This window comes from Podarcis tiliguerta (assembly GCF_965153285.1).
Source record: "Podarcis tiliguerta genome assembly, chromosome: 14".
NCBI lineage: Eukaryota > Metazoa > Chordata > Lepidosauria > Squamata > Lacertidae > Podarcis > Podarcis tiliguerta.
In genome coordinates, this window is record NC_139547.1 from 27385421 (window position 1) to 27528091 (window position 142671).

Genomic DNA, 142671 nt, shown 5'->3' on the forward strand with positions numbered 1-142671 from the left:
AGAAGGTCTGCATGGAAAATTGAAGGGAATTTAAATATGTTGTCTTGGTGATGAATCTGAATGTTTGCTGCTCAATTTGTGGTGAAAGGAGATACATTTGCCATCTGCTGGGAATGATTGATGGCTTCCATGACTAGCTTTGGTGCTGTCAGCATGTTAAGCAGCTTGCCTGTTTAATGAATTGCTGCCCCAACTGGAAAAATGGGAGGACTTCTTTAACAGAGAGAGAGAGAAGAAGAAGAAAAAAATAGTCCTCATTCTTAGGATTTGGGCACCGCTAGTTTTATGCACACGTTTTTAACACATCTGTCCAAGCTTTTCCATATCTCATTCAGATGTACCCTAAAAATGTAGTAACCACCCAGGTTCCCCACTAGGGTGGGAAATTTGCAATGTAGAGTGAAGTGCTGACGAATCATAGAGTCAGAATTATAGAGCTGGAAGGGACCCTGAGGATCGTCTGATCTAACCCCCTGCAATGCAAGAATATGCAGCTGTCCCATAGGAGGTTCGAAACCGCTACCTTGGTTTTAATCCGCACCATGCTATAACCAACTGAGCTATCCAGATGATGGATTTAAAGTGGTTTAATGAAGGGACGTGGGTGGCGCTGTGGGTTAAACCACAGAGCCTAGGGCTTGCCAATCAGAAGGTCGGTGGTTCAAATCCCCGTGATGGGGTGAGCTCCCATTGCTCGGTCCCTGCTCCTGGCAACCTAGCAGTTTGAAAGCACATCAAAGTGCAAGTAGATAAATAGGTACCGCTCCGGCAGGAAGGTAAACGGCATCTTCGTGCGCTGCTCTGATTTGCCAGAAGCGGCTTAGTCATGCTGTACGCTGGCTCCCTTGGCCAGTAAAGCGAGATGAGTGCCGCAACCCCAGAGTCGTCTGTGACTGGACCTAATGGTCGGGGGTCCCTTTACCTTTTAATGATCTCCCTTCCCAGAGATCTGGAGATTTTCTGTGAGGTTGATAGGAGGGGGATCACCTAACAGCTCAGCCTGGAGATCATGAGACACTTAATTTCAGACTCATGGGTTCGAGCCCCACGTTGGGCAAAAAGATTCATGCATCGTGGGGCGTTGGACTAGATGACCCTGAAGGTCCCTTCCAACTCTGCCATTCTAGGAATTCCCATCACTCTTGAGAAACTACAGGAGGGTTGGGATACATGAGCCTTAGGGTGTCTTCCAACTCAACAATTCTATGATTCTATAGTTCCCAGGGATTTTTTTTTGGGGGGGGGGGGGTTAGACCTGAGCGTTAAATCACCCTTCACTTTTGCACACCTGGCTTGCAATGTTGGTGGCAGAGGCCAGCAAAAGGAATACAGTGGTACCTCAGGTTAAGTACTTAATTCGTTCCGGAGGTCTGTTCTTAACCTGAAACTGTCCTTAACCTGAAGCACCACTTTAGCTAATGGGGCCTCCTGCTGCTGTTCTCTCTCTTTTTTTAAAATAATATTTATTAAAGGTTTTACAGTTACAAAAAAGGAAAACGACAGTAAAAAAAGAAGAAGAAAAAATTAGGAAACAATACATGAAAAATAAAAGGGGAAAAAACAATACATCAACACAAGAAAAAACAAAAACATTTAAAAACACATCCATTTTCCATGTCTTATCTTTCATTAACTTATTTCCTCGACCTCCTCCCACCTCCATTTTTGTATTCCAGTTAATAATTAGATCAGCAAATCCTCCTGCTGCTGTTCTCATTCTGAAGCAAAGTTCTTAACCCGAGGTAATATTTCTGGGTTAGCAGAGTCTGTAACCTGCAGCGTATGTAACCCAAGGTACCACTGTATTGGAAGGTTCCCTTATACTGAATCAGAAATTCATTCCATATAGTTCAGTAGTTTCTACACAGGCTGGCAGCAGCTCTCCAAGGATTTGCACAGGAGCCTCTCCCAGCCATACCTGGAGATGGGGGTTCAACCTGGGCCTTCTGCATTCAAGGCAGAGAGCTGTGGCCCTTCCCCAATGGCTCTACCTTGATGTCACTGTCGGAGGCAGTATGCTTTGGAATGCAAACCGCTGGGAACCGCAAGAGGGGAGAGATGTTGCACTGTGGGCATCTGCTTGGCCACTGTGGGGAAAGGAGGGTGGGCTAGATGCGCCCCTTTGGAACTGATCCCGCAGCCAGGCTCTCCAGTTTTACCAGGGAGGACAGCAAGCCCCTCCCAGGAACAGCCGGATGATGCACGTTGCTTGCTTCTGGTCAGGTCATCTTGGCCAGTCTTCCCCCAAACTGGTGTCTTCCAGGTCTTGTTGGACTACAGCTCCCATCAGCTCTGCATGGTGCCATGGCTGGTGGGAGCATGGCATGGCCTACTGGAGTCTGCCACACTGGCTACCCTTGCAATGCATTGCCCTTTTTCTTTTTCCCAGCATAACATTATGCTGCCCTCGGTGGCAGGACCAGGGGCTGCAAGCGTTTAGCATCCTTGCCAAGCTTTCTTCACCTTTGATGCTGCCTGCTTTGGTCTCCTCTCCCTGGCAGAGTTGTGCTGGTGATATGCCAGCATAGAGTCGTTCTCCACCCCACCCCCTCAAAAATGGCACCTCTTCAAGACTCGTTGGCACCAGACACGACTTTGCCAGCTGGGATCCTGCAGCTCCCCAGCTGGGTGAAATGCAGCACAGGGTTTTTTCCTTTATTGGTTGCTCAAAATTTATATCCCGCCTGGACCGTGAATAGGATTAAAGATCCACCAGTGTTCAGTTTGCTTCCAGCTCAGAGAGCTGAGCTGGTTTATTTGTTTATCTAGCATATTTTAGGTTTGCCACATCTTGAACGCAGGACATCAGTGGGTTTCTTTTTTTGGGGGGGGGGGGGGAGAAGGGATTGACATAACACGCAGCTTTCCAGGCCGTTTGAAGTTTACAAAACCAGTTTGGGAAGCGACTCCTTCTCTCCCCTCACTCACCCCAAGTCTCTCATCTGCCTTGGATTAAAACAGCTGCGCAGGGTATTGTATTAAATGCATCTTTCAATAATGTTTTTAATACGTTACTATCAATGTGTGCAAGCAAAAGAGATGGGTTTGGGTTGCATTTATGGAATTAAAGAGTTGGAAGGGACCGCAATGGCCATCTATTCCAACCCCCCATCATACAGGAATCGCAACGAAACAATCCCTGACAGATGGCCTGTTGAAATTTGGATCCAAAATTGGTCGTGTTTAGCAACTTCAGTGGGTCTGTTTTGAATAGGACTGGCATTGAATAAGCACTCTTTATTGTTGTTTAGTCGTTTAGTCGTGTCCGACTCTTCGTGACCCCATGGACTCCTGTCTTCCACTGCCACCCGCAGTTTGGTCAGACTCATGTTTGTTGCTTCGAGAACACTGTCCAACCTTCTTGTCCTTTGTCGTCCCCTTCTCCTTGTTCCCTCAATCTTTCCCAACATCAGGGTCTTTTCCAGGGAGTCTTCTCTTCTCATGAGGTGGCCAAAGTATTGGAGCCTCAGCTTCAGGATCTGTCCTTCCAGTGAGCACTCAGGGCTGATTTCCTTAAGAATGGGTAGGTTTGATCTTCTTGCAGTCCATGGGACTTAGGAGCTTGAAATCTAAAGCTTGACAGCAAAGAGAAGCCAAGCCATCGCAGCCGCCTGTGGGAGGGAGTTCCACAGTTTAACTATGTGAAGAAAGACTTTATTTTCTCTGTCCCGAATCTTCCAAGTGTTCAGCTTCCATTGGCTGTCCACAACTTCTAGGAGAGAGGGAGAAAAACCTTTCACTTTCTCCATGCCACGTATAGTTTTACTCTCGTGTCGCCTCTCACTCGCCTTTGCTCTAAACTAAAAAGTCTTGAATGCTGCAACTTTCTGCCTTTGAGGACCGGGGGACACTGTGCACACAGATCGTTGTTCTAAGTTAAGCACCTGTCTTCAAAACAGAAGTGATGCACTTTCAGCTTATGCTTGGGGGCCCAACAGAGGCAAACTGCCCAAACAGACAGTCTGGCCCTAAATGTCGGGAGCCGGTCGCATTCTATGCCCTTTCCCTGCAGATGCCACAGGGCAGAACTCTCTGAGCTAGCAGACCTGGAAGCCACCCAAGGAAAACTGGAGCACGGGGATATCATTGCTGTTCAAATCTTCAAGTCAGGAATGGGTGTGGTCAGCACACTTTAAAAAAAAAAAGTTGTGGTTATTGAGTTTTCAAAAAACAACATGCAAACAAGACAAACAGTAACAAGACAACTTAGCTGGGATTCCTTCATTGCCGGGGGTTGGACTGGATGAGCCTTTGGGTCCCATTCCAATGATGTTATGACCAGATTCAGCATATTACTGCAGTTGGGATAAAACAAGCAGAAGCTGCAGCACACTCTGGCAGGCATCATAATAGAATAGATTCAGGGCAGGGGCATCGCTAAGGTTGCCTCGCCATGCAGAGACGTGTTTCAGGGGCCATGCAGCACCCAAGTTATATACAGTGGTACCTCAGGTTACAGACACTTCAGGTTACACACTCCGCTAACCCGGAAATAATACCTCGGGTTAAGAACTTTACCTCAGGATGAGAACAGAAATCGTGCCGCGGCAGCGGGAGGCCCCATTCGCTAAAGTGGTACCTCAGGTTAAGAACAGTTTAAGGTTAAGAACGGACCTCCAGAACGAATTAAGTTCTTAACCAAAGGTACCACTGTATATATAATTCATGTAAATGGAGGCCATACAACACCAAAATGGTCTCATTTGGTAACCCCTCTTAGAACCCTGGGAGAAATGTTCAGACAAGGCAATGTCCCAAATTGTGGTCAGCACATCTTGAACTAGCCCATGCCAGAGCCTCCAGCCAATCTGGGTACGCAGTCAGCAGCAAAAATGGCCCCCGCAGGCCAGCCAACTTTGGCAAAACCACGAGGGAGAGTTATTCTCAACCCCTTGGCCCTGATGTAGAAACCAGCTGCTGTTTCAGTATTTGAGGCAAAGGAAAGGATCTGTTTTTAAAAGGCCCCTGATTTTTGTGTGTGTGTGGGGGGGGGTGAGCCTCAGAGGTTTTTGACTCCTATACTTGGCATGCCCAGTCTTTTTGGCTCAGTGCTTCCTGCCTCTGGCCCCCACAAACCCCAGCCAAAAAATAAAATCCAAGCTCCTGACTGGGTGGGGGCACAGTGCATTTGACAAATCTCCACCCTCCCATAGTTCTGTCCTCCATCTTTGACACCTCCTCTCCCACCAAACCTGTCCTCAGCTTTCTATCTCTGGCAAACTCTGAGCGTGACAAAGAGTTTGTTGGCAAAGGGCAATTGGGGGTATTTATAGGCCCTTGTTGGTTGCTTGTCTCACTTTTTTTAAAAAAAGGAATGTTAAGAGCCAAACCAATCTGGGGGCTTCACTGCCCACAAGGAGGAGGATTCATGCAACACGTTGGCGATTAATATACACAGAACAATAATTATACATACTTTATCAACCTTCTGAGAAAAATAGAAAACATTAAACAAAGCCACAAAGTCTTGCGAACCAGACATTATGAGTTTATTTTAGGCTGGGTAGTTCGCAAGTCTTTGTGGCTTTGTTTAATGTTTTGCCTTTTTCTCGGAAAGTATGTATAATTATTGTTCTGTGTATATTAATCGCCAACGTGTTGCATGAGTCACACTGCTTCTCTCAGCAGCACAGGTTGCATTTTTCCAGCACAAGGAGGAAGATGGCTGTCTCATTTTCACCAAATTCAGGGGAACCTTCTTGCTGGAAGATTCCAGATGCAGAGAAAGGAAATTGCTTCTTTTACACAGCAGATAGTTGAACTGTGGAACTCCCTCCCACAGAAGGCAGGGATGACCACCAACCTGGGTGGCTTTAGAAGAGAAGCTGACAAATTCCTGGAGGAGAAGGCTAGCCCATGACGGCTGCGCTCGGCCTCCACAGTCGCAGATGACTCTGGGATTGCGGCACTCATCTCGCTTTATTGGCCGAGGGAGCTGGCGTACAGCTTCCGGGTCATGTGGCCAGCATGACTAAGCCTCTTCTGGCGAACCAGAGCAGTGCACGGAAATGCCGTTTGCCTTCCCGCCGGAGTGGTACCTATTTATCTACTTGCACTTTGAGGTGCTTTCGAACTAGGTTGGCAGGAGCAGGGACCGACCAACGGGAGCTCACCCATCACGGGGATTCGAACCGCTGACCTTTTGATCGGCAAGTCCTAGGCTCTGTGGTTTAACCTACAGCGTCACCCATGTCCCTTGTGACCTCCACAGCAGGAGGGGAGAGGGCTCTTGTGCTTGAATCCTGCTTGCGAGCTTCCCATGGGGGCATCTGGTTAGCCACTGTGAGAACAGGATGCTGGGCTCAATGGGCCACTGGCCTGATCCAGCAGCGGGGCTCTTCTTCTTTTTTAATAATAATATTTTATTCTTTTTTTCCGTATAGGAAGTTACATTTGCTACTCAACAATTATATTCCAATTCAACAAAACTAGCGGCTTCCCGACGTCAATGTTTATAACTCAGATCACATACAATTGCTTTTTAAGGTTCCATCTTATCTAATTTCACCCTCTCTAGCGTGCCTCTTAATACATTCTGCTATTTTCTTATACTTCAAACCCCTCTGCGATCTTCGCATAAGGGAAATAACTTTCTTTCACAGCCCAGAAAGGGTTTCCAGTCTTCTTTAAAATATTCGGAGTTTGTGTCTTTAATCAGTGCCGTCAAATTTTGCCATCGCTGCATATTCCAAGATCCTCCTTGCCGGGGATACTAGACAGCGAAATCCCAAAGGAAGCTTCAACAGTATTTATGTAGGGGACTACAGCGGCCAGGATTCTCTGTGCACAAAAATGGAAGGAAGAATGGTTGATGAAAATCTAGGAATATGCAGCAGGAGTCGTCTTATGTTGTCCTAAGGATGCAGGAGATTTTTTAAAAAAGGTGAAATGTTTCTGCTTTTTCAAGAGGTGAGCTGGCCTGGACCTGCATAACCCTCCAGCTGTGGTTGGGATCGGTTTGTCGCTCTTCCTGGGTGACTGGCTTGCTGTTGGTGAGCAAAGGCCACCTTTGGGCTGCCTGTTTGTGTCTATCCCAATCAAAGCGCCAGGCAGGCGTGCTAATCCTCTGCCTTTGCCTCTGCACCGCTGTTGCTGAGGGACCTTCTGCATCGCCTGCCGGGCGCTTAAGCAAGAGATGAGCTGCTTAGAGCAAATTAAACATTAATGCTGTGTCTCTGACTCCCTTGTGCACCAAACCCCATTGATGTCGCGCAAAGTGCCAAGCAGATGCGTTCCGCCCCCCTCCTGGGGAATGCTCTGCATCAGCCACGGAGGGTTGGGAAGGTGGCTTTTCCAGGAGACAAAGGGGATCGTGGTCAAAGTTGAGCACAGCCCAAAGGGTCTGGGGAGGGAAGATCTGCCAAGAAGTTCTTCCCCACAAGCTCCAAGGACACTAAGAGATCCTGTTGCTCTAGAGGGGAAGGAGAAAGTTCATTCATTTCACATTTTAATGCAAGTCTACCTCATTTGCACATCCAGGAAAACAGGCACGGCAAGCCAAAAACGCAGGTATCCTTTGAAATTCATACTTCTCTGAATCTTGCAACGTGGCTCTCCAAGCAAAAAAGTGTTCACCAACTGCATATATTAGGGGGCAATGTGCATAAATGCAAATGTGTATTATAATAGGGGGAAATGCTTGTGGGGAAAAAATATATATCAAAAGCACCAGCTAAAATGTTGGGGTGTTTTCATGAGTGTGGGTCTGAAACAGATGCAAAAACATGGCAAGCAGAAGATTAGAAAAATGAGGAAACGAGAGAAACTGAGACAGAGGTGACATGATAGAAGTGAATGAAATTATTAAACGGTACGGAGAAAATAGACAGTGGAAAGCTTTTCTTTCTTTCTTTCTTTCTCATAGCGCTAGAACTTGAGGATGTTGAATGAAGCTGAACGTTGAAGACTAAAGCAAGGACTACTACTCACAGCACAGTTAAACCGTGGAACTCATTCCCACCGGACGTCCACCAACTTGGCTTTCTTTCTTTTTTTAATAAAAGTTTTTATTAGCAATTTCAACATAACAAAGTATCAAAACTTATCATATTCCTTATTCCCCCCTTTTCCCCACCCCCCATCAAACCGTCCCTCCCTCCCCAGAGACCTCCCTCAGCTCCTCTCTCTGATTTCTCAGCACATATTACTCTCTGCATGTTATAAAATTATACATATCCTTACATTATCTATCTTCCATGTTATCAAGCAACAAATTTGTGTATGTTTATTCAAAACCTGCCAAGGAGTTCAGTTCATTCTGTTGTCTTTTTAGATAATTTGTAAAAAAAACTCCCATTCTTCCTTAAAGTCACAGTTGCCCTTGTCCCACAGTTTGTATGTCAATTTAGCCAACTCTGCATAGCTCATCAATTTTTCTTGCCACTGTTCTTTCGCTGGGATTTCATCGTTCTTCCATCCTTGTGCTATCAAGACTCTTGCCATTGTCGTAGCATACCACCAACTTGGCATTCAAAGAGGATTAGACAAGTTCATGGAGGATCACGTTATGAATGGCTACTAGCCACAACGGCTATGTTCTACAGTACTTCCACTGCGGGACATAGTATGCATTGAAAACACCACTTAATGGGATTTCTGAGTGGGGAATGTCTTTTTCAAACTGCGCCTATGCTTGAGTCCTGCTTGCGGGCTTCTTCCCTTTGGGGCATGTGGTTGGTCCCTGTGAGAACAGAATGAATGGGCCACTGGCCTGATCCAGCAGCCTCTTCTCTATGTCCATAGGCTTCATGTTCCATTTTGTTCACTAGAATGTTTCTGCTTTTACTCATGGACACGAATTCAAAGTGGTTTGCAGTTCGCACTACAGAGGAGCAGGGCCTTGCAGAGCCAGGCAGATGCCTGGGCCAGGTAGATAATGTGGCCCCCCCTTATAAGTTTTATAAATAAGTAAGTATATAAATAATTTTCACAAAAGTTATGCTGACAAATAATTTTATTCCAAAGCTTGAACCGTATCTGCATATAAAGACAAAATGGAAAATATAGATATACGATTGTGAATATGCTGACCGAGGCCCCCTTTGAAATCGGAGGCGCTGGCCAAGTGGCCCATATGCCCCCCCCCCCCCAATCTGGGCCTGCAGAGGAGAAGCCCTCCCAACAAGCAAAATCAGTTCTGTACTTTAACCACCTACAAAGGAAAGCAAATTGAGCGTAAAAACAGGGGAATCTGAAGCCCCACAATAAAGAGCTTTTGTTGGGTGGAAAGGGTCTCAGCAGCTGCCCTGAGGGGCTTCAAGGTTCCTTGCTTTGGTGGTGGTCCATGGGCTGGCAAAGGGCCATAGCTCAGTGGCAGAGCATCTGCCTTGCAAGCAGAAGGTTGCAGGTTCAATCCCAACGGCGTCTCCAACAGAGACAGATTTAGGGCATCTCTACTGGTTCCCCTGCACAGAATACAGAAGCCAAGGAGGAATGCCTTCCTACTTATTCCCAAACAAAGCCTAGATAGTGCTTGCCCAGCTTTGGAAAGGAAGAGGGGGAACTCTAGGACCTTTCCAGAGGTTTTGGCATTAAGGGGCTTGGGTTGGGGGCAGCATCTGATTTTGGACTTGCACAGAGCGCCCTATTGCCATGGTCCTCTGCTGTCTCCAGGTCGGGTTGGGAAAGATTCCCTGAATTTAAAACCCTGGAGAGCTGTTGCCAGTCAGTATGGAGAATACTGAGATAGCTGGACCGACGGTCTGGCTCTGTATAAAGCAGCTTCCTAGGTTCCTAATCACCAGGACTAGAATCTTAACTTTATTTTGGGAGGAAGGGCATGGCTCAGTAACAGGGCCTTGCAAGCGGAAGGCAACAGGTTCAATTCCTCGGCAGCATCTCCAGGTAGGGTTGGGAGAAGCTCCTGCCTGGAATCCTGGAGAGCTGCTGCTTCCGGCCCGTGTAGACAATACTGGGCTAGATGGACCAACAGTTTGACTTGGTATAAGGCAGCTTTCTCTGGTCCTAGGAAGGAGATTCCCCTCCAGCGAGCGACTCGGGTGCCTGCTGAATATCAGGCCAGGACAAAACAAAACGCCTCTGCCGATCCCCCCACCCATGGTGGAATGACAAGAGGGAGAAGTGGGGAGGGGGAGAGGCTATTTCAGGGTCGCTCTGCATCCAAACTGCTGGCCTGTGCCTTTTTTGGAAGCTGAATCAAACTGCTGACTGGGCAGGAGCCGGCAGCCCTCGCCTCAGCAACCGGGCAGCCATGCAGCAGCAGCTCTCAGAGAGGAGAAAGAGGGCCAGCAGGCCGGTCTGCAAAGCATCTGGGACACGACAGGAAGGGGCTGCTCCGGAGGATGGGAGGTAAGGGGGCACAGGGGGCCTGGGGGTTGAAGCACTACCACAGGCATCTCCCAGGACTCAGATGGAGGGATGGGGGAACCCCAGCCAGAGCCGGTGTCACCAGTGCATGAGAGACAGTGTGGTGCAGTGGTTAGAGTGTCGGGCTAGAACCTGGGAGAGACCAAGGCTTGAATCCCCTCAGGCATGAAGCCTGAGTGATCTTGGGCAGGCCGGCCATGGCCTCGCTCAGCCTAAGCTACCGGGCAGGGCTGTTGTTGTGGGGATTAAATAATGAGGGAGAGAGAACCATGTACATCCCCTTGAGCTCCTTGGAGAATAAGGGGGGATATAAATGCAAGGAAAAAACAAATAACTAGCTGTCCAGGGCAGCTGTTTATCAGCTCCATCTGGTATGCAGGCTGAGACCCTACCTGTCCGCGGACTGTCTCGCCAGAGTGGTGCATGCTCTGGTTATCTCTCGCTTGGACTACTGCAATGCGCTCTATGTGGGGCTACCTTTGAAGGTGACCCAGAAACTACAACTAATCCAGAATGCGGCAGTTAGACTAGTGACTGGGAGCAGCCGCCGAGACCATATAACACCAGTCTTGAAAGACCTACACTGGCTTCCAGTACATTTCCGAGCACAATTCAAAGTGTTGGTGCTGACCTTTAAAGCCCTAAACGGCCTCAGTCCAGTATATCTGAAGGAGCGTCTCTACCTCCATCGTTCTGCCTGGGCACTGAGGTCCAGCGCTGAGGGCCTTCTGGCAGTTCCCTCATTGCGAGAAGCCAAGTTACAGGGAACCAGGCAGAGGGCCTTCTCGGTAGTGGCGCCCTCCCACCAGATGTCAAAAAGGAAAAATAACTACCAGACTTTTAGAAGACATCTAAAGGCAGCCCTGTTTAGGGAAGCTTTTAATGTTTAATAGGTTATTGTATTTTAGTGTTTTGTTGGAAGCCGCCCAGAGTGGCTGGGGAAACCCAGCCAGATGGGCGGGGTATAAATAATAAATCATTATTATGATATTATTATAACTAGGAAAAAGCCTCCCCACTCCTCCTGCAAAGAGAGCTGAGACCCTCCCACAGCATGATATTTCCCTGCTTCCTTGAGGTTTCCCTCTGCGTAAGCAGCAAAGCTCCTTAGAGTTATTTATTAAATTTATATGTGACCCGTCATCAAGAGGCCACAGGAAGAAGGCAGAAATTCTGGAAGGGAGGTGTGCAAAAAGGTTCACCCTACCCTCACATATCTGGGGGGGTGAGATATGGATCTTCAACCTGCCAGATGGTTTGAAACCAGGGCCTTGCGCTGTCATTTAGGGCTGTTGCTAGGGATTTGCAAGACTCAGGCCTGGCGGGGGGCACATTCCCACCAGGCCTATTTACATAACATATGCCTATGCTGATTTCTATGTACAGATGCAAATTTCAGCCAACTTCCAGAAGAGGTGGGGAGACCCCAAACTGTGCCTCTTAGTGCTAGGGATTGTTCAGAGAAGCATATTTTTGAGCTATGAGGTGTCAGCCAGGTTCTCTGGGGCCAACACCTTGTATGCGGATTGGACAGCCACAAATTAAGATGTGGGGTGGGTCGCTGGGGGTCTTACCAGCCCTGCACTTTATAGCATCTACAGCTTCCTTGACAGCATTTTCTCTCTCAAAAAAAGATGATTTAAAAGTAGGGGAGAAAGGAGCAAGTGATGGGGGGGCAGAGACATCTGCTGGGGGTGCTTGGGCCTGCTGAACCCCTCCCCAGCCATGCACCCCTGTTGGCACAATGACACAAACGGGAGAGTGGACAGGGGCGCAAATGGAGCTTGCCACCAGCTCAGAACTGCTGTACACAACACCTGAGTTGTGCAGGTGGTTGCTTTAGAACCACAGAATCGTTGAGTTGCAAGGGTCAACTGGTCCACCCCTGCACCCACCCAACCACAAAAGTGGTTGCACCACCGGGGGGGGGGGAGGGGGATGAAACAATAGGCAGCTGCACCGCCTGCTTGAAAGAGCCAGACGAGCGTTGGAAGTTAATGCAGTCCTGCAAAGCCCCCAAAACTCCACTCTCTTGAGAGCCAGTGTGGTGTAGTGGTTAAGAGCGGTAGTCTTGTAATCTGGGGAACCGGGTTCGCGTCTCCGCTCCTCCACATGCAGCTGCTGGGTGACCTTGGGCCAGTCACACTTCTTTGAAGTCTCTCAGCCCCACTCACCTCACATAGTGTTTGTTGTGGGGGAGGAAGGGAAAGGAGAATGTTAGCCGCTTTGAGACTCCTTAAAGGGAGTGAAAGGGGGGGTAACAAATCCAAACTCCTCTTCTTCTTCTTCACTCTTTTTGGGGTTGGAACGGAATGTGCTGCGCAACGGTGCCACCTGGAGGGCGCCTGGGTGGTGACACGGTCCCGGAGCTAGGATTGCAAACTGGGAAAGAGCTGGAGTCTGTGGCAATGTGTGGTGGGTGGGCAGATGATGCGGGTGTCCCGTGAGCAGATCGCCCTCCCTTGGCAGGGCATTTTTAACAGAAAGGTGGCATAATAATTTAAGAAAGAATAACGAATGGCAAGGGCACATGGGAGATTTGTTAGGCTTTGAAGCGGGCACCCCCTTGCCATTACTGCCCGTGGGTCAGACCCAGGCTCTCTCTCTCCATCACCTCGAGGACCAAACTAAGAACACAGGAAGCCGCCTTATTCCTGTTGGTCTACCTACTTGTCCTTGCCAACTTTGTTTGTTATTTATTACATTCAGGGCCGGCCCACCCATGAGGCAAGGTGCCTCAGGCAGCAGGATTCACCAGGGTAGCAGATTCTGATGTCAATCGTTCTTCCCTCCTTGTTCCACATGCAGATCTTCCCGCACCCCTTCTTCCCTGCCAGGGAGGGGTGTGTGTGCCATTTTGGGATCCGCCTCAGGTGTCAAAATGTCTTGGGCTGGCCCTGATTACATTTATATTCCACCTGTTCTTCCAAGGAGCTCAAGGTAGTTCATATGTTTCTCCAGCTCCCCATTTTATCCCCATAACAACCCTGTGAGGTAGGTTAGGCTGAGTGTGAGTGACCGGCCCAAGGGTCACCCAGGGAGCTTCCTGGCCAAGTGCGCATTCAAATCCTGGTTGCCCAGGTTCTAGTTCAACACTCTAACCATTACACTACACTGGTGGAATGCTGGTGGTGCACATTTTACAACAAGAAAAAACCGAGGCCTTCAATGTCATCGGCCTGGCCCTGTGGAACTCTCTGCCACTAGAGATTCAGCCGGTGCACTTTCTGCTTCTACTTTTAGGCACCTGCTGAAATGTTTTCTATTCCATCAGGCTTAGGCAAGCAGGCAATGGAGAATACATCTCTCCATAAGTGTTAGCCAGTTTCTGATTTAAACTTTGTTATATCTAAATTGAAAATCCTGCACGGATCTCCTTGGGAAACCAGTTTCAAGCAGCTTCAGAGAGGCCCCCCATGGCTGTTGTGGAGCAGGATCAGTCCAGGCCAGCCTGGTCTGGCACAGCCGAGTCTAGCTGACGTGCAATGAACTCAGCTGGTGACTGTGATGCTTTGCCTCAGGGTAAATGATTGATCTGGCCTCCTGCTTATGACTTTTCTCCCAGGCACAGGACGGGTAGAGGCTGTTTCTGGGTGCACTTGGAGGGGGTCACTCTAGGGACAGACACACAAAAAAACCGCAAGATCACTGAATATGGATTAGAAGCTCCTCAGGCCCTTACCCTGGACACATACAGAGTAGGGGCTTCAGTACCTTGCAGAATTCCTTATTCTTCCCCACAGAGGAGAAGGTTGTGTGCAAAAGCCTGTTTGCTAGCCTATATTTCTTATTCGGATTGCAGAATTTGAATTTTTACTGACATAATCTTGGTATGTAATGTAATGGAGACCACAAGCTGCCAATTGGCAGTGATGGTGTCCCGCCCAAGAGTGAAGTTGAGTCCTGTAGGGTGACCTCAAATTCTCAGCAGCAGAGATTGAACCTGCAAAGGTGTCAAGTGATTAATCCCTCCTAAAAAGATAGAATTTTTTTTTATTTTTTGGCTATGAGAAAACCAACTCACAACAGAACTGGGTGCTGGAGTTACAGTCTCACATTTGCAAAAGCATATTGTTTATTGATTTCAAAACATTTGCTTATCATGGGATTGTAATAAAACCTCTAAGCGCTTTACAAAACAAAATACACCCCAAACATTAAAAGTGTCAAGGAAAGACAGTTCAAAACAAGCATTTATAAAGTTGCAAAAAATAATTAAAATCAACGGCAAACAGAAAGATCGAAATGCATGCCTGCATTCTCCATGCATGGACAGGGTTTGCTAAATGAAAATGCTTTTAGCAGGCACTGAAAAGAGTACAGTAAAAGCACCTACCTGGTGTCAAGAGGCAGGGAGTTCCAAAGTCTAGGTGCTGCTACACTAAAAGAACAATTCCTTGCAGGTGTGCTATAGGCCTGAAAGCATCTCCCTCTTGAAGAGTGAGCATACTCAGCATGCTGGCTGATGGGTGGTGCGGCTGGCAGATATAACAGCAGCAGCCTACCCTGCAATGTTTTCATTTCCCATCATGACTAGTTGCACAAAGCAGTCCAGAACCAAGGTTCAAATAATCCTGAGCAATGTCACCATCAATGCAGGGGTCCATTGCTCTGATTGTTGCAGGGCATGTGGGGAGGGAGAAGTGGCCCCCACCTGAGCTGGGCCTAATAAGACACAACAACCACCACCATCACCACCCGGCTTTGTTTCGTGACGTATGATGCCACCGCTGTCGCTGCCTCTAATTGCTTCCTGTGGATTTGCCTTGAGTCCTGCTGATCCAAACAGCCTCAGGTGTTTTGCTTTAATTGAACCATCCTGAAATCCTGCACAGGTTGCAGAAGTCTTCGAGCCACCCTTTGCACCCCACATGGGCTTAGACGAACAAAGTGGCTGGCTTGCCAGGAGACGAGACCAGGAAGACGGCCTGTAATTGGCAGCACCTGATCTCTTGTTTTGGCGCTTTGGCGGAGGAGGAGGGATCTGAAGGGAGATGCAGAGGGGAGAGAAATATCTACCCCTGGATTTCTCCAAAGTAGATGGCTGGGATCTCAAATGGACAGAGACTTCCACCCACCCACCACAGCTGATGCCTCCCTAGCCATGCTTCCACAGAAGCAATTACCACTCTCAAGTGCATTCCCTAATAGAATCATGGAATTGTAGAGTTGGAAGGGACATCAAGGGTCATCTAGCACAACCCCCTTGGCAAAGTAGGAATCTCAGCTCAAGAATCCCTGACAGATGGCCATCCAACATCTGCTTAAAAAGTGCTGCACCAACAAGCACAAAAACAACCCCTCTGCCGCGCCACAAATCCAGCTTAACAGTGTATCATTGGAAAACATTGATCACTTCTATCTGGGCAGCTATCTTTCCACAAGGGCCGACGTTGATGCTGAAATCCACTGGTTGCGCTCCCCTAATTCTGCCTCTGGTGAGGCAGGGAGAGGGGGGGGGGTCTGTCCACATTCTCTTTTCTACACCACTCTTTGGGGTGCAGCAACAGTAGCAGCAACAGCAAAGGACTCCCTTTGCAGCTGGATACTGTTGTGAAGTGAGCAGTGATTTCTGGCATCATATGGGGGGAGATATTTTCCAGCCCAAGCAGCCTACTGAGAGCCACACTCCAATGATGTCTGGAGCCAGAAGCAAGAGGTGAAACTCAGAACTTTGTTTAGCTAAAAAGTCAGAGGTTTCCAGTGCATACACAACTCTCCATCTTCCTTTTTATTGTAATTAATAAATATTTATTAATTTTATTAAATAATACAAGAATGTCAAAAAAAGAAATAAAATACAAATTTCAAACATATGCATATGAACATAATTATTTACATATTGCAAAACAATGTTTAGAAAAAAAGAAAAGAGAAGAAAAAAAGAAAGTTAGAAAACAGAAAAATATTTACCAGAAACAATAATTTCAAATTTGTACTTACACACAAGTATGTACTACCATGTTGCAAAATACAAAACTTGATTAAAATATTTTAAAAGACTTCCACTGCCTACACCACACGTCTTTTATACCTAGTTCGCCTTAACCTCTGTTCTTCATATCCTTCCTATAAGTTTTCCCCTAATCTAATACTTTATATTCTTCACAAAGTTAGTCTAAACACAACCAAATTTTTGTGGTTGAGCCCTGGTTATGCAAATATTCATTTAAACATTCCCTCCATCTTCAGTTCAGACAGGGCAGAGGCATGAGTGTAAAAAGGGTGTGCCCTGGGAAGAGCCCCGGGGGCCAGGCAGAGAGGTTTGGAGGGCCACAGTCAGCTCCCATTCCTGAGCTTTCCCACCTCAGATGTAAAGGGTTCTGCTGCTATCCTCAGCCCGCTTATTTGGGAGTAAAGCCTCATTCAGTTCAATTGGACTTGCTTCTGAGAAGACATGGTTGGATTAATGCCCCCGGTTTCTGTTTGTGGCGAGTGAGGTGAGAGGATCCTTGAAATACTTTTAGGTAGCTCTGACTTTTTTAAAAAAGCAACCATAACCAGGAGCAAACCCTCTGCTTTTGCAGCTTAGCATGAGACATGCCATCTTCCCACTTCTTGTGAGGCCAAACCAGCGGGTTTTCAGCTCTGAACTGGAAAGACTTGCTTTTGCTTGTTTACGCCCTGAATGCAAGTCCTACCGCTGCAAGCTTTGGCTAATTTTCTGGCCCGGGGAATCTTTAACTGAAGGAGCCTTTGGGGTGGGGAAACCCCAGCACGCTTAAAAAACAACAACCAACCAACCAACCAACCCAAAAGGCTGTGTCTTTCCTTTAATTGCAAATACAACCAGAAGAAAGGAGTGGCTTCTGGAAAGAGCTGGTCACATTCTTCAACCTGTGGAGATGGCCTAGCCGCTGTCAAGCCTCCCTCCTCTGTCTAGGCTAAGAGGTGGGGGCTGACTTTCCTTTCCATCCCACGAGAGCATCCTTCTGAAGCTGGAAGTCAGAGAAGGAGCAGCAGTAGCAGCAGCAACAGAAGCAGCATTGCCTCTCTCTCTCCATGCCTTTGACAGAGCTTGGCTGGCAGAGGTAAGTACTGGACGCTTAAATTTCTAAACTGGGATTATGACCTCCCAATCTCGTTCCTCCTAACCCTAGATTTGTGGGGGTTCAGTAGGGGTCTACTTAGGGTCACCAGATGCAGGGGTGAGAAGAAAGGGGTAGTCTGCAGTTGCCTCCCCCCCTCCATTTGCTTCCGGCAGATACTACACTGGAAGCATTGCACAGGAGCCAGCTCCTAGGGTTTGAGGTTCCTTCACACACCCCAATAAAATATTTGAGGGGGGCAGCCTCCTCCAAAATTGATGGGCATTGCCATTCAAATGGTGTGCATACACTGTGTCTTGTGATCATTTATGCAGGGCTGCCCCCCATCCCACAATATTTTATTGGCACCCCTGAGACAGTGCTTAAAGAACTCAGAGCACAGATTTAGGAATGTGAATCTATATGTACAGTGGTACCTTGGGTTACAGACGCTTCAGGTTACAGACTCCACTAACCCCGAAATAGTACCTCGGGTTAAGAACTTTGCTTCAGGATGAGAACAGAAATCATGCAGCAGCGGCGTGGAGACAGCGGGAGGCCCCATTAGCTAAAGTGGTGCTTCAGATCAAGAACAGTTTCAGGTTAAGAACAGACCTCCAGAACGAATTAAGTTCTTAACCCGAGGTACCACTGTATAGATGCTTCTGGGAAAATGATGGTGAGTCAGTGGCTGGGGTCACCGATGTTGTGCAGTCTGCCCAGTTTACAAAAAGGGGTAGGAGACATGGAGCCCAGGGTGTTAGACCCGGGTCTTGCCCCTGCTGTGCTGCTCTCTAACAACACCCATATATACCACACCTGCTGAAGTTCCTGCTTCAGTCTACACACATGTCGAAGGCACCTGTTCCCCTCTTCTGCTATACTGACGATGTGCCTGGAGCCTTCATTATATTGTTACCAAAGTTGGGTGCCTGCCCCTCTCACTGCCAAGCGGTGGCAAGAGCCCATGGGGTCCCAGGCACACGCACAGGGTCCGTGTCCCTTTGGAGACTGTTGTGCTTTAAGAAATAGGGTTTGTTCACCTTCTTACAACTTCAGTCTGCATGGAGGAAGTCCAGAGGCAGCAGCGCAAGCAACCTTCAGGCTGCGCCTCTCCAAGATAGATCTCTCCCTCTCCTTCCTCCTTCCTCCTCTCAGAAAACCCCTGCTCAAAACACACACCCTTAAATGTGTGTACCTAAAAGGTAAAGGGACCCCTGACTGTTAGGTCCAGTCGTGGCCGACTCTGGGGTTGTGGCGCTCATCTCACTTTACTGGCCGAGGGAGCTGGCGTACAGCTTCCGGGTCATGTGGCCAGCATGACTAAGCCACTTCTGGCAAACCAGAGCAGCGCACGGAAACGCCGTTTACCTTCCCACCAGAGTGGTACCTATTTATCTACTTGCACTTTGGGGTGTGCTTTCGAACTGCTAGGTTGGCAGGAGCAGGGTCCGAGCAACAGGAGCTCACCCCATTGCGGGGATTCGAACCGCCGACCTTCCGATCGGCAAGTCCTAGGCTCTGTGGTTTAACCCGCAGCGCCACCAGCGTCCCTCCAATCACCTTGGCAACCCTTTAAACCCCTGTCTCTCTTCACACCTCAGGGCATGGGGGAAGTTCTCTTGCATTGCCTCAGTGGGGCCTCTGCCATTCCTTTAAGGGCCCTAGCTTGGCCCGGCTGGTTTGCATAAGCCAGCCCAGGAATCCCCTGTCCGGCACAGCTTTGCAGTCTGTGTTTTAATCCGTATCCCATTTAATTTATTCATTCCTAGGGTTTAGGGGGACCCTCCCTCCCCCCAATCTATAACACCATACTTTAGGTGCCAGGCAAAAATGTTCCTCTTCAACCAGGCCTTTGGCCGATTAATATTCTACAGCCTTTTGAATGTGTCTGTGGGAAGGGGGGAGTTATAGTTTTGCTGTTTTGTTTTAATTATTTACTAGTTTCATCCTGTATTTTATTCCGTGAACCACCCTGAGATCTTACGATGGAGGGTGGTATAATAATAATAATAATAATAATAATAATAATAATAATAATAATATTACAGGAAGAACCCTTCTGTAAACTGGGGCTAGCCCGTTTCATACTGCAGTTATACAAATCTATGGCACAACCACAATTGGCATACCAGTCGCCTCAGCTGAAAAAGGATATTGCAGAGTTGGGAAAGGTTCAGAAGGGCAACCAAAATGATTTGAGGGGAGGGAGCGACTCCCCAATGAAGAAAGGTTGCAGCGTTTGGGGTTTTTTAATTTAGAGAAAAGGCAAGTAAGAGGCGACATGATAGAAGTTTTTAACATAATGCATGGTACAGTATTGAGAAAGTGGAGGCAGAAAAGTTTCCCTCCCTCTCCCCTAACACTAGGACTCACAATAAAAAAATTCCTTCCAGTAGCACCTTAGAGACCAACTAAGTTTGTTATTGGTATGAGCTTTTGTGTGCATGCACACTTCTTCAGATACCTGAATGCATGCACACGAAAGCTCATACCAATAACAAACTTAGTTGGTCTCTAAGGTGCTACTGGAAGGAATTTTTTTATTTTGTTTCGACTATGGCAGACCAACATGGCTACCTACCTGTAACTAGAACTAGGACTCACAGACATCTCAGGAAGCTGAGTGTTGGAAGATTCAGGGCAGATAAAAGGAAGGACTTCTTCACGCAGCGGATAGTTGAACTATGGAACTCTCTCCCACTGGAGGCAGTGATGGCTACCAGCCTAGACGGCTTTACAAGAGGACTGGACAAATACATAGAGCCAAAGGGCTATTGATGGCTTCTAGCCATGATGGCTGTGCTCTGCGTTCACCACCAAGCCAGATTTGAGATTGTAAGCTCCTTGGGAGCAGAGACCTGTGCTCCGGTATCGTTTAAAGTGGCAGGCATGTTGTTGGTTCTCTATAAACAATCAAGGGTAAGGGAGGCGAAACAGGAAAGAGCTTGTGACAGACTGTTTGGGGGGAGAGAAGAAAGAGGCTCAGCAACAGCAGACAAGAAAAAGAGACAGAGGAGAATGAAAAGGAGAAAGAGCCTCAGCATCAGTACCGCTGTCCCTCACCTGGTGCCCTGTTTTTTGGGGGGCTGATGGGAATTGTAGTCCTAAACACCCACAGGGTACCAGGTTGTTGAAGGCAGCTCCAGAGTCTCTCAAAACCCTGCTGCGACTCACCTTAGAATCATCGAATTGTGGAGGTGGAAGGGCCCAAGGGTCATCTAGTCCAACCCCCTACAGTGGTGATAAGGGCAGGTTCAGACATGCAGGCCGCCGTTTGATGATGGCTCGACCCTAAGTATGTGAACTGACTCCACTGAATGGCTCTATTGAGCCTGAGAATGTTCTTGGTGGTGGTGGATTCTTAAATAACGTAAGTCGCCCTAAGCCAGGGGTCTGCAACCTTTAAGACAAAAAGAGCCACTTGGACCCGTTTCCGAAGGGGGAAAAAACTGGGAGCCACAAAACCATTGCTATATTTAAAACAAATATATCTCCGGAGCCACGATCTGACAGCGGGTGGGAAGGTGGCGTCGGGACGGTGCGTGACTAACGCATGCACCGCCCCCATGCGACGTCACAGCCAGTACAGCGCCCGCCACAGTGGGGAGTGTTGGGGCGCACAATGCGCCTCCTCACCTCGCTAGTATCCACCCCGGAGCTGTGGCAAAGGTGTAAAAGAGCCACATGCGGCTCCGGAGCCGCAGGTTGCTGACCCCTGCCCTAAGTGGACAGTCCTCAGGGGACAAGCGTGAAGGTGTGAACCAGCCCTGAGTCCCTTGGGTGTCCAGAACAGAGGCTGAGGGTCCAGCCTGAGGCTCGCTTTCTCTGGCTAGTGGAAATACAGTTCCTCATTCCTTTGGCATGCTAATCATTGGTGTTGCCTGGGCAAAGAGGACAGGAACAAGAGTAACTTTTCATTTTATTTTTGGAAAAAGTTTCAGTCTGCTGTGCTTCAATTGGGCTGTCCGTCTTGTTTTCACTGCATGTTAATTTCGTGCTGTTCTTGTTTTGCAACTTGCGGAATGGTTAAAAAATAAATATTGAGCTGCCTTTTTGCAGCATCTGTAAATTTCCACTGGCTTAGACTAGCCTGGCCAGTTGCTGCAGTATCTGAGGGCTGGTCAGGGAGTTCTGTTCTGTGGAGCCATGCCCCTTCCCCCCAAATCATGTAAAAGGGGTCAGGGTCAAAGCCATCCTTCTGCCACAATACATAGGCATTTGCTCTTAGGTTCCAGTTGGAAGACTAGGGTAAAATAGCTCCCTCTCCAAAGAGGGCTGCTGGTGGTGTAGTGGTTAGAGCACCAGACTAGGACCTGGGAGACTCAGGTTCAAATCCCCACCCGGCCATGATTCTCACTAGGTGATCTTGGGGCAGTCACCTACTTTCAGGCAAACCTACCTCAGAGGGTTGTTGTGGGGATTAAACGGAGACTAGGAGCTTGGAGACCTGGGTTCAAATCCCCCACTTGGCCATGAGGTTCCCTGGGTGACCTTTGCAGCTGGCCACTACATCTCAGCCTCGCCTACCTCACAGGGCTGTTGTGAGGATTAAATGGGGAGGAAGAGACCTATGTATATCACCTTGGAGGTAAGATGCAATACAGTGGTACCTCATGTTAAGTACTTAATTCGTTCTGGAGGTCCATACTTAACCTGAAACTGTTCTTAACCTGAAGCACCACTTTAGCTAATGGGGCCTCCTGCTGCCACCACGCTGCTGGAGCACAATTTCTGTTCTCATCCTGAAGCAAAGTTCTTAACCTGAAGCACTATTTCTGCGTTAGCGGAGGCTGTAACGTGAAGCGTATGTAACCTGAGGTACCACTGTATACAAAAAGTACATTCCTTTTTCCCAAGAAGAGATACCCATGTTTTTACTACATGTTTTTAGGATGCCATTCTTGATAGAACTGATCTGTTGTTCTGTAATCCTTGCAATTCCTGGGGGTCTGGATGATGACCCTTTGGGTCCCTCTCAGCTCTACACTTCTATGATACTATGATTGACAGTTTCTTGGGGAAATCACTTAAGGTCAAACCTAGGCAAGGACCTTTTTAAAGGTTTTGCAAATTCTTGCAGTTGACTGGCAGGAAGTTCTGATGCAACCAGAATCCTCTGAGTCTACTAAGACTTGGTTAATCCAGGAAGGAACAAACTGTTTATGGGGCAGCCGAGAGCAACTCATCTCTGGCCTGTTGTTTTCCTGGCTCCTTCTGCCTGTTGAATAATATCCCCGAGAGAGAGGATGTTGCTAAATAACCTGCATTATGAAAATGGGGTTTGACTGTGTAACTTGGCAGAAGAGACAGCAGTTTCGAGCAACGCAAGCTGGCTAGGAAAGTATGTCTCCATGAAGCGGCCTTCCCCAAACAGGTGCCCTCCAGATGTTTTGGATTTGCAACGCCATCGGTCCCAGTCAGCTGATGGAGCCAGTGGCGTAGTGTGGGTTGTCAGCACCCGGGGCAAGGCAAGTAATTTGCGCCCCCCGCTGCACTGTCCCTCCCCCAGATAGTCCCTCGCTCTCTCTCCGCACTGCACCGCATGCCTGGCACCCCCCCCCCCTCCACAGTGGGCGGCGACCCGGCGGCTCGGATCGGATTTGCACAGCCAGCACTGCAGTGAGAGAGAGTGAGCCAGGTAGGGGCAGAGAGCTGCGAGTGCGAGCGCGCCCCCCCCAGATGTTGCGCCTGGTGCGGCCGACCCCCCTGCACCCCCCACGCTACGCCACTGGATGGAGCTGCGGTTCAAAACATCTAGAAGGCACCAGGTTGGTTTGTTGCGTCCAAGCATGGATGGAGGGAGAAATTCACAGCAGTTTTCCTTGTACAGCAAGCCTTTCTGAAACAATGCATGGACCAAAACACAGCCATCCTTGTAAAGTCACACTTCTCCGAATTTTGCAATGCGGTTTTCCAGCCAAGCCATGTGAGCAGAAGAGTGCATCTTCAAGGATAATGTGTGCATAAAAATGCATGTATTCTACGTGGGCAGCATCATTGGGAAATGGTGATAGGCCTCCAAGAACACATGGCAGATTATGGGATGATATCTTCGTACAAAAACCGAAATAGCATAAAAGTGAAATGCCATTAAACAGACATTTGGTGCTTCCGCTGGGGGGCGGGCAGGATTGTTGAATATTGATCTTTGTTTCTTGTATAAATAAGTGAAAACAATAAAATATTTGAGGGGGGGGAAATGCATATATATCATAAAGATAGCATACCTGAATGCAATATATGTAGGGAAATTGCTTTGCCAAAATGTGGAGATTAGGAGACAGTCATAGGGAAATTCTGGTGGATTTACAAGAGGGCTTAAGAAAAATTCACAGCTTGAGAACTCAGCTTGAGATTGCAAAAACTGAGAAACTGGAGTGGACAGCTTTACCTGGAGGGGCTTAACCCTAGCAGCGCCAGCGGCAAGCCGCGAGGTATACATAGTTCTGTCCTTGAACCACCTCGAAGCAGCCGCACCCTGGGAAGTTGCCCCAGAGCTCTTCCTGGTTTCTTTCTTTCCTCCCTGCCCTTCCTCTCTCCTGCCACTCAAGTGAGGCATTTGCAATCATCAATGTTTAAACTCCTTAACCAGACTCTCTGCAAACTGCTGCTGGAGGGGACCATCTCAGGGAGTCTTGCCAGGAGCGACTCAGATTGCCTAGGAGTACAGTGTTTTCAGTGGCGTTTGGGAGCCCATCTGGTGGCTTGCAGCATAACTCAAGAGAAGATCCAAGGGGCTGCTTGATTTGCAGAGCTGGATTTGCACAACGGTGCACAGCATCGTCAAGTAAGACATTAACCTGGTGGATTTGGGGAGGTGCCTGGCAGTGGCCGCGATCGGCTGCTCCTTGCTACCTTTCAGGCAGGCCTTGGAAACATTCTTGTTTCCGATTGTGTTTAATTGAGGGGGGTAGAGTAAGGCTGTGTACGCGTTGCCAGCTTAAAATGCCACGAGGTTGTTCTTTTTCCTCATAAAATTGTGGAACTGGAAGGGACTCAAAGGTGCATCTAGTCCAACCCCACCCCTGTGGGGCTGGTAAGGATGTTACCTATCTTTGTCAGCCCGTAAATATTGTATATCCCGTAAAATCACAGACTGTAGAAATGTAGAGTTGGAATAATAATGATAACAATAATTTATTATTTATACCCCACCCATCTGGCTGGGTTTCCCCAGCCTCTCTGGGTGGCTCCCAGCAGAATAGTATTAATAATAAGAAGAAAGTGATAAAACAACAAACATTAAAAACTGCCTTCGTGTGTCTTCTAAAAGTCAGACAGTTGTTTATTTCCTTGACATCTGATGGGAGGGTGCTCCACAGGGCAGGTGCCACTACTGAGAAGACCCTCTGCTTCGATCCCTGCAATCTCACTTCTCACAGTGAGGGAACCACCAAAAGGCCCTTGGATCTGGACCTCAGTGTCCATACTGAATGATGAGGGTGAAGACACTTCTTCCGGTATACTGGGACCCTGAGGGTCATTAAGTCCAAACCCCCTTTGCATTTTTGCAAATAAATTCTTCCTCAATATAATGCATTCCTCTGCCCCCCCCCCATTAGATGCATCTTTATGCATGCTTTACCCAAGCAAGTATATGGTTGCATATATAGGGAGAACTGTACTACAAAATTTGGAGAACTGTGAATTTTGAAGGAGTGCGGGGTTTCTATTCTGATATCATTTTGCAAATCGGGGAACTTTGCCTTTAAATGCAAACTGAATCAAATCCCTACCAGCAGTCAACCTAGATGATGTTCTTCTGCACCAGCCTCTTTGGAATCACAGGGAGTTGTGTGAGATTGCGACTGTTTTTTTCCTGCTTTGCAAACCATTTTGAGCAGCCTTCCCCACCTTGACACAGCTGTTTGGTGTTGTTTGGTGTTGGTGGGAGTGCAGCTGTCCTTGCTGGAGCTGATGGGAGTCCAGAACATCTAGAAGGGCACCAGGTTGGGGAAGCCTGCCTTTGAGGGTGTGCACAGCAGGGTTTGGTCCGAGGCTGGTTCTCCGCTTGAACAATCTCATCTTTGGTGCCACATGGGGGAAGTCGTAAAAAGTTACTCATTAACATCTCCATTATTTACCCAGAATGTTGAACCTCCTTGCAGGTGCATAACATTCTCCTTTGGGTGGGTGGGTGGGGATGGATGCCTGAACCCTTGCTTTATCCTTGCGGGGAAGGCAGGCAGGCAGGCGGGCAAGCGATCCTGTGTCCTGAACGACCTGGCGGAAATATTTAGCATCCAGAAAGGGTGGGGAAGGTGGTGTGCTTCAGCAGTCGGGTGGGGCTTTGTGTCGCTGTGTGTTTTGCAAGATTCACACACTCTCTTGGATACAGGGCGTACGCTGGCATGTTGAGATAAGCCGGGAGGGGGGACCTGCACGGTCACCAAGCCAAACATGAACACAGTGGCCTGCAGGGATGTCTCTTGCCAGACGCAGCAGGGAAGGTATGTAGCTGTGCCAGACAGCAGTTCCTGCAATTTAGCAGGGAAGGGGACAGGAGCCCATCGCAAAGAGCCAGACTTTTGCCAGAGTTGGGGTGGGGCAGTAAATTTAACGAGCGGTGGTGGCTTTGATCCAGACCTCGGTTGCCTGGGCAGGAAAGGAGTTAAGCCAGGAAAGGAGTCGATTTATTTCATGAAATTTATACATCGCTGGATTGTAAAAAAAAAAAAAAAGCAAACTAAAAGAGAGAGAGAAAGATAAAGCAAGACAGTATCCACAAGAAAAATTAACATTAAGGGTTTAAAACCTTCAGAAAGTTAAAATAACAATAGGCTGAAAACGTTGTATGAGCTAAACAAGAACATTTTTAGCAGGTATTGAAGAGAGGACAGTGAAGGCAACTACCTGATATCAATAGGCAGGGAGTTCCGAAGTCTAGGTGCCGCCACATTTCAGTTGCAGTCTCCTGTTGGTGTGATAGGGGTGTTATCTCACTCCTTATATGGCGCCCCACCCCCTTACGTGCGATCAATTCATGTGTGATCGTGTATATGCAGGGTGCCGGGAAATAGATAGATAATTTAATTCAAACCTGGGAATGGCAGGAGAGAGCTGGAGAGTCCTCATGGCTTGCAAGGAGACCCTTCCCAGAGCCTGAAGAGGACATCAGTGAGGGCGGAGGAAGCCCTGAAGAGACCTGAGGTGCAGCGGAGCTTTGTTTAGGCTGCTCAGCCTCCCCGCCGAATAGCTGCTTTCACATGCATCCTCCAGCCTCCTGCTGGCACCAGAGCTCTAATTCTAGTTATGGATATTTTTGGATACAGTATTTTTGGTTACGGATTGGAGAGAGAGCGGCAGAGAGGACGCTCTCCATACACGATTTCCGCTTATGTGTGTGGGGGTCCAGAACGCAATCACCACATAAGTGGGGGGATGCTTGTATATCCATCTGATCGCTCTGCGGAAGAAAGTCTCTTAACAGGGACTATCTCACCGGGAAACCGTGTCTGTGGTGGCTCCTCACAGAACTCTAGCCCAATGGTTGCCATTAATTTGATTTGAACTGATTTTATAATAAACTGATTTTAGAATGCTGTATTATTTTACTGTTGTTAGCCGCTCTGAGCCCGACTTTGGCTGGAGAGGGTGGGATATAAATAAAATATTATTAGTATTATTATTATTTTGGGGCTCCCTCCTGGTGTATATCCAACAGGCTCCATTTTTAATGTCCTTTTTGCACCTGGTAAAGATGTTCCCCTTTCAATGAACCATTTAAGTGGATTTTTTAAATAAAGAAAACCCTCTCTCTGTATCTGTATTGGTCTTAAAATTGTTATATATAAAATCATTTCAACATTCCAAGTTCACGGTGTTGCTATTGGTATATCAGCCCTGAGCAACTTTGGACCAGTTTACCTATGAAATCACCTTACACCCACTTGACCACTAGTGGAACTAGCTCTGTTACACGTGCTATATAGTACCTGTTCCGCATTTGTAAGAACTTAGTATTTGCTGCAGCACCTCCCTGCCTGTTGATATCAGGTTAGTCATCACTGTCCTGCTAAAAACAAGCCGCACCAGATGCTTAGAAAGTTGATGTGAGTTTTAATCTGTTTTTAGTCTAACCTTTTGAAACTCTTCAGTTTCTTAGAGATAATTTTATTGTGTCTTTTTCACAAACCGCTTTTAGGATTTATTTCTCTTTTCTTTATTTTACAATCAAGCGGTGTATAACTCGTACCTTGGAAGTCGAATGGAATCTGTTCCAGAAGTCCGTTCGACTTCCAAAATGTTCGGAAGCCGAAGCACGGCTTCTGATTGGCTGCAGGAAGCTCCTGCAGCCAATCGGTAGCTGACAAAGCTTCCGGCGGATGTTCGGCTTTCAAAAATAGTTCGCAAACCGGAACAGACACTTCCGGGTTTACGGCATTTGGGAACCAAAACGTTCAAGAACTAAGCTGTTTGAAATCCAAGGTACGACTGTAATAAAATGAAGAGAACATGTTCTTATCATGCAATTGCTTTGAGGTGGGTGTTTTCTTAAGGAAGCAATTGTTAAATGAAATAAATATTAATGCTGACCTGCTTTCCTGGATTGAGATGCACCTTGAACTTGGCTGCCAAAATACTGGCATCTGCTTAGGCTCAGGCTATTCAGGAAATTCTTGACTGGCCACACTTACAAGAAGAGAGGTGGGGTAAATGGGTGCAGGTCGCCATGATAGAAAATGGGGGCGGGAGGAAGTGGGTTAAAAGAAATAAAAGAGGTGAAGGATAATAGCAGGCTGAGAAAAGGTGTGGCCAAGTTATGCATTTTGTGCATTCTTCCTGCAGTGAATCAACACCTCCCTTTTTAAACAGTCCGCTTCTGCAAGGAATTTCTCATTGCCTAGGGAGAGTTCAATGCAGACTTCAAGGGCTCATCCTGGCTGCGTTTTGGTCACTGCATGTGAGAGAGAAGAGAGACTCGTATGGCCTCTTAGCATCCTGGGGTAGTAGCTTGCCAGGCAGTGAGCTAGAACCAGAGGAATCAATTTCTACAGCAAATCGCAGCTCATGTGCTACAGAAATTCAGGGTAGGTAAGAAGGTTGAGCTAGGTTTCCACTTATGGAAATTTTGGGCAGGCAAGAAGAGGAGACGGGGGGTGGGTGGGTATTTTCCACATGCTTTTTACAGCTAGTTCTTGGGAGTCACCATCCAGCCCTCAAGATACAGCTTTGAGGTCATTTTCTTCTTTAAAAATGGGCTTCCTCTTGAGTTGATCCCAGCCAATCAGGAATCCTGTTGGGAATGGAATGCCACAAAGCTAGCACAGAGCAAGGGCAGTTTTTCCTGCCCTTATTCTGAGCAGCCTTTTTTACCCAGTTTTTCTGGCTCTTCTCTAAAAATCAGTCTAAGGAGAGGTGGGTGGGAAACACATTTTGCACCGGCTGTTTTGATTTGATTGTTTCTGCATCTTGTGCACCCGGCGCTGCTTCCATTCCGCTGCAGTTCATCTTCTACCAAAAAGACTACATTAGTCTGTCTGCTGCGGCAAAATTATGTAATTTCAGCTCCCTTTTCTATTTTTGTCGGAATTCTCCGACATCTGCGCTGTGACTGAGGGCACGTATTTGAATCTCTAAAGAGGCCTGGCTCAGTAATGTCAGGATATATAGCCCCATCTGAATGCCTCCCACAACATAGGCGAGTGGTGAGAAGTGGAAAAAAATTGCTTTGAGAAAGGGTGTTTTATTGTTTTCCTTTGTAAATAAGGACTCAGGATTCTCAGGCTCTCACAATCCCAAACGCCTCATTTTGGAGGGGCTATATAGTGAAGGCCTCACATCAATAGGCAGGGAGTTCCAACGAGTAGGTGACACCACACTATAAGTTTAAGTTCTTTCAGCTGTGGAAATGGGTATTAGGTGGCACCCATAAAAGTGCCAGTACCGCAGATTGAATTGGCAGCCAGTGCAGTTCTCTAAGAACCACACAGAACTGGCAATGACTCTTCTGAGGAGATAATATAAAAATTTGCTGCGATATGACCTGGCTCTGCACTTGGTACGCTAAAGCCTGTGTCTGTAACTGAATTCTGTTACGTAGGTTGACTTGAAGTTCATAAAAAATTATTGTACAGTGGCACCTCGGGTTACATACGCTTCAGGTTACATACGCTTCAGGTTACAAACTCCGCTAACCAAGAAATAGTGCTTCAGGTTAAGAACTTTGCTTCAGGATGAGAACAGAAATTGTGCTCTGGCGGCGCGGCGGCAGCAGGAGGCCCCATTAGCTAGAGTGGTGCTTCAGGTTAAGAACAGTTTCAGGTTAAGTACGAACCTCCAGAACGAATTAAGTATTTAACCCGAGGTACCACTGTATATACAAACGGAATTCTGTGACATGAGAGCATGTGCTTGTATCTTTCCTTCTGTGTAAAGCCATGCCTTCGGGCTGTGAGTGTTCATGGAGCTCCACTCCCTGAATCGAAGCCTGAGGAGAAGTTGCCATGTTTGCAGAGGGTCAAAATACGGAGTCCAGAAATTCTCTGGGAGCCTCTGGGGCTGCATGCAGATCGTGTTTGGTACACATTGCAATGTGCTGGTTGGGGAGAGCTACCCAGTAGCTTGAACCCCCTCCTTAAGTAGTGGGGCTGCTGCCACTTGCGTTTTCTGCCTGGGGCAATGACTTTTTGGGGGGCACCAATCCTAACCTCGTGGGTTCCTGTACACTTGCTGAGGCCCATCTCTCGATCATTTTCATTCCTATATCAACCCTTGTGCGCTGTCTCTTTCCTTAAAAACGCCCCCAGGTATCCGTGGCAAGTCTGAACGGAGGCGCCGATGAAGACTTAATCCAACCTGCCTGTCTCTCAGGCGGGAAAGTTCTTCCCAGAGGAAAACTCTCCGCCCAGATCAGCTCGTGACCATGAACACCATCCTGAGTTTGAAGCTTCCCCGGCTGCTCCACACTGACCAGGTTCCCAAGGTGAGTAAAGGGGGCCTTTGCAACATGGGTCTCGCGTGCAAGGTGAATGCCACCCTGGGTAAGGCAGTGTGGCATAATAGTGTGACTAAGGAACGCAGGTGGCACTGTGGGTTAAACCACAGAGCCTAGGACTTGCCGATCAGAAGGTTGGTGGTTCGAATCCCCGCGACGGGGTGAGCTCCCATTGCTCAGTCCCTGCTCCTGCCAATCTACGAGTTTGAAAGCACGTCATAGTGCAAGTAGATAAATAGGTACCATTCCGGCGGGAAGGTAAACGGCGTTTCCGTGCGCTGCTCTGGATCACCAGAAGCGGCTTAGTCATGCTGACCCAGAAGCTGTACGCCGACTCCCTCGGCCAATAAAGCGAGATGAGCGCCGTAACCCTAGATTCGGCCACGACTGGACCTAATGGTCAGGGGTCCCTTTACCTTTACCTTTAGGATCTGGAAGACCAGGGTTCGAAACCCCTCGCTCGGCCCTGAGGTTTGCTGGGTGTGACCTCAGGCCAATCACTGCCAGTCTAATTATTATTATGATAGTTTTTTATTAGCATTGACTGTGGTAAGTAATAATTATAATGTTATTATTTGTACACTGCCCATCTGACCGTGTTGCCCAAGCCGCCTACATCACAGGGTTGTTGTGGAGATTAAATGATGAGGGGAAGAACGATGTGTGCCGCTTCAAGCTGCTTGGAGGAAAGGCAGGATGCAAATGAAACAACAACAACAACAATTTTATTTATATGCCATCCATCTGACTGGGTTGCCCCAGCCACTCTGGGTGGCTTCCAGCAAACTATAAAACTACAGTAAAACCTCAAACATTGAAAACTTTCCTATAGAGGGCTGCCTTCAGATGTCTTCTAAAAGTCTATTTTATTGGTTTTAGTTAGAGCATATTCTTCCCACCCTTCCAGGAATTCTGGGAACTGTAGTTTGCTAGAAGTGCTGGGGATTGCAGCTTTGTGAGGGGTGAACTACAGTTCCCAGGATTCTTGGGGGTGTGGATGGGCTCTAAATGTAGAGGGGGTGTGCAGCTTTAATTTCCATCTTGACTGGCAACATGGTATGAAACCAGGATGGTCTCAATTCTCTTCCCTGCTGCATCATCTTCTTTAAAGAGGGCAAAGCTCCAAAGTGGGGCTTGGAGGAAGCAACCAGCACAGCACTAGCAGAGGCAGAGGTGCCCCAACCATGGGGCAAAGTAAGGCAACTGCTACAGGTGCTGGAGAGGAGTGGTGGCAGGCCCCATCCCCAGACTGTCCTTTCTAAGCCCCCTGGCCACCCCCCTCTGAAATATACTTGGAGTAGAGAGTGGATTTCATGCTCTTTATTCAGCTCATAGTGGTGAGGAGGAATGGAAGTTCCCCCAGAATGTCTGCTTTATATACATTATTTACACAATGGCCCCCATGTGATTGGCTAATTCTGGGATTCACCTGTAGGCCAATCAGGTTGCGGATTCACTTCCACCTGGAGCTGGATTGGGTGGCTCCTGTGGACCAATCAGACTGCTGCATTCTGGACCCTATTGTTCTAGGACCAATCAGACTGCTGCATTCTGGACCCTATTCTTCTAGGACCAATCAGACTGCTGCATTCTGAATCCTATTCTTCTAGGACCAATCAGACTGCTGCATTCTGAATCCTATTCTTCTAGGACCAATCAGACTGCTGCCTATTGGATCCTATTCAACTCAGTACATAACTGAGGGCAGGTGTATGTTTGCTTCCTGCCTCCCTCCACCTTCGCAACCGGTCCTGCTGCCCCCAGATGTGCTGGAGGATGCACTTAGCATCTCTAGTATTTGAGTGAGCTTCATCTGACAGTCTGCTCGGCTTCTGTCTGAGGAAAGGCTGGGGGGGGGGTGTCATGCCATTTTGTCCTTCAAACCAGGCTGCAAAATATTTATCCATTTATTTCATCAAATTTATACACTGCTTGATTCTTAACAAAACAACAACTAACAACCTCAAAGCAGTTTACAAAAAAGAAAAAAAAAAGAAAAAGAAAAAGCCATACAATTGTCACTAAGAAGAATTAACGACAAGAATTTAAAACTTTCAAACAGTTAAAATAACAATACGCTAAAAACAGATTTTAAAAGTGCATCAACTTTCTTAAAACCCGGACAGACATGTCTAAACAATAATGTTTTTAGCAGGTGGTGAAAAGAATACAATGGTGTATTCAAGGGAGTTTCAAAGTGTGGGTGCTGCCTCACGGAAATAACTCGTTCTTCAAATGTGGAACGGGTATGACGTAGCACCTGTGAAATGCCAGTTCTGCCAACCGAAGCGGCTGTGTGGGCAAGGCGACCTCAACAGTCTTGGCCAGTCGTGAGAGGAAGGGCACCTTCTGACCATGTTTGAACACATGCGGTGCCCAATGAGGTCACAGCCCTCACTTGAAGGAAGGTGGACAGCAGGAAGACTGGGCTGGACCTCTGCCCAAAAATCTGCCCCAAATACTGCCAGAGCAGACCCTCCAAGTGTCCCTTTTTCCAGGGGCAGCCGCAAATTTACAGAAGCCGTCCCGGTTCCTGATTTGATCCAGGAATGTCCTGCTTTTTCCTTGGGCTGCCCCTATTTTCATCGGAAAAACATTGGAGGGTATGGAGTTATGTGACCCTCGAGCCAAGGAGATAAGTAACTATACAGTGGTAACTTGGTTCTCAAACTCAATCCGTTCCATGAATCTGTTCGACTCCTGAAACTGTTCAAAAACCAAGGTGCGGCTTCCGATTGGCTGCAGGTGCTTCCTGTGCTCAAGCGGAAGCTGAGGAAGCCCCGTCGGACGTTCAGCTTCCTAAAAGCGTTTGCAAACCGGAACACTTACTTCTGGGTTTGCAGTGTTCAGGAGCCGATTTGTTCAACAACTAAGCCGTTCGGCAACCAAGGTACCACTGTACAACCTTTAGAAGACATCTGAAGGCAGCCCTATATAGGGAAGATTTTTTAAAATGTTTAATGTTTTATTGTGTTTTTATATATGTTGGAAGTCACCCAGAGTGGCTGGGGCAACCCAGTCAGATGGGTAGGGTATAAATAATAGAATAATTATATGTATTTAGGATGTCCCTTGTTTCATCAGAGAAATGTTGGCACATATGCCAGAGCAGACTGTTCCAGGCCAGAAGGAAACCCTGGTTTGGACATAGGAAGCTGCCTTACATGGAATCAGACCATTGGGTCTATTTGGCTCCACATTGTCTGCACTGACTGGCAGCAGCTCTCCAGTGTTCCAGGCAGGAGTCTCCCCCAGCCCTACCTGGAGCTGCTGAGGATTGGGGCCCTTCTGCACGTGAGGCAGATGCTCCATGACTGAGATACAGCTCTTCCCGTGACTCTGCGTGAACATTAAGTTCCATGAGCCGGTAACTCTTAGAAGAATTTCAACCTCCCGGGACATTTGAAGGCAAACATGAAAGTCACCGCAGTCTACCCAAGCAAGTTTCAGCATGAAGCGAAGTTGGCACTGTGGGCCTTAGGGCCCAGCTAATCCCGGGAGCGGCTTGCTTGTGACAGAAAAGACCTCTTGAGGTGTTGGTCTAGCTACCCTATTGAACTTGCTTTGCTTATTCATCGGTGGCTGCTAGGCAGGAGACGGTCACACCCATACAGACTGAATTCAGTATTCTCCATTTCTGTTCTGCGGAGTACTAGCTGCCACTTAGATTTGCATTTGGCGTGGCTTTCTGAACAACGCCTTTCTTTTTCTGAGGGTCTCATGAGGGCACATCGCATGCCTACAGACCTGGGGGGGGGGGCTCCTTCGTAACTGAAAGTAGGGTCTGGAGAAGAATGGACAGATCTGTCCTTTTCAATTTTAAGTTGATATTATCCCATTTTTGAATGATGATGATGATGATGATACAGTGGTACCTCGCAAGACGAATGCCTCGCAAGATGAAAAACTCGCAAGACGACAGAGTTTTTTGTTTTTTGAGTTGCTTCGCAAGACGAATTTCCCTATGGGCTTGCTTCGCAAGACGAGAACGTCTTGCGTCTTTTTCTTAAAACCGTCAATGCATTCCTATGGGAAACCGTGCTTCGCAAGACGAAAAAATTCACAAGACGAAAAAACTCGCAGAATGAATTAATTTCGTCTTGCAAGGCACCACTGTACTATAATTCATTTATACCCCGCCCATCTGGGTGCGTTGCCCAAGCCACTCTGGGTGGCTTCCAAAACATAAAAACATAATGAAACATCAAACATTACTAGTAACAATCTGATCCAACATAAAAGTCACTATAGCTTTAAAATAAACAACTTATATCAAACAAAGCAACAATCCATCCAATAGTAAACAGTAAAATTAAACATCAGCAAATAATAATTAAACAGTTCAACCACAGTAAAGAATTACCAGTCTATAATCAATAAAAGTAACAGCAAATCACAATGCATAAAATACCACAAAACATACAAAACCATGTAAAAGGATCAAACTGAGAAACAAAAGGGCACAACTTATAAAACTAATTTTTTAAAATATCCCTGAACTCTCTTCCCAGCTGCTGCTGCTGCTGCTGCTCTTAAAGTCATAGCCTGGGAAAGACTGGGTGGGGAAAGGTAGGGGGGACGCCATTGCCTGATGAGGAACAGAAAGTCTCTCTCCCCCCCAAGTTGGCAAACCTTTCTTTTTAAAGCCCATGTAGAAAATGGTGCAGATTTTTGCATGTATTTCCCCTGATCCAATGCATTTTTTTCAAAGTCATTTTCATTAACGTACACATTTTTTGTAAGCGCTTTTCCTCTAATACTTGCTGTTTAAAATATTTTAATGGCTTGTGGACTGCATTGCCGCATTTGGATAGCTTGAGACTTTGGAGGAAAGCTATATTTTGGTTTAGGAAGTACAGATGAGAAGATTGCTATTAAAAATGTGAGCCCAGTAAATGCCACCCAACTGCATGTGGCCCACAAAATTTTATGCTGCGAACAACGTGCCAGCCTTTTCATGTGCCAGGAGACGCTTTGCTGTGTTTTCTTCAACAGAACTAAATGAATCCCTCTCAGAGATTAAGCCCCCCCCCCCCCGCCGAAATCTACAACACTTACCTGTGAATACAACTACAGTGGTACCTTGGGTTACATACGCTTCGGGTTACATACTCTTCAGGTTACAGACTCCACTAACCCAGAAATAGTACCTCAGGTTAAGAACTTTGCTTCGGGATGAGAACAGAAATTGTGCTTCAGCGGCGCGGCGGCAGCAGGAGGCCCCATTAGCTAGAGTGGTGCTTCAGGTTAAGAACAGTTTCAGGTTAAGAACGGACCTCCGGAATGAATTAAGTACTTAACCCGAGGTACCACTGTACAGTCTTAATGAGCGATCACGGAGTCCAGCAAACAGAAAGAACTTTTATTACAAGTTTTGTTCATAATTGTGGTGGTGGAGACATCTGGTGGACATTTCCGAAGCAAAAACACAGCAGCCAGCTTGAAACACCTGACCTGCATTTTCTAGGCTCTGTACATCAGTGGTTCCCAAAGAGGGTTGCACCGCCCCCTAGCAGATGCTGGGGTTCCCCTGGGGGTGTGTGCGCGTTGTGCTAAGAGGCAAGGGGGCGACAGGAGGGCACTGGAGGTGTAAATGACAATCAGATTTCAAAAAGCTGGTATGACTGGATCAAGTTTATTTTGTTGAAATTAAACTAGTTTTTTAAAAAATGTGCAATGAATTGTTACTGTTTTGACTTTTATTGTGTTCTTATCTTCCTTGAAGGGTTATGCAAACCACTATTCTGAAGAGTGGTTTTTGTGGAGAAGGGTAGGAGTACAGTTTATGGAACCAGGGGTGGGGTGGGTGGCCCTCAAAAAGTTTGGGAACCACAGATCTACACTGCCTGTTCACTCTGCATCCAGGGCGCTGGTTACACAATGTAAGCAGCAATCTGGATCTATTCTGTTCTTACGAAATGCTGCATTATCATGTGTTTCTACCCAAACCAACTGTGATCCAAATTGAGACAAAGGATGCCCTGGCTGCAACTTAAGTTGGGAATGGGTGCACAGTCCTAGTTTATGTTCTTTGAAAGCTTTTAATCAGCCTTCAAGAACCCACGAAAGTTTCAAAATTAATCTCCAGAGGTCCTGTTTGCAAAGCAGGCATCACCGTGCCTTTGTCGTCATTGCTGGAGCTCCCTAGCCCCCTTCTCCCGCTTAGGACTATCGAGGTTGGCTGTGAACTATGCAAGTTGTAGCAAATTTGGCTCATCTCCAGTTTGTTGGCTGTCCTCCTGCAGGTTTTCCGAGAGAAGGGCATTCTTTTTGGGTACCGTCACCCAAGAAGTTCCGCAACAGATTGCATTGTCAGCCTTTTCCAAATGACAAATGAAACTGTGAATATCTGGACGCATTTTCTGCCTGCCTGGTATGTGATGATCTGTCTGTGCACTTGAAATATATAAAAGAAGGAGCTGTGTTCCTTGACAATGGCCTCAAAGGAGCTGTGGGCTTTTGATTTAAGGGGTGGGACGCGGGTGGCGCTGTGGTCTAAACCACAGAGTCTAGGGCTTGCCGATCAGAAGGTCGGCGGTTTGAATTCCTGCGACGGGGTGAGCTCCCGTTGTTCGGTCCCTGCTCCTGCCAACCTAGCAGTTCAAAAGCACGTCAAAGTGCAAGTAGATAAATAGGTACCAGCCTGACAGGAAGGTAAACGGCGTTTCTGTGCACTGCTCTGGTTTGCCAGAAGCAGCTTAGTCATGCTGGCCACATGACCCAGAAGCTGTCTGTGGACAAACGCCGGCTCCCTCAGCCTATATAGAGCGAGATGAGTGCACAACCCCAGAGTTGTCCACAACTGGACGTAATGGTCAGGGGTACCTTTACCTTACCATTTCATAGACTCATAGAATCATAGGATTGTAGAGTTGGAAGGGACCCTGAGCTTCATCTAGTCCAGGGGCCGGCAAACTTTTTCAGCAGGGGGCCGGTCCACTGCCCCTCAGACCTTGTGGGGGGCCGGACTATATTTTGAAAAATAATATGAACGAATTCCTATGCCCCACAAATAACCCAGAGATGCATTTGAAATAAAAGCACACATTCTACTCATGTAAAAACATGCTGATTCCTGGACCGTTCGCGGGCCGGATTGAGAAGGCAATTGGGCCGGATCCAGCCCCCGGGTCTTACTTTGCCTCCCCATGATCTAGTCCAATCCCCTGCAGTGCGGGAATCACAGCTTAAAGAATCCCTGACAGACGGGCCTCTAACCTTTGTTTAAAAACAAACCACCACCTTCCAAGGGGCTCTGTTCCACTGTCAAAAAGCTCTTACCGTTCAGAAGGTTCTTAATGTATAGTTGGATTCTCTTGTAATTTTAATCCATCACTTTGGGTCCTGCCCTCTGGAGTAGCAGAAAACAAGCTTGCTCCATCTTCCATGGAACAGCCCTGCAGATATTTGGAGATAGCTATCATTTCTCAGGGTTCATCCACACTTCCTTTTGTGCCGTGCTAGGCACAGGTCTGGGATTTCCAGGTCAGTCTCTGAGCGGGGTCCCCCCCCCTTTCCCCCAGAGATCCCATGTTTTACTGCTGAATCGGAGACCCCATGAACTTTGCTCCATTCAGTGGTAAAACATGGGTTTTCCTGGGGAAGGCAGCGGAAGGAAAAAACCTGCTTGGACACAGATTTGGAAATCCTGGACCTATGTCTAGAAACGCAGGACAGAATGCAGCAGCCCCCCCCATCAAGTAAATCAATACAAGTAATTAACTAACTGAAGTTCCGCCCCCCACAACATGAAACCTGCCCCCCACAACATACGCCCATGTGGATGAGCTCTTAGAAAGGTACCTGCAGTGGCATCTCTCTGGGCCAGTCTGGATGACAAAACCTCCTAATTATGGATAAAGTGCATAGAGAAAAGTTGCTTTCTCTCTTTCATAGCACTGGAACTTGTGAAGCTGAAAGTAGGAAGATTCAGGCAGAGGGAAAAAAAGAAAGGTTGTCCCCACGCAGCACAGAATTAAACTATGGAACTCTCTCCCACTGGAGGCGATGATGGCCACAAACCTAGATGCCTTTAAAAGAGGATTGGACAAAGTCACAGAGGAGAGGGCTTATTGAAGCTGCTAGCCATGATGGCTATGCTTTGCTGCCACAGTTGTTGGCAGCGATGCTTCTGAATGCCAGTTGCTGGAAACCAAAAGGAGGGGAGAGGGCTCTTGTGCTTGAATCCTGCTTGTGGGCTTCCCATTGGGGCATCTGGTTGGCCAGTATGATGCTGGACTAGATGGGCTACTGGCCTGACCCAGCAGGGCTCTTCTTACATTCTGGTTAAGTTCACCCCATGCTCTAAACACCTCCGTGCAGATTTAGTCACTTGCAAACAATAAGGCCACCAAGTTCTCTCTGCAGCAGCTGCCAAAGCACCAAGAATTACTCAAGGAGCAACAGCCAGCCACTGGAGGAGGGGGGGGGGATTAGCATCGTGGCCTCGGGTAACCTCAACGAATGGGCTTGCTTGGGATGGGCACACGCACCCTGCAATGACAGCTGTCACTTAAACAGAAAGGAAGGGGAATGAATACATTACCAGAGATTCCAGCCTGCCTCCAGGAATATTACAGGTGGCATTTATCGAATGTGTGGGAGTTACTTAGCAGCTCAATATCTTAACCTTGAAGTTGCTTGGGAAGCAAGATCCTGCTTGCTGGTTTCCCACGGGCATCTGGGTGACCATTGGGAGAACAGAATGCTGGACTAGATGGGCCCTTGGCCTGACCCAGCAGACTCTTCTTATCTTCTTAAGGTAAGCTACAAGACTATTGCTGCTAGCTGATTGGCTTTTCTGCTTTCTAGGTACTTCCTATGGAAGCTTTTGGCCTTAGTCTACGCCTTGGATGTCTGGAGGGACTCATACACCTGGCCTTTTCTGGCTTACATGGTCACCTGTTGCATCTACCCGCTGACGTCCAGCATCGCTCACACGTTCAGCACCATGTCCAGCAGGGCCAGGCATATCTGCTACTTCTTTGATTATGGTGCCCTCGCCCTGTACAGCTTAGGTGAGGGTGCGATCCAATGTATCGGAACCTTGACTTGAGGTGTGTTCCTTTTGCAGCAGGAAGATTATTGCATTACTTCAGCATTTTGCCTCCAAGAAAATGTGCCGTTCCCCGCAGAGGGCACCGCAGCTGTGGCTCCGAGTGCTGCAGGGAATGTGGTTGCCTGTGCATCATAGGAACAGAGGAAGCGACCTTGTAAGGAAGCAAAGCAATTTGGGCTTGTCCACACTTAGAAAGCGTGGGGCCGAGTGGTTTCCTTTTTGCCCCGTTCCTTCCCCAGGGAAAAGCCATTCTTTGGTGCTAAATCAGAGCAAACATCAATCTGGACAAAACCCAAATTGCTGTTTGCTTCAATTGAGCTCTAAAGAGTGGTTTTTCCTGGAGGAAAGCAGCAGGACAAGAGGAAGTGAGGGCAAGCCCTTAGTCCATCTAGCTCGGGACTGTCTACACTGACTGGCAGCAGCTCTCTAAGGTTTCAGGCTGGAGTCTCTCCTAGAAATGCTGCCAGGAATTGAACCTGGGACTTTTTAGTTTGTGAGTGGTCCCATTTTGGTTAGAAAATGATTGCCATGCGCCACACAAGTTTAGCACCGGGGGGGGGGGAGTAGTGAGGTGTCCGTGGAAACGCAGGTTGTCTGATAGAGTTGTGGGGTCTGCTTTATCCCTTTAGGCTCCGCCATTGCTTATTCTGCCTACGTTTTCCCCGAAGAATGGATTGGCAGCACATTCCACCATTACTACGTCTCCACTGCTGTGCTCAACACAGTCGTGGGCACAAGCCTCTCCTGCTATTCCAGGTATTGACAGCTTCCTCTCTGCAATGGGAATGCAACTCAGAGTGTGCCATCCTGGGTTGGGGAGAATAATATTTATTCTGGAACTGAGTCAGTTACAGTGGTCTGAAAACATATACAGTGCTACCTCGGGTTAAGTACTTAATTCGTTCTGGAGGTCCGTTCTTAACCTGAAACTGTTCTTAACCTGAAGCACCACTTTAGCTAATGGGGCTGCCCGCTGCTGCCGTGCCACCGGATCACAATTTCTGTTCTCATCCTGAAGCAAAGTTCTTAACCCGAGGTACTATTTCTGGGTTAGCGGAGTCTGGAACCTGAAGAGCATGTAACGTGAAGCGTATGTAACTCGAGGTACCACTGTACACTAGAAAGCAGTCCCCCCCCGAAATATATATTCATTTTCTATTTCAATAGCACTATAAATATCAGATCACAATTCCAATCAGCCCTAGCCAGCAACCTTTGCCAACCTAGTGCCTTCCAGAGGGCATTGGCCTCCCATCATCTCTGACAGGCTGGAACTGAAGGGAGTTTGAGACCAACAACATCTGGAGGTGTCATGTTTGCTAACCCTTATGTAGATGGTGATTTCCTGAGTAACACAAGGAAAGAAATATAGCCCCCCCCCAAGGGATTTTATGATATGCGAGTAGTGAGGGAGGATGGTACCTGAATAAATTCAACACTCTGAGCTGGACTTGGTGCTGCCTCTCCCTGTCCACCTCAGGGGAATGACAATAAGCCCCTCCCCACATCGTCTAGTGTACCCACCATATCTCTGATGTGCCGGGTTGAAGGGGGTGATGAGGTAGCATTCAAACGCAGGGAGGGAGGGAGATCTTGGCCTGTCAGAGGTGCTGAGCATACTGATTCGGGTGATGCTTTGTTAAGATTGGATCAGGGAGGAACACTGATATATACTCATTTTCAAAGTGATGAGGCTGATTTGCAGGTGGTTGGAATAGATCAGACTTTCTCAACCTTGGGTCCCCAGATGTTTTTGGCCTACAACTCCCATCATCCCTGACCACTGGTCCTGTGAGCTAGGGATCATGGGAGTTGTAGGCCAAAAACATCTGGGGACCCAAGGTTGAGAACCACTGGAATAGATGGTGCTTTGGGTCCCTTGCAACTCTCCAGTTCTATTATTTTAATTAGGGGGAATGTACCTTTTTTAAAAAGAAAAAAGTCAATACTTGTGGACATTGTCTGCGTAATCAGAACATTAAAGCCAACTAAAGTAAAGGTAAAGGGACCCCTGACCATTAGGTCCAGTCATGGCCAACTCTGGGAAAGGGGATTTGACCCATTTATGCATGGGGTGCCAACTTGGATAAAATATGGGGGTGAGGTAAGCCCCACCCTGCATAATTGATCACATGACATGGTCACACACCCTATTTGAATGGCAATGTTAATCAACTTTTTGAGGGCCTGGTCCTCTCACATATTTTAGGGGGGGGCACGTGAAGGGACCTGAGCCTATAGAAGTTGGCTCCTATGTTCATGGAGGAGAAAGCTGTTGATGGCTATTAGCTGCAATAACTATGCCTCCACAGTTGGAGGCAGCAATGCTTCAGAATACCAGTTGCTGGAAACCGCAGGAGGGGAGGGAGGGCTCTTGTGCTTAGATCCTGCCTCTGGGCTTCCCACTGGAGCATCTGGTTGGCCACTGTGAGGACAGGATGCTGGACAAGGTGGTTCATTGGCCGGATCCGGCAGACTCTCCTTATGTTCTTATTCAAAGCACTGAGTTAGGCTAGACTGGCAATAAGGTACATGCCATTTATACAAGCATGTCCAAGTATTTATTTCTGCATCCAAGCATTTTTCTCATGCGAACTTACTGTGTGTAACCAACAGGCTCGGCCTTCCCTATTTCCATTATAACAGTGGCGGCATAGAAAGGTAACATGGGCCCCTCTCAATTGAGGTGTAGATTGGAAAGCAGGCAGGAGACACTAACAACCAAAACAGTGATTCCACCTAATTGACGACACTTGGTGGCTAATAGTCAATATGTCACCCATGTCAATATGGACTCTGAATTGGGAACAAATCAATCTTCTTCCAATACTAACCCAGGTGCCTAATCAGTGATCACAGTGGTGGTGGTGATAGCTAATATCAGCAGCTGGTTAAAGGTGCAAAGGGAAAACAAGACATTGATAATGATACATTTCTGAAGGCTTCCTTTTAGTCCAAGGGTCAGCTGGCTTTGCTACGTCCTCTTGGCATGTACTTTTCATTTCAATTTTCACTTTCTTTGCCCGCATCCTGCTGGTGACGCTCTGCCCCGTGTTTTCCATGCATTCTGCCAAACAGATGACCTAAATCAGGATGAAGAGGCCTTGGATTGATGGTTCAAAATTCAGGCTTCATAAAGCAAGTTCCAAGCTTCCATTATAGAGAACAGTGAAGTGAGGATTTTTTCTTAGGCTACATGACTTTTGGCCCACCCTCAGTGCAGGGTGGTTTGGATACATCCTGTAATGTAACATGTTTGGGCAATTCATCAGTTGGGAAACTGCTCACAGGTTCCGTGATATGTCAAAATTGTACAACTGAAGTGGATGTAGGGTTCTTGCACAATAAACCCACTTTTCTTTTTTTAAAAAACAACCATAATTTTTTTGGCTAAGAAAAGTGACAGGAGACCACACTAGAAAGTGTGGTATAACGGCAACATCATATAACTTCCGTGCAATCAGATCAGAATTAATGTTAGATTAACAGTGTTGTTGTATAACCTCCACACAAATTTTATAGAAAAGAAATCTGGGCGACGGCTCAACAAATGGGTCATCTGTAAGAGCTCAGTGTAAAATGAAAACAACCAACCGCGCCCACCAATAATTAAAATTATTTATTTGAGTTCCAAGTATTTTCTTTGGCCTCTTGTGCTTTGATTCTTCCCTTCTTTATAAGCTTGAATCAGCTGAGTTGAACTAAGGTTTCCTAACCACCTGAGCGGAAAAAGTCATTGGGGCTGTGCACAGTATGGACTGGTCTGTGCCTAGGCAATACGGGCATAGCTTTAGCATTTTGGTGCCAAGGCAATGCCATTCTGGCCCCAAAGCATGCAGGTCTTGATGGGATACACATCTAAATATAAGTAAATTGCAGAAATTCCCTCTGTGTCATGTGAGGATGTAGAAAGCTTTGATAAGAATGGGAGACAAAGCCAAGACCCATGCCTTATACACTCTGTGTTCTGCAAACCAGACCTATGCACTGTGCTCGTTCATATATATGTTTTCAAAATTTATTCAGGTTCAATGAAATGGAGCGGCCAAAGTTCAGCAAAACAATTCGCACATTCGCCTTTGCTCATCCTTACGTGTTCGACAGCATCCCTCTCTTCTACAGGGTATGTATGGCTTTAAGAATAGTTTCCCTCAGTCTGCTGCGTTTTTATACATAACATAATGCATGGTTGCTGAAGGGTGGTTCTAGGCTGCCACCCTTTCCTGCGAATAAAGGGGCTTCCTCATTATTTCCCATTTAATCTGAATTTGTCCTTTCCATGGAGAATCTGATCAGAAAACGAGTTAAGAAGCACACATACAGAAACAGTAAATCCAGATTAAAAGAATAAAAATATGGGGTGACCTTTCAGAGAGAACGATATTATGTGGGTGCTGAGAACGACTTCCATGCATGAACAGTCAGCACTAAATCCACAATAGGCTGCTGTGACCCAATCCCTATTAAATTCAGTGGGGTTTACATTGTGAGTAGACAAATATAGATTTGTGATTATGCTGGAACTTCTAGACTTTCCTAGTGTCTGGAGGGAGGGTACCATGCTGGCCAAACATAACTGGGCTAAACAAGGAGCTTATATTGGCCTTCTACAACTTGGCGTTCTCCAGATGTTTTGGACTACAATTCCCATCAGCCCCTGCACCTTATGGCTGTAATGGCAGGGACTGAAGACAGCTGTAGTCCAAAGAGCCTGGAGGAAACCAGGTTGAGGAAGATTATCTTATGCTTTCCTTTCTATGCCACAGCTGTACTTATGTGCTGCAAGAAGTTGCACCGAGAGCGTAATTCCAATCCACCTCAAGCACACTGCCTTTGCCTGCCTCACCTGTTTCCTTTTTGCGACACACCTGCCGGAGCGGCTGGCCCCTGGAGTCTTTGACTACATAGGTGAGAACAAGAAGGGGCTGCTCTCCCCCTTGCAGGCCCCGCTGAAATGAACGGGGTGGGTGGATTCCAGCAGATATTGGCAACTGATAACATAAAGGTGGCTGTTTTAATCAGCTCTTGTGGCCACACCTGAGAAAGGGAATAACAGCTGCAAGGAATTGAGAGTAGCCCTGTTGGAGGGAGCAACTTGTTCTGGATTCAGAGAAACAGAGGAACCACTTCAGAGTCATTAGGATGCTTGGCTTATATCTCCCATCCACGGGCAAGTGCAAAACCCCAGAGTTGGGCAGCAAGACACTTTGTATAATAATCCTAATTATTACAGAACAACCACCACCAGCAGCACAATGCATTGTTAAATCTATTACCTGCCCTTCGGCAGTAGGGCATGTTGCAACAATTTAAAATTCAGTAATAACAACTGTTAAAACAAATTGCAGTCACAGGAATGAGTCATACCCTCCAACATTTCTCTGATGAAAACAGGGACGTCACATTCCATAATGATAATTTTACCATTTATACTCCACACATCTTTTTGGGTTGCCCCAGCCACTCTGGGTGGCTTCCAACATATATAACAACATAATAAAACATTAAACATGTAAACAACTCCCCTATACAAGGCTGCCTTCAGATGGTTTGGGGATTGGACAACTCCATACCCTCCAACATTTCTCCACTAAAAATAGGGACATCCTAAGGAAAAGTGGGACATTACGGGATCAAATCAGAAACCAGGACGACGTCTGTAAATTGGGGATATCCCTGGAAATAAGGGATACTTGGAGGATCTGCTGCAATTCACAATAACACTGTATGCATCTGATGAAGTAGCCTGTAGTAGCCCAAAAAAGCTTATTCCGTAGTAAACTTTGGGGGACCATAAGACTCGTTGTTGATTTTACTGCAAGGGAGGGATTGTGGCCCCACTATGGAAATACTGAGTGTTGTATTCTTTTGATCTCTCACAGGGCACAGTCACCAGCTCTTCCACATCTGTGGGATCATTGGGACCCACTTCCAAATGGAAGCCCTTCTGGCTGACATGGCCAGCCGCCGTGAGTGGCTGCTGGCTCCATCCTTCTCTCAAACCTTTGGGTCCCTTGCAGCTGCCATCATTGTCAATCTTATCATCATTGCTGCTTTCTCAACGACGCTCTATTCCATGCCAAAATTCTGCAGGAAAGGAAGCAAGCACAAGGACTAACGCATGTTGAAATCAAAATGAAATGAAATGAAATGATGTTGCAGTTAAAAGTAGAAGTACAACACAAATTAGAAACTACTTCAAATGAGGCTTGGTGAATATTATTTGAGAAGTGACTTAAATGATTCTTTTTTATTATGAATATGATTTTGTATTGCGGTTTTTCTACAACTTGAGCTGGAAGACTTAACCAATTTGGGACGTAGCTTTTCATTTGTTGATTCTGATTGACCATTTAGAATACCAAGCTGCAATTCTGAGGACTCTGGGAGAACTCTAAATAACTTCAGCCACTTAAGTTTGTGTCAGATTATTATTTTTAAAATAGTGATTGCAATTTAACTTGATGTGCCAGTTTGCACTGATAACATAGAAATGTTGGCCACCTTTCATGCCAAAGCAGCCACAGTGGCCTTTTAACATAATTCCATGCGTTTTTATGCTTTATTTGAAATGACAAGCACATGTAACATTTCTATCACAAAATACTAATGTACATATCTTTCTAATTCAGAAACTTGCAATGAAATAATATGAGGTTTCTTTGAAATTATATATATTAAGAAGTTTATATTTTTGTAAATAGCCTCTGCTGGGGTATCACAAAAGCACTTTTTGGTAACAGTAAATGAAGCTATTGTGGAATAAATGCCCTTTTGAAAGGTACATTCAACTTGCACCCAAAGATTTTGCTCTTTATTTCAAAGCATCCTTTACCAAGCTAGTAAAGACGAAACATTTAGAGGGTTCCAGATCAGCAAAGTTGAGAGCTCACTTTAAGCTCCCGATTGTCCCTGTGCAACTGTTTCTGTACCTGTGTCACATCTGATGTTACATATGATGTCAGGTATGAGACTGGTGGATTTGTGGCAATGACCTCACAGGCAGAATTGGGACTCATGCCAGGCCTAATTAGGCAGTGGGCCAGAGGTTCCCCACACTTGCTGATCCTTCAGCCTCTGAGGTATTTGGAACAGAGTCCTCTAACCCATTTATTCATGATTTGCCACTTGCTCTTCACCTTGACAGTTTGTGTGGGTTGATTGACCAAGGAGTAGAGAGGAAAACACTGCCCAAACCAATCTTCTCCCAAACCACAGTCACATCTTGCTTGGTTCAGACCTCAACCATGGTTTAGTGCTCAACAGTGGTTTAGCATTGACTTACCCATTGTGGTGCCCTCCAGCTTCCATCATCTCTGACCATTGGCCTCCAGCTCCTATTATCCCTGACCATTGGCTAAGGCTGATGGGAGTTGCGATCCAACAGCATTTGGCAGGCATGATGTTGGCTACTCCTGATTTTAGCATTATGAGAACAAACCACTGCAAGTATCAGGCTCGTGCTCTTTTTCCTCTCTTGTTCATGTGCAGGGAAAGCTCGAAAGCTGCTGTTTCCAGTTTCTAATAAACTGCAGTTTCCCATTCCTTCCAAATATAGGAAACTCTGGGGAAGCCCAGTCAGATGGGCAGGGTATAAATTCTTCTCCTCCTCCTCCTCCTCCTCCAGGGACATCCCTGATTGACAGCTGTCCCGGTTTTTGATTTGATCCTGGAATGTCCCGCTTTTCCTTAGGATGCCCCTATTTTCATTGGAGAAATGTTGGAGGGCATGGCCTTATCTGACCTCCAAGCCGTCTGAAGGCAATCCTGTATAGGGAAGTTTTTTATGTTTTTATATATACTGGAAGCTGCCCAGAGTGACTGAGACAACCTAGTAGGAATGTGTGGGTTTTTAAAAGTAAAATTATCATTATGAAATGGGACGTCCCCATTCTCTTCGGGAGAAATGTTGTGTATATGAGAGGGAGGGAGTTCACTTTTTTATCGTCGCAGCAGTCTTTTTTACGTTCATAACCAGATTTGTACACCTGGGGCCTAGCTCGCTTCGTTAAGGCCTGAGCTCCCTTGGCTTTCCCGTTTCCATGGAGACGGGGAGGTTGGTCTCCTTCCCTTCCCGCGCGCTGCTTTGTGAGGTAAAAAACTCGCGCCACGACGCCACACAAAGAAACAAGGGCCAATAAGCAAGGAGGCGGTGACAGCAGAGAAGGAGTGAAGGCTGAAAGCGGCGAAGGGCCGCTGTCCTGTCCCCGCCCCTTCCCTCCCTAGCTCCATCCTGATTGGTTGGATTTGAATAACAGCGGGCCACGCAATGGATGCTGGGAAGCGGGAGGGAACGTTCAAACCGAACCTTCGCCAAGAGGGCTGCGATAGGGAGAAAAAGAAGGACGAGCGGGGCGGCCGAGGCGAGATGAAGGCGGCCGCGTGAGTGACCCGGGGCGGGGAGGAGTGGCGCCTAGTTAGAGGCCCCCCAGCCCTCCCTTTAAAGTTCTCCCTCCCTTCCTCTTTCCCTTACTATTTTCCTCGAACAAAAGCGCCCTTCTATCGTGCAGATTCATGTCCGAGATTCTGTACCTATCTGCATTTATTATCTCTCTCTCTCTGTATCTATATGTCATAAAATGTGTATGCCGCTTGATTGCAAACTTTGTTAAACGATCTGCAAAAAGTATAAAACAAAAAAATGGGTATAAACAGTTAAACAACTATTAAAAACGTTGGAAAAAATAAAAAGCAGCGACAAACAGATTAAAATACCACTGTTTTATTTATCTGGATAGACTTGTCTAAAGATGTTTTAAAATATACACACATATGTTTATATAGATAGTTGCCGATTATTATTGTACAGTAATTAATTAATTGCCTTCTAAAGCACTGTCTCAGTGAGATTTACAGATATGGCTTCAGCAATTTGAAACACAAAATAATAAACACATTTAAAAGATTAGAAAATACTTGTGTGTATATTAAATCGTGTGTGTGTGTGTGTGTGTGTGGTAGAGAGAGGGATACCCAGTTGGTATCTGTTTTAGATTTGAATTGATTTATATGTGCAATGGTTTTAGCGCTATTACCTATGTAACTGTTCTGCTTAAGTAATTATATTGAAAATTGCTTTGGGATGCCTTGTGAGAAGTGATTCATAAATGAAATAAGATTGAAAAAATTCTCAGATGCGTATGCATATAATCTCTCTCACTTGCTTTATAACCTGTATATCAATTTATATAAATAGCATAGATTATATATGAGAGATTCTCTCTCTTGTATTTGTATTGCTTGGTAGCAGGCTGTCTTAACAGGAGAGATTGGAAGCTGGGCTGTATCTGGCCCTGAACTGTTTCTGTTCTAGCTAGCCATAGTAAGAGCTGCTAATAGACTTATAAGAATTGGTGCCTGAGTTTGTTTTATTTCCTCTCCTGTCTTTGTTCCTCAATTCCTTTTGTGACATGTATTTAATACTGTAAGCTTGTAGGCAGAGACTGTGTTCTTAGTAAGCTGCTGTAGGAGCCTTTTTGGCTGAAGAGCAGGGTACAAATGCTCTTGAGAGCCAGTGTGGTGTAGTGGTTGAGAGCAGTAGTCTTGTAATCTGGGGAACCGGGTTCGTGTCTCCGCTCCTCCACATGCAGTTGCTGGGTGACCTTGGGCCAGTCACACTTCCTTGAAGTCTCTCAGCCCCACTCACCTCACAGAGTGTTTGATGTGGGGGAGGAAGGGAAAGGAGAATGTTAGCCGCTTTGAGACTCCTTAAAGGGAGTGAAAGGCGGGATATCAAATCCAAACTCTTCTTCTTCTTCTAAACAAGCAACTACATAATTATGCACGCTACTTAACTAAATCAGGGACATATCTCTAAACTGTGTTACAAAAAAGTGTTACTAGCTTTTTCCAGAGTGACAAATGGCAAAGGAAAAAAGGTTAGATTCTAATACAGTAATGACCTTCAACTTTATGCACTTCTATCATTTATAAGCACTGTGATACTACAATCATACAATAGTTAAAAGCAACAGGTTCCTGCCATGAAATGCTAGTTTAAAACAAATGATCCTCCTCTCCAGGCATCACCTGTGTCATATGAAGGCAGAAACATTCCAGAGTCTGATTTCTTTCCTCTGTGCAACAAAACTGGGAGCTGGGGAGGAACAAAGCAGTTATGTTTGTGAAGCCATCCTTTACACAGGTTAATGTTACCTTGTGAACCAGCTCACTAATTTTTAAGAGCATAGGAGATGATGCTGGCAGAGGCCAGAACGGATGAATGTGTCTGATAGCCAGCCACCTTGACTATCTTTTCTTTTAACAGAGTGGAGGGGTATAAACAAAAGAAATATGTGTGCTCTGCTGTTCCTCCTGTCTCTAGTCTCCTCTGTGTTTGAGATTCTTTTTTTACATGGACTTCAACTCTAGCAGAGCATTTAAGACTGGCCTGGAGTCCATTCTAGATTGCCTTTAGCTGAAAGCCACAATATTGGAGAAGGAGGGGTGTGTGGGATTGCATATCTTCTAAACTAAAATGCTCTGCATGCGATATTTTGTTTAAGTAGCATTAGTAGTGCAGTGCCTTTCTGCCTTAGCTGTTCTTATGAATGAAAACTATTTCACATGGCTTGTGGTTGACAAGGTGACTTGAAGCACGCTCCTGCATTGTTGTCACACTGATCCCAGAGCAGTCAGGTTATTTGTCTCCTGTGTGCCTTGGTTCTTGATTGACTTGCCTGATGATTTTTCTTTCTTTTGTTTCCAGGAAAACCAAAACTCCAAGGAAGCCTGGGCAGAAAAATGGATCTAGCAACAATTTGAAGGACCCTGTTGGGGTAAGTGGCTGATACAGGGGATGGGCATGGGATGTAAATGCAAACCTCATGTGATGTGTGTTTTTCTAGATGAATAGGTGAGATGCTCTGACCAGATCAACATCGGCAGAGTCTGTAAGCAAATAAGGGCATAACTTCATGTTTCCCATGAATATTCTCTCTTCCACCCATTATCTGCTATGACAATTAATTGGGGTCTCAGTCAGAGACCCCTTCACAGCTTTGCTACTTTTATTTACTTTTATTTCTATCCCACATTTTCTTTAAGATACTCAAGGTGGCATTCATGGCTCTCTCACTCTCCATATTGCCCACACGTCTACCATATGGGGTAGGGTAGGCTGAGAGGCAGTGGCTGGCCTAAGGTCACCCATTGCATTTCCCGATCAGGTGGGAATTTGAACTTTGTTCTCCTAGGTCAGAGAGAGCCCCCTTGGATCCTTTCACATAAATACATCAATGGTTAGACTGGTTTAGGTATACTGTATAAACATGTGCTAAAAGAATAATGGCCTGTGATGACAGCTGATCTTTAATTTGGCTGATCTTTCTGATGCTACAAGATGCTCGTTAGTTTTGTCACACAGTCCTTTGTGAGAGCAATAAGTGGAAATATGTTTTAGGTTTTTTGTCTGTGGTAGACACTGATTCCCAGCTACATTAAAATTTTCTGTCTCTGTGGGAGGTCCTCACTTCCAGTCCTGAGGACAAATTTCTTGGTTCACAGAAAGAAATTATTTTAATGAAAGATCCAAGGAAATCAATTTTGCTGTTGCCTCTTCTCTTTCCAGCATTTTCTTATTTCTTGTATTTGGTGTCAGTCAACATTACACGCCATTCAAGCTGTTGGAAGCTATTTTTGTGTGGTCCTCTTTAGGGTTCTTTCAGAAACACCTTTTATATTTCTGCAGACCTTGGGTCGTCCCCCCCCCCCCAGCCTGCTGATACCTTCAGCCTTCTGTGTTGGTGCATTTGTTTTGGCTACCTAGTGGTGGGCTCTCTTCATCCTAAAATGGGGGCTAGTGGTGGAAGTTTCATTTATCTCACCTGCTAGGCTTATTAAGACTTGGAATCTGCAAGCTGTGACATTTGTAAGCACTTTTTCCTCAGGTGTACTGCCGGCTGCGCCCACTCAGTGTGCCAGACCAAGAATGCTGCGTCAAAGTGATCAATACCACAACAGTCCAGGTTCACCCACCAGATGGATACCGAATTTTCCGCAATGGGGAGTATAAGGAGGTAAAGCCTGCTGGAAAGTGGCCAGCAACCAAAAGCTGAAAACTGAGGTTCTGTTGAGTTTAGGTTTGGATCTGCTTTATCCTTTAACGTTTGCAGGGAACTTTCTTCCCTGGAGGACAAATTAAAGCTTTGTAAAAGGCAAAACTTGTAATGAGAGGACAAGTGCCCCTCTCATGGGACATAACAAAAAGCTCCTCTGGATCAGACCAAAGGATAGCCTAGTCCAGTGTACAACCATATGCCCCTGGGAAGCCCGCAAGCCATGCATGAGAACAATAGTAGTCTACCGCTTCTCCCCAGCAGCTGGTAGCCAGAAGCTTGCTGCTTCCCTTGACTACTGCTTGAGATGGGGAACTAATAGGATCTTGGGGGAAATTAGAGTAAAATGTGTTTATTAGGAATTAATATGCTGCAGCAATGCTAGACATCCTCTATCAGCCATTAGGCAGGAGCCTCAGTATCTATTTTTAGATGTCTATTGAAAACCTTTTTTTAGTTCAGCAAGCCTATCTAGATATAAATTATGTGTATTTATTTTTAAACATTTTACTGCTTTTATCTCTGTTATTGATGGTTATTTTAGATTTGCTTGTTTTACAAAGAGTTTTGCTGATTTTATCTGCATTTTAGCGATATTTTTATTACATACTGTGCTTAAAGTTTTCTGAGTAAGCAATCAATATTTTTTTTCTAACAGAAGCAAGACATAATTTGAGGTCTAGAAACAGCAGCAAAGTGCTTGCTTGTTCCTTCATAACGGCTTGTTGTCTTTCTCTTCAGGTTCAATATTCATTCAAAGAGGTTTTTAATGTCGGTGGGACTCAGAAACATGTGTTTGACGTTGTTGCCAAACCTCTAGTAGATGATCTGATTCATGGGAAAAATGGTACGAGAGGATAGAACATTTCATGCTCTAGCTGATATCTAACCACTGATCTTTCTTTTTCTAAACTTGTTTCATTTCCTCCTGCACATTCTGCTATAACTGCCCAAATATTGATTAGGACCTACTTTATTTTGTACTGATTAAAAGCATATATGGTTTGGAGTATCTTCAGCCCAAATACACCTATAATAGATCATCCAATCTTAATTGAATAAAATACTTCATTTTGTGGAGGTTGGTGAAGTTTAAAACGCTTTCTTCATAGCTTCACCTAGACTGAGGAAATCTTTATTTGAAACTGACATCTGTTTTGACCCTGCTGGGCAGAGAAAGCTTTTTAAAGTTTGTGTTTCTCTGTTCTGCCTGCCTCTGTTGCATTGTTTGGATAGTATGCACTTATGGTACAGTTTGATTCGTTGTAAGCCAAAGTGGTTTTTGTGAAATAGAAGGTAGACATTTTCCTATAAAATATGTTACATTTTCCTATAAAATATGTTCTCTTTGACTCCCAGGCCTCCTTTTTACATACGGTGTCACTGGGAGTGGGAAAACTTACACCATGACTGGTTCTCCTGGTGACGGTGGCCTGCTTCCTCGCTGCTTAGACATGATCTTCAACAGCATAGGATCTCTGCAGGCCAAACGATACGTAAGTCTTTTTCCACCAAGTCTTGGTGTGTAAACAGTTTTGTTGCCATTGCCAAATGCTTAACTTATAAATCATTGAATGAACAGGTTGGGATGCATTGCATTTAAAGACACACAATGTAGGTAGAGAAGAAGTCCTGAAAGGCAGGGTAGCCCCCTGCAAACCACTTGGGTGGAGTTCAAAGGGTCTCTTTTGCACTTACTGCTTACTCTGTAGCTAAAAGAGTTTGTGCTTCTTTTTGTAAAAGGCAAACTGAGATGAAGGGGAAACAATCAACATTAAAAGTTCAATCAGTAGATCTCAACATATTTTCTGATGAGTTCTGAATCAGTGCTCCCCATCATGCATGTTAGAAACTTTCGTTGTTGGTTGAGAGGCTTGATTATTAAATTTCTGTCCTGCCCTTCATCATAAATGTGAAGATGAGAGCCAGCACAGTGTAAGCCAGGCTTCAAATCCCTCAGCTACTTGAAGCTCACAGGGAAACCCTGGGCAGTTGCTATCTCTCAGCCTAACCTTCCTCACAAGGTTTTTGTGAGGGTAACATAGGATAGGGAGGAGTCAATGTATGCTGCCTTGAGCTCTTTGAAGGAAAAATGGGACCTAAATGTAACAGATAAACATCAAATCAATGAGCTTGGGGTTTGTAACAACAATTTAAATAAAATACAGTGAGATCAACTCTTCCCACTTTTAATTAAAATAAAAACTACCAATATCTCACATACCTGTGTCTGTGCAGACCCAACAGAAGGACAAAGTATGGCAGAAGAGGGAGGTGTTCCTAAGGTGTGGGACAGGGCTATCACTAAGAAGGCCCTGTGGTGGGTCATAGCCCCCTGGCTTCCTTCAAAGACTGAATCAGCATTGCCCCTCCCCACCCCAGCTGATCTTAAGGTCCAGGCACGTAAATTTTGAAGGATGTGAGTCTGAGTAGACATCTTCAGCTGGTGTTGGCTGTCCTTCCTGCTTCTCAGGTCGAGAAGGTCTGGTCTGAAATAGCAGAGACCACTGGCCAATAGCTTAATTGTGACACTATTAGTAAAATAAAATTGCTACTTTCCTCTTGGAAAGACTTACCTTATTTCTGAAAACCTTTTACCTCAGGTGTTCAAGCTGGATGAGAAGAATGGGGTTGAGGTGCAGTGTGATGTTGATGCTTTACTTGAACGTCAGAAACGAGAAGCTTTTCAGACTCCGAAAACTCCATCTAGCAAGTAAGTAGCAATGGGAGGCTGGGAAACCCTCATCCCATCAGGGACTGCCATAGATCCGTTGTTGAATATATCAAAAATTCAACTTGCTGTGCTATTTTTTATTTTAAAAGCAGGCGGCAAATTGACCCTGAAATAGCTGATATGATCAATGTCCAAAACAACTGCAAAGCGGAAGAAGTTGATGAAGACAATGTTTACAGTGTGTTTGTCTCCTACATTGAGATCTATAACAACTACATCTATGACCTTTTGGAGGAAGGCCCCTTTGACCCCATCAAACCAAAGTGAGTAAACTTCCTTCAGCCTGGCTCTCTAAATCTGACAGCTAACCAGATTATAGCTACATGGAATGTAAGTGACAGAATTGTGGTCTGGTGTTTCAGATTCCAAAAAGTAAAGTTGGAAATAGATTCCAGATCTGGTGGTTTATGCCTTGGGGAACAAATGGATTGTGTCTGTTTCCAGGACATTGGGCTGAGGTGGTATTGAGGAAGCAGTGTCATGCTTACAGATGCATTGCAGAAGTCAGCTTTGGTACCAAGATGGGTCAGACCTAGCCTTTGCGTAGGCACTATTCTCTTTGTCAATGTTTCTGTGACATCTTTGGTTCAGGGTTATGCAGAAGCATCACTGAGCACACTCCTTTTTTTCTGAGGCTGGCTCAGTGTTTGCTGGCTGCCCCAAAACAGACTTTTAGGAATGTTCCAAAAACATACAAATTCTGCCACAACTTCACCTAAAAGTCACAGGCATACATTCCAAAAGCAGAAAATGTCTTGGGGAAATGCTCTGAAAAGGGTTGTGTAGTGGGAGAAAGGCGGTCTGGGCCTGTAACACTTGTAATTTCTTTGCTAGGTGGAGCAGCTGCGGCACTCCCGTGCGAAGTGCTGACTTTATGTATGTGCACAGGTTATATTTTCCTCTTGTTAATGTGCAGCTGGCTGCTTTGCACCGTACTTAGTGAAACTGGTGTGATGTCTCCCATTGGCTTTTCTTCCCTGCAGCTTGTTGTTGATAGCTGACATGTACCTGAGCGTTTCCCTCCCTATATGAAGTCTGAATGGCTTGACCTTCCCTCTCTTTCCCTTCTTGCCTGAATAAGCTAACCCTGCATGGCAGCTTGTGCTGTAGCTGACCTTGGCGTGGTTAGTTTTTGACTTCCCCTTGCTAGCAATAAGTATTTTTGTGCTGGCCGACTCTCATTGACACCCTCACTCTTACAGACTTCCCCAATCCAAAATTCTCCGCGAGGATCAGAATCACAACATGTATGTTGCAGGATGCACGGAGGTGGAAGTCAAATCCACAGAGGAAGCTTTTGAAGTCTTCTGGAGAGGTAGGAAACTCCCTGGACTCCTCCAAAGTGTTGCACTTGTGGCAGAAGACTGCCACAGAGCAAAACATCTGCTACAAGAGCTTCCTGTTCTTGTCTGTTTGAGCCCTGATAGGATAGAGGGTTCATAATGTCCAGTTCTTTGTCTTCTGATAGCAGCCAGGCAGGTGCCTATAGGGAGCCCAAGCAGCAGGGCACAAATGCAACAGGACAAGCCCCACCCTGAAAATCAGTTGCTGAGGGTGGGGGACAATACCCGTCCTTGTGAAAGCACAGTTGGCATAACTAATTGCCATTGATTGCATTATCCCATGAATTTGTCTCACACCTTTTAAAAACCACTTGAGCTAATTGCCCTGTTTTGTGTTCATGCATATTCCATAAGTCACACATTGTGTCTAGCACTTCCTTTTTTCTGTTCTGTATTGACTGCCATTGAAATTCATTGATTAACCCCAACTTCCAGATACAGGAGAGGGAGAAAATTGTTTCTGTGTCATTTGCAACTTGATAAACCCCCCACATCATCCTTAAGCTGTCACTCACACAAACAAAACATCCCTCCCCAAATATATTGACTTTTTCTCCTGGGGAAAAAGGGCACTCCAAGCTTTGTCCCCTTTGGCTTCCTTTTCCTGTACGTTTTTCTAGCTTGGACCACCTTCAGCTATGGCTCCTAGAACTGTGCACACCATGATGCACCAACACCTGGAATGCTATTGATTGCTATGTATTCAGCCTCTGCTAGATTAAAGGACTTTTTCCTGCTTTCTATCAAACAGGCCAAAAGAAGAGGCGCATTGCACACACTCAGCTCAATCGTGAATCCAGCCGTTCCCATAGTGTGTTCCTGATCAAACTGGCCCAGGCGCCACTTGATGCCAGTGGGGATAATGTTCTACAGGTAAAATCAAGAGGGGCTAAGGAGAGCACAGCTTCTCTTTTCTCTCCCCCAACCCATTCCCAAAAGGTAGATCCATTAAATGACTCCCATCTGATAGCCAAGGTACGGGATGTGGAGCTGTTTACAGGTTTCCCAACCAAGGCCTTGAAAGAGCTACTGCTCTTTCCCAACTTGTGGAGGAAGATTCTTTTCTCTCATTGTGGTTGTTTCTTTATTAAAACTATGACTCCTTCCCTTCTCTTGCAGGACAGAGAGCTGATAACCTTCAGCCAGTTATCTTTGGTTGACTTAGCAGGGAGTGAGAGAACAAACAGAACCAAAGCAGAAGGGAACAGACTACGGGAAGCAGGTAGGGGTTGTGACTTCCTTGTCCAAGCTTTGCCACCCTTTTCGGGCATGAAAACGAAATCTAGCTCCATTCATGAAAGCTTTCCATTGAAGCCTGGTGGGAAACTGTATTCTCTGATAGAGCAAGGAGGGCATTTCAGTTCCTTTGGGGTTGCCCCCCATCAGGAGTAGGCGGGGCTAACTTGGCCCAGACTGTGCCCTGCCTTGTGACTACAAAGGAGGGTCTCTGTTCCCCCCACCTTTTCTTTCTAGATCCCCTCCCTTAGCAGGGACTTGGGTCCTTTTCACAATCAGAGGGTGAGGATTGTTTCCCACCCTCTAGCTTATCAAGAAGAGAAACAGCAACCTCTGCTGCAATGGATTTAAGCCATGAGCACTGCCAGCCTGTCTCTAGTGCCGGTGGGCTGGCTCTCTTCAGATGACCCAAGCAACAACTAGAGTGCAGCTTGTGTGTGTCAACCCCACTGACAGTGCTTCTAAATCCCCAATAAATGTCCTCCTTACTCTGCCAGAGAAAACAGGCTTTTCTTACTGTGCTTAGGAGAGTGAGCAGAGCATTTGACTCACCCTGCTAACCTCTGATTCTGCTTTGTCCTCTTGGATGATTGGCAGGTGGCAATGATGGGCAGGTTAAGGCCATCAGGGACGTTTTTCCTTATGCCTTTCTTAAATGGAGTTTAACCAGAATAATGGCTTGTCACAATAGCAGCCTGTGATAGATTTTCTGTCTTGGAGAAGGAGCTGATAAAAGGTTTTCCAGTGAACTTGAGATCCCCCAGCCTCCGAGGGGAAACCCTTGGACAATAACCATGGGCTGAAATAAATGAAACTGGGCTTTGATATATTGGCTGATTAATGCTGTCCAAAAGGTTCTCTTCTGAGTTTCAGGAAGAGGAAGCTGACAGTTCAATCCCCTGGACTGGATGTATTTAAGAAGACAGTGTGGGCTGGTTGAGGGCAGACTGAGATTGTGGGGCAGTGCCACATTTGCCCAAACTGGCTAGCCTCCACTACAGTCCAGTCTGAGAGGGACTCCTGGGGGGCAAAATACCTAGAAAGTGCCCTTTACTCTCCCGAGAGCAGGAAATTTACAGTACGAAAATGTCCCTGTTTTTTCAAATCATGTCTTGTGACCATGGCATGGTTTGGGGTGAATAATGGGCTACACCTTTCCCTCTCCTCTCCAGGTAATATTAACCAGTCCCTAATGACGCTGAGGACCTGTATTGAAGCCCTGCGGGAGAACCAAACTTATGGGACCAACAAGGTGTGTGGTTGCTCCCCATTTCTGTGGGTCTCCCTCTCCCGTGGCTGTCTTTCTACCTGATAAAGTTTTTCTTCTTTAGAACGTAAGGACTTTTTTCTTCTTTAGATGGTCCCTTACCGAGACTCTAAACTAACACATCTCTTCAAGAACTACTTTGATGGAGAAGGCAAAGTGCGCATGATAGTCTGTGTGAACCCAAAGGCTGAAGACTACGATGAGAGTTTGGTAATCTAAATCTTCTTTGAGCCTCCTTGCTCTCATCTTGCTGAAACTGGGATGGAGGGAAGGGCTACCTTTATTTATAAGAACTTTACACCTGAGGAGGCTGATGGACCCAAACAATGAAGCACAAACCTGCTCTGTAGTGGAACTACCTTTTAGAGCAAAATTAGCTTGTGCTGCGTGTTATAGGGTGGGTGGGAGAGAAAATAATGTGAAATCCTTAGATCTTGCATACGCAAATCTGTTGGTGTGTAATTAGGCTTGACTAATGTCTCCATTTCCTGTTTAATTGTGTTGTAAAGTACCAGATCCTGCATACTCCCATATATCATTATTTTGTAGCAAGTCCTGCGATTTGCAGAGCTCACCCAAGAAGTAGAGGTTGCGAGGCCTGCTGAGAAGCCAGTCTGCGGCTTGATCCCTGGTCGACGGTTTAAGAACCAGGCCTTTCGGGAGGAGCTCTCACGGCAGCTGGAAATCCGAGGTGGACCGATTGATGGAGGTAAATCACAAGAGGCTACTTAGAGTGCCCAAAGCGGCACTTATCAAGCAACCAGCAACATAGACCTCTCATTCTAGCTTATTCACCTGTCTTAATCCTTCCTGCTTTGTACACACATACACAGAACTGCCTGAACATGGTGTTCTGGACCTGTGTTCTCGTGTTCAATGTTAGCTGGGTAAGAGCAGCAGGAGGTGTGTTGGAAGGAAAAGGGTTAAACCACCACCCTTTTCTCCCCCTCCTCTGTTGCAGAGCCAGTCCCGTCTCACAGGAGGCATCAGGGTATTTTTGCATTTCAGCCACTGTATAATATGAGATTTGGCCCAGAATGTACGTACGTGTGTGTGTGTGTGTGTGTGTATTAACCCTTACGGTCTTTTTTGTGGTTATCTTGATAAAGGTGCATTTGAATTAACAGAGTGCCCTGTTCTAGCAACCCTCCATGCACATGGGATCCAGGCTCTGTACAGAGCATCCTGGCAGCTATTCCTCCTGTTGGGAGCTTGCCAGAGCCCTGGCCAAGACATGTTCTTGAAACAGCTGCTTCATTGTCTCTTGCAGATCGGGAGCGGTCTATCACAGAGGTGCTGCTGCAGAATTTCCCCCCAATGTCTTCCTGCGAGCTTCTGGACATCCATGATGACCAGACCCTTCCTCGACTGATCGAAGTGCTTGAGAAACGACATCGCATCCGGCAGATGCTGTCGGAAGAGTTCACCAAAAATGGTGAGCTGTATGACTCTCCTGGCCAAAAGTAGTTATGCAGGCAGCTTGGGCTGCTTCTGCCTTGGAGTTAACTGACCTGGTGCCCTCCTGTGTCCACTTCTTATCCTCCCTGGCTGCTGGCTGGGGTTGAAGGGAGTTGGAGTCCAATAATAGCTGGGGGGCACCACGCCTCAGCTATTCCATTTTTTAAAAAATTCATCTTACGAACACAAGAAAGGGCCTGCTGGATCAGGCCAATTGCTCACCAAGAGAAACACACAGGAAGATCTGGACCCAACAGCACTCTCCCCTTCTCTGGTTTCCAACAACTAGTATTCAGAAGCATTGCTGCCTCCAACTGTGGTGACAGAGCATAGCCACCATGGCTTATTCCCATTCATAGCCTCCTCCATGAATTTGTCTAATCTTTTAAAGTCATATAGGTTGGTGGCCATTACTGCCTCCTGTCTGAGTGAGTTCCGTGGCTTAACTGCGTTGAAACACTTTATTTTATCTTTCCTGAATCATCCAACACTCAGCATCACTGGATATCTAGGCATTGCTTATACAGTTGTACCTTGGTTCTTGAATTTAATCAGTTCTGGGAGTCCATTCGACTCCCAAAACAGTTCGAAAACCAAGGTGTGGCTTCCTGCAGCCAATTGGAAGCCGTATTGGACGTTTGGGTTCTAAAAAAAAGTTCGCAAACATTCACTTCCAGGTTTGCGACATTCAGGAACCAATTTGTTTGACTACTAAGACATTTGACTACCAAGGTATGACTGTAGTTTTAATGCATCAGATTCTAAGCAGGAATGCCTTATTTTCTGATCAGAAGATGCAACTGGTAGTATCTACCACGTGAAGCACTTTGATATTTTCTTCTCCTCTGGTTTCTGTCACATGAGGGTTTCCACATAATTCCCATTTTACAGATGTGCTTCCACATCCTTGGAGAGATTCCTTCATTGTATTAGCATGCCGCTTTTCCGCAAAGAAATCATTCTCAAAGCAGTTTACAACAAAGAAAACAGGAGGGCATTTTGAAGCAAACACTGCATTTCATAATAACATGGCAAAATACAACAATGGCATATATAATATACAGTATATATATATAAATGTAAGAAGATTATATAAACAACATCCATCCTCTAAGGGCAAAAATGGTAAGGGAGCCTTATGCTTTTACTCTGGTCTTAGAAACACACCTCCCATGACGTTGCTCCCATGGGATGACCCAGGCTTCCCTGGCGAGTTGGCCTAATCCAGTCAGTAACGCAGATTGCTTTTTCTTTTGTTGCAGTGCATTCTGTCAAAGGGATGCTTCAGGAGCTTGACTCCAGTATCGTCTCCAAGGAGAACTATGCACAAGTTAAAATGGCCGAGAGAGACAAATTTATAGCAGCCCAGAAAACTGAGATCGAACGCCTAGAAAAGAAAGCAAAAACTCTGGAATACAAGGTTTGGGTTCTGTGCCTTTATGTTCTTTAAGCATGTGGCCTATTTCGCATAAGTCTAGGAGTGCAGCATCTCAGGCCAAGGGGCCAAATGCAGCCCTCTAGCAATCTCCATCTGGCCCCTAGGATGCTACCCAGGACACACCCCTGTTAACTCTGCTCCTTGAGGGTGTTTGCCTGGCTGGAATGTGTCCTTAAAACTTGAGAATGCCATGTGTTGTGTGCATGGAGAGAGAGCTCTCTGGTTTTGTATGGCTGGAGTGTGGCCTGTGCATAAGAGTCTCTATGGTTCTGCCCACCACTGACTGCTGCCCTACTGCCCACAGGATGGAGTGCAAAAGGATCCCTGTTCTCCTCTCCCCACCCCAGTGCAAGTGGAACTCTTGTAACTTGCTGAGCACTGTGCTAACCTAAAATTTGCAAGTATGATAGCTTTTTTGACTTGCTGCCCGGCGGCAATCATTTTTGAGGCTGTCGTCTTGAAACAGGGGTGTCCTCTTAGCACCTGCCTGACAGCTGCAAATTATGCATGTTTTGACATTCATTTGCAGTGAAGGTTCTTTCTTTGCCCCAAAACCTCCCCTCTATTTTGGATGTAAGGGTGGGTGTGGATATGGAAGCATGGGGGTGTGAAAATGAAGTTTTCGGAACAGAAAGTGGACTTTGTCTTACCAGATCGAGATCTTGGAGAAAACGACAACAATTTACGAAGAGGAGAAGCGCAACTTGCAGCAGGAGCTGGAAAGCAAGAGCCAGAAGCTGCAGAGACAAGTTTCTGACAAGCGCCGCCTTGAAGCACGGTTGCAAGGCATGGTGACGGAGACAACAATGAAGTGGGAGAAGGAATGCGTAAGTGTTGTGTGTGCCCGCACACTGGGGTAAATACTGCTTGGAGGCAAGCTGCTTGAGGCACAATCCGAATGCTTCCAGGCAGAAGTTCCTAGGACGCTTCATATTGAGTCAGACCATCAGTTCATCTAAATAAGTACTGACTGCCAGCAGCTCTCCAGGGTTTCAGTCTTTCCTAGCCCTATCTGGACATGCCAGGGGTGGAAGCCATGACCTTTTGTATGCAAGGCAGATGCTATGCTACCCCCTGCTCCCTGTCGTTTTACCATGAGACAGTGCTGGAGATCATTTGAGCCATTCCCTGCTACTCATGCAGTTGTATGAGAGCTGGCAGGAAAGGGTTAATGCAGTCCTCCTAGTTCTCTGCTCTGCCTCCTATGCAGAAGGAATTGAGCTGTTGGACTCCTGGCTAATTTGGGAAGCCCCTGCTGATCTATGTGGTCCTCTGCTTATTTGTGTGCATGAGATATATTGATTTTTGTTCCTGGTTTTTGTGTTTGTGTGTTTTCCCCCTCAAGCCTGACCAGGAGAAAGGTACTTCTTTGGGTGCCCATGACATGTTGAGGACTTTTGTTCGTTCATTCTCTTCCTCCCTACCATGGCTGCAAAGGCATCCTTGGGTGCCTGTACCATGCCCAGCAGCCCACAGTCTCTTCTCTACTGGGACAATATGAAAGGAATAAGAGGAAGTCTGCATGTCTGTATGCCCCAAAAGCTTTGATGACTTAAACTCTCTGGTCCAGGCAAAAGGAGGTCCTATCTACCCCCACCAAGGGCCCCATCTGTGTGATTGTGGTGTCCACCCCACAGGAAAGACAGTCTTTGTGCTGCTGCTCAATACTTGCAAGGCTCTGGGGGGGGGGGGTAACATGTCCTCTTCCACGGGCCCATAGCATCTTCTGTTCCTGTGGTCCTGTCCGGAGCCCTTCCTAGCACCATTTGGCTCTCTCTCTCTCGTAGGAGCGGCGGGTGGCAGCCAAGCAGCTGGAGATGCAGAACAAGCTCTGGGTGAAAGATGAAAAACTGAAGCAGCTGAAAGCCATCGTCACGGAACCCAAGGGCAGCAAACCGGAGCGGCCTTCTCGGGAGAAGGATCGGGAGAAGCCCCTGCAGAGGTCCCTGTCGCCTCCCCCAGTCCCTGTAAGTTGTCTAAGAGACACTTAAAGTGTGTTTGTTTGTGCGTCGGGCAGAAGCATCAGCCTGGGTGGCTTTCTCGGGCTAGGGGATTTTGTATTCCAGTAAGGGAATTTGGCTGCTAGTGCGCCGAGTCCCTGCCTCTGTTCCCTGCTTTTGTTCTTTCCCCCAAACCCTCTGTAAATCTGCTTAATCCAGACTGGTAGATCTGGGGGCCACGGTGGGTGTCTGCCTGTGCTGGAATCTGGGGGCTGACTGACTCTCTCTTCCCTCTCCTTGTTTGCTAACTGCACCTCTCTTCAGTTTTCTAGTCCCTGTGTCACTCAGCTCCCTAACACCACCAACTTGCCTGCCGCAAGCCAGCCACAGCTGCACAGGCGTTCTAACTCCTGCAGCAGCATTTCGGTGGCCTCCTGCATCTCGGAATGGGAGCAGAGGACGCCTACTCAGAGCAGCAAGCACCCCGGCGGTGGTGGCAGTGGCGTGCCCAAAGGCAGGAGTAGACCTCAGGAGCTCCAGCAAGCTAGGCACTGTGCCATGTCAGACAGAAGGCGAGGCATGTGCTGGACCGGCGCCCTCGAAGTCCCCAGCGCTAGAGAGGCTCTAGAGGTAGAAGAGGACCAGTGCTGCAGGGTTAGTGCTGCTCCTCCTAGCTGGGGCTTGACGCTGGGGTGAGCCTGGCATAGTGGCTCAAGGGTTGCCTTTCCCCATCCCCCGAAAGCCATGGAGAGCGCACCAAAAGCAAAATTGTGAGAATACAATATATAAGAATTAAAAGAAACAGTAAAAATAAAAATTTAAAAATCAACATGCATAGTTAATTTGCTATCTCCCACCTTCAGCTGCACCACAGGCAACTGTGGACCACCTGAATTAAGCTCGCAGACCAGTTTGGGACTTAATTTTGGAGCCCAAACAAAACCTTTCTAGGAGATGGATTCTAGCCAGACTCTGCTTGTCCCATGGCTGTAAGCTTTCCTGCATCTGGGGCTGGGTAGCTACTTTTAATTGACTCTCCATTTTAAAGATCTGAAATATGTTGTATGCTAGACTTCTCAACATGTAAAACCTGCATCTTTCTTGCTTTAAATTGCTACGAGGTAGCTTTCCACATAGTTGAAATCTCTTTCAGTTGGGATTGTTTAAAGCACACACTTAGATCTGTTGCCAGCCAGTCCCAATCACATGTCAGCTTGCTTAAACGTCTTCAAATAGTCAGATCAGCCTGTCGATGCAAATCAGCTGTAAATCAGAAAACTTATACTGTACTTGCCTCCAATCAAGAGTTCTTGATTTTCTTTCTCTGCGTCAATCAAGGGCAATCAAAACTTTGGAAAGTGCACCTGACAGGCTGCAGTGGTGTTTGTGTCACTCTGTGTGAATCTGCACTGTCTTTCCCATTAGCCGTGCTGATGAGAGTTGTAGTTCAGAAGGATAGGGGGCACCAGGTTGGGAAAGGTTCTTCTAGAGCCCTGGGGTGCTGTGTGGACCAGTATAACTAACAGGCCAGTTCCATGGAATGGGACAATGGTCACTGTGGGCAACAAGGCTGCTACAATGCATTGTTGTAGGCTAAGCATAGGTGACCATGGAGGCAAAGTTCATGGGCTGTAGCTGATGCTACTTCAACTCAGAGTAGGCCCATTGGCATTAATGAGCTTCAGTGAATCATGCCCAATAACTTTAATGAGTCTACTCTGAGTAGGACAAGCATTGGATACACCCCCATGAAATCTTATTACTTAGGTTTTCCGGGGTGTGAGGAATGTGGGGTTGCCCCATGGTTGAGCCACTTGCCCCCATCAGTCCTGACCATTGTTTATGTAGGTTGGAGTTGATGGGACTTGTAGTCCAACAATGTGGAATGCCAGAGGTCCCCCACCCCTTGCCTTCCCCTCTGCCCTACATCAAGGGCTTCATGAGAAAGGAATTATAAGTGCATGGAGCTGACCAGGCTATTTGTCCCTCTAGCCCGGAATGTGCTCTGGTATGAGAGGGGCCTTTCCTGTCGCTTCTAGTTTGGCCCACCCAACAACCAATACCATAGATGTAGTCCTGGGCCTTCTGCATCCAAAGCTCTTGAGCTACATGGTCCCTCCCCAAGCTGGTCTTCTGGGTTCCTGTTGCTCTAAAGCCACATTACACAGCTGCTTATGGTGGCTCCCACTGAGCACATGTCCAGCAGTCATGCTAATGGGAGCTGTGGTCCAAAGCATTGGAAGATTCACAAGCGGGTGAGGACTGTCCTGGGAAAACCTGGTGGCCAGGGCAGCTTGTTGGACCTTATAATGGTGATCAGGCCTACTTGAGAGCAAAGGTTACCTTGTCCCAACATTTCTCCTCCCCATTCCCTGTGTGGCTGTGAAACAGCATTTTACCTCTGAAGCATTTAATCTCAGTGTCCATCAGCAGGGCAAAAGGCAAAGAGGCAGGAACGTTTGATGCTCAGCCAACTTAGGAAATCTTTGCAGGTGGGGGGTGTTGCATTTGTCTTGTCTTTTGTGTGCGTACTTGAGTTGGCCTATTGGAATTGCAGAGTTTTGCCCATGGACTGACCCCACCCTCCTTGCCCCCAGCCTGGTAATGTGCCTGCGTTCAACACTGTTGCTCTAAAATCAAGACTACTTGTTATCCTTTGCTCTTCCTTTTCCATCTCTTCCACCCTCCCCAAAATACTACGATTGCACCTATAAGATTTATGCATGACACTGAAGGGAAATCTTAAGTGTTGGGGATAAAAATAAAGTGACTAAAGATTTTGAATTGCTTTGTTGACTTGGCTCTCCAAAGATAAACTTGGGTGAAATTTGCTGCTCATCCCCTCTGCATCTCTCTCTTCCTTTTGGGACCCACTTAGAATGCTCCGCCAGTTCGCATCCGGCACAGGCGCTCTCGTTCAGCTGGGGAGAGATGGGTGGACCACAAGCCTCCCTCCAATGTCCAGACTGAGACAGTCATGCAGCCCCACGTCCCCCACTCCATCACAGTGGCGGCTGCCAACGAGAAGGCCCTAGCCAAGTGTGACAAGTACATGCTGACCCACCAGGAGCTGGCTTCCGATGGGGAGATTGAGACAAAGCTCATCAAGGTAAAGGGGGCCAGAAATCAAGCAGGCAGGCAAGGGAGCTTTCCCAAATGTGTGCGTTTTCTAACAAAGTCCTCCAAGCAAACTTGGAGGCTTGTTGGGCTGCAAAGCAGCTGAACTCTCGTGGGGCCATTAGAATTTTACACATTTAGAGCAGAGGGGCGTGTGGAGAGATGCATACAAATGACAGTCGCATATTGCGCACCATTAACTGGCATGATTTCAACCTTGGGCAGTTGAAAGCTGGCTGGTTGAAATCCCAGAAATTAATTGCATGCAGGGCAGAGAGCTCCAAAGCTCCTTTTGCACTGAGTTTTCCTGGCATGGAAAGTGCTTTTTAATCTCTCAGACTTGCTTACTGGGCTCGGAGATGCCCTTGTGAGATCTCACGGGAACTCAGATGGCCCTGCGAGATCTTGTGAAAGCATCCCAGAGCTTGGCAAGAAAGGCAGGGATGGTTGCCTGGGGGCAGTTTAGGGGTATGTTTTTAGCATATACATGCCCTTCCTGGAATGCAGCCCCCCCCCCCTCAAGACGTGATTCTACTGCATCAATTTACATTTTCACTGCCTTCAAACCCAGGCTAGGCTTCCTAGGCTGGTCTGGCCTGATCTATACATCTGTAAAAATGGAGCACAGTTAAAACAATACAAGAGTAGGAACCTCAGCTGCCCCCCTCACGATGCAAAGAGCTTCTTCACTGTTCCTGTCTTATAGGGTGATGTTTACAAGACCAGAGGAGGTGGCCAGGCAGTCCAGTTCACAGAGATAGAGACCCTGAAGCAAGAGTCTCCAACAGGGTGAGTTTTCTAGCCCAGATTTCTTGCCCTCTTAAAACGCACAGAACCAAGATGTCCATTCATGGGGCTTCTCTTGCTCCTGGGAGTAGGGGGAGGGCACAGTGAGACTGCTGGAACTTAGTATCATGACATAAAGTATTTATGTTTAAGTTTTTAAATACGTTGTAAGACACTTGGAGAACTCTGTGTACCCAAGGCTAGTAAATAATATGAGGCAGGTTCCTGCTGCAAGGCCAAGAAGTGCATCTCCCAGTGGATTTGATCAGACTTGAAGTTTTCAGGGCAGGATCAGGTTAGATGAGCAATCCTTTAAACTAACCATTTGCTTTTTACAGATGGGTAGCCATAAAATTCAATACAAACATAGAACTATCCTTAAAACAGGCTCCATTTGAGATAAAGGTATAAAAATACTCAGTAAACAGACAAAAAACATGGTTGTCAGAAAATGATGGCAGTCTTGATGTGGGGGGCAGGTATTGCTCCCCCACCCATTAATCTGTGACTAGTTCACCTAACCTCTGGACAGGGGGTTTGACCTTGAAGGCCTTGGCTTGTGAACCAGCCAGGCGCCCTATTGTGGCTTGCTTCTATCAGCTGGACACAGCTTCCCCTCAACTGATGTTCCTTTGCTTCTTCCAGCCGCAAGCGGAGATCGTCTCCCTCCAGCCGTTCACCTGCAGAGGAGGGTACAGAGTCCGAGTGGACAGATGTAGAAACAAGAGTAAGTTCCAGGGAGGCCCTTCTTCGTGTGCCTCCTCCACGAGAGAGCCAGAGTGTGGCCATACGAGAACGGGCCTTTTCGGCAGTGGCTCCCTGTTTGTGGAATGCTCTCCCCGGGGAATTTCGGCTGGCACCTTCATTATACACCTTTAGGTGCCAGGCAAAAAATTTCCTCTTTAACCAGCTCTTTGGCTGATTGCCATCTAGTGCCCTTTTAAAATGTGCTGTGGAAGGGGGGGATTATTGGGTTGTCGTTTTTATTATGTATTTTGTGATTTTATGTTGTAAATTGCCCTGACAGGTATAGAGCAATATACAATTATATATTTTTTGTTATTGTTGTTGGTGTTATTATTATTATTATTACAATGGTACCTCGGGTTACATACACTTCAGGTTACAAACTCCGCTAACCCAGAAATATTACCTTGGTTTAAGAACTTTGCTTCAGGATGAGAACAGAAATTGCACAGCAGCGGTGCGGCGGCAGCGGGAGGCCCCATTAGCTAAAGTGGTGCTTCAGATTAAGAACAGTTTCAGGTTAAGAACGGACCTCCGGAACGAATTAAGTACTTAACCCGAGGTACCACTGTATTAGTCCTGGTGTAACCCAGGGTGGGGGGTGAGCAGCAAAGACTGCTTCTGAGTTGCCTCTTGATCCCATGTGGTCTCTCTGTGTTTCTCTGTCCAGTGTTCTGTCGCAGTGGAGATGAAGGCAGGCTCTCACCTGGGGCCTGGATACCAGCACCACGCTCAGCCCAAGTATGTTTCTCTCTCCTTCTCACCCCTCACTCCTAAATACTGAACAAGGCTTTCTGCTTCCCTAAGCTTGTAGCTTTGTGTTCTTGAGAAAGCTGGGTTTGGAACCAGAACCAGGCTTTCTGCTTAGGGCCTGAAGACGGAACAGGAGCTGTGCCTGGGAGATGCTGGCTTTGGGCTGGGGGGCAGAGGGGGCAGAGTTTATTATTGAGGTTTGGCCTCTTGCAGATAGGTGCCGACCAAGCTGTGAAAGTGATCTCTTCAGCTCAGGGGACGAAAACATGGCAGTTTTACAAGACATGTTAACAGGCAGGAAAGAGGGCATCAGAGGTAAAACAAAAGAAAAAGTTACTGAAAGTTCTCTGAGTGGGGAAAAGCTATCATCAGGACCTGGAGGAACCTCTAAGGTAGTGGTGCTGTGTTTGAGTTACAGAGAAGGCAGGATGTTCCATAGGACAAGGAAGCCTGCTCATACTCTGCACCCCCTCCCCGCAGTGGCTTCTGGGTTTCCTTGCTGGGTGTTGCTCACATATATTTTACAGCCGCACAGGCTAGAATCCTTTTTTGTCCTCTGTGGGGTGCCAAATCCTGCCCTGCCTTGGGCAGTTGCTGCTCCCTACGTCGGCCCCTCCTGACCAATTGGCTCAACTGCAGAAAGCTTTTCTTGAAGGTTTTGTCTTCTGGGTAGGGGTGGGGGAGATGTTGGGATGTGACGGCGACTCCTGGAGCCAAAGGGCCGGAAATAGCCTCTTGCAGGAGTCTCTGCGGGGGCATCAGGAGGTTTGGGGGGCTGCCTCATCGCAAGGGGCTCTGCTTGTGCGCTGAGAATTTTACATCGATCATGACCTTCCAACTTTGGTATGTGTGAGGGATGACCACAAACCTTTCTTTCCTTTGCAGGCGCAGAAAACCATGAACTATTGGAGATTCCTTCTAGGACTTCTTTGGCAAAGGGATTATTTGCAGGCCTACATATGCTAGGCAAGGAAAGAGCCAAATATATAATAAAAGTACATTTTTTTCCTTTGGCTCTCTTCTGTTGTGGCATTGAAGAAGACAACCTTGTTTTGTTCTGTTACCTCTTGACTGGATACAAGACTCCCTTGCATAGGGCTCAGCTGTGTTCCTTGCCACCTTTTTTGTCTTCTTATGGGTATTTTTATGAGACTGTATTAAAAATGTGCTGCTATTTATTTAGCTGTCCTGATGCACTTTAGAATGATCTTGACGCCTGTTTAGAATGGCAGTCCTGCCCAAGCTTTCAGCTGGGAATGGCTTTGTCCTTAGACTGGGAGCATCTGTGCCCCTGCAAACCGGTGGAGAAGGCCTTCTCCGGCCAATGTATTCTGAGCAGTGGGAAGGATGGGGCTCCCGGCGCTGGCTACCTTCTCTCTTTGTTTTGTTTGCTATGCATGATTGTAACGGGGCACGATGAGTAGACATCTGTGTAGGAAGGTGACTATATTCACGTGTGATATATATGTATATTTTAAAGGGCTGAATTTGCCAATAAATTTTCACAGCATCTTGGATTCTGTGGTCTTCCTTGTCTACTTCTAACATATCTGGCAGTACTTTTAAAAAAGCTTTCTCCCCTCCCATTGACGTCATCGAGACGGAAATGGCCACAGCCCGTCATCTGGGGTGAAGTTTGTGTTGATAAAACAGGGGCATTTGATGTGGCATGACTTTGTTCTCCCTCTAACATATCCAGGATTGGCCCCAGCTGCCGGAGGAACTTGTAGAGCTGGAATGGAAAAGGTTCAGAAAAGGACAACCGATAGCATCAAGGGGATTAACATTCCCTGATGAGGAATAATTAAAATACTTGGGGTCTTTTAGTTTAAAAAGGCTAGAGGTGTATAAAAATTACTGGTGGTGTGGAGCAGATAGGGATTTTGTTCTCCCTTTTTCATAATGCTTGGACTCCCAATGGGCTCATCCAGCGAAGCTGAATGTTGGGAGATTGGGGACAGACACACATCATGTATTGCATTACAATTTCATCTTGTGCTGGAGTTCTGTTCCAGGTATGGTGTGTAACTGCCACCGTGCCAGCATGCTCCTGGGCCTAGTGCACCGAGTGGTACTTGCCTCCCTAAGTAAGGCAGAGGGCTGTTAAACACTACCTTGCTTCCTGGGTAAGTCCTGCTCAGTGCGTGGCCTCTGGGATGCTCTTGAGGCCACCCAAGTTCCTGCAAGATCTTGTGAGAGCACCCTAGAGCCCGTGTGCTGAGCAGGAATTGCCTGGTAAGCAAGACAGACCACTTAAAAGCGCTTTCCGCATAGGGAAAACCCAGCACAAATAGAGCTTTTAAGCTCTCTGCCTTGCATGCATTTAATTTACACAATTTTAGCCGTTTGGTTTTCAATTGTGCATAAGATGCAACTGTGCTGTATTAACTCATTGAATTCATATCCCACCCTTCCTTTGGAAAGGAGCCTACGGTAGCAAACAGATACACAGTTTGAAAAGGAAAATAAAAACAGTTATGGCATTCTAAAAGCAGTTAAAAACATTCTCCCACTCAGTGATCTTGGGTTTGCCAGGAGCAGTCTTCAGCCACCCAAACCCTGGGTGAACAGGAATGCTTCCAAACTCCTGAAAGTGAATAATGAGGAGACAGGTGCACCTCACTGGGGAGGGCATTCCACAACTGGGAAGCCACCGCTGAAAAGGCCCTGTCATAAGTCAGCACTAACCAGGCATTCCTGCCCCTTATGTAAAACGAATTTGCTACCATAAAATATGGTGCTAGTCGCTAAGCCTGATGGCTTTAAAAGGGCATTAAATTCATGGAACATAATACTGTCAGTGTTGTTTGTGGTTATTCCTCCTATGGTGTTGGAGGCAGTAAGCTGAATATATGCAAGAGTGCTGTTGTGCTCAGGTCCAGCTTTTGGGCTTTCCAGGGGCATCAGGATGCTGGGCTTTTGTTTGATCCAGCAAGGATTTACCCCGTGACCAAGGCAGGGGAAGAAATGATGAGATTTTCCTTTCCTGCTTCCTCTCACCTCTCAACCCTTGCTGGTGCTATTTGCATTTTTTAAAAAGATTGCAAAAACATTTCACTTCATGCCTAGTTTAGGTTCCTCTGCCGCCTTCTGAATAATAATATCCTAAAGTAGGTTGGAGATGCTACCTAATGAATTGAGCTGAAGAGGCCGTACGAGCTTGCCTAGTAGATTCCACTAGAGGACAGCATCCACCAAAAAATGAATTGAATAAAGCTGGGTTGGTTTCCTGCTTTGGGTAGTGTATGTCGCATGTATGTTTAGGTAAGGTGCTGTTCAGGTCTGGGCATCTGAAGGCTCTCTTAACTGTGTTACTCTTAACACAGACTACACCAACCTGGTGCCCTCCAGATATTTTGGCTAAACTTCCCATTAGCCCAAATAAGCTTATTTTTTTGGGTTTTGGAAAATAAAAGAATTTAAGACAAAACATCTGGAGGGTGCCAGTTGGCAAAGGCTGAATTGGCATATGCAGACTGGTGTCTGTTTCCTCACCTGAAAAAGGATATTGCAGAGTTTCAGAAAAGGGCAACCAAGATGATTAAGGGGAGGGATCAAGTCCCCTTTGAAGAAAGGTTGCAGTGTTTTGGGCTTGTTAGTTTAGCGAAAAGATGAGTAAGAGGCAACATGATAGAAGTTTATAAAATAAGGCATGGCGTGGAGAAAATGGATTGAGAAAGGCGTTTCTACCTCCTAACACTAGAACTTACAGACTGCTTTTTTTCTTAAAAAAATATTTAGAGGTACTCTCATTTTCCTACTCATTGAAATACTGCCCTTCAATGACGCCAACCTCAGATTCATAAAATGTTTAGAGGTATGTGTACTCCCACCCAGGAAAAAAGCACTGCTTACAGACATCCAGTGAAGCTTGAATGCTGGAAGATTCAGGCCAAATAAAAGAAAGTGCTTCATGTAAGACATAAAACCATGGAACTCACTCCCACAGGAGGCATTGATGACCACCAGCTTGGATGGCTTTAAAAGAGGATCGGGCAAATTTATGGAGGAGGGGTGCTATTGACAGCTACCAGCAACGTTGGCTATGCTCTGCTTCCAGAGCTGGAGGCAGCAATGCTTCTGAATATCAGCTGCTAGAAACCACAGGAAGGGAGAGGGCTCTTGTGCTGGAGTCCTCCTTGAAGGTTTCCCAAGGGCATCTGGGTGGTCTCTGAGAACAGGATGCTGGACTGATGGGCCATTGGCCTGATCCAGCAGGCTCTTCTCATTGGTCATGGACCTCCCTGTGCCCTTGTCAGTACTTAGCAACTCTCCTGCCCCCACGCTCAACACGTCCTGTCTTCCTCTTCTTTCTTTTTGAGGAATGCCGGCCAGGGTGCCTTCCACCCAATTAGAAAACAGCAAATAAAGTTTCAGCTTCCTACCTGAAAAGGCCAGAGTGCAGCCCCTGCCCCTATTGGTTGCATCACACAGCAGCCTCCTGGGCGCCTGTTCCTTTGCCTGTCTTGTTCATCCTTGCAAACAGCAGCAGCAAAAGTGTTTACCCAACAAAGATTCCTCTGAAGACACACAATTTACTCTGCTAACAATGCTGTGCATCGGTTATGGGAACAGATGTTTGTTGTTGTCTCTGCTGACATTGGAGGGTAGGGAAAATGAAAGCCAACACCTGTGTGTGTTTTCTGCATGTAGAGTATTGCAGGGGTGAGGCTAAGCGGTTGCATGTCCTGACCTCCCTTGGCTAGAGGGGAGCTGGATGGATATTTGCAATTTTCCATAATTTGCTTCCTTTGCAAAAGAGGCTTCCAGTTTTTCTGTCTGATTCTCAGGGACCTTAATGTCTTTTTAATAATTTTGCTGATACCACCTGTATTTGCAGTAGCTGATATATGGGAACCAAACCTTGTGGAAATGATGGTGATTCAGCCTGATCTCTAACAATCCTGAGTTGCATTAGATGCCCAGAAGAGCCAGATGGGCCTTTTCAATGGGAGACAGTCTCTAAGTCATAAGCAGTCTGTCAGGTGGGTTCTTAAGTGTAAAAGAAGGCACCTAGTGACAGAAGGGCCAGATCAGGGTTTGGGTTCAATGCCTGACCAAATAATACTAGAAGCAGCAGCAAAAATCCTTTGTCAAACCCCCATGGGCTCACCACATTCCCTCTGATTACATTGCTCTAACATGCTGCAGCCTCCCTGCCTGCTGGCACTTCCTCATCCTGATCTGAGCTACTGCATGATGTTTCCCTCCCTGCCCCCATTGGAAAGTGGGCACCTGGGCAGGCTGCAGAGTTTGGGAACTCCTTGGGTATTCTTGTAACCAATGGAAAAGCAGGTGGGATCTTTTTATTAATAGTTGAGAGCATAAATGGCCGAAAGCAGCTGTGTAGGAGGTACTATTCATTGTTTTGTCCATGTGGTCAAAGCCAACAAGCTGTTTCAAGGTGGTGGTGTGATCTTTCTTCAAGAGATACCCAGACTACGGATTCAGACATGACGCTTTTCCTCCACGGAAGTCATTGCTCTGGGTGTCTTCCATATGGGGGCTGCAGAGAGGACCACCCTGCCTTAAACCCCTTAAAGCTACAAGTGCATGGACTGCTCTCCCCCCCCCCACTTTGCTGCATTGAATATTTTTTTGCATAATATTCTGTACACACCCACACCCCAGGCAGTTAAAAAGCTTCTGCTTTTAAAACCCCAGCACACCATTGAAGGCGAGGCAATCTCTGCTTATTAATCATTTCAACCTCCAAAGCAAACGGGATCCCAAATAATATAAGTAATTAACTTTATCTTGTTGACATGGCTGTTTATAACACAATGTCAACACTGGCTCTGCCAACATGGCGGAGTTGCTATTTACATAAACAGAGGGCTGGAGACAAGAGCCAGGCGGGGCTGGGGCAGAAGGAGACGACAGTCTGGTTTATGGATCAGGCAGGCAGTGCGACTTACCTGGTGCCTTGCATAGTCACTGAGTTCTCCTGGTGGGCAGATTCCTTCAGGATTTTATGGTTTTTTGATGCTGCTGATCTGATGGATCTCATGTATTTTTGCATGTTGGGATGCTTTTTCTGTCTAACTGCCTCAGTAGGGGATTCCCCTGCCTGCCTTGGGGGGGGGGGGGGGAGAGAGAGGACATAATTAATATTTGTGTGGTCCCTGAGGAGGAAGTTTGGCAGCCACCAGCAATGATTCTTCAGGGGACTGAAACTGGAAGTTTCTGCATGCAGTACATTTCTGAGCACAATTCAAAGTGCTGGTGCTGGCTGTTAAAGCCCTAAATGGCCTCGGCCCTGTATACCTGACATAGCTTCTCCACCCCCATCATTCAGCCCAGACACTGAGATCTAGCATTAAGGGCCTTCTGGTGGCTCCCTCACTGCGATAAATGAAGCTACAGGGAACCAGACAGAGGGCCTTCTCGGTAGTGGTGCCCACCCTGTGGAACACCCTCCTGTCAGATGTCAAGGAGATAAGTAACTACAACCTTTAAAAGACACATAAAGGCAGCCATGTATAGGGAAGTTTATAATGTTTGATGTTTTATTATGCTTTGATATATGTTGGAAGCTGCCCAGAGTGGCTGGAGCAACCGGGTGGGTGGAGTACAATTATTATTATTATTATTATTATTATTATTATTAATTATTTTTTTTATAGTGGAATAGGAAGGACACTCTGCTTATGTACCAAGACTATCTTTTCTTTTTGCTTTCTGTGTTTGAGGCCTGTGTCCTTCAATTTTTTAAAAGCCGTATTTACAGTATGATGAGCATCTATTCCAAAGTGGATCCCTCAAATCCCCAGAACTTTCTCTTGTATACTGAGGCCTTTAGTCCTCAAGATGGCACAAGACTTTGTTGTTGTTGTTGTTGCTACAATGGGCAAACCCTTCTGGAAATCATGGACTGTATCTATTCCCCCCTCCCTCAATTTATACATTACACACAACCTGGTATTCACCCCTCCCCCTTTATAACTTGCTTAGCCAGAAAAGGCTTCCCAAGAACATCGTGGTGAGAGTGGAGCTTTCCAATCAATTTTGCATTTATTGGTGGGTGAAGGGCTCAAACCAAGTGTCATCTCCTTAAGCGATGGGGGTGTCTTCACTAAGGCCATTGCTGGAAGTCCTCATCATGGTCCTCTTTCAATGGGCAGCTCCCATTACCATGGACCATTAGTCATGCTGGCAGGAGCAGCTGATAGCAGCTGGGAGTCAAGCAACATGCTGCCTTTGTTCCTTTGGGAGGAAGGGCAGGATATAAATTAATGGAGGGCCAGGGCCACCCCCACCCACCCTTGTTTTTATGCCTGGGTGCCCCCAAAAAGCTGGGTGTCATTTCCCAGAAAACAACAACTCTAAACTTGGCCTGAGCTCTGTAAACTGATGCTTGAAGAGGCTTTACATTCACCAGAGCTCCCTGGACCTTTGTCCCTGCCTGTGAAAATATTGACTCTGCTAACACCTCCGTTTTGTTCTCTTGTTCATGCAGACAGCAGCTAAGTGCTTTGAAAACAAAGATTGCATGTTTCGGGGAGGCAGTAGGGAGAATTGGACAAGGCCTGAAATCAAACACTTTCCAATAACAGAGTAACTCTCCTCCACTTTGTTCTTCGTGTTTGCCCTGCCAGGGGTGTGTTCGTTGGCTGCCTTGGAATTTATTAGGTTCTCGCAAGTGAGGAAGTGGTAGCAAGTCACGGAGATTGGAACACCATATTTCCTGTTAAAAGCCTTCTCTGCCTTCCTCGCCTGTCTTCCAAGGCTCTTTCTGCACTGGTGTTTTTTTGTGGGACAAATTCACTCCTGGTTGAATTATTGCAGGTGATTTGTCATGGCTCCGGACCAGGACTCCTTGGAAGTGGGGTCCTCTGGAACCTGCAGCTCATAGAATTATGGAATTATAGAGGGTCAACTGGTCCAACCCCCTGCAGTGCTAAAGAATCCCAGACAGATGGCTATCCAACCACTGTTTCAAGACCTCCAGTGGAGAAAGTCTGTTCTACTGCTCTTACTGTCAGAAAGTTATTCCGTTTTTATTGTTAATGTTTTATTGAAAGGATTTCAGTTAAACAAAATAAAGTGGGAAACAAATCAAAAGGAACAAATAGTGCCTTGGAAACAAACAAACAAGTGTAATTCTATAAGTATCTAATACAATGGTATATAAATGAAATTATTGTTCTAATACATATACAATTATTTATAGTTTACAGTGCCTTTTATAAATGTTTTCCAAATATATTTGTCCATACGCAGTCTATAAGCTATCCATTCATAAATTGCAAGAGTTGCCATGTCTTCTATCCATTGATTAAAGGGGGCCATATATTTATCTTTCCGGTGGATCAATATCAGTCTTTTAGCTGTAGTGAGGATGCAAATAATACATTTATGCTTGCCAGTTGTCAAATGCAGTGTTGTAGGTAGATAATTTAAAATAATACTATCCTCTGACAATATTAGCTTTCCCCCAAAGTAATATTTATACAATCTAGTACCTTCCCCCAAAGCTTCATAAGCTTTGGACATGGCATAAACATATGTTGCAAAGAAGTATCCAACAACATGTTGTCATAGATAGTCCCTTTCTATACAAAGTTCAATAAATTATAAATATTATTTTTTGTTGTTTAAGATGGCATTTAAAATCCATTAACACCTTTCTTACAGAAGCGAAAACATACTCACATTGTCTAGGTAATATGGGAACCTCCAATTCATTATGTTGTAATTATTATTATTATTAATTGATTAATTAATTTGTACCCTGCCCATCTGACTGGGTTGCCCCAGCCACTCTGGGAAACTTCCAGAATATATAAAAACATTGTAAAACATTAAACCTTAAAGAACTTCCCTATACATGGCTGCCTTCAGATGTTTCCGAAATGTTATATAATTACTCAGCTCCTTAACATCTGATGGGAGGGCATTCTACATGGTGGGCGCCACTACTGATAAGGTCTTCTGCCTGGTGATTCCTCTTGTTTAGTTGGAATCTCCTTATTTGTCACTTGGTCAAGTCCTCCCCACGGGAGCAGCAAAACACAAGCTTGCTCCATCTCCAGATGATAGCCCTTCAAATACTTGAAGATGGCTTCCATATATCCTCTCAACTCTTCTCTTCTGCAGGCTCAACATGCCCAACTCCCTCAACTGTTCCTCATAAGGCTTGGTTTCCAGACCTCGTATCATTCTGTGTGGGTCTGTGAGCACTACGAATCTGCCTAATGTCCCCTGAGCCCCAAGGAGACACCTCTGCCACCAGACTCTGATGGATGGTCCACGGACTCTTCAAAAGAGCCCTGAGGAGGGGTCCACACACCTGACAACCCTACTACACTGAACGTAAGAACAGCCCATCTAGACCAGCATCCAGGACCATGGATAGCACTCCTGCAGCAGAAGTTGCAGTTGTCTCAGCAGAGTCTTGAGAAATTAATTGATTGAGTTGTATCGGAGGGCTATAAAACCAGGTGCTCATGAGAAACCCTCAAGCAAAGTCAGAGCAGAAGAGCCTTTTCCCCTCCCACAATTTCCAGCAGCTGACTTCAGAAGAAGGCACTGGCCCTTTCACTGGTCAGGAGGCAGCACTCAGGGATGGGGTCTCTCCATGGCACCCACCTAGCCTTACATTTATTGGTTGGTTGGTTGATTTCGCACCCTGCACTCTAAGGTCCCAGGGCAGGTCACAGCATTAAAAATAATATTAAAAATAATTTAAAACAACATATAAATCTCAGCCCATTTCTCCAAGCAACTTGGACGCTTGGTCCACAGCTGCAGGAGTTCTACCCATGGTCTTGAACCTCAACCTTCTTCCCCAAAGCTGTCCTTTACCTTGCCTTTCTGCCTGCTAGGGGACCAGGAATTACCCGGGAACACTGGTCCATCTAGCTCAGTATTGTCTACACTGACTGGCAGCAGCTCTCCAGCATTTCAGATTGGGTTCCCTCCCAACCCTTCCTGGAAATACCAGGAACTGAACCTGGGATCTTCTGCTTGGAAGGTAGATGCTTTTCCACTGAGCTATGGCCGTTGCCCACTACTAACTCCCCCTTGCACAGGCCATTGGCTCTCCTCTGTGGTGGCCATCCCTGTACACCACAACACAATTTTGGTAGCCCACATTTCATCCCTAGTCTGCCATCCACCAATGTGCTTCTGGCTCAGTGCAGATGCAGAGACTCTTCTGAACCGTTGCTCTTGTTTGATGGAGGCTATGGGGGTGGCGCTGTGGGTTAAACTGCAGAGCCTAGGACTTGCCGATCAGAAGGTCGGCGGTTCGAATCCCCACGACGGGGTGAGCGCCCGTTGCTCGGTCCCTACTGCTGCCAACCTAGCAGTTTGAAAGCACATCAAAGTGCAAGTAGACAAATAGGAACCGCTCCGGCGGGAAGGTAAATGGCGTTTCCGTGAGCTGCTCTGGTCCGCCAGAAGTGGCTTAGTCATGCTGGCCACATGACCCAGAAGCTGTACGCCGGCTCCCTCGGTCAGTAGAGTGAGATGAAAACTGCAACCCCAGAGTCGGCCACGACTGGACCTCTTCCCATGGTCAAAATGGCTCAGCCACCCCCACCTTCCCTCTCCTGCAGCAGTGCCAAAAGGACGCAGGGTGGCCGCTTGGCTGTGCTTGGGGTTTCCTCCGCCACCTTGGTCTCCCCGCAATCCGAGCCGTTTATAGCAAATGTGTTTGCTTTGTTGCCGAGTTGCTTGCGACGCCTGCCAGCAACCGACATACCAGCTGTTAATTAGAGCTTAGCTTTTATTGCCCGAGTCTGCTGTGTTGATACGGAAAATGGGAATAAAAAAGTCATTTTGCTCATTGTGATGTGAAAATAAACGATGCCTCGTTGGTTTGATTAAATAATCTACTTATCCGCCCTGTCAAATAGCCTGAGTGTAGGCAAGAGCGTTGGCTTAGTCTCCTGGCATGAAGGGTCAGAGAGAAGAAGAAGGACTCTGGGGCGGCAACATTGGGGACTCCTAAACCCACATCCAGAAGTACTTTTTGCCTAAAGGCCCTTGCCGGGCAGGATATGTCCACTTTACAGCAACTCAACTGGATCAGAGAGGACAAGGGCATCAGAAGACACTGGCTTCTGGATCATACCAAAGGGGGCCCATCTAGTTCAGTACTTTATTTTCACCATGGCCAACCACCAGGACATTATGGTGGCATCACCCTCCCTATCTATGGAACTGCCTCTCCTGGTGTGCCCCGCAGAGGACCTTAAGGTCCATGAATAACCATAGTTTAGAGGTCCCGGGCCCTAAGGAAGTCAGACTATCCTCCACCAGGGCCAGGGCCTTTCCAGTGATGGCTCCGACCTGGTGGAATGCTCTGTCCCATGAGACTAGGGCCCTTCAGGATTTAACCTCCTTCCGTCTGGCCTGTAAGACAGAGCTATTCCACCTGGCCTTTAATTTGAATTCAGCCTGATCTTTTATTTCCCGTCTCTTCTCTTCCCTCCCCCTCCCCTTTTATGAAGATCAACCGCTCTGAGACCCCACAACTAATTCTCCCCATGCCTCCTCACTGGCCCAAGTAGGACCAATTCAGCCAGCTAGCCCTGGGGATTATTGAACTGACTTTTGAATTTTATTGTTATTCATGTTTTTATACTGCTTTTATAATTAAGTGTTTTAAAGTGTTGTTAGCCACCCTGAGCCTGGTTTCTGAACTGGGAAGGGTGGGGTATAAATAAATTGTATTATTATTATTATTATTATTATTATTATTATTATTATTACTATTAGCAGTTCCAAACAACTGCACTTCCATTGCAAGCAATGCTTAGTTTGGGGAAGCTTTCGATGTTTGATGTTTTGTTGAGTTCCTTTATAGTCTGTGGGAAGCCCCCCAGAGTGGCTGGGGGCAATCCAGTCTGATTGGCAGGGTACAAGAAAATTATTATTAACATTATTAGCTATGGAACTCACTTCTGCAGGAGGCACCAGCACCAACCTGGATGGCTTTATAAGAGGATTAGACGAATCCATGGAGGAGAGGACTATCAATGGCTACTAGCCAGGATGGCTGTGCTCTGCCTCCACCGTCAGAGGTAGCAATACTTCTGAATGCAGTTGTTCCAGAGAAAGGAAGATTGTTCTTGTGCTTGAATCCTGCTTGCAAGAGGCCACAGGCCTCTGTTTGGCCACTGTGAGAACAGGATGCTGGACTAGGTGGGCCTTGGGCTTGATCCAGCAGGCTCTCCTTATGTTCTTACATGTACCAGTGGTAGCACTCTCCCCACTTGCAATTTCAGCTGCCTCCACCACCACCATGGCTTAGTAGTCACTGACAACATTGTCCTTGGTGCATTGGTACAATTTTTCTAAGTAATCCAAGCTGGTTGCCATCAGATATCCTTCAGGAGGGGGCCAGTCCATTGAAAGGACAAGCAAACCCTGAAGCCTTGGAGAACATCTTCCAGTGCACACTAGCTCCAGATTAATCAGTCAACCTCAACCATGGCTCTGGTGGGACATCATCTGAAGGGGAGGTAGATGGATTCTGCAGAGCTACCCCAGACCCTGTTGCAGAGACCCCCTTGCTTGCCTCCCCAGCCACCCAGCAACCCCATAGCCAGCAGCTGGATCTCAGCCCAATTCCACACTCTTCCCCTTTGCCCTGGAGGACCCTTAATGTTGTATGTGCCAGCAGGTGAGGAGAGAGGCTTTCATGAGGACATTCTGGGGAGGAGGAAAGCGAACTGAATGTGCCAACCTGAATTTAAAATTGGAAAACGGGGAATAGAATTAACAGATCCATCCACACCTGGTGTCCTCTCTGTGATGCTGCTGCTGCTGCTGATATACAATAATAATTAATAATAATCTACAATTTATACACCACCCATCTAGCTGGGCTTCCCCAGCCACTCTGGGTGGCTCCCAACAGAATATTAAAACCACCAGGAACTGCCAGAAGGCCCTCGGTGCTGGACCTCAGTGTCCAGGCTGAACGATGGGGGTGGAGACGCTCCTTCAGGTAAACTGGGCCAAGGCCATCTAGGGCTTTACACATCTTGCCTCTTTAGCTCCCTTTATGCAGTTCATACACTTCTGCACCAGAAGATGTCAGTGTGGTTTTTCAAATGTGTATTTGTGAATAGTTCTCACAGCGGTTTCTTTTGGCCCTGCTTCCTTGAAGGTGAGGAGCAAATGAGGGCATTGATGCCTCCAGATCAGAGTTCACCAAGGGAGCATCTGTGATTTGGCCAAGCACAAAAGTTGGCGTGTCTTTGCAAGGATCCTGGCAATGTGCTGATATTTATTGTTAATTTATTTCATTGTGTGTCTGTTCCACCTTTTCCTCCAAGGAGCCCAAGCTGGTATACATGGTTCACCTCTCCTCATTTAATCCTCACAACAGCCCTGTGAGGTAGGTTAGGCTGAGTGGCAGTGATTGGCCCAAGGTCAGCCAGTGAGCTACATGACTGAGTGGGGATTTGAACCCTGGTCTCTCAGGACCTAGCCCAACACCTGGTCTCTCAGGACCTAGCACACACTGTTTCAGTTTGTTGTGGGTTTGTTTGTTTTTAAAGTACTTTAGGTTAATTGCAAGCCACATTGGAAGGATTCATATCTTGGAAGGCAGGTGAGAATTAATTGCAATAGGCAACAATAATAATTACTCAGTTTCCCCTTTTCCTTCCTTGTCCCTTGTTCTCATCTCACTGAGATCTTCTCCAGCTTTATTTGCATGATCATCTCCTGATCTGGAAATGCCATTTCTTTTATCATCCATCCATTAACTAATTTTTATACTGTACATTCCTGCACAATATCTGACAGAAGGAAGTTTGGCATTTTCAGCTCCAACATGGTGTGAGTGTTACACAGCCAGGAAAATGTTTTAAGAAAACCGAATGTGTTCTGGAGCTTAGACATACAATATTTCTCTTCCTTGCTTTCTCTCTGGCATACTTGCCGGGCAAAACCTATAATGAAGATCTCCTAACGGTGACTTTTCCATTAGTTACACTCCTGCAAGTTGGACTTGTTTAGCTGTGATTCCTGCATTGCAGGGGGTTGGACTGGATGATCCTGTGGGTCCCTACCATGTCTACAATTCTATCATTCTGTGATTGTAAAAAAAAGGTAAAGGTAAAGGTCCCCTGACAGTTAAGTCCAGTAGCAGACAACTCTGGGGTTGTGGCACTCATCTCGCTTTACAGGCCGAGGGAGCCGGCGTTTGTCCGCAGACAGTTTTTCTGGGTCATGTGGTCAGCATGACTAAGCCGCTTCTGGCGCAACGGAATGCTGAAACCAGAGCAGCGCACGGAAACGCCGTTTACCTTCCCGCTGGAGCGGTACCTATTTATCTACTTGCACTTTTTGATGTGCTTTCGAACTGCTAGGTTGGCAGGAGCTGGGACTGAGCAACGGGAGCTCACCCCATCATGGGGATTCGAACTGCCAACCTTCTGATCGGCAAGCCCAAGAGGCTCAGTGGCTTTAGACCACAGCGCTACCCACATCCCTCTGTGATTGTAGGGACAAACTAAAGGGCAGAGGCCTGGAGCCTGAGGTTTCACGGGTCCTGAGTCCTTTGTAGAGCTAGGATTTCCGAGGCCAGGCTAACCAGCACCAAGATTGGCCATTTTAAAAACAATATTGAGCCTTTCTTCTCAGTTTGGGGCACCTGTGAGCTCACATTGGATCCATAGTTCACTTGGCAAGCATTCTTCCTTGGCATATCCTAGCGCTGCTCGTTCGGCACTCAATTTTGGTGAAAATTATTGTTTCCCCAAAGTTGCTGCAAGGTGGGGCACTGACACCCAGTTAAACTTTTTTGCCTTCTGGTCTTGCTGATGAGAGTTTTATCTCACTGGAGATTTGAGACTTTGGCAGTTTAATATCAGGTGAAACATGCTTGATGCAACTAACAGATTAATAGAGAGGAGTTGGGGAGTGCGTGGGGGGGGGGATGTTTAGCAACTGACTGTGCATGTCAAATATTAATTATGTTTCATTTCATATGTAGATGAAGCAATCAGCTGTATAGCGCCGAGATAATGCTTGCGTCTGGACTTGTTTTTTGACCTTGAAAAGGCTGCATGGCTCAGAAATCAGAATTCATATCTTAATTATACTATGTGACCGGAGTTAACACGAACCCTTCCAGGAGATAACAGGGTCCGTGGTACTGTACAGACTTTGCCTTGAGATCATAGCTTTCCGCTGAGCACCCTGTAATCTGTTTGACCTCGGTGCTGACAACAGCAATGTTTTTCTCAGCCTCGTTTTTTGAATAATGGGCTGGAGGAGAGCCAGGGCAACTTCATTAAAGTTGCACTTTGCGTGCGGAGAGTCCCTGACTCCATCCCTGGCATTTCCAAGTGGGGGCTAGGAATGTCCCTTGCCTGGAACCCGTGAGAGCTAGATCTGCTGCCAGTCAGTGTTGGAACACAGAAAGGAGATGTAGACCAAAACATCTGGAGAGCACCAGGTCAAGGAAGGCTAGCCTATGCAGTAGCAAGGCTGACCCAATGACAAGTTTAAGTATAGCTGATGTCCGCCCACTAGGCAATCCCACCACCCCTTTTGGGAACCACTGGTGGTAGAGAGTAGGGGCAGGGAACCTTTTTCCAGCCCAAGGACTGTTGGTTAAAGCAGAGTTCCGTGCCCAGCGGAAGGATGAGGAGTACGTGCTGCATACTCTTGGTTGCTTTATTTACAGTTCAAAGCAGTTATATTACAGAAAGACATCTTGCCTCTGCCGGAGCAGAAAAGCATCCTCTCTCCTCGACAGCTTGGAGAGAAAAAAAACACAGTGAAAAACAGGAAACCAGTGTACGTCACATCCAGTCTCCCTTTCCCGTGAGAAACTCCAACAGTACAGTACAGACTGTGGAATGTAAACACCTGTCTCGTGACAAGCCCTTTCGCTGCACAGTGAAGGAAAACAGAAACCAACATCCTCCCCCTTTCTGTGAACATCACTGGGCAGCGTGTTCGTACAATATCAGTACAAACCCAACTTCTGCACATAGGTACAGTGTTGATCCCTTGATACAATCTTGGATAATACATCAGCAGGAATTTTATTACCTGGCATATAGGACACCGTTACGAGTCCCTTCTGAATACATTCCCTAGCATGCTGCAATTTTAATTGCAAGTGCTTCGTGCTTTGCTTACAACCTTCAGACTTCAGCAAAGCCAAACATGCTTTGTTGTCCTGGTAAACCTGGATTGGACATTTGACAGGAATTTTCATATCTTTGCACAATTGTATCAACCATTCACAATCCTTAAGTGAATAAGACAGTGCATTCAGTTCAGCTTCACAAGTACTTAAGCTAACTGTTGTTTGCTTCTTGCATGACCAATCAAACAGACCCTGATTGTACATGTAGCAAACTCCAGACGTACTTTTCCTGTCTTCAGTGTCACTTCCAAAACTTGCATCTGCAAATATCTCAAGACCACCAGACTTCTGATTGTTAAATCTCAGTCTGTAATGCATAGTGCCTTTCAAATACCGCGCTATGCGTTTCAGAGCTTTCCAATCCTTGACACTAGGACTGTTGACTTGTCTGCTTAGCAAATTACAGCTAACAGCAATGTCTGGTCTTGAACATCTGGCAATGAAGTTTAGCTTGCCTAGCACACTTCTGTACAGTGTAGAGTCAGAAAATGCTTCTCCAGTGTCATCTACCTGATAACCTGTTGTCATCGGTGTGTCTACAGGGTTAGCATCCATCAGGTTTAGTTTGCTTAACACATCAGCAATTTTCCGTGACTGGTGTACTAGAATGTTACCATCTTGATCTCTTTCTAATTCCAGAGATAGGTAGTTGTTTACCTCACCAAGATCTTTCATGTCAAAGTGCTCTTTCAGTTGAGCTAGGGCGTTATTGTACATTGCGACATCTTTCCAAAAGAATAATAAATCATCAACATAAAACAAACAGTACAGTTTCTTTTGCCCCTCCTCTTTGACAAATACACATGGATCAGCTTTCCCTTGCTGAAAACCTAGAGAAAACAATACTTCAGTGAGTTTTGTGTGCCAACACCGTGCACTTTGTTTGAGACCATAAAGGGATTTCTTCAGAGCACAAACAAATCCCTGTTTTACCTGTACGCCATCAGGTGGAAGCATATAAAGTGATTCATCCAGAGATCCGTACAGAAAAGCTGTATTAATATCATGGTGACTAATGTGTAGATTTTCCTCTGCAGCTAGCTTGAGCATAAGCCTAATGCTTTCATACCTCACTGTGGGTGAGTAGGTCTCGTGATAGTCTTCACCTGGTACTTGTGCAAAACCTCTGGCTACCAATCTGGCTTTGTGTCTGACTATCTTGCCATTTTGATCAGTCTTCGCTTTGAAGACCCATTTGCTTCCAAGCAGTTTCATTCCTGGAACTACTGGAACTAGCTCCCATGTTTTGTTCCTTTCCAAGGAATCAAGCTCAGCCTTCATGGCATTTAACCATGGTTCAGCTTCCTTTGAATCCAAACCCTGGATTTCTTGAAAACTTGAAGGTTCAAATACCTTCTTGGAGCTTTTAACAGCTGTTACTGCTATCGTAGCAAATTCATCAGCAAATCTCTTTGGAGGTTTGCCTTTTGTGGCTCTCTGTGACCTACGAATTAGCCTTAAGTCTTCAACACTCTCCTCTTCCTTCTTAGGAGAAAAGCGACCTATTGTGAACAATGGTTCTTCCAATTCTTGATCAGAGCTTTCAGAGGGTCGCATAGAGGCTTTCGCACTCTTGAAATCCTCTGAATCACCCGATTCAGTTTCAGATTCAGACTCAGAACCTTCATCAGTGGGTGTGGGTTGTTGTGGTTGCTTCTGACTATCCTCAGTCTCATCACTGTCATCAGGATAACATTGGAAAATTCCCACATTCTCCCCCCATTTTGCATTGTATTCAACACTTCTCGTGAGCTTAATTGTCTTAGAGTCAGTCATCATTATTCTGTAAGACCCTTTCTGATAACCTAGAAAGATACCATGCAATCCACGCTTGTCTAACTTTGAATTTTGTGGTGAATGAACCCACATGTCAGAACCAAAAATTTTCATGTGTTTGATGTATGGCTTCTTGCCAAACATCTTCTCATAGGGGGTACAACCAATCGCTGAAGATAACCTGCGATTGTAACTGTAAACAAAACACGAGAGAGATTCGGCCCAATAACTCTCTGGAAGATTGGCATCATGCAGCAAGGTTTTTAACCCTTGAAGCAATGTCTGATTTGCCCGTTCCGCAAGTCCATTCTGCCATGGCGAGCGAGGACTAGACAAATCGTGTTGAATTCCTTTCTCAGTCAGAAAAGCTTCAAACTGCTGAGAAGTGAATTCTCCCCCGCGATCACTGAAAAGAGTCTTTATCTTCTTACCATGCACATTTTCCAACCAAGCACAGAATTCCTTGAACCTAGGAAAAGCCTCTGATTTCTGCTTGAGATTGTACACAAAAATATATCTAGAAAATGCGTCAATGAGAACCATGAAGTACCTATTTCCACCCAAAGAGGGCGCTAGTGGTCCAACCAAATCAGCATGAATAATCTGGTATGGTTCCGTAGCTTGCCTACTAGACACCTTACCTTTCGCAGCCATTTTCACCTTGTTTGCTGCGCATGCTTTGCACTTCATGTGGTACCTGCAGGGTCTAATAGTCATACCTTCAACCAAGGCAGGCATTTTAGATACTGCCTCAAAATGCAAATGACCAAATTTTCGATGAAAATCATGAATACATCCTGCATGCAAACTTTTGTTAGAACCTGCAATGCAACAAGTGTCATCCTGCACAACATCATCATAATACAAAACAAACAAACGATCAACATATTCAGCATGCAATTCATAGTCATTTTTCTTTGTGATGATGCACTTCTTGTTCTTGAAGGAAACGTCAATGTTCCGCTCATTCAGTTGTCCAACGCTGAGCAGATTATGTTTGGCGTCTGGCACGTAAAGGACATTCTGTATCGATAAGTCCAAACTGTGAAGAACAACAGTTCCGTAGCCTTTACTGGGAATAGTGTGGTCATCCGCCTGGTGAATCGCACCTTCCTGCGGTGTAAAAGACACAAAAAGTCTCTTATCGTTGCACATGTGGTGGGTCGCCGCCGAATCAACAACGAAGAAAGATCTAGACGTCTTCTGGACCTCTGCAACCTTTGGAGTGAAGCGTGAAACCATAGCCTTGTGCTGCGTTGTCCTAGACACCGGACCTTTGCCTTTGCCTCGGCCTTTTCCACCCGATGAGCTTTCGCTGCGCTGCTCTGTCTTGGCCCTGGGATATCTGCATTCCCTCTTCATATGGCCTAGACGTCCACACGAGTAGCATTTCACTGCCTTCAAAGCTTTGGCGCCATCTGGTGGTTCCACTGCACTATGGGATGACGTCTGTGAAGACTCCCCCTTGCCCATGCAGCTAGCACCCCGGCGATCTGCTTCATTTAACACCACGGCAGTAACAAAGTCCACTGTTAGCTGAGCTGTTGGCTGCACAGCAATCTGGGTTGCAACAGACTCCCAACCTGAACCCAAAGATTGTAGTATCATGAAAGAATACACAGCCTCTGGAAAGTTGAGTCCTCTCTGTTGCAGCTCATGTCTCAGATTTTGCATCTCCATCAGATGTAAACGCACATCTCCACCTTCAGCAAGAGCCATATTATGCAGCTTGTTAAAGTAAAACATAGTAGATCCAGCTTCTGTCCTTAAGTGAGCCTCTCTCAAAGAATCCCAAATTTCTCTGGCTGAGGTCTTATCACGCAATAGACAGAGCTCTTCTGGGGATACTATCAATGTAAGTGTTCCCCGTGCTTTGGAATCCTTAACTTTCCATGCATCTGTAACTGGAGCTGGGGGGGTTTCTGTAATGACCTCAAACAAACCCTCTTTCCGCAGAATTGCCTCTGCATACAAAACCCAGTCGGCATAATTTTTCTTGTTGAGCTTAGGAATCCCACAAGCATCCTGAAGGGCCATCATGACTCTGGCATTAGCCTTCAGCGTCATATATGCTGCTTTAAATCTTGCTGCGTCACTGCTGCACCTGCTTTATTCCAAAAGCGCACTTAAAAGTTACTTTCGATTTCCCCAGCATAGTAACTTGAGCCTGGGAGCCATTTTCCTATTCCCGGCAAAACGGCTTTAAAAGTCCAGCCATAAAGCCATTAACTAGAAGCTGGCAGGCTGCCCGGAGCAGTAGCAACATACCTCATCAATCATGTTTATGCGCAGAGCAGATTCCAATCCGATCTGTCCCTCTGCATTCCGATCCTTTGCCGGCACTCCGATTCGACTTCTGGAGCCCATAACCACGTGTTGGTTAAAGCAGAGTTCCGTGCCCAGCGGAAGGATGAGGAGTACGTGCTGCATACTCTTGGTTGCTTTATTTACAGTTCAAAGCAGTTATATTACAGAAAGACATCTTGCCTCTGCCGGAGCAGAAAAGCATCCTCTCTCCTCGACAGCTTGGAGAGAAAAAAAACACAGTGAAAAACAGGAAACCAGTGTACGTCACATCCAGTCTCCCTTTCCCGTGAGAAACTCCAACAGTACAGTACAGACTGTGGAATGTAAACACCTGTCTCGTGACAAGCCCTTTCGCTGCACAGTGAAGGAAAACAGAAACCAACAAGGACTGCATTCCAGTGGTAGGCGAGGCCAGAGGCAAAAAGGAGGTGGACATACCCTCCAACATGTCACAGATGAAAATAGGGACATTTCTCACTCCTCACAACTGACACCCCATTTTTGGTCCCTCCCACCCGCAGAGCATTTCCTATAAGAGGAAGGGCAAGTGGTGCCACAACCACAACACCGTTTTCCAATATTACGTTCTGGTTGCCACATTTGCCCATTAGTTTGCTTTTTTCCAAACATGCCCATGATTTTGTTTAATGTTAATTTTCTCATTTTGCAAATATTTTAACGAAAAAGCAAAGTCTTGACATAACCAATCTGCATTTCCCTTGACTTCCCTCCCCTCCTTTCTGGGGTTACTTAGTTTATATCTTTTTGTTACTGCATATCCAGTTCAAGCCTATTTACTAATTTCCCCTTTGTAGTCCCTTTTAATTACCGGGTATTTCTTTCTGCACGTGTTTATGTCAACCCTGCTAATGTTTTAAGTTGTTTACAGTACATTTTCAAAGAGTCAATAAATCTTCCCCATTCTGTTTTAAAAAGTCTCTCTTCTTGGAGTGGATCTACAAACAGGGAAAAAACGCTATAAATAAGTCAGAAATAAAATCGTTGTAACAAAAGAAAAAAATGCTATGTGAAATTGCATATAACACATTTAAAACACTGGGTTTTTTTTACTAATGTATCTGAGTCCTTGGTTTCTTATTCTTCCAGTAAGTTTTGCCATTTCTGCATACTCCATCAGTTTTAATTGCTGCTACTCCTTCATTGGAACTGTTTCTTCTTTCCATCTCTCGGCATAAATCATTCGAGCAGCTGTAGTAGCGTACACAAATTATTATTTTCTTTTCTTTGGGTATCTCTCCACCGATTATACCTGAAAGAAAAGTTTCTGGAGGTTTTTTTAAACAAAAGTTATCTTCAACATTTTCCCCCCAACTCATTATAAATCATTTCCTAGAAAGCTTTTGCTATCTTACATGACCATCAGAATGTCCTCATGAAAGCCTCTCTTCTTTTTATAGGGTAGGTAGGAGATCAGCTTATGGAACCCTGGCAGGAGGCAAGGCTCAAAGAAATTTGCAAATCTAGTCCAACGCTCTAACCATGACACCACACTGGCTTAAAAGGGCGATGCTGTATGAGGCATGGTAAGAGTCTGGCAGTCCTCCTTGCAGTTTAAAATAAAATATGAGGCCGAGGGTTTCTGCATCTGCTTCCATCCTCACCAATAACATGGTGTGACCAGGTAATGCTTGCAAGAAGTCTGGGAGGTAACTTTACCCAGCAGGTCACGGGGATGGCTGCAATTCCAAGGCATAAGCTAAGCCTGCCTTTAATTACCTTGGAGAAAGCATCTTGATCCATGCACGATTAAATATTCATTCTGTGTAACTAGACGGTTTTGTTGGATGCAAAGCCATATGAAATTTAGCTGGCACAAAGCCCTACCACCCAACACATCTAATAAATTCTTTGCGAGGCCTTGTGGCTTCGAACCAATCTTCTTTCCCTCCCCACCCCCGCTTCCAACCTACTTTCTTGATCTTATTTAATTTTGATAAATTTGTGTCCCCCCCTTTCTCGCTGTGCCTCCTTCACCTTTATGTCTGAACAATCAGGGCACATATGGGATTTTTTAGACAGGAGGAAATGACGGAATCTGGGCTAGGCCTGGGAAAAATAAACAACCAAATTGTTCAGCGAGGAATAGAGGCAAGAGGAAAATGTGATTCTCTCTCTTTCTCTCGTTTTCACAAGCGTTGCCAGCTAACTACTTTGGCAGCCAGAGCCACGGATAATAATAATCAAACCTCTTTTTAAAGTCAAGGCAGAGCTGAGGTAAATATTTGTATAATATTTTATTACAATCTGAATTTGTTCCTTGATTGAGAACATTTCCTACGGACGGGCCCATTGGAAAATCAAATTGATATGTAATTGAAGTTGCTGGGATTTGTATTTGTTTTTTAACAAGGGATTCTAGCTGGGCTGCCTACAGAATACTAGCCGAGCCTCTGCAAGTATCAGGACAGATTTCAAATTGCACTGCTCTTGGAATGAGAGGCAAAGAGGTGGGGGAAAGCCCAGGTAGCTCAGCAGATGAAAATCTCATTTTATACTCTTGTGGGTTTGAGGGGTCAGTCTGGATGATGCCCAAAGCCCCCTTCCAATTCTTGGGGTCCTGTACCCAGTACTCTATACTTGGGGTCCTGTACTTTAGTTAGAATTTAACTGAAGATTCTATTGCTTGAACTAGTCAGTTTCTTTGTAAGACAGTGTCCTGAGCTGGCCACATAAGTGTCCTCATCAACATCCCAAAAGAATTAGCTAGGCTGTGAGAGCTGTAACTGAGTGATGATGCCCTTCAGGCTAAAGGGTGGGCCTTTCCTCTACCTCCCTCACCTAGCTACTAGGTAGAAGAACAAGAGCCAGAGTAGATGCGTATGAGCTGGAAGACGGCTTGGAAGCTGGAGCCGTAGAGACCTGCTTGCTCTGTGCTCCTACGCCGCAACTAATGGAGAAGCAAGTTCTGCTGGGGGGTGGGGTTAGTGCTATGAGCCCTTCCAGCTTCTTCTCAAGTTGTATATATGAGTAAGTAAAATCATATATCCTAAAGACACCACAGTCTCTGTTAAGTTGTGGGTGAACATATCAGACGACACAGCGATTCTTCAAACAGCTCTTGCTTATTCACAGAACAGAACTGAACTGAACTGAAGGGTTCAGCCAGTCTGCTTATATAGAGCTCCACTACAACGCAACAGTAACCACTTTTCTGTAACTATCCAATCACTGAACGTCACTTTCAATCCCTTATTTGCATATGTGGACCTGAGTGAAAACTATCTACAGTATCCCCCTGCTGGCCCAGGGTGGGAACTTCAGTACATAACAGTCTCCTCATTCCAAGGAAACTGAACCTGCGTAAGTGCCTGGGAGCCCTGGGTTCTCTCGCCACTCAGAGATTGGGATGGCATGTACCAGTATAAGAAGGTCCCAGGGTGAATCTCCGATGGCATCACCAGGTAGGACTGGGGAGGACCCACTGGAGAGCTAATGCCCAGTCAGTGTGGAACAGTACTGACCAATGGTCTGGCTCGGTCTGCGGCAGCTTGTCCCTAAAGAGCCAGTGAGAGAAGACTGTGACGATGCACTTGTTTCTCTTCTCTGTAGGAAATTATGTTCATGTAGGCTTTTCCTGACGTGACCTGGGTTTCGGGTGTAAAAAATGGCGTCGGGAATTTTGCTGAATCAGCAAAATGTCAGGGAAAACCTGAATGCATGGCGTGATGGAAAAAGCAGCAGAAACAGCTCAAAAAACTTTAAATCACTATTTTTGGGTTAGGTTTCCCCAAGGAAGCGCAACAATTTTGGGGGCTTCTTAAAAAAAAAAAGTTCAGGAGTTTTACTTTTTGAAATATGGCAACCCTAGTTCATGGCAAAGTAAGCCTGTCTCTTTTTGAAAAATTCTTCACAGGCAGAGACCTTTGGAGATGAAATGTAAGTGGAATATCTCCATGTGACCTTAATCCTCTATGGCAATGAAAACTTCTTCTTCTTCTTCTTCTTCTTCTTCTTCTTCTTCTTCTTCTTCTTCTTCTTCTTCTCCTCCTCCTCCTCCTCCTCCTCCTCCTTCACATTTCTACCCCACCTCTGGTTCTTCCCCTCCTCATTCAATCCCCACAACAACCCTGTGAGGTAGGTTAGGCTGAGAGGCAGTGACTGGCCCAAGGGTCACCCAATGAGCTTCAGGGCCAAGTGGGGATTTGAACCCTGGTCTCCGAGGTCCCCGTTCAAGACTCTAACCACCACACCACACTGCCTCTCATCAATTCTGCCAGGAGGCTGCAGCGAGAATGATGGGCAGATTTCAGAGAGCTGACCTACAGAGTCTAGGCAGAATTCAGTCTTGGCAGATTAACTGTTGGGCCTGGGCTCTAGGCGTTATATGTAGGGCTGCCTTGGAAGATGGTTCTGAAACTCCAGAGGACCAAGGTGTTGTGACACCACCTCTAATGGTCCGCCTCTCCCCCATTTCATACTAACCAATCTAACCACTACACCACCACTGGCTCTCCTATGGCCTCTGGTTGGGTTTCTAGTGTGTGTTAATGAGTCTGCTTCACTTACATCTTCTGGTTGGCAGTGAGAGACTCCTGCGAGCTCCTTCAAAAATAATTTGCTTTTCAGAGGGGTGGGAAGTGCTTGGGAAGCATTATATTTTTACTGGTGTGTGTGTGTGTGTGTGTGTCCGTCCCTTGGAAGTGAGCACACACACACATCCACCTGAAGCAAAGAAGCTTCCTTTTGAATTTGCTTACGTGCAAATTGAGGCGCCCTTAATGAGGCAGCCAAGGCTGGCGGATAAAGCACAAAGCCAATTAGCTGTCTTGGAAAAGAAAAAGAAGAAGAAGAAAACCCGACGTGTTCATTAGCATGAAAATAAAGCTAAACTTTTAGGAGATAATTGCATCTCCCTTAAAAAAAAAAAAGTATTCTTGATCTATGACAGTCTCATAAATATGCATTCTTATATAAATACTCTTCCCGAAGGCAGGAATATGTGCCCCAGAAATATCTGAACCGTTTCAGACAGTGACAAAACCAAACCAAAAGGAATTCTTCTTCCTTTCCTAAGCCTCCCTACCCAATATGATAAAATCATCGGCAACACGACCGTGTCCTTGAGGGGGAAGGGCTGCAGTTTGGTGGGAGAGCATCTGCTTGGGTTGCAGAAGGTTCAATCCCTGATGCCATTTCTAGGTGGGGTGGCAGAGACCCCTCGCCTGAAACCCTGGAGAGCCTCTGCCAGTCAGTGCAGGCAATACTGAGCTAGATAGGCCTGACTCCGGAGGACTCAGCAGCTTCCTATATACAGTGGTACCTCGGGTTACATACACTTCGGGTTACAGACGCTTCAGGTTACAGCCTCCGCTAACCCAGAAATATTACCTCAGGTTAAGAACTTTGCTTCAGGATGAGAACAGAAATCATGCTCCGGCGGCGTGGCGGCAGCAGGAGGCCCCATTAGCTAAAGTGGTGCTTCAGGTTAAGAACAGTTTCAGGTTAAGAACGGACCTCCGGAACATAATAAGTACTTAACCTGAGGTACCACTGTATGCCCATTTTAGACTTCATACAGCACCCTCCAGCCTCTGCAGGAGAACCTGTGTGGTGGGCCAGGGAGACCTGGGTTCAAATTCCCCAGGCAGCCACAAAGCCCACACTGGGTTTCATGCTATCTCTAGCCCAGTCGGTAGAATATAAGACTTTTAACCCCAGGTGTCATGAGTTCAAGCCACTCATTGGGTGAAACATTCCTGCATTGCAGAGGGTTGGACTAGATGGACCCTCAAGGCCCCTTACAACTCTACGGTTCTATGATTCTATTCTGCGCCTAACTTACCTCACAAAGTTGTTGTGCAGATAAATGCGTGAAGTGTGTACACGCTGCCTTGAGCTCCTTGGAGAAACAGTGGGATATAAATATAATGATAAATAAAACCTTGCGCCTTCTATAGAGTTCTGTGGGCTGGCGTCTCACCCTGAGCTGAATTGGGCCAACTGTTTCCTTGACTCCCTCACGAAGCTGTGCTGCATCAGGAAGGTCTTGAAAACAGAGAGGCAGTGTGTCTAGACTGTTGGAGACCAGGGTTCAAATCTTCCCACTGGGCCATGAAGCTCTCTGGGTGAGCTTGGGCCTCTCAGCCTGACCTACTTCACAGGGTTGTTGTGGGGATTAAATGAGGAGAATTGAACTGTGGATGCCACCTTGAGCTCCTTGGAGGAGTAAGGTAAAGGGACCCCTGACCATTAGGTCCAGTCGTAGCCAACTCTGGGGTTGTGGCGCTCATCTCGCTTTATTGGCCGAGGGAGCCGGCGTACAGCTTCCGGGTCATGTGGCCAGTATGACTAAGCCGCTTCTGGCGAACCAGAGCAGCACACGGAAATGCTGTTTACCTTCCCGCCGGAGTGGTACCTATTTATCTACTTGCACTTTGATGTGCTTTTGAACTGCTAGGTGGGCAGGAGCTGGGACTGAGCGACGGGAGCTCACCCCCTCATGGGGATTCGTACTGCCAACCTTCTGATTGGCAAGTCCTAGGCTCTGTGGTTTAACCCACAGCGCCACCCATGTCCCTCCTTGGAGGAGTAGGTGGGATATAAATGCTAAAAATGATTATGACGGTGATGTCAATAGAATGGGGCTGATGGGAAATGAAGTCCAAAACATCTGTAAGATGCCAGGTGGGCAAATGTTAAGTAGCTGTTAAGATGTCTGGCTTGGTAGCCCATAGTAAGACCCTCCTCCCAGCTTGTTTCCATGTATTTCCCAGCCTCAATCTCATCTTTCAGCTGTGGGTGTCAACACCGAGACAGATGCTAAACCAGAAGTGCTTAAACAGACTTTCCAAGCGAGGGGGTGGAAAGCCATCCTGCCGTTCTCTTTCCTCTTAAGGTGTTAAGTGCTGAATTCTCCGACTCCTTTGCAGAACCCAAACACTTAAAAGATTAAGCTGGGAGAAGATCTGGGCATGAGCAATTGACGGCTTCTGTTGTGAGTAGCACTACCAAGAAAAGAAATTTAACTTAGCTTTCCCCTGGGGCTTTGGGCATGATGTGTGAGAGAATTGGCCTGTCAGGCACAGAGTGGGAGTGGGGTGAATATACCAACAGCAGGAAAAACCCTAGATGGATATTGGAATGGCTGCTTAGGAAATGCATTCGATTGCTGAAAACTGTGGCATAGGGCAGGATGGGAAGGGAAGAAGGAAATCATGGACTTGTAAAAAAGTAGGGTTGGAAGAGATCTGAGGGGTCATCTAGCCTGACCCCCTGCAATGCAGGAAGTCCCTTGTCATAGACTTCATTGAAGAGCATCTTTTCACCCCCTCGCTGTTGGCTTGCTCGCTGGCACTCTCCCCCCAAGTATTGTAGGGGGCGAAGTAGATGACCCTTTGAGCCCCCTTCAGCTCTACGATTCTATGATGCTAAGTAGTGACGAGGATTGAGTCACAACATGTACACGTCTGCGGACAGGCGGGGCCTTCTTCGCTCAGGCCCCTTGCCACTTGGAAAGCATATGCCAACATTATCTCAGAAGCAGAGATGAGAATACGCTGCCTGGCGCTCAAAACACAGCTGATCAACAGACATATGTATGAACTGAGTAACCATTTCTTGCAAGGATCCCAGGCTGTGCACACACCATATGTCTGAAGTCCACACACCCAAGGATCCTGGGGGCTGTAGTTTACCCCTTGCAGAGCTACAATTCCCAGCACCCTTAAACTACAGTTTCCAGGATTCTCTGCAGGGCAGTGGGAGTCTTTATTCCCTGCCTCTTTGGTGTTCAGGGTGCTGCCTCTCTCTTCACAGACATAATTGGGTTTGGCAGCTAAATATAATAGCCAAGCACCTGTTCCCCGCAGCTGTCATGAAAGCCGCTGCTAATGGCACCAGAGAGAGGCCTGAGGGATTGGTTGCAAATACTCTTTGGGCAGCAGGTGCCGGGAGCAATGGCCAGCCTGCTTGAGCACTCTGAAATACAAGCAGCTAATGGGTAACCCAGGACGAGGGAGATTGGAGGACCTAATGGAGGGGATTAGCAAGGACCCGGGCTGGGAAAGGCCACAGTCAGGCCTTCTTCTGAGGCTGTGACGGCCATTTTGGAAAGTGATCAAAGGCCGGTCTCTCTCTGACAAGGGTCTGTCATCAGGAAATCACTGTCCACAGCCAGCCAGCTGGGTGTTAGGGACTGTTCTGTATGGGTTAGGGATGGCAAGAGCTACTCAGAGCTCCTCTCTCTCTCATGCACACACGCAAACACACATCTCTTGTCTCACGAATACATTTTCTTTAAGCAGATTTATAGCAGAATTACTTGAGTTTATGCATCTGAGCACAGAATGAACCTTTAACTGACAGCACTCTCCCACCCTGGCCCTGCTATCACAGTGGAGACTACCTCCGTACAGTGGTACCTCGGGTTAAGTACTTAATTCGCTCCAGAGGTCTGTTCTTAACCTGAAACTGTTCTTAACCTGAAGCACCACTTTAGCTAATGGAGCCTCCCACTGCTGCCACGCCGCTGGAGCACGATTTCTGGTCCCATCCTGAAGCAAAGTTCTTAACCTGAGGTAATATTTCTGGGTTAGTGGAGTCTGTAACCTGAAGTGTATGTAAGCTGCGGTACCACTGTATTATTATTGGGCATTTGGGAAATGGTACATATCAAGCCCTATGCCTGGTACTTCCTTATCATAATAACATAAGCATAGCCTGCTGGATCAGGCCAATGGCCCACCTAGTCCAGCATCCTGTTCCCACCGAGATGCCTGTGGGAAATGAGCAACGGTGGAAGCAGAGGATAGCATAGCCAATAGGCCTCTCCTCCATGAATTTCTCTCATCCTCTTTTCATAGAATCATAGAATCATAGAGTTGGAAGAGACCACAAGGGCCATCGAGTCCAACCCCCTGCCAAGCAGGAAACACCATCAGAGCACTCCTGACATATGGTTGTCAAGCCTCTGCTTAAAGACCTCCAAAGAAGGAGACTCCACCACACTCCTTGGCAGCAAATTCCACTGTCGAACAGCTCTTACCGTCAGGAAGTTCTTCCTAATGTTTAGGTGGAATCTTCTTTCTTGTAGTTTGGATCCATTGCTCCGTGTCCGCTTCTCTGGAGCAGCAGAAAACAACCTTTCTCCCTCCTCTATGTGACATCCTTTTATATATTTGAACATGGCTATTATATCACCCCTTAACCTCCTCTTCTCCAGGCTAAACATGCCCAGCTCCCTTAGCCGTTCCTCATAAGGCATCGTTTCCAGGCCTTTGACCATTTTTTGAAGCTGTCCAAATTGGTGGCCAGCACTGCTTCCTGGGGCAGCGAGTTCCATAGTTCAATTTTGCACTGTGTGAAGAATATTTTTTTAAAAAAAAATCTGTATTGAATCTTCCAAAGGTCATCTTCATGAGATACCCACAAATCCTGGTGATTTGAGAGATGAAAACTTTTCTCCATCTGCTTTCCCCATGCCATGCATAATTTTTTTAACTTCTATCATGTTGTCTTCGCCTCACCTTTTCTCTAAACTGAAAAGACCCAACTGCTGAAACCTTTAGTCATAGGGAAGCTATTCCACCCCCTTGATCATGACTCTGAAGGAGCCAATTTTGCTTGACTTGCTGGCTATTCAGGGCTCCACCACAACATGGAGGATGTGCCATAGGGAGGGCAGTGTGGGGAGGAGTCCAAGTGCTGTTTAGAATAATATAATGGTAGAGTTGAAACGTCAATGAGTCCACCCCACCCCACTGGCCTCTCCCTTCATCCCATCTTCCCTGCCTTGAAAAAGCAACTTGGCAGAAAAGTTGGGATATGTCAATTTTGATTTCTCTCTATTTTCTGTTTCTCCTATTTCTAGTCTTAGGCTCTACACATCAGCTTGTGATTTATTTATTTTTTAAAATAAGTTCTCATGGAAGTTATTCATCGTTTTAGCACGAATTTCTCCTGATTTGTATGCAATTTGTTCACTGTGTGCATTTTTGCAAAAAAAATTATCCTGGTATAGTGCATGTTGATATTTTCACTAATATGTATATGCGTTTTATTCTAGTAGATGCATTTTCCTACGCATTGTTTGGCCGAAGAACTGCATTGCAAAATTCAAAGAATTGTGAATTTTGAAGGAAACCGTTTTGATTTGTATAATTAGGCAGATTAGATCACCTCTCATTTAAACGCAGACTTCATCAAATTTTTGTCCCACCCATTCACACAACTCCTTCCTTGGCCACCTCAAAAGCAAGGTAAGCGTGAAGTACCCCACAGATAAGAATTTCACTGAAATGTTCTTTCCCTTTTGATCATTTTGGAAGGCAGTTTCTTTTCCCATTAATTGATGGAGAACAGTTTTTTTTAAAAACCAACAAGAGGGACTTTTCAGAATGTGGTGCTTCTAAAGACAATATTCATAACAATATGTTAATGATAAAATGCAAATATTTATGTATTGGCAACCCCTGGAAAATTAATATGAAACTCCGAGGTAATCTTGCAGGTATTTCTATAACAAATTTCTTAAGCATCGTCCTCTTTTGCGTGAATACTCCCAGTCCCTGTTGCATCCTGCATTTATCTCTGTGCCTTTGAAAAGGAGATGGGAGGCTGGGAAACTGAGCTCGGGGAACACAGGGTGAACTCTGTTGCTCCGATATAAAGTGCCCTGTAATTCTATATGTGGACAGGATGTTGGCTTAACATCGTATCGGCAAGACGGGCCTTCCGGGGGGGGCCGTGCCTTTTAACATGCTGCTGACAGAGAGCAAACAGGCTGCCCTCTTGATCCAGGAGGGCTTGGGTTTCTCCCCCATCCATCACTCCCATAATAGCCCCGAGGACAAAAAGGGTTCAAAGACACCCAATCCCAAATCTTGGGATAAACTGCAGGCACAGGGGGATGAATTCCAAGATTTAAATGTTCCTTAAAAATGAGTGAAAGTGATCTCAAATCTGGAATTATAATGAATTCTGGTGACATTTAAGGACTGGGGAATGAGTATTTACACCGTTGTTCCCTGAGGGTCTTCATTAGTTACCACAGCCTTAAAAAGATTCATAGGATATATTATGTAGCTTATTAAGAATCAGTGCCTGAATTTGTTTGTTTTTCTGTTCTTGGCATCTGTGAATTTCAGTTTCAACCAGTTTCCCATTTTTTCCCCACTGGGGAAAAAAAGGAATATCGTACAGATAAACAAACAAACCAAGGAGCATTGCAGGAAGGGGGAGGGAGTCTTTGCCAGCCATATCAGCAAAATCCAAAGGCTCCTTTCCACAGTAGCTGTAGTCAAGAGGTAAAGTGCCCAAGGCTGGACACAATGTGCTTAAAATGTCATTATCCCTCTTAACAGGAGTAACGGTGTTCTGTTGAGTAAACCGTCTGTTTGCTTTGGAGTCAATACAATGGCTGGCCGGCGGGTTTGATGAATGGTTCAACGTACATATAAGTCACTTATTAATCCACTGTGACAATGCAGACCGCGCTTTTCCCATGTTCATTGTCTAGGGGGCATCATGCTACCATGGAGCCTCTGTTTCCACTGACACACACACACTCTGCACACACATCTCCCACGGCATGTTTCATAAACAGATCCCTCGGATTACGATCAGATAATTTCGATTTGAATGCTATTTGGACAATGGGACCATGTGATGATATTGTATGCCCTCATCCACCTCGACTGGCTGCGACGGCACCTGAACCTGTCTGGCTTGTGCCTCCTAAGTAGGAGGAGCTTCGGGGCAGCGTGGGAGGGGTTGGTTAAGGAAGATCTCGCCCCACCCCCAAGAAACACTCGGAAGTGGCTGCTGGCACATGAGACCACACGGCACAATACGTTTGTCAGTCTTTAAGATCCGAGAACCGTAGTTGAGTTGGAAGGAACGTCAAGGCTCATCCAGTCCAATCTCCTCTACAATGAATTGCAGCTAAAGATAACTGTCCAACATTTGTTTAAAATCCTCCAATGCCATCATCGCATTCTTGGTTCTTCAAACATTATCTTGACCCGTTGCAATCTGTCCTTGTTTTAGCACCAAAACAAGAGCAATCTACCTGTGTTCTCATGAACCAGACCTTTGGATTTAGTAAGTTAAGCATTTAAAGCTTACTTAACAGTGTGTGGTCTGGTCATTACGAGAGGGATAAAGGGAGGGAGACAAGAGCTTTAAAGCAGACTAAGTGGGATATGCAAACCTATTTTCCACTCTGAAAGTGATTTTTACTCTGCTGGAGGCTCTCTCACCCGAGAGAGTGGGCAGAGCCCTGCCTTTTGAATCTATGCACCCACATTTTCTTATGTTAATTACACACATGTGGGTCAGATCTGTTTTCCACCTCCAGGGACCCCGCACCACTTTCCTAACAACACTCCTGCAAGCTTTTGAGTTTGTGTACTGTTGTTGTTGTTTGAAGGGTGGGATTTGGCTAAAATTGGAAATTAGTTTAATAGATTTCAATAAGGTACCACCTACCTTCCTCCCCTCCTCATTTCAGTAACGCTTTAAGAGGTGAAGAGCCCATAATTAAACTATGGAACTCACTGCCACAGGAGGCAGTGATGGCCACCAACTTAGATGGCTTTAAAAGAGAATTAGACAAATTCATGGAAGAGAGGGCTATTGATGCCTACTAACCACAATGTTAAGGGACGCAGGTGGTGCTGTGGGTTAAACCACAGAGTCTAGGACTTGCCAATCAGAAGGTCGGCAGTTTGAATCCCCGCAATGGGGTGAGCTCCGGTTGCTCGGTCCCTGCTCCTGCCAACCTAGCAGTTTGAAAGCATGTCAAAGTGCAAGTAGATAAATAGGTACCGCTCCGGCGGGAAGGTAAACGGCATTTCCGTGCGCTGCTCTGGTTTGCCAGAAGCGGCTTAGTCATGCTGGCCACATGACCGGAAGCTGTATGCCGGCTCCCTTGGCCAATAAAGCAAGATGAGCGCCACAACCCCAGAGTCAGCCACGACTGGACCTAATGGTCAGGGGTCCCTTTACCTTTTAACCACAATGGCTATGCTCAGCCTCTACTCTAGGAGGCAGCAATGCTCCTGAATCACAGGAGGGGAGAGGGTTCTTGTGCACAGATGCTGCTTGCAGGCTTCCCACAGGCATCTGGTCATGCCCCCCCCCCCCCGGACTAGATGGGCCATTGGCCTGATCCAGCAGGCTCTTTTTGTACTAGCTCCTAGCCCTGAAAAAAAGGAGACCTATCCACTATCTCAACGATTATTCATTTAAATGTTAACCTCTTGACTAATCTGCCTCATTCTCACTGGAGACCTCTTTTGCTATCTGCATTGCAATGTTTATCCCCTGCAATTTCTGAAAGGATAAGAGGACCATCAAGCTTTTCCTAGTTAAACGCAACCCTGACATTTCAGGTAATCCAGGCGCTGGCCTCAAGCTGCTCTTTGCCCGCTCTCCTCTCTTCCTCCCTCACAATGATTAACTTTGCTATCCACACAAGGCCCGGCTAATCTCTGCACTGCAAATACGGCTGTTAGCAAAAGCAAGCTATAATGAGCGCAAAATGCAACCCTTCCATTTAAAATGCAGCCTATCTGTAAGCTCAGGATGAAGGCCAAGAATGTACGATGCCTTAGGAGGTCTTCTGAGAATGGAGATGCCAGCGATTGAAACTGCAGCCTTCCGCATGCAGGGCAGATAGATGCTCTACCCCTGAGCCATTCTCTTCCCAGAAAATGGGACTTTAAGCTTACAGCCCCTGGCAATTTTCCTGCACGCGTGAGCTAATCCTAATGTCTGTAGTGCATCCCCTGCTCACTGTCACCACTGGTGTGCTGCATCCCCTGCTGGACTCGCTTCCCTTGGGTTGGGACCTCTGGGGCAGGTCTGCAGGGTCTGCTCAAATTTGGGTGGGTGGCATTTGGAAAGTAGCTTTTCTTAAGGACGTAAGAAGAACCTGATGTTTGTGGGGTGGTGGTCTTGGGCTACTTCTGTGATGTATGCATGATGTTTTGTGGGGTGGTCTTGGGCTACAGGGCGGGCAATTTAAAATGTCTATATAAGGGCAGGCATACCTTTGTTCTGGGTCCTCCTTTCTCCTGCGTGTTGCAACAGTTCAATAAAGATCAGGCTTACCAGCTGCTTTTCTTCTCAATATTCTCTGGTTGGCCTCTGTTATTTTCTCCTGCCGATGGAGCAGTGGTGTAGCGTGGGGGGTGCAGGGGGGGCCGGCCGCACCGGGCGCAACATCTGGGGGGGTGCGCTCGCATTCGCAGCTCTCTGCCCCCTGCTAAAATCCACGGGTTAGGGGGCGCAAATTACTTGCCTTGCCCCGGGTGCTGACAACCCACGCTACGCCACTGCGATGGAGAACCTACAAAGGACTCTATAAGGGCTCTTGTGTCCCCGAGAAGGGAATAAGGGTAGATTTTGTTTACAACAGACACCTGGTTGGCCAACGTGAGAACATGATGCTGGACTAGATGGGGCACTGGCCTGATCCAGCAGGCTCTTCTCATGTGGCTATGTTAACACCGAGATGACTCAGGGTGGTGGGAAGCCTCTCAGGAAGCCTCCGTTAATTTTTATTGCTTCATGGATTTAAGGATTTGGAGGAAGATAAATTCCACGGAGCCCTCCACTGCCAGCTCACCCGGATAACATTTGCATGCTCTGGGTGTTTGCTGCCTTGCTGATCCCTCTCAAATTCCGCTCCCTGTTCAAACTTTTTCCCCCTCCACCTTGCGAAGGATCAGTGGCTACATCAAAGGTTACGTGAAGGTTGTCCACATTCCTTCCGAGCTGTTTGCACAGCCCTCCAGTTTGCTCTGCTAACACCCCAGGCAGCTCTCCTTGCAATCGCTTTGTTTGCCCAGCATTAGGCCCCTGTTTGCCCAAACACCTCAGAGAATCCGAGGGGGGCGGGGCGGCGGGCTTTCTAAACATTGGGTCCCATCTGTCAATCAATAACACCAATCAGTTTCCTGATACAAACAGCAAACTCTGCCAAAGCCAATATTTGCCCAACTTTTACTAACTCTTTGTGTGTCATTGGGTTTGGCTTTTTTTTTTTAAGCGTAAAATGCATCTGAGCAGACGTTTTGTACACAGAATTGTCCTCGCTTAATGGTTAACTCTGGGCAAACAGAATGTATGATTTCAGTTAACGGAAGGGGCAAAAAAACAAAACGAGAAGGGGGGGAAAACAACCGGGATTTTTATTGCCACCTTTTAAAGAGGAGAAGAAAGGACTGGGGGAGGCGATTTGCATAAATACAGGGGTTGTTATCTGTTACCATAGGCAGCTATGAAAAAGGGCAAGAAAAAGGACTCCATTGAGTCAGCCGCGTACACACCCAGCCCCACAGGCTCACCTTTGACTGGTGTGTGTTTCAGGTGATGTTTATGCAGGCTACAGACCCATAAACCCACTGATGTCATTACTGTGGAATGGGAACAGCACAACACTACAAGATCCATGCACACATTCTGCAAGGGACAAAGTTCTCCACGGTCTGCCTTGGGAGTCCAGGGGTGCCAACTTGAATAAAATATTGGGGGGGGGGGAGAGTTCCAGGTAAGCCTTGCCCCACATAATCAATCACAAGACGATTCATTGGAGGTTTTAAGCTGAGGTTCGGTGGCCACCTGTCAGGAATTCTTGAGCTGTGATTCCTCCATTGCAGGGGGTTGGACTAGATGACTCCAGGGTGTCCCTTTCAACTCCACAGTTCTATGATTCCATGACTTGTTTACAGGCTGTGCTTCAGTCTTTGGCTTTCTTCCTCCTTGCCCCCTTTTAAGTTCTTAACATTTCTTCCGTGCCTTTTCAATATCCCTCCTGGAGCTCGGCTTGCGTCAAAGCGATTAGATCTCACAGCCCCCCTAAGGATGACAATACTGCTTGTCTTGTAAAGGTATTTCTTTATTATATCATTTCTTTATTTTTGCTGGAGGTTTGTTCAGAGAGAGAGAGAGAGAGAGAGCGTGCTTCTAGCAGCTCAGTTCATGTTTAATTCATTATGTTTTGCCAAGAAAAGGAAAACCCAGGAAGAACTGGGCCAGATAATGATCTGCCAAGAGGTGTGTGTGTGTGTGTTTAATATATCACATTTTGGTAATCAAATAAATCTCCTTTTGAGATAAATGTCAGAAGTATTTTAAAAGCTTTTCTTCACAGGGAAGAAGCCTTTCGCTGAAAGGGGCATCAAACAGTCATTTTCACAAGGAAAAGATCCCTAAATTGGGTCTGAGAAGGATGGAGAGAGGATAGAAAAGATACCTGAACAGCAGCCTCCCCCAAGCTGGTGCTCGCCAGATGTTTTGGGCTGTGGCTTCCATCAGTCCCAGCCAGCTGTTTTCTTCCCCTCTTGTCTAAATGCCAGAACTTGAACTGCCCTGTGATCACCTTCTTAAATTTTGTAGGGAAGGTAAAATCAGCAGGAGGCAAACAGGTTGAATCATAGAACTGCAGAGACAGCAGGGGTTGTTTAACGCACCGCAATGCAGGGGTCTTAACTAAAGCATCCATGACAGAACAGCCATCCAACCTCCAGCTTAAAAACCTCCAGTGAAGGAGAGCCCGCCACCTTCTGAGGGAGTCCACGCCACTGCCAAGCAGCTCTAACCATCACAAAGTTATTTAGTTCAGTGTTAACTAAACTTAGGTCTCCAGCTGCTTTTGGACTACAACTCCCATCATCCCTAGCTAGCAGGACCAGTGGTCAGGGATGATGGGAACTGTAGTCCAAAAACATCTATATTATACAGTGGTACCTTGGGTTACATACGCTTCAGGTTACAGACTCCGCTAACCCAGAAATAGTACCTCGGGTTAAGGACTTTGCTACAGGATGAGAACAGCAGCGGCACAACGGCAGCAGGAGGCCCCATTAGCTAAGGTGGTGCTTCAGATTAAGAACAATTTCAGATTAAGAACGGACCTCCAGAACGAATTAAGTTATTAAGGTGCAACTGTATTACATTTATATTCAACCTTCTCTTCAAAGAGCCCAAGGTGGCATACATAACTTCCCCTCCTCCTCATTTTATCCTTACAACAGCCATGTGAGGTAGGTTAGGCTAAGAGACAGCAACTAGCCCAAGCTCACACAATGAGCTTCACAGCTCATTCAGTGGTCCCAGGGTGGGGGTTATAACCATTTTAGAACACAATGGGCAGTATCCAGCTAGTGTATCCCATCATCTCAAGGATTTCCGCTTGAGCAATGGAACGTGCCCCTCTCCTCCCCCTGTGCCCTCCCCAGATCTGCTCTGGAGGTTTGGGGGAACCCCTAGAATAAATTTAGTCGGTGCATGGGAGGAGGGGCGGGAAGAATATTTGCAAATTCTTGTGTTGAGGAGACATGATAATTGTTCAATATTCTATTAGAATGGGACTCAGTGCTGCCGCTGCGACCAGAAATTGGCCAGGAGGGGACCAGCAGGCGCTCACACCTCACTGGTAAAACTGTGGAGATTCTCTTGGTCCCCCCAAAAAGCCAATACTTAAATTCAAACAGAAGGTGGCGCTAGATGAAAAATGATGGCTTTTTGACCTCCCCACCCCCAGCTTCATGCTCCTTCTTTATTGGAAGAAAAGATTGCTGTACTTCTGATAGCATCAGAAGGGTTCGTGTGGAGGGGGTTGGGGATCTACAGTGATAGGAAGAAGAATATGTGTATAGTGAACATCTCCCCATCCACTAACTTAGAGTGGTGGGCCATTATTTATTCCAGCCTTGCCCTTTCCAAATGCTGGCAAGCACATTTATTTATTAGAATTGTAGAGTTGAGAGGTGCCCCAAAGGCCATTTAGTCCAGCCCCCTGCAACGCAGGAATCCCGGCTATCTGTTTACTCGACCTATTTCTTAGCAATGCCCCTCATTCCCCCTGAAGCCAGGAAATGTTGCCACTGCTGGGCGATCCAAATAAATAAGGAAGCCCAGAGGCTCCCAAAATCTTACTAGGTTTTATGGCAGTCCAAATGTATTGCTTATTTATTCAGAAGTGAACCCTGTTTAAATCAGCGGGGCTTTCAGCCATGAAATATTGAAATGCACAAACATTATTGACAGGCCCAGTGCCATCAAATGAATCCAAATAGAGTAATGCAGTGATTGCCACTTTGCCGCTAAATAACCTACCAATATGTGGTCTCTAATCTACAGTGCTTGGGAAGGGAGATTCTCTTCTATCCATTAATGGAGCCTCTGCTTTGCATGGAGAATGTCCCAGATTTGGTTCCTGGCATCTCCAGGAAAAGGGGCTGGGAAAAGGTTCCACTGGAAATCATGTAAAGCCACTCCCAGCTGGTGTCAACATTGCTGGTTGACATCCATCTGTCTAGGGAGACAGTGGAGGAGCGAGCCTTTGGAACTGTATATATTTGCTAAGAATTACATAACATACCCTCTAGATGGAAACCCAGGCAGATGGGTGGGGTACAAATAATAATAATAATAATAATAATAATAATAATAATAATAATAATAATAACAACATTTCTCTGATGAAAATAGAGATGATGATGATGATGATGATACTATTTATACCCCCCATGTGACTGTATTGGCCGAGCCACTCTGGGTGGCTTCCAACATGTATAAAAACACAATAAAACATTAAATGTTAAAAAAAACTTCTCTATATAGGGCTGCCTTCAGATGGCTCAGGAGTCAGATAACTCCATACCCTCCAACATTTCTCAGTTAAAAATAGGACACTCTAAGGGAATGTGGGACATTCTGGGATCAAATCAGAAACTGGGATGGCTTCTGTAAATCTGGGTCTGTCCCTGGAAAATAGGGACACTTGGAAGGTCTGAAAACATATACAGTGGTACCTCTGGTTAAGAACTTAATTCGTTCTGGAGGTTCATTCTTAACCTGAAACTGTTCTTAACCTGAGGTACCACTTTAGCTAATGGGGCCTCCTGCTGCTGCTGCACAATTTCTGTTCTCATCCTGAAGCAAAGTTCTTAACCTGAGGTACTATTTCTGGGTTAGCGGAGTCTGTAACCTGAAGCGTCTGTAACCCGAGGTACCACTGTAGAAGGTTTTGGGGCTCAAAGCCTCCTTCTGGACTGCTTGTTCCCAGTAATCTGTACTGCCTGTCTCCCCACCCACACCCTCCCCGTCATTGGGCCCTGAGGATAGATATTGGTTGTGGCTAATAGTGTGCGTCGATTTCTGGCTGTTTGTGTTGCATGGGTACACAGGGTGCCACCACAACCTGTGGTTGTTTGAACTAGCGGGGAGCGTCGATGCCAGCATGAAACCCAACAGCTGTACTTGGGCATGTCCCACCCCCATGCTGCACCGCTCTCACCCCCCTCCCCATCCCAAGTACCATTATGGCACCATATCCTACATGGGCCTGATGGATTGGTTTCCCTGTTGTGCTCTGTGTTATCGCAGCCCTGTTCTAATGCTAGTCAAACATCATGGTGAATAGCCCAACTCAATGGCAGCCGTGTTGGGCTGGAGAGTCAATATTAGCTGAGCAAACAGCGCAAACAAAGAGTTGCTATTTGCGTAGCTATGAGGAGCTGTGTGCTTTTGTCACCAAACAGGCCACTTGGAAATTGCGTGAAAAGGAAAGCTCAGAATTCTCTTGCTCAGCAAATGCTCTCTGTCAGGGTTAAAAACAGGCTGTGTTTTTTGTTGTTGTTAAGCAAGTATATTTAAGATCAAGGCTGGTTCCCATGCTTTCATAAGAGCCTGCAGGATCAGGCCAATGGGCATCTTGTCCAGCATCCTGTTCTCACAGTGGCCAACCAGATGCCTGTGGGAAACCCGCAATCAGGATTCGAACACAAGAGCCATCTCCCCTGCTGCGGTTTCAAGCAACTATTAATCAGGAGCATTGCTTGCTTGGTAGAACACGAGACTCTGAATCTCAGGGTTGTGGGTTCGAGCCCCACATCGGGCAAAAGATTCCTGCATTTCAGGGGGTTGGACTAGATGACCCTCGTGGTCCCTTCCAACTCGAAAAATCTATGATTCCATTATTCCAACTGTAGAGGAAGAGCCTAGGCATCATGGCCAGTAGCAACAGAAACAAATGACCAGCATTAGGAAGAGCTGTTTGACAGTGGAGTCACCTCTTCGTTGGAAGTTTTTAAACAGAGTTTAGATGGGGATTCTTGAGCTGTGATTCCTGCATTGCAGGGGGTTAGACTAGATGTCCTTTGAGGGTCCCTTCCAACTCCACATTTCTATGATTCTATGCCCATCTGACACATTGTTCCCTGGGTCCCCATATGGGTGGCAGAAGGGCTGTCAGGCTTCCTGATATTCAGTCTTACACACATGTGTGTGAATCAGCTCTACAAATGTGCACATTTCAGCTTCAGAATTCCAGTGCGGTGGCCTTGTCACCGAGGAAGCTCATTTACAGTGCAATTATGGCAGGAGTCAGAGGCTGTTTGGAATAACGAAGCCCCCGTGGCAGACGCCGTTGCATTAATTTTATTTATCTCGAGTGGGTGAGTGGGAACGAGTGGCAGAGGCAGAAAAATAATTGTTTTGCTTCTAGGTCACTGGGATTGCTTATCGGGAGGGATCTCGGAGGCGCTGCTTTCCCCGGCAGAGAAGAGCGTGATATGAAATGCAGAAGGCACAGCCGCGGTGCATAAATAGGAACATAATTTCTGAAAAATGGAATTAATGAGGCAATGAGGTTGTCTTAATGAGTGCAAGGTCTGCTGTAAATGTCACCGCGCCAATGTCTTCATTGTAAATTACCGTATGAATTTCTGAACACCATTTCGAGAGGCAGAAATGAGTCGTGGGGTGGGGAAGAGGAAGGAGAGGCTGCGGGCGCATTGGGGGGTCAGTTTCCAGGAGAGGGACGGGCAAATGTGCTGTGAAATTGGGCTCGCTCGCCAGCCCAGCAGGATGGCAGGTACAGGGCGGCTGTGTGTAGTTAAAGGTTAAAGGGACCCCTGACCATTAGGTCCAGTCGTGGCCGACTCTGGGGTTTATTGGCCGAGGGAGCCGGCGTACAGCTTCCGGGTCATGTGGCCAGCATGACTAAGCCGCTTCTGGCGAACCAGAGCAGCGCACGGGAACACCGTTTACCTTCCCGCCAGAGTGGTACCTATTTATCTACTTGCACTCTGTCGTGCTTTTGAACTGCTAGGTTGGCAGGAGCAGGGACCGAGCAATGGGAGCTCACCCTGTCACGGGGATTCGAACCGCGACCTTCTGATCTGCAAGCCCTAGGCTCTAAGGTTTAACCCACAGGGCCCCAAACAGACACGACACATAAGGAAAAAGGATGGGGAGGGATAAGGGGGGGAAATGCAAGCTTAGGCACTGGTTCTTAAAAGTTACAGTTCTTCCTAGGAGCAGCTGGGATGAAATGGTTTGTATAACCTATGTTTCAACTGCTTTTCATTCCGAATTTTAAATTTTAACTTGTCTTGGGACCTGGTGGTGAAGGGCGAGTAATAAATTTAAGGATGATGATAATGCCGCCAGGTGGGGTGACAGGCAGTCAGGAGATGCATGCAGAGCTGCGGTGAGCTTCCGTTTTCCATCCAAACATCGGGGATGGAGGATGCAGGATCAGGGCGAGGCGAGGCGGAGTCTACAGCTTAGGAAGTGCACACCTTCCACTTGTTGAGTTGTAGCTCATTTCCTTGAATGGGAGCTGTTGGATAGGGGCCAAGGGGTATCACCTGGTTTGCTGTGACCTATTGGGATAAAGAGGAATACCTAGGTGCATAGCCTACATTGGGCCAGAACCATGGGATGCCAGATTGAGAGCAGTTGCAGGCATTTTTTTCCATTTCATTTATTTCATCTGCTCTACAGTGGTACCTCGGATTAAGAACTTAATTCGTTCTTAACCTGAAACTCTTCTTAACCTGAAGCACCACTTTAGCTAATGGGGCCTCCTGCTGCTCCTGTGCCGCTGGAGCACGATTTGTGTTCTCATCCTGAAGCAAAGTTCTTAACCCGAGGTACTATTTCTGGGTTAGTGGAGTCTGTAACCTGAAGCGTCTGTAACCTGAAGTGTCTGTAACCTGAGGTACCACTGTATTAATATCCCACCTTTCCTTCAAGTAGCTCAAGGTGGTTGCATGGTTCTCCCTTGCCCCATTTTATCATCACAACAACCTTGCGAGGTAGGCTAGGCTGAGGCTAGGCTGAGAGTGACTGGCCATTTATCTCATTGTTCACTGTAGCAAAATCAGGCCACTATTTGTGGATTGGAAGCAACAACCATCCAGTCTTTACTGGGCTAATTTCATTCTGGATGGGGGATGAATAAGCAAATATTGACAATTTCTGCTCCCATTTCTGTTTTCACTGAATTTCTCCTTGAGGAGTCTCATGGGGAGAGAGGGCATTCTGCAGAGCAGCGTAGATTAAGTTTGCTTGCCTTATTGATCTGAACTGAAACTCCCATTTTCCAAAGCCAGTCCCATGCCTATTGAAGGACCCGATACAACTTGACTTGGAGGAGGACAGCACCAGTTGCTGTGTCTGGATTCACACTCGCCTCTTCAGTTAGCATTCCAAAGGAGCCTGTGCTCATTTGACGGATGCTCTCTATCTCTGGAGCTGCTCCTGTGAAAAGTGGCTGTGCTTCTAAGGAAGTCAGAATCTTCCTTTGGGTGCCAAAACCTTCTTTGATGCAGCTCTAAAACAAACAAGACTCCTTGGGCTCTCTCCTCCTCTTACCCTTTCAACAAACAGCCTGAGTCAATGTTGGCGCTTTTGCCACCTTCAGATGCATATGATGGCTGTAGCTTCCTTTTCGGATAGAAAGGGCGCCCGTCAACGCCCTGAAAACAAGCCAGGAAGATGACGATTCTTTTCTTTTTTTCCAGGCAGGTGTGATCTAATCAAAACATGTAACTGTTTAATTCCTCTCATTCAGTTGAAGAAGGCAAATGGCAGGCCTGGCACACTGCTCCTCCTCTGCTCCGACAAGCCCAGTGAATTCCCCCTGTGCTTCCGGTGAGTGACTGGCCATTTCTGGGTTCCCTAAGCAGAAGGAGGGGCTGATGGCTCTGGGCAGCTAAAGCACTGCCCTAGGCTTCTATTATTATTATTATTATTATTATTATTATTATTATTATTATTATATACACCACCCATTTGGCTGGGTTTCCCCAGCCACTCTGGGCGGCTCACAGAATATATAGATGTTACATACTAAAACATCAAACATTAAAAACTTCCCGATACAGGGCTGCCTTCAAATGTCTGATCCCTATGGATTAGGGATGCCTGAATCTGTCCAATTTGAGTTTTCTCCATTTCTCATTTTTATGACTTCAAATTCAGGTCTTCACATTGTCAAATAGTTAAAAAAAATGTTTTTAATCCTCATTAAAAACCAGTATTTCAGTGGAAATTTCATAAAATCATAAAGTTGTAGAGTTGGAAGGGACCTCAGGAGTAATCTAGACCAACCCCTGCAATATTTGAATGTACATGCTATTCTGCCTAATAGATACATTTATTATTATTTTTTGCAAAGCATATTGGGTAGAATTCAACTCAGTTTTACTGAGAGCAGACTCGTTGAAATTAATGGACCTAACTTAGTTAAGACCTTAATTAAGTCTATGCTAAGTAAAGCTTAGTTGAATATCACCCAATTTCTCCTAAAATAATGCATTTTTGCATTTTTGTATATTCACAATTATATGTATTTTTATGCACACTTTAAGTAAGAGTATGCATTTTTGCACGCATTACTTGACTAGAGAAATGCATTGCAAAACACATAGCACTGGGGCTGTTAAAGGATAGCTGTGTTTCAATTTTCATATTGCATACATGCAAATTAGACAGTTTCCTCTTCACAAGCAAACTGAATCGAATTTCTCTCCCATCCGGGTGTTGCTGGACTACAACTCCCATCATCCATGGAGACTGGCCATGCTTGCTGAGGCTGATGGGAATTAGAGTCCAACAACATAGGAGGGCACTAGAAGCCTGAAATAGCATCATGGGGTGGTGGGGATTTCCTTCACCACATTCATCGTCATAAAAAGAAATGCTTCTTTCACATTTATTCATTCATTTTATCTAACAGAATTTGCATGCTGCTTAATTGTAAAAACCTCTGAGCAGTTGACATAAAATACAACCGAAACCTATAGATAAAAGTCAGAAATTAAAAACAAGATAAAATCAGCCTTGAGGTTTTTAAACTGCTTTGAGGTTAAAATTATCGTTGTTATTTAATAAACAAATCATGCATATGAGGTTTCACTTTTCCTGAAGATGCTTTTTTAAAAAAACAAACCAAACCACCAGAAAGGAACTTCTGTTGCTTGCAAACAAAGGTTTTGCAACTTCCAGACATCCCTCTGTGGCCTCCCTTCTCTTAGGCCAATTAGGAGGTGCCATCTGCCCAGCGTCTGTTTGCTTTCTGAAGAAGGAAATGGGGTAAAAAATCGACAAAGGGCTCTCTCCCCCCCATCAAGAAGTGTCAGCCTTTTGTGAAGATGTTTGCACTCAGCTTACATGTCAACAAACTCTTAATCTGCCTGGTCTGGCAGAGGGAAAGACAAATATTGATTCTCCAGGCTCACAAGATGGCCTCGCCATTGTTTTCATGTCAGCGTGATCTCAGGAGGTTAAGGAATGATTTTGGAGGTTCTCTGGCTTGGGCTTGTAGCCAACCAACCAAGTTCTACTCAGAGAAGAGCCATAGGGTAGAATCATAAAATCATTAGGGTCCACTAGGGTCATCTTGTCCTGTCTCATGCAATGAAAGAGTCTTTTGCAAAAGAAGACAAAGTTCCACCCAGAGAGGAATGCCTGGTGAAGATGATGGACTATGCCGAAATGGCGAAACTGACTTGGAAACTCAGAAACCAGGAAGAGAAGAATTTTAAGAAGGACGTTGTGCATCTCTACGCATCTTCCAGTGCCTGAACTCCAGGGATGGTGGCTGCAAGCGCAGCTCACCCTGGCATCATCTCGCCTCGCAGAACTGGCTTGGCAATGATGCCAACCCCACAGCTGCCAAGTTGAGACTTGATGGGCAGGAGCAGCATGAGTGGCTGCTGAGAGAGAAACTTGGCAGCGGGCGAGAGGCCTTCTGAGTGGCGTCTCTCGGGTATGTTTAGCCTGCCTGCCTGAGAAAGTGAAGAAGCCCCAAGTCGGCAAATGTGCAATCTTTCCTGGAGCTATTTATAGAAGGAGATGATGAGAGACAAGCATCATTCAAGGAGGGAGGGTGCCGGGATGCGGGGGGGGGGGGGGGGAGGAGAGAGAAAGAGAAAAAGAAGGGGAGGGAGGAGTGCGAAAGGCTGGCAGCTTCCTTATGGCTCAGCCCAATTTGCCATCAGCCATCGAGGCACCTCAGCTGTCAATCTGCATCTGCAATCTGGCTGCATGTGGGCCCCATCCACAGGAAGCAGGGTGGGGCTTCTGAGATTGGCATGGAATGAATTTAAATATAAGTATGAATATGAATTTAAATTTAAATATTTATGTATGTATGTATGTATGTATTTATTTATTTATTTATTTATTTATTTTGGAAAGGGCATGTGCTTCAATCGCACACATGAAAAAAGAAAGGAAGGAAGGAAGGAAGGAAGGAAGGAAGGAAGGAAGGAAGGAAAAGAAAATGCAGATTTGGGTTGTTTTGGTCACAATTCCTGAAAGAATTATGATTATTGGTATTGGGAGCAGGGGTAGCATACCCTCCAAGTGTCCCAATTTTCCAGGGACAATACCGGAATTACGAAAGCCATCCCAACTTCTGATTTGATCCCGGGATGTCCCTGTTTCCTCTGCCAGCGCCATAAGTGCTGAGCTCAGGGAGGAGGATGAGCCAACGCTTGTCCCAAGTGACGATGACAGCAGTGGCAGAGGCTGCCAGGAAGCATCCCGTTGTCTCTCTCAAATGACAAGTAAGGAGATCCCAGCAAAATCTCAGGAAGAACTTTCTGGTGGCAAGAGCCATTCGACACTGGAACAGACTACATCAGAAGGTGGTGGACTTTGCCACCTTGGAGGTTTTCCAACAGACGTTGGGTGCTCATCTGTCAGGGATTCTTTAGATGTGATTCCTGTGTTGCTGTGGGGGTTGGACTAGATTGGACTATCTATCTATGATTCTAGGAAAGCTGGCTTTTGCTTACAAAATGCCCTCTCTGACGTCACAGCCTGGCTTGCAAGACAAACAACTCACATTCCATGGTGGGAAAAGACTTCAGATGCAATAATTGTGGCCTAGAGTTGGCTGTTGAGATGTGGAGTTTGGGAGGGGAAGATAGGGAGAACATGTGAAAGCTATTGATCTCAGAGCATCCGTGAACACGCTCTTATTAACCAGCAGTAAATCTCAGCTGCTTTATAATTAGGTTGCTTCCTTCCCTTTGAACTCTCATCGCAAAGAGCCATTACTTAATTTGGCTGCCTTGATTTATATCTGAGAGGAAATACTAGGTTTGCTGGCATCACCACTTACGCTTGAAAGGGTGTTCACATTTGTTAGGGTTTTCTTCCCCAGGGAATTGTGTTTCTCTCTGAAGCTTTTGTTGTGTAACTTGTGTGGGATCACACAAACATAGCCATCGCTGCCCCGGGGGCTGTATATTGTCCGTAGTGGTTGCCTTTGGTGGAACAGAACGCTGTCTCCCAGGATCAGAGCTGTGATCCAGGGCACGTCTACTCTGCAAATACGAACCGGTTTCAGATGTGTATCGCTATCATTTCATTGCCATCGGAACAAACTGCAATCATGTTAATGTTTGCATTGCAGTAAGATACAGATCACTCCTTTCTGCCTATGTTGGATTTCTGGAAATATGGCTGAAATCAGGGGTTGCCAGAATTGGATGTGGCGGTGAGGAAGCTGAGGCTCATTTGGGTAAAAGGGTTGCAAAGGTATATGAGGGTAGGATGGAAAGGCAGTGTGGTGTAGTGGTTAGAGTCTTGGCGTCGGAAGTGGGAGAGCCAGGTTCAAATCCTCACTTGGACATGAAGATCACTGGGCGACTTTGGTCCAGACACTCCCTCTCTCAGCCTAACTTACTTCACAGGGCCATTGTGGAGATTAACTGAGGAAGAGGAGGAGAATCAGGTGGTTACCTTGAGCTCCTTGGAGGAAAAGGTGGGATATGAATACATAAATAAGGTGGCGAAAGAAGCCTTCTTCTCCACAGTAGAATGGTCAAAGGGCTGAAGCAAGTCCCCTATGAGGAAAGAGCACAACTTTTGGGCCTTCGTAGCTTGGGCAGGGGAAGTCAACAGCAGCAGCAGCAACAACAACATTAATAATAATTTCTATGTTGGCCATCTGACTGGGTTGCCCCAGCCAGTCTAGGCAGCTTCCAGTCAAGTAAGGAGGGGACATGATAAAGATGTCTAAAATTATGTGGAGACTTCCTGTGGGCATCTGACCGGCCACTGTGGCTACATTCACACGACACACTTAAAGCATCACTTTGAACTGTCATGGCTTCCAACCAAGGAATTCTGGGAACTGCAGTTCGTTAAGTTGTTAGGAGGCCCCCTATTCTTCCTCCCAGTGCTACAATTCCCAGAGTTCCCAGTGAAGAGGAATCAAATGTTGAACCACTCTGTGGAATTGGGTTTCCTGACAACTCTCAGCACTCTATTTTATTTTATTTTATTTTATTATTTTATTTTATTTTATTATTTTATTTATTATTTATACCCCACTTCTCTCCCCCCACACACCCCAAGGAGCTCAAGATGTACATGAATCTTTCCCTCATTTAATCCCCTCAACAACCCTGTGAAGTAGGCTAGGCTGAGAGTAAATGACTGGCCCAAGGGGAGCTCCATGGTTGAATGGGATTTGAACCCTCGACTGTCCCAGGTCCTAGTCTGAAAGTCAGGAGGCATTTCTTTCGGTGCCACACTCTCACAGGAGGCAGTTGACTCGCGTGAGAGCATGGCACCACAGCAAACTCCAGCGCCAGCTGCTCCTCTTCCCCAAGTTTGGCAGTGAAGGTGGTGCTAGAGGGGGTGGGAATGGGACAGTCTGGGATCCAATCAGAAGCTGGAATGGCTTCTGTAATTCCGGGGTGTCCCAGGGAAATCAGGATGGTTGAGGAGTATGCACCACACTAGCCCTTAACAAACGACAGTTCCCAGAATCCTTTGGGGGAAAGCCATGACTGTTCAAAGTGGTACCATAGTCCTTTAAATGTATCATGCGAATGGGGACACTGTGAGACTAGGATGCTTGACTAAAAGGGGTTCTGTTTAGATCCTGCAGCCAGGTTTCTCGCCTCTTCTTATCCATGCACTTGCAAACAGAACTGATAGGAGTTTGGGGAGGGTTTGAGATCACCGGCTTCCTAGGAAAAAGTTCAAATGGATCATCTCTCGAGCCAGGCGTGACTGGCTGGGGGCCTCCCGCAGCTCTTCACACGTTGAAGAAGAGAGCCTCAGGCATGGCTGGCTCCAGGAGTCTTTCAGATGTTTGTTTTAAAATTTCAACGCTGCCTTTTCCACTTCAGTCGAGATGCTCATGGAAAGTAAGGGATGGGATTAGAGTAAAAAAAAAAAAGTAACATAAACAATAAAACAGAGCTGGTGTGGTGTAGGAGTTAAAGTGTCGAACTAGGGCCTAGGAAAGACCGGGTTCAAATCGCCCCCTTGGCCAGGAAACTCACTGCATGACTTTGGACCAGTCACTGCCCCTTGCAGCCTAACCTACCTTGCAGGGCTGTTGTGGAGATAAAATAAAGCATACCCTCTAACGTTTATCCAATGAAAATAGGGACGTCCCCTTCCATCACGATAATTTACTATTTATACCCCACACGTATAGCACAGCCACTCTGGGCAGCTTCCAACATATATAAAAACATAATAAAACATTAAACATTTAGAAACTTCCCTATACAGGATTGCCCTCAGATGACTCAGGGGTCAGATAACTCCATACCCTCCAACATTTCTCCGATGAAAATAGGGACATCCTAAGGAAAAGCGGGACATTCCGGGATCAAATCAGAAACCGGGACATTCCTGGAAAATAGGGACACTGGGAGGGTCTGATAAAGGAGGCAGGAGAGGACTATGTCCGCCACTTTGAGCTCCTTGGAAGAAAGGAGGAATATACTGTAGGTGAGAAATAAATGCAATAAAATAAAATGAAAGTAAATAAATTATGACTCTAACCAGACCACCCAAGCCTCTTGACACCCTAATCTTTCCTCCATCTTAACCAGGATTATTTTTTCTTCCTTGTGAGAATTAATAGGGTGTTTGTTTGTGTGTGTGTGTGTGTGTGTGTGTGTTTGGTTGTAATAGGCCTCGGTTGCCCTTGGCAACTTTGTCGGAGTTCACTTGTCTGTTCACTTCTCTCTAAATCTTCCTTTTTCTCCCCTTCGGGCTCTTTCCTGTCAGGTCGCAGCCGAGGAAAAAGTAAACAGAATAGAGAAAGAACAACAACCCTGTAGCTGACACAAGAAGGGCTTGGTTTCCCCAGGTGCCCCTGAGGATTCTCGCATCACCTCTGCTGTTGACAGATGGCTTTTGCTTTTCGCTTTTGAATTTTGTGTCAATGACTTTCCAGTGACTGGAATACATTATGTTCTCGGGTCCCGCCCTGGCTCTCGAGATGCTTTTAATTTGTAGGTTTAAGCTTAAATTCCTCGACGGGTGCCAACTTTTCTGTTTGTTTTCCTCGGGAGCGCTTTGCGCTATGGGTTTCGGTAACTGTTAACCGTTGGGGGGCATTAATTGCAGCTCCCGAGGTCATCTTTCAGAGCTGACTTATATTTCTGTCGACACCAGAGTTGCTCCTCGACGACCTGCCTTTCTGCTGCGGCGCAGCTTTTTTTGACTCCTGTAATTACCCTCTGAATTTAAGCTGATTATGTCGACTTTGGAGGCTGCGTGTTTGTTTAATTCATCCATTGCTGGGTGTTTGCACAGCAGCTCCGCGAGTAAACACAAAACTGATTGCGCATCTCTCATAAAAAAAGGGTTTGCCCGATGGCTGTTTCCCCAAAGATACAGTCAAGTAAACAGGACGAATTTCTCCAGAGCTGGCTGGTATCTGCTCTCTTTCACAGCCGTGTGAAATGTCAAATCACCCAGGCTTTCTGCAAATGTTTCCAAATGGAATCACCTAAAAACCAGCTACTGCCTCCAATGAGCCACCTCCTGCTGTTGACCAAACCGCTTTTGATGCCAAGGAATATTGTTTGATGGAGGAAGGAGCCGTGCTCGGAATGTTGGCAAACAGTTCAGCTTCTGTGTGTGAAGTGAAAGGTCCATTTGGGGGAAAAATGCCTTCAAGCAGGGCTGCGCTGAAACAGGACCTCTCATTTCTCGATATTTTTGCTCCCCTGAGAAAGAAGCTTCTGCTTTTCCTCCTCATTCTCAGAGACTTTGAAAATGTCTCATGCCCTCCAACATTCATCTGATGAAAATAGGGACATCCTGCTTAATAATAATAATCATAATAAATTTTATTATTTATACCCCACCCATCTGTCTAGGTTGCCCTAGCCACTCTGGGCAGCTTCCAACATATATAAAACATAACAAAGCATTAAACATTTAAAAACTTCCATATACATGACTGCCTTCAGATGTATTCTAAAGTTTGTGTGGTTGCTTATCTCCTTGGCTTGGGAGTTGCGTAAAAGCTCTTTACATGCCAGGTAACCCCAAGCAGACCTGACACAAGAAGAGCTTTTGTCTCCACCTTACTTGGATTTAACTTACTCAATTTCAACCAGCCCGCTTTCAACCACGTATGGTTGAAATCACACAAATTAAGTCGCACATAAGCTGTAATCATACTGGATATTATTTAACACTATCAAATACTCAAAAAGTAATAATCAGTTTGGGAAATGCCTGGGCCAAGAAGGAGATGTGTTTAGTAAGTTTCTGAAACATGCTGGAGGTAGAACCTCCTGAATGCCAGAGCAGAGAACATTCCAGAGATAGGGGCCACCACAGAGAAAGCCCTGCTTCCATATTGCCTGCAGGGAGTAGCCTGCATGCCATAGCAAGGTCAGCAGAGCCTCCTCGGATTATCTCAGTGATTGCACAGGTATGTATCGGGGAAGGGAATGCGCTAGAAAGTATTCTGTGCAATTGGTATCTCTCTCTGTGTGGAGGATATGATTTTGCCCGTTCCTCTGGGTTGATGTCTGACTCCCCGGAGGGGGTTATGGCACACTGGTAGTGCATCATAAGGACGCCACAGGTTTGAAGTCCTGTAATAGCACCTCTGCAAGCAAACTCAACAAAGCTTTGATGTATTGCGATGATGCATTATTGGGACAATGGCAGTTTGATGCATTGCATTAAAGCATCATCAGAACAAAGGCACTTTGATATATTGTGGAAGTGTCTTGGCGTATTATCTTCCTCTGCTGCCGACAGGATGGCCTCTTAATGTATTTTCAATAATACATCATTATAGAGACAGACAGTGCTTAATTTCTAAGAGAGCGGCTGGAATTGAGTCTCCTGGAACAGAGTCGAATAGTGTTCTCCAAAATAATGCTCCTCTGATTCATTTCAGAGACACTTGTGCAAGAGGACTTTCTGATGGTTTTGCCCCCTTAATAAAGGGGTGTGGGACCTTTTGGCTCTGGGGGCCAGTTCTTTATCTGCCCCCACCCTGTGCACCAACTTTGACCTATATTACCTATAAAGTCCTGTATGGCTTGCACCCAGGCTCCCTGAAATTTCGCATCTCCCTATACGAAACTGCCCAGGTGTTAAGAGCCCCAGGTGAGCACCTTCTCTTGGTCCCATCACCATCAGAGGCATGGTTGGTGGTGACATGAGAGAGGGCCTTTTCTGTGTCTGCGCCTATGTTATGGAACTGTAGAATTGGAAGGGACCTTGGGGGACATCTAGTCTAACCCCCTGCATGGTAGAAATCAAAGCTAAACAATCCTTGCCCATCCAACCTTCAGTGGAGAGTCCTTCCTAAGTTGCCCTTTCCACAGCTGAGCAGCTCTTACACCAGAAAGTTCTTCCTAATGTTTAGGCTTCAGGCACAGCCCTCTGGAACATGAAGCACAGATAATTTCTGTGTTGTGGGTCTCTCTCTGAAAGGGTCTAGCGTGGCCTGGAAAGTTATAAGAATTGATGGGACCTGACAAGGAGGTTCCAGGCAGCCCCTGCTCCTGAAAGTGGCAAAATGCAAAGTCACTGCTGAAATCCAGTTCAAACTGGACCTATCTGTTTGGGATCTACTGGTGTAGAGTGTAGACACTCCAAGCTCTTTTGGACACCCTTTGCCAGCTTGCTACCCTCAAGATGACTTTGTAGGGTTTTGCCAAAAGTTGTTGACCTTTTTTGGGCAAAATCACAAGAAATGGAAGTTTTGGGGTTCAATTAAAAGTGTTGGTGCTGACCTTTAAAGCCCTAAATGGCCTCAGTCCAGTATACCTGAAGGAGCATCTCCACCCCCATTGTTCAGCCCAGACACTGAGGTCCAGTGCCGAGGGCCTTCTGGCGGTTCCCTCACTGCGAGAAGCCAAGTTATAGGCAGAGGACCTTCTTGGTAGTGGCGCCCACCCTGTGGAATGCCCTCCCATCAGATGTCAAGACAATAAACAACTACGGTATTTTTCGCTCTATAAGACACACTTTTTCCCTCCTAAAAAGTAAGGGGAAATGTGTGTGTGTCTTATGGAGCGAATGCAGCCTGCGCAGCTATCCCAGAAGCCAGAACAGCAAGAGGGATTCTTGCTGTTTGGCGTCTGGGATTCAGAATATTTTTTTTCTTGTTTTCCTCCTCCGAAAACTAGGAGTGTCTTATGGTCTGGTGCGAAAAATACGGTATCTGACTTTTAGAAGACATCTGAAGGCAGCCCTGTTTAGGGAAGTTGTTAATGTTTGATGTTTTATCCTGTCTTTAATATTGTGTTGGTAGCCGCCCAGAGTGGCTGGGCAAACCCAGCCAGATGGGCAGGGAATGAATGAATGAATATTATTAAATCACCAAAAATGGCACTGCCGACATGGGTTTTCCTGGACGTATTTTTTGGGAGGCTGATTTGCACCCGGACACACCTTCCAACAGCAGTATACTGGGTATGTCCGGGAAAATCCGGGCCTATGGCAACCTTAGTTTTTGACTACAATTCCCATCAGCCCCTATCTCCAAAAACACTGGGAGGGCACCAGGCTGGCGACTTCTGCTCCTGCAGAGCTCATGCCAAGCCCATAAATTTATGCCTGATTTTCTCCAAACAAATTCAGAGACCGAGAGTGAGGCAAAGCTGCTACGGAGGGCTGCCAAGAGGAATCTATCTCAGAAGAGGCGCTGTGGGAGCGGCGCTAATACTTTTGGAGATTGAAATGCCGCCCATGAAATTACAGATCATTTATCATCGCCAAGCGCTTTATGGAGAAAAATGGTTATTGCTTTTTAAACACTGGTGATTGCAGAGAAATTCTATCTAATCTTGCCTCTTTAATATGCATCTTATGAAAATGTCCGCAAGAGTGAGAGTGGGGTAGCAGCAGCAGAGGTTTTCAATGCGTGTTTAAATGCAAATATTTGCTTTATACAGTTTATTCCACTGAAACCTTGAAACCGTCCGGTGTCAGAATTTAATCCAAACTCCATTCTTGCCGCTGAAATAGTTTTCTGTTGTGCTGTTGGGAGGGAGGTGTGATGTGCTTAGAGTGCCAAAACTTGCACTCAAAACATTTGAGGTATTTTTTTCAAGTCAGCAGCCACACTGCCTTGTGGCCAAGCTTCTGGCAGCCATGGAATCATGGAGATGGAAGGGACCCTGAGGGTCATCTAGTCCAACCCCCTGTACTGCAGGAATTTATTGCCCAACAGGGGCTTGAACCCATGAGCCTGAGATTAAGTCTCATGTTTTGCCTACTGAGCCATCTCAGCCAGCCATGTGCCAGCAGTGGGTGGAGCCAGAGCCTAAAGTGGGTGGAGCCAGATATGAATTTCTCCACCTCTGATGCAAAGAAGCAAGACCAGGGACTTAGTCAAGCAAAGACAAAAGGCCTTGATGATGGGGTGGAGCAGTGCTGGTGAGGGGTGTGGCAATGGAAGGGTTCATGGCCTAGGGAGAGTCCTGAGGGCCAGATTGAGGTCTGGACAAACATTTGTCTCCCAGGCCTAAAGTTTCCTACCCTGGTGCAAAAGACTGGTGGGGAAAAAATATCTATTGAACATGTGCAGAGTGCTTTTCTCTCATCACTTCCTGTCCCGGGGTCTGCACATCTAGGAGTTCAGGAGGTTGGGGCCTTCCAAAGTACAAAAGGGGGCATATAATAGACTTCTATCTAGAAACTGATCATTTTCTTAGGTCAAACTGAGCTAATTCCCACCTTGTTGAGAAAAAAACATAACCATCTGAAATTTGCAATATACTTTTTGACTCAAAAACGAACCCAAAGTGTGCGTTTCAGGATAAAATAAATTTAGAAATACATACTGTATTTTTCGCTCTATAAGACGCACCAGACCATAAGACGTACCTAGTTTTTGGAGGAGGAAAACAAGAAAAAAAATATTCTGAATCTCAGAAGCCAGAACAACAAGAGGGATCTCTGCACAGTGAAAGCAGCGATCCCTCTTGCTGTTCTGGCTTCTGGGATAGCTGCGCAGCCTGCATTCGCTCCATAAGATGCACACACATTTCCTCTTACTTTTTAGGAGGGAAAAAGTGAGTCTTATAGAGCACAAAATACGGTACGTTGAGATAAAATATGTATTTGTCAGCTGTCCTGACCCGTCCTAACAGACCCATGGAACTCCAGAACATCAGGAAATCTCCCTTGTCTTCAGAGCCCCTCCCTCTCTCCCTCCCACTGAGTTTGGGACTCTGGTGGGCTCCAGTTTGGGGAAGCGGGGGCTTAGATTAATCTGGGGGCAAATGGGCTGGAGAGAGGAGCACCTGGATTTCTCACCTGATACCCCAAAGTGCCTTCGGCTGGTGCTAGTGTTCCTCTGGGCTGCAAAAAGAAACATGAGAAATTCCTTCCACTGCAGAGTTCTTTCCATCAGTTTATTTCCTGCAATCAGTAAACAAGGATCTCCCACAAGCTAAAGTTTGGAGGTGTCATCATCCATCAGAGGCACTGAGCTTGGAAGAAAATGCATTAGGCTTTTCCTTTTTAAAGAATAACAACAGCAAAAAGGTGTTGTTGTTTTGTGGGGTTGGTTTCTCTCTCTCTCTTTTTTTTTGGGGGGGGGGCTTGGGTGGAGGAAGAAATCAACTCTCGAAAAATGCTTCTCAAAATGACAGAAGCCCCAAGCGCCCCTTGATGGGATGGATAGCAAATGTGCATAGTTAAACTATGGAACTCCCTGCCACAGGAGGCAGTGATGACCACCAACTTAGGTGGCTTTCAAAGAGATTGACCAATTTATGGAGAAAAGGGCTTTTGACAGCTGCTAGCCATGATGGCTACTGTTGTAAACAAAAAATCTGCCCCTTTTCCCTTATGGGATATCCAAGAGCCCATATAGAGTCCTTACGTAGGTTCCCTATTGGTAGGAGAAAATAACAGAGGCCAACCAGAGAATATTGAGAAGCAAAGCAGCTAGTAAGCCTGATCTTTATTGATCTGTTGCAACAGGGTCCTCACTTACCACATGCAGGCGGGAGGAGGAACCCAGAACAATGGCGAACAAGGCCTTATATGTGCATTTTAAATTCCCTGCCCTGGAGCTCAAGACCACCCCTCCATACATCATACATACATCACAGAAGGGGTGTAACCCAAGACCTCCCCCCAGATACATCATACCTACATCACAGAAAAGGCGGTCTATAGCAGAAATCTGAGTGACTTACTTATCTTGTCTGATAGGTTACCTGTTTAATGGTCACTTGATTGGATTGCCTGGGGAGACTGTCCAGTCTTTTGTAATGATAAATACTTAGTTCCTGAACCAGGTCACCGGCTCACACCCTATTCATATCTTATATGTGCCCTTAAGACAGGATTTGTGAAGGAAAAAGACAATGGGGAGGTTTCCCACTTTGACCTTGCAGAGAAATAATTGAGGTCAATTTGTTCAGGACTTTTTTTCTGTGGGGTTTTCAGACATATGGTTTATATATTTATGTACGCGTTTGCTTGGTACATTTATAAACATTTACAGTGGTACGTCGGGTTACATACGCTTCAGGTTACATACGCTTCAGGTTACGGACTCCGCTAACCCAGAAATAGTGCTTCAGGTTAAGAACTTTGCTTCAGGATGAGAACAGAAATCGTGCTTCAGGTTAAGAACAGTGGTGCTTCAGGTTAAGAACAGTTTCAGGTTAAGTACGGACCTCTGGAACAAATTAAGTACTTAACCCGAGGTACCACTGTATTACATATCCTTAAAATTCTTATCACACTATTCTCTACCTCTGCAGTTGGAGGCAGCAATGCTTCTGAATACTAGCTGTTGGAAACCCAGGAGGGGAGAGGGGCTCTAGCGCTTGAATCCTGCTTGCAGCTTTCCCAGAGGCACCTGTTTAGTCAGTGTGAGGAACAGGGTGCTGGACGAGATGGGCGACTGGCCTGATCCAGCAGCCGCTTCTGATGCTCTTATAAGTCTTGGCAAATCCTGCCACAGGTGTTAGGGGCCAACTGCTGGCTGGGAAGGATCCCTACCGCCCCCCCCCCCCATCGTCTGCCACCCCAAAGAAACAACATTTGTTGCTCTCTTCTCTCCACAGCGCCACCCCCACCCCTCGCCGTGTTCCCTGGCACATCATGCAATGCGACAATGAATATATATTGACCTTATTATAGCAGCCGGCTGCTGGTGCCAGAAGCAGGCAGGCATACTTTGCTCAAATTAAAGCTGTCAGCCTGTAATTTATGGTTCGTTGCAGGAGAGGAGCTCTGAGGGGAGAGCTGTGGAGCTGGGGGAACAGGCAGGCAGGTAGGAAGATGAACCCTGGGGGGAGGTGGGGGAAAGATCTCGCTAATGATGCCATGCTGGCGTTCAAGTGTCATCTCTCTCCTGCTTCTGCACATATTTCAAAGCGGCTCCGTTTGCCGGAGGTGATGTCTTGCTCCCCTCTTGCCCGCCTCTCCTTGCCTTGGGATTGTTTCTCCCCTCAGAGTTAAATTACTGGTTATACCTGAAAAGGATGGAGTAGGTGTGATAACAGAGGGCTAGACAGAAGTTGTCTGAAGACAATGGGGTAGCTTTGTGTCTTCCAGCCTCATAATATGGTATCGTTTTCCTAACAGAGCTAACAGGCTTGTCAGATTAAGACTCTGTGGGTGGGTGAGAGAGAGAGAGAGAGAGAGAGAGAGAGAGAGAGAGAGAGAGCAGTCTTGCTCAACCTGTACAAAAGGAAAAGTCAAATCTGTTCCTCCACCTACTTTTGCATGTGGCCCTGTCAACCCTCGCACACAGCTCCTGACAGGGGGAACATGGCCCCATGGCTGACAATGCTCCCCCTGTGGGGCGGGAAAAATAAACATAGTTCACCCGTGTGGGGGAATTAATAAAAGACTTGGCTGGATCCCTAGATCCAAAGCACAGGGCTAAACACACTCTCCAGCAAGGTAAGAGCCCCCAGCTTTTATTAAAATCATAGAATCATGCAGCACAATGACGCAAAAAGGAATATAGGCTGTTAGACCTTTTAAATATCCCATTTAGTCTGATTACAGAGCTTCCCCCTCTCCACCTTTCTTGCAATGAACAGACCACACTGTTAGTAAGTTTAAATGCTTTACTTACAAACTCCAAAGGTCATATTTGTGCATTATTCCATGCAGCAGCAAGAAGAACACAGGTAGAAATCTTGGGTTTACAAAATACAGAAAAATATCTCTGAGCGCATGGTCTGGGCCTGAAGCAGTCAAGCCCAGACGTGTTGCCTGGTCAGCATCACATGGTGGAAGGGAACAAAGTAAGAAGCTTCACTTCCCTCTTCCCTGGAGGTGAGGAGGCATCAACTGCCTGAGTCCAGGAATACAGATCTGTGGTCCTAACCCCTTCATGCATTAACTAGCCCTAAGCTAGTGGGGGGGGGGATTTGACTGCAGTTTCCCCACCCCCACCCTTCCTCTCCTGGCAGATAAAGGCCCACAGCGAGAATGTCAGGGATTCCTTGGGAATGATAAGTTAAACTTTTCTGATCATTTCGAATGTTGATATTCCAGTTGTTCTCTTATGATGAGCCCAGCTGTGCACTGACGGCCAGATCTGCTGGCAAGGGGCCTTTCTGGAGGGTATCTCCATGGCTACCTATGAAAGGATTACAAGAAACATTAGCATTATTTATTTTTAGGTCACCCTTCCCCCAACATAGTGCCCTCCAGCTGTGCTGGCTAGAGTTCATTGGCATAGCCAGGGAGAGCAGGGAGGGGCAGCTGCCCCTTATATCAGTAAAAATCAATAAAAATACATAGCAAACTGAGGTTCTACCCCCCCCCAACAAAAGGCCTGCCCCTCCCAACAAAAATCCTGGCTATGCCTATGTTGGGGTTAATGGGAGTTATAGTGCAAAACATTCGGAGGCCACCGGGTTGAGGAAGGGCATTCCTTGATGGGTAAGGTAAAGGTAAAGGACCCCTGGATGGTTAGGTCCAGTCAAAGGTGACTATGGGATGCAGCATTCATCTCAATTCAGGCCGAGGGAGCCGGTCTTTGTCCTCAGAGTACATTCTAAAGCACAGCTGAATACAACTGGTATGGCACAGACATTCTGTGCTTGAGCCAGACCCCCAAATTCTTATGCAATGTACAATACTGAACATGATTTCTGAAAAGGGTGAAGGTTGTCTTGGGTTCCACTGGAGCACCCCTGCAACGAAACTGCTAGCACGGTAGGCCGACTCCTGTGGATTGACCTCAAAGGGATGCCATCAAAGTGTTTTTAGCTTTTGGGAAGCATAACTTTGGGAGTCACCTCACAGATGAGGATGTTACCTTCATAGACCTTGTTTATGCCCCCCTCCCCAGCTTGGGTGAATATGTTGCTTGGCGGAAGGAAAGCTTCTCGGCGCGAGAACTGTACTGCCAAATCTACGTGGGTTTTGAAGGATGGCGGTGTTTCGGTTTGTGGATTCCTTCAACAGTTATGAATGAGGTAACGTAAAGGGACCCCTGACCGTTAGGTCCAGTCGTGGTCGACTCTGGGGTTGCGGCGCTCATCTCGCTTTATTGGCCGAGGGAGCTGCCGTACAGCTTCCGGGTCATGTGGCCAGCATGACTAAGCCACTTCTGGCGAACCAGAGCAGCGCATGGAAATGCTGTTTACCTTCCCGCCAGAGTGGTACCTATTTATCTACTTGCACTTTGACATGCTTTCGAACTGCTAGGTTGGCAGGAGCAGGGACCGAGCAATGGGAGCTCACCCCGTCGCGGGGATTCGAACCGCCGACCTTCTGATCAGCAAGCCCTGGGCTCTGTGCCTATAAATGTGGAACGAATCAGGTTTCTCTCTCAACCCTACAACACGCCAAGCATCTACAGCAGACGTAGCAAGATGGAGATGGCTTTCTAGAGGAGGAGAAGTCAGCCTGGACTCCAGCAGAGTCAAGCAGGGCTGCTTTCCTTTCCCTAATTTATTAATTTATTTATTAATAGGCTGAAACAAGCATTTGTTTTGCTCATTGAGGGGTAGCGTGGGATGGTGCGGACAGTGGCGGCGGCGGCAGCAGCAGCAGCAGGGAGCTGAATGACCTCAGCATGGAAGCATTTTTATTTTCTCCTTCCCCTAGATTTAGGACAGCATTCTGTTTTGCGATTAGCACCTCTGAGCAGGAAGGAGGCTGGGCCAGCTGATGGTGGCTGAGTGGAACAAAAGAGATCCGGGAAGCAAACTGAGGCCACGCAGTCTTCTTGACAGCCCTATTTGGACGCCCAGGAATCGGCAGCCCAAATACCTGTGACTGGAGGCCTGGAATAGCATGAAGGACGAAGTGGAAGCAGACACCCTCAGCACATTGCAGGCTGCAGAAGCAGAGGAGAGATTCATGGGGAAGGGCAGGCTCTGGCCATAGCTGTCAACTTACAGATTTGAAAATAAGGGACCAGCAGCCTTGAAAATAAGGGATCAGCAGCCAAAAGAAGGGATTTTCCAAGCACAGGTATGTTCAACTTCTGAGCCCCTCCAAGCCAAAGGCAGAAAGCCCAGCCAGCAGCCAAACGAAGCCTCAAGCGGTGGTTCCCACAGTACAGCAACCCGGCAAATGGGATGCAGCAAGGAAAACCACCGTCACCTCTCCGCTGGGAAGCGCTGAGCAAAGGCGAGTCCCCAGGCAATGCGGCCGATTTGATCGGCACAAGGCATGCAAGCTCCACCCCCCAGTTGTTCTTAGACTCCTTATTGGGTGAGCAATGCAGCCAAGCAACACAGTTGGAGCCTCCCTCCTCCCTGGCTGGCAGGGAGGGAAGGAGGGAGGGAGAGAACCTGCTTCCTTTGAAACCCGGGAAATTTAAGGGACATCATCAATAAGGGACAGCAGCGGGACACAGCGCTGGGATAAGGGACTTTCCTGCCAAATAAGGGACGGTTGACAGCTCTGGCTCTGGCATTCTTGTCCATTTCTAGAGCATTGAGCAAATTTGGATGGTGGGGTATCACCATGATCCCTGCAAGAGCAGCATAAGATGGCTGTTTCGCACGTTACACAGAGGCTAGGGTGGGTTGGCCACAAGAGTGCATGCTACAAGTGCCTGCTGCCCATCGTGGCTGTGTGTTGTTGATGGACTTTGGGGGAAGGGTTGTAGCTCAGCGGGAGAGCAACTGATTTGGTCCCAGGTTCAATCGCCAGCATCTCAAGGTAAGGTGGGGAATGTTCTGTTATAAGAAAAAACTGCTCCTTTTCCCTTACGGGGTACTCAAGAGCCTGTATAGAGTCCTTAAGTGGGTTCCCTATTGGTAGAAGAAAATAACAGAAGCCAACCAGAGAATATTGAGAAGCAAAGCAGCTAGTAAGCCTGAATTTTATTAAACTGTTGCAACAGGGTCCTCACTCATCACATGCAGGAGGGAGGAGGAACCCAAAACAATGGTGCGCAAGCCCTTATATAGACTTTTGAAATTGCCTGCCCTGTAGCCCAAGACCACCACCCCTTAAAGCATCATACATACATCACGGAAAGAGGCGGTCTACAGCAGAATTCCTGTTTTGCCAGGATACGTGACAATGGTCACTGATTGCTTTACCTGGACAGTCTGATCCTTCTTTTCTGATGGTTAATAGTTTAGTTCCTGAAACCAGGTCACAGGCTCACCCTATTCATACACAAATATGCCCTTAAGAAGGATTTGTAAGCAAAAGACAATGGGGAGGCTTTCCCATTTCCTTTCTCCTTGCAGAGAAATATTTGAGGTCAATTTGGGAGAGTCAAAATGGTTTGGGAGAGTCAAAATGGCTTCAGGATTGCTCTCCTGAACTATTTCAGACACATGGTTTATAAACTTTCGTACCGTATGTGTTTGCCTTGTAAATTTATGAACATTTAATTTATATATTTGAGACCTTAAATTCTTATAACAGGTCCTTTCCTGACACCCCAGGGAGTCATTGCTATGTAGACCAGTGGTTGCCAAACCTTTTGGGGTCTCTGACCCCTGGGTTCCATAAACTCACTCCCCATGCCCTATAAAAGGCATTATTCAGAATAGCAATTTGCACGACCCACTAAGGAAGGTAATAGCGCAATAAAATTCAAAACAGCAACAATGCATTGCACATTTATTCAAAATCCAATTTAATTCAACAAAATGGACAAACCTGATCCAGCGATAGCAGCTTTTCTAAGTCCGATACACCTCCAGCAAGCTTCCTTAACTTGCAAAATGCAGCAAGGTTGCCACAGGTTTGGAGGGGATTCCAGATTTTGGGGCTTGCAGTTAACGAAGCTCCTCCAACACCTCCTGCTGCCTCTTAGCACCCCCTAGGTGATCCCACTGCCCCCATAGGGTTTCCCTAGGCATTTGGGGGGCTCGCTAGCATAGACAATTCTGGGCTAGATGTTCTCTGTATAAGGCAAACTGCCTTTGTTCCCTCTGCTGCTCCCTACTGAACAGCCTTCCCCACCCTGGTGCTTTCCAGATGTTTTGGACCACAAAGCCAAAGGCAACATCTGGAAAGCACCAGGTTGGGGGAGGCTGTTGAGGAAGATGTTGGCTTGCCAGCTCTGGTTTGATAAGTTTGTCTGGTTGCATTTTTAGGTGAGCACTGAAAACAGGCCTTCCTAATGGAACTCAGGCAGCTGCCTTACCCAGAGTCAGATCACGGGTCCATTTAGCTCAGCATTGTCTGCACTGGTTGGCAGCAGCTCTCCGGGGTTTGGGGCAAGAGTCTCTTCCCAGCCCTGCCCGGAATGCTGTTGGGGATGGATCCTGGGATCTTCTGCATGAAAGCCAAGGGCTGTACCACTCAGCGACGGCCAGATCCTAATGGTGGGGTCAGCTCTGCAAGCCATCAAGGGGGTAGCATAAGCCGCCACCCCCCTTTATTTTGGGAGGAAGGTGTGCAGATTTTATCTCTGTGCTTTATTCCCCTTGAAAACAGCCCAAGCCTTGATACTCCTTCCTTGGCTCCTCAGTGGCCCGATTCCCTCCCCAGTGTCTAAGGCAATTTGACAGATCTGGCAGGGTGGGGTCAGCAGCTAAATAAAGCTGCCATTCTGGCTGCATTGGATAAATGCACCCTTTGCTCTCCCCAGAAAGCTATTTGCAAGTCAAAATGTGGCACAGGGTGATCTTGAGCTGTCAGCAGCAGAGGTTTTTTTGTTTTGTTTTTTGAGACTGCGGCTCATGGCCAGCTCAGCAACATGCTCAAGCCCTGAACCTAAAAATAAGGAGGCAGCAGGGCCAGGCTGTGGTTTGTGGCAATGGGGGCGGGACAAAGAGCAAGCTGCGATTGACAGGTGCCTGAGCAGATTTGCCTTCAGGTCCTTCTTCTGAAGCACAGCAACTGAGTGTCTTCCTTCTGGGCTGCAATTATTGCTTCCATTACCTTCGTTTAAAAAATATCCTTGGTGTTTGCAGATGTTCACACACTTTCACATCATCATAGCTGTCAAGTGTCCCTTATTTGGAGGGACAGTCCCTTATTCCAGCGCCATGTCCCGCTGCTGTCCCTTATTGATGGATGTCCCTTAAATGTCCCTTAAATGATGTCCCTTAAATTTCAAAGGAAGCAGCTCCTCTCCCTCCCTCCCTGCCGGCCAGGGAGGAGGAAAGCTCCAACTGTGTTGCTTGGCTGTGTTGCTCACCCAATAAGGAGTCAAAGAACGACTGGGTAGTGGAGCTTGCATGCCTTGTGTGTGGCTAGTTAATGCAAGCTGAGGGGGGTTTTGAATGCTGGACGCCATTTTGTTGCACGTGCTGCTGCAAACATTGCAGTGCAAAGCCAGGCCGGGGAGCCATCTTAAGTTGAGGCTGCATAGGCCTTGTGGTGCATGTGATTCAGATTCTATTCAGTTGAACCTCTGGTTACAAAGTTGGTTCGACAGTGTTCTTGAAGCTACCAGCATGAGTTTGACCAGACTGCAGGAGGACAGGAAGACTGGAGTGCCTGGAACAGGTGAGGCTGCAGGTCCCTTATTTTGGCTGCTGGTCCCTTATTTTCAAATCTGTAAGTTGACAGCTATGCACATCATACACCTGCAGTGTGCGGAGTAACAGATGGGCACACAGAAAAGTGGGTCCGGCAAATCCTTTTGGTTGCAAAGAGATTTAGCCATCGCTGCTGCTTGCCCCATGAGTAGAACCTGTTGCTCAGGGGACACCTTCAGAAATATGAATAGGCACCTCCTTGAGTTCAGGTGGGCTGTGCCAGTGCTGGATTTGCACAATAAGCTAAACAAGCTATAGCTTAGGGCCCCACTCTCTTGGGGCCCCCCCCAAAAAATGAAGAAAAAAACCCTGGGTGTACATTTCCAAAATATAAGATAAAAAAACAAATAAAATAAAACCTACATACAGCAACAGTGTTTTGTGTTGTGTAGGCTCCTATGATGTAAGTAAGGGGCCCCGCCTGCTAGCCTGCTCCCTAAAATATCACTGGTTTGCTCATTAATTGTATTTCAGTTCAACAATTACTTTGATAAAATACATAGTTATCTGCAAATGGCTTTAGATACCTATTAGGTCCATACATTACCATATAGCATATATTCAACACAAAAAACAGTGACAATTTGTTATTGACAAAGGACAGCTCCACATATAAAGGGCCCCATTACCTTCAGTAGCTTAGGGCCTCATCAAACCTAAATCGGGCCCTGGGCTGTGCATTTACTTGTGGCAGAGCACCCCTACAGACGCATGAATTTGCATGCTCTTACCATGTGCAGGGAAGTGGTGAGTTGGTTTTCTTTTCTTTTCCTTTTAAACTACCAGCCTGAAGTGACATTGTCCCTGCTTGGCACCTAATCATGCAAGCCCACTTTTCCGCTCGGGGCTGCATTACAGACATTCAAGTCTCCTCTCTACCATGCAAGAAAAATCAGCTAAAAATATGCCCAGGGAGGCCAGCTGCACGAAACTGCCTTTGCTCTTTGATTAGGGGCCTGTTGTCTGTGTCATTATTACCTGCTCCAAAGACTGCTCTTGAACACTGCGGTGTCTTTCTCATTCCAGAGAAAACTTTCCCATTCCTTGCCTTCTCCCTCTTTCTGCACAGGCTACCAAGGCCTTAATAGGGTGGCCTCGATGCTCTGCAGTGATTTACAGGGGAGCAATTCCATAAATGGTTTCAAACTCCCACCACCCCCAAGATTTATTTGCTTTCCAGCTAAAAGCCATCCAAGCTGGTCCACCACGTATGCTGCTTAGGTTAATGATGCTATTTATACGTAAGATAAATTGTTTAATGGGCAGGATGCCAGGGTTGCTGTTTAGTTTGACGCTAATGTCTCCTAGCAGATTTTGCTATATATGTTATAGATATATAATCCTGCTGAAAGTTTGCTCTCCCTGCACAGAATATCAAGAGTGGGGAAGGTTTCCCCAAGCGAGACGGTGCCCTACTTCAGAGTACTTTGCACTACCAGGAGATGCCTCTAATTCCTTATTAATAATTCCCTTTGCTTCTTCTCCAGCCCGGTTCTCAAAGGGAGGAAGAGGCGAGCGAGGCAGAAAACAGAATGTTCACGTCCGTTTTCCAAAGTGTGTTTCCTCACAAACACTTCCTTTTCAACCTGCTTCCTTCTAGGATTTCAGCCCATTTTCGCAGTCCTTCAATTCTCTTGGTGCCTTTTTGATATCCCCACCACCAACAACCGCCTTTCCATGGAGAATTTTGCACCCGTTGTTGTTTTCATTGCATTGGCATTTTGCCAATGGGGTATTCCCCGCCCATGCCCTGATTCATTCTTTAGAATATAAGAGTCCAGCTGCTGGAACAGGCCAAAGGGGGACACATCCAGTCCTGTATCCTGTTCTCACAGTGGCCAAACAATAACAACAACAGCAACAATTTATTATTTATTCCCCGCCTATCTGGCTGGGTCTCCCCAGCCACCCTGGGCAGCTTCCAACAAATTATTAAAATACAGTGGTCTGTTAAACATTAAAAGCTTCCCTAAACAGGGCTGCCTTAAGATGCCTTCTAAAAGTCTGGTAGTTGTTTTTCTCTTTGACATCTGATGGGAGGGCATTCCACAGGGCGGGTGCCACTACTGAGAAGGCCCTCTGCCTGGTTTCCTGTAACTTGGCTTCTTGCAGTGAGGGAACTGCCAGAAGGTCCTCGGCGCTAGACTTGTGTCCAGAAAGCTGGAAAGTGTCTGGGCAGAACAATGGGGGTGGAGATGCTCCTTCAGTGTACTCTCCCTTCCTGTCGTTTCCATCACCTGGTATTTCGGCCTCTGACCATGGACGCAGAGTGTACCTATCATGGCTAGTAGCCATGGCTAGCCCCCTCTCCCATGAGTTTGCCCAATTCTTTTTCAAAGCCATCCGAGTTGGTGGTGACGCTGCCTCCATGTCATGAACTGGCTGGATGCAGAAGGGGGTGGGAGCACTAGCTGGGGAACCCCCAAGGGAAGAAGACTCAGAGCTGGGGGATTGGTGGTAGGATGACAATGAGTGGTAAGAGGGAACATGGGGCATTCTGGGCTGCAGTCGCATAGCTGGGGGTGGGTGGGGATGCGTCCTGGGAGACGGGGGCAATTGGCAGGCCCCCAGCTGGCTCCAGCCCACTGGCCGGCAGCTGGCCAAACTCTGGTTCTCGGAACAGACTCAAGCCTCTGCGACTCAAGCCTCAGAAACCTTTAGAGACTGAGCACGCAAGCCAGCAGAGAAAAGAACTCTTTGCAATGGAAGTAGCGGACAGAGGCATATGTAAGCATATTTACAAGCATTTATTCAGCATCAGGACAAAGGAAAAAACATGTCTGCTTCCCTTCGTGTCCAAGCAAAAACAGCATAAGCAAAAGCTATATACAACGGAAGTTCCCAGCAGACTGTGCTGGAAGTAAACAGACATGTGACATACAACAACTCCACATGTTCTAAAGGTGGAACGGAACTATATCCTAACAGGGGGCACACTGGGTATCTTGTGTCAGGTGGCAGAGGAACCAACCCCCACGGCAGGTTGCCAGGAATGGATAAGACAAGGGAAAGTCCTTACCACCTGCTTTTAAGGCTCGCCGGGTTCTGGGAGACGGTGGGTCTGGAATGTTTGCTAGTGATAACGTGTCAGCCAGCTGTTCCTGCTCTGCCTCCTTCTCCTTTCCCATTATTTCCCACCTTTTCCCCTCATCTTTCTCTGAGCTGTGATCTCCCTCAAACCCCTGTTGTAATTCTGAACTTCTCTGGAAGGGTCAGGCTGGGGAGGCGGTCTCCACCATTCCTCCTCTACCAAGTCCCTGACATCTTGGGGGCAACACGCTGTGCCCAAGGTGACGCCCAAGTCTAGCAGCCCCAGAGCATGGTGTGCCACTCCAAAAAGCAGCCCAGCCCAGGGCAGTGCTCTCAGGGCACCAAGAGGGCAGCTGAGAAAGACTCTTCTGGGAGTGATGCGGTGGGCTCTGGCACCTACAGGCACCACTCCACCTGAAAAAGGAGTCTGGGGGTGTCACCGCCCGTCACTTCCCCCTCAGCCGCCCACCAGCTAAGAGGGGTGGTGGGCAGGCTCCCTGCAGCCTTCGTGCTCTCAAAAAAGCAACACGGGCCTGCAGGGTATCCGAGAAGAACGCGGCAGCTCAGACGATGAGATTCCAGTAGCATGCCCTGCTGATGGGATTCTGCGCACCACCCCGGGCACCCAAGCAGCTAGCTATGCCACTGATGGGCTGGAGGGTTCCTTTAATGCAACTTTCATTCATTTCATTTATGCACTGCTTAATATGCTTAATATGTACTGCTTAATATACCTGAAGGAGCGTCTCCACCCCCATTGTTAAGCCCAAATACTGAGGTCCAGCTCCAAGGGCCTTCTGGCGGTTCCCTCCCTGCGAGAAGTGAAGTTCCAGGGAACCGGGCAGAGGGCCTTCTTGGTAGTGGTGCCCACCCTGTGGAACGCCCTCCCATCAGAGGTCAAGGAAATAAACAAGTACCTTACTTTTAGAAGGCAGCCCTGTTTAGGGAAGTTTTTGATGTTTGATGTTTTATCATGTTTTTTATATTCTGTTGGGAGCCGCCCAGAGTGGCTGGGGGAATCCAGCCAGATGGGTGGGGTATAAATAATAAATTATTGTTATTATTCTGCAAAATCCCTAAGTGGTTTACATAAAACACAACAAGATCATTTTTTTAAAAAAGGAAAGAAAAATCTGCATTGTATCCAAAGCCACTCATCAGTAAAAACAGAGAAACCCTATCAATAAAACATTTGGTTAAATATCCATAAATAATAAAACAGAGCAGTGTGATGAATCTTATGACTAAACATTCAGAGGAAGTTTCTGACAAGAAGAGCTGTTCAAGAGTGGAACGGGCTCCCTCGGAAGGCGGGTGGACTTTCTTTCGCTGGAGGTTTTTAAACAGAAGTTGGATGGCTGCCTGTCATGGATGTTGTAGTTGAGACTCCTGCATTGCAGGGGGTTGGACTAGATGACCCTTGGGGTTCCCTTACAACTCGACAATTCTATGATTCCCCAAGGAAGGCGGCGGCGGGGTGGTGATGGATTTGATTCCATCTGCACAGAAAGGCGAACCCGCTTAGCTGACACTTCCTCCACCCAAAAAAATACGCAAACCGAAACAAAACCATCCTTTGAAATTTTTGTAAACTACGTTGAGGTTTTATTACAACCAAGTGGTACAGAAATGATGTGAAAGAAATAAAAAAAGTCACGCTGCATTCTCCCCCCCAGGAGATACTGAGGTCCGACTCTTGCAACCACCCCTTTCCTGTTGGCCACTGGAACTTGTACTGTCTTCCAGCCTGAGGTTTGCACCAAGAGCTGTGGGTTTAGGGCTGTAGGTCAGATATAGTGCATCTCCTTTGCGTGCAAAAGGTCCCAGGTTGAATCCCAGATATATCCAGGTAGGGTTAGGAAAGAACCTGAGAACCTTGGAGAGCCACGGCCAGTCAGTGCAGACAATACTGAGCTAAATGGATCAATGATCTGATGTGGTATCAAGCAATTCCCTATCAAACTCCCCCCCCCCCCAGTTTTTTATTAGTTTTCCACATTTATAACAATTATAACATATAAAACACACAGAACAAAACACGTTACAATACTAAAAAAAAATTAAAAACACATATTCCTTTTTATATTCATTTTAAATTCCATTGTTAAGTGACTTCCTCAAATCCCCCCTAACTGAATTTCGTTATGTCACTTGTAACAGTTCTCCCAAACATCTTTCTAAATAATTAGTTCCTCCAATTAACTATATTCAGCTCTTTTCTTATTGTCTTAAATCCCTATTTCTATACCACATTCTTACTGCTGTCCTAGGCCTCTTTAGTACTTTCAAGAACCTTCTCAATTATCTTATATTACAATATTTAGCGAAATAGTCTTTAAATTTCATCCAGTCTTCTTGGTATTCCTCCTCTTTCTGTAATTCCCTATCAAACTCTTAATTCAGCACCATGTTTGACTGGAATACTGCCAACGCTCTAGATAAGAGTTTCTGCTAGGTTCAATCCCCCTCCCCATCAGCATCTCCAGGTAGGGCTGAAGACCCCAGAGGGCTGCTGCCTGTCATGTAGACAACACTGAGTTAGTTGGACCTTCTGACACAGGCCCATTTTAAACTTGAATTCCTTCTTGCCCCAAAGCCAGCTCTCTCCGGGACCCTTCAGGCTGTGAACATTCGCTACGAGCTGGCTGGCATCTCGCCCTGAGCCAAATTCAGCAGGCTGATTCCTTGACTCTCTCACAAAAACAGCATTTCATCCAGCAGGTCTTGAAAAAAAAATCTTCTGAAGGCCTGGGAGGAAGTGGGCTTGTGCGAGTACATTCCAGGCCTTGAGCTCTTCCCAAGCTGCGGTTTCCAAGGCTGCACCAGAAAGGATGACTAGGCTGGCTCCGAATCCCTCGGCTCAGACCACAGAAACCCAAATCTCAGTGTTGTTTTAATGCAAGGTTCAATTTGATACTAATTAAGCCAAGATCAAAATATTATCTTAAGGGTTACCACCGCATAAAGCTTGCAGAGGTGGAAACACTCAGCAATGGAGCGTTTTTGTACCAACTTTTTATTGCATCTTTGAGAAGCAGGCCAGAAACAAGCCTGTTGCAAAGATTTATTTGTGGGTTAAGAGGCTGGATTTTTAAATATGACATCTTTGGTATGCTAGCTGCTTGTTTCCTATAAATCTTAGCTAGTATTTCTTAGAAAGCTTTTCATGCCAACAACTTTTTGGCATCCTAAAGGTTTCCCTAGCAGCTGTCTTTCAAGAGATTGAAGTGTTTCAAGGTTTGAGGTGGAAGATGATGAGGCAAACTTTTAAGATGTTTCATAATGATGGGTGGTTTAAAAAACCCCAACAACTGCCAAATCATACACTTTCCTAGTGTATTAAGGAAGAGCTTCCAGCCATCTGCTTGCTGTCAACCAATGTTTGTCTGGCACGGGATTTTACGGCATTTTCCCCATCTAACACTCCCATTTTTACAAGTCGTTGACTGAACTTCATAAATGTCAACTTTCTCTGTAAAATTGCAAGGAAATTCTGATTTAGGAGATTTTGTCAACAGCGAGTCGCCCCTTTTTCTTTAATCAACTGGAAATGGAGATCCAAAAAAACAAACAAACACAAATAAACTTGAACTGAAAAGCCGTTATTTGAAATATCCTAGGAGGAACCGGAGCGTGTTTTCCTAACATAATTATTCCCAGGCACGATCAAACTTCTTCGAGCCCGAGTCAAGCCCCAGCTCAAATTAAGACCAGCTAAATTGGAAAAAGATGGATTATGGAATGGTTATTTATCCAGGGCAGAAATAGTGTTGCAAAGTCAAGGTGTCCATAATTCCTCCTGGCAGCTGAGGCTGGAGAAACATTCCACTTGTTTCCTGTCCCCCCCCCCCCAATATCCTTTGAACTGAAATGCCTGGTTTGTTTGATTTGATTAGGAATAGTGGACATTTTGATTCCAGAGCATGAGCAAGCCTGTGCAGGAGATTCAAAATGGTGCCGGGGTGGGGGTGATGCTCATGGGAAAATGACTGTGTGTGTCAAGGCTAGGTCCATGGGTTGCTGAACTCAAATCTGGGCAAGGGCCTCCAGCTCCAGGTCTGTGATGGGGTGGAGAGACACAGACCCAGGGCCCAAAATGGCTCTTCATGCATCTCTAACCAGCCCTTGCGAGTCTCCGCAGACCATTGCTGATGGCTTCCTCAAGTGCTTTTGCCCTTGAAATGGGATGCGGCTTCTTGCTTGCTAAGATGGAGGTGTGTGTGTAGAGAGAAACCTTTCACTTTTGCCTATCTGGTATGTAGCCTACAGTCTAAAGGTGAAAACTGTGGGATAACCAGCTTCATGCAACCAACATGCTTAAGTCTAATTAATGCATGAAGGGGTTAATACCATAGAGTAAGCTGTTCTGCCAGGCTTGGTGTGCTCACTTCCCCTTACCTTGGGAGGAAATGGACAATCAAGCCTATTGTTCACCCTCCGGCCTACCAGAAAAGCTCAATATATGAGGTCTGAGTTGGTTCTGCAGCTCAGATGGCATGACTCTTACAAGCCACTCTTGAGTTCCCATACCAATAACTGAGGAACAATTTAGGGCAAATATCTGCATGCCCTTCTGTGGTAAGAGGCTGTAAGGTCTGGGCTCCTAAGGTCTTTTGGGACACTGGAGGATCCCATCAGGAATGCAAACGGGAGCAGACATTGCCACAATTTGCGTGTTTGCCCAAGGTCAGGAACAGAAGTCAAGCGAATTCAAGCAGTATTCACTATCATTGGTTTTTTAACCCGCAAATATCATGTAAATAATCACATTATTTTCTGCATTGTTTTTGCTATTTCTCTTCCACTGGAATCAGCCATGTTATGTATATAGTTATGTTATGTATATGAATTAGTTATTGTGTTAGCTTTGGCCATTGTGGATGACAAGACAACTGTCATCCACTGGTGCAGTCAAATGCAACAGGCAGGGGGACATCCAGTCAGTGTAACTTCCTGTTCCACTGGTCTGGAGCTCCTCCCCCTGCATGTGACCTGGGAGATGGGCGTGGCCCTGGCTCACTCCATAAAAGAGTCGAGTCATGCAGCCATTTTCTCAGTATGTCTTGATCATGGATAGGCAAACTAAGGCCTGGGGGCTGGATGGTCTGGGAATCAGCGTGTTTTTACATGAGTAGAATGTGTGCTTTTATTTAAAATGCATCTCTGGGTTGTTTGTGGGGCATAGGAATTTGTTAATATATTTTTTCTTCAAAATATAGTCCGGCCCCCCACAAGGTCTGAGGGACAGTGGACCGGCCCCCCCTGCTGAAAAAGTTTGCTGACCTCTAGTCTTGATCACTCTCTTGTCTTGTTCTTTTGCTGCCATGCTGCTCCCCTGCCGCCATTTTGTTATCTTAATGTAATTTTGCTGTCTGCTGGCTCTCAGCCAGCCGCACATGAGTTCAGTCTCCCTATGAGATGAACTCACAGTTTCTTTGTGTAACTACCAAGTAAAGTCTGCCTTTCAGGGATCATATTGTGAACTGAAATGTGAGTAAATGCTTCGTTGCTTTACTCAGAAAGACTCTTGTGTCTTTATTCTTTTAGGAGGGATCAAAGGGGACACCAGGAAATAATGTTAACTAAGAGATTCAAATGAATCTGCAAACTGCTTCCAGCTATATTGAGGGGAATTTGCTCTGCTATATCACTTCACTAGTGTGAGTGAAGGAAGGATAATACTTATTCAATATATCCTTTCCTACTATCCTTAACATTCCTACAAGTAAGAGCTGTTCAAGTGTGGAACAGACTCCCTTGGAAGGTAGCAGTCTCTCCTTCCTTAGAGATTTTTAAGCAGAGATTGGGTGGCCATCTGCCAGAGATTCTTTAGCTATGATTATTTCACTACAGGGAATTGTGCTAGGTGACCCTTGTGGTCTCTTCTAACCTTACGGTTCTATGATTGGTTCGAGTCCTGGAGTCCCTGTCAGGTTTGAGGAAAGAGACAAGTGCTAGGGGGGAGATCATAGAAGCTGCACCCCATTACTGGGTAGCAAGAAGGTCATGAGACACACATTCATGCTTCGGGACCCAAATTCCCCAGAGCTGAACCCAACCCATCTCCACTTGTTCACGGCCCACTTGTGATTCGGTTCCTGTCTAAGCATTCCAGATCACAGCCTGCTCATTCCTCGAGGCCTAATTATCTATCATTTCATGTCTAGGCCTAGGAGGCTTTTTAAGCTGTGTGGAAAATGTCAGTCATCCTGGTGGAAACGTAACGACCCCAGTATCCGTTTCATTTTGGCAAGGCTTGGCGACGGCGGACACGACTGGAATGGCGCGTTAATGATCCGAGCCGTGCGGCGCAGCTAGTGCGGGGCCCTGAAAACCAAATTAATTGGGGTTACAGCTGGAGCAATACCCTTCGGAATAATTAAGAAGTCAAACCAAACTTGGAGCGAGTTGGGCGGCTGCACACAGGTGCCTAATTGCACTCTGGAGTGTGCTTGCACACCATCTCAAAAGGTAGCAAACGGAAGAGAGGAGGAGAGAGAGAAGAGAGAACATAGATGTCTGTACATACGTTTAATAAAGGGATCGGAGGAACCAAGGCAGAGATTGCTGGCTCATTTCTATAGAGCACTAGGAATGAACATAGACCACTGCCCTGTTTCCAGTGTGGGTCGCCGAGTATCTCCTGGTTGGTGGGATTCTGGCCTGAAGCAACAAGGAACAGAGGGTGTGTCATAATGAATGGATATTGATTTATATATATTTGTAATTTTTAATATTTTAGTAACTTTGTATTACTGTGACATTTTTTATACAGTGGTACCTCAGGTTAAGTACTTAATTCGTTCTGGAGGTCCATACTTAACCTGAAACTGTTCTTAACCTGAAGCACCACTTTAGCTAATGGGGCCTCCTGCTGCTGCTACGCCACCGGAGCCTGATTTCTGTTCTCATTCTGAAGCAAAGTTCTTAACCTGAAGCACTATTTCTGGGTTGGCAGAGTCTTTAACCGGAAGTGTATGTAACCTGAAGCGTATGTAACCTGAGGTACCACTGTATGCAGCTGTATGTAAGGCTTCGTTTAAATTGTCTGTTGTTTCATTTTTCTGTACACCACTTAAAGACATTTTAAATATAGAAATTACCGTATTTTCGCTCTATAAGACCACAAGACACACCTAGTTTTTGGAGGAGGAAAACAAGAAAAAATATATTCTGAATCTCAGAAGCCAGAACAGCAAGCGGGATCGCTGCGCAGTGAAAGCAGCAATCCCTCTTGCTGTTCTGGCTTCTGGGATAGCTGCGCAGCCTGCATTCGCTCCATAAGACGCACACACATTTCCCCTTACTTTTTAGGAGGGGAAAAGTGAGTCTTATAGAGCAAAAAATACGGTAAATAATCAATCAGCATAAGATGCAGGTGGAGCAAGAAATGTTGGTTTACTCAACGCACCCCTTTCTGACTTCCATCCAGATGAGCAAAAAGCACCATCAGAGTTTAAGGACTTCTCCTAGCCAGTCAAAATCGCATCAGGAACAAGCATAATTTTGTTCCAAGGGAGTGGAGGGGGAAATGTCAGCAGGTTCTTCCACTGCTTTGGCACTCCCAGCATGCCTGTGATGGGCACCATTATTTATTTACTCTCCAGGAAGCCAGAAGCTGGCAAACATTTCCTGTTTGGAGGGTCTTTCTCTTGCCCTGAGCCCAGTCTTTGTGGCACCAGAGCTTGCAACATGCACTCCAAATTTTGCTTGTTCTACTCTATAAAAATGCTTTCTGAATCCAAGGA

At 46.4% G+C, this 142671-nt stretch overlaps 2 protein-coding genes and 2 long non-coding RNA genes across 22 annotated transcripts; 3 read left to right on the plus strand and 1 right to left on the minus strand.

Moving 5' to 3' along the window:
• Positions 1-16989: 16989 nt before the first annotated feature.
• PAQR5 (progestin and adipoQ receptor family member 5) lies at positions 16990-46149 on the plus strand. 7 transcript variants are annotated; one of them, XM_083412250.1, is made up of 9 exons: positions 16990-17357; positions 30107-30282; positions 36540-36667; positions 39106-39311; positions 39982-40108; positions 41969-42013; positions 43379-43475; positions 44119-44260; positions 45235-46149. In XM_083412250.1, the coding sequence occupies exons 2-9, from the start codon at positions 30223-30225 to the stop codon at positions 45468-45470; spliced, it is 1041 nt and encodes a 346-aa protein (XP_083268376.1). In that variant the 5' UTR covers positions 16990-17357; positions 30107-30222; the 3' UTR covers positions 45471-46149. The 7 variants fall into 7 exon arrangements, with proteins under 7 accessions (XP_083268376.1, XP_083268377.1, XP_083268378.1 ...); XM_083412251.1 differs by lacking the exon at positions 16990-17357 and adding an exon at positions 23899-24144; XM_083412252.1 differs by lacking the exon at positions 16990-17357 and adding an exon at positions 25674-25807.
• Positions 46150-47412: 1263 nt separating this feature from the next.
• KIF23 (kinesin family member 23) lies at positions 47413-69742 on the plus strand. 12 transcript variants are annotated; one of them, XR_014504567.1, is made up of 25 exons: positions 47496-47734; positions 50061-50130; positions 51241-51369; positions 52150-52255; positions 52768-52904; positions 54012-54121; positions 54232-54405; positions 54977-55018; positions 55345-55457; positions 56237-56358; positions 56605-56707; positions 57894-57973; positions 58079-58198; positions 58538-58697; positions 59259-59423; positions 60709-60866; positions 61538-61711; positions 62672-62851; positions 63149-63478; positions 65703-65933; positions 66648-66730; positions 67373-67454; positions 68145-68215; positions 68441-68542; positions 69113-69742. XR_014504567.1 is itself a non-coding variant. In XM_083411923.1 (24 exons), exons 1-24 carry the CDS (start codon positions 47622-47624, stop codon positions 69126-69128), a joined length of 3069 nt encoding a protein of 1022 aa, XP_083268049.1. In that variant the 5' UTR covers positions 47496-47621; the 3' UTR covers positions 69129-69742. The 12 variants fall into 12 exon arrangements, 9 of the variants coding, with proteins under 9 accessions (XP_083268054.1, XP_083268051.1, XP_083268049.1 ...); XR_014504566.1 differs by lacking the exon at positions 54977-55018 and having other exon boundaries at positions 47413-47734; XR_014504568.1 differs by lacking the exon at positions 54977-55018 and having other exon boundaries at positions 54235-54405.
• Positions 62507-65696, minus strand: LOC310663891. The gene is made up of 2 exons (XR_014504639.1): positions 64119-65696; positions 62507-62715 (listed from the first exon to the last, which is right to left on the minus strand). It is a non-coding gene; the product is annotated as an uncharacterized lncRNA (long non-coding RNA).
• Positions 69743-91617: 21875 nt separating the features above from the next.
• LOC310663910 lies at positions 91618-118922 on the plus strand. Of its 2 annotated transcripts, XR_014504664.1 has the most exons (4): positions 91618-91858; positions 95327-95391; positions 111218-111347; positions 117747-118922. It is a non-coding gene; the product is annotated as an uncharacterized lncRNA (long non-coding RNA). The 2 variants fall into 2 exon arrangements; XR_014504665.1 differs by lacking the exons at positions 91618-91858; positions 95327-95391 and adding an exon at positions 103907-104290.
• Positions 118923-142671: the final 23749 nt, after the last annotated feature.

What these genes read in the sequence shown, in the direction of transcription:
- PAQR5 (XM_083412250.1), top strand. Translation starts at nt 30,223, where the DNA reads ATGAACACCATCCTGAGTTTGAAGCTTCCCCGGCTGCTCCACACTGAC. An exon ending in ACACTGACCAGGTTCCCAAG is followed by an intron (nt 30,283 to 36,539) that starts GTGAGTAAAGGG and finishes GTCCTCCTGCAG; the next exon opens with GTTTTCCGAGAGAAGGGCAT. An exon ending in GCATCCCTCTCTTCTACAGG is followed by an intron (nt 43,476 to 44,118) that starts GTATGTATGGCT and finishes TCTATGCCACAG; the next exon opens with CTGTACTTATGTGCTGCAAG.
- KIF23 (XM_083411923.1), top strand. Translation starts at nt 47,622, where the DNA reads ATGGATGCTGGGAAGCGGGAGGGAACGTTCAAACCGAACCTTCGCCAA. An exon ending in TTTGACCCCATCAAACCAAA is followed by an intron (nt 54,406 to 54,976) that starts GTGAGTAAACTT and finishes TTTCTTTGCTAG; the next exon opens with GTGGAGCAGCTGCGGCACTC. An exon ending in TTGAGACAAAGCTCATCAAG is followed by an intron (nt 65,934 to 66,647) that starts GTAAAGGGGGCC and finishes CCTGTCTTATAG; the next exon opens with GGTGATGTTTACAAGACCAG.